The 144,179-nt window shown below is 41.7% G+C and overlaps 6 protein-coding genes and 1 long non-coding RNA gene across 18 annotated transcripts in view; 3 read left to right on the top strand and 4 right to left on the bottom strand.

The window, feature by feature from the left end:
- The window catches only part of LOC133658535 (calpain-5-like), a 33,475-nt gene extending 3,219 nt beyond the window's left edge, over positions 1-30,256 (bottom strand). The window contains exons 1-11 of the mRNA XM_062060684.1: positions 29,668-30,256; positions 28,090-28,253; positions 23,143-23,274; positions 14,650-14,858; positions 14,354-14,546; positions 8,799-8,995; positions 8,610-8,687; positions 8,334-8,529; positions 8,022-8,144; positions 2,520-2,716; positions 2,326-2,441 (exon numbers count right to left, since the gene is read on the bottom strand). Coding sequence (XP_061916668.1) covers positions 2,326-2,441; positions 2,520-2,716; positions 8,022-8,144; positions 8,334-8,529; positions 8,610-8,687; positions 8,799-8,995; positions 14,354-14,546; positions 14,650-14,858; positions 23,143-23,274; positions 28,090-28,245 — 1,597 coding nt within the window. The 5' untranslated portion in view covers positions 28,246-28,253; positions 29,668-30,256. The remainder of the gene's footprint in view (positions 1-2,325; positions 2,442-2,519; positions 2,717-8,021; positions 8,145-8,333; positions 8,530-8,609; positions 8,688-8,798; positions 8,996-14,353; positions 14,547-14,649; positions 14,859-23,142; positions 23,275-28,089; positions 28,254-29,667) is intronic.
- On the top strand, positions 19,932-20,813 carry ompa (olfactory marker protein a). 3 transcript variants are annotated; one of them, XM_062060695.1, is made up of 2 exons: positions 19,932-20,076; positions 20,265-20,813. In XM_062060695.1, the coding sequence occupies exons 1-2, from the start codon at positions 20,008-20,010 to the stop codon at positions 20,700-20,702; spliced, it is 507 nt and encodes a 168-aa protein (XP_061916679.1). In that variant the 5' UTR covers positions 19,932-20,007; the 3' UTR covers positions 20,703-20,813. The 3 variants fall into 3 exon arrangements, with proteins under 3 accessions (XP_061916679.1, XP_061916680.1, XP_061916681.1); XM_062060696.1 differs by having other exon boundaries at positions 19,947-20,076; positions 20,268-20,813; XM_062060697.1 differs by having other exon boundaries at positions 19,950-20,076; positions 20,217-20,813.
- Positions 30,257-37,778: 7,522 nt separating the features above from the next.
- On the top strand, positions 37,779-41,230 carry LOC133659145 (cilia- and flagella-associated protein 251-like). Its single transcript, XM_062061880.1, has 3 exons — positions 37,779-37,941; positions 39,221-39,590; positions 39,694-41,230. Exons 1-3 carry the CDS (start codon positions 37,779-37,781, stop codon positions 41,228-41,230), a joined length of 2,070 nt encoding a protein of 689 aa, XP_061917864.1.
- Positions 41,231-41,645: 415 nt separating this feature from the next.
- On the top strand, positions 41,646-70,050 carry myo7aa (myosin VIIAa). 9 transcript variants are annotated; one of them, XM_062060677.1, is made up of 52 exons: positions 41,646-41,818; positions 45,179-45,244; positions 48,431-48,544; positions 48,678-48,830; positions 48,987-49,004; positions 49,508-49,692; positions 49,764-49,885; positions 50,295-50,437; positions 50,547-50,660; positions 52,268-52,336; positions 52,403-52,487; positions 52,576-52,652; positions 53,351-53,470; positions 53,554-53,696; positions 54,640-54,850; positions 54,964-55,099; positions 55,172-55,278; positions 55,479-55,532; positions 55,708-55,845; positions 56,005-56,163; positions 56,361-56,453; positions 58,327-58,421; positions 58,507-58,591; positions 58,665-58,883; positions 59,030-59,137; positions 59,244-59,453; positions 59,667-59,873; positions 59,939-60,115; positions 60,238-60,327; positions 60,398-60,525; positions 60,644-60,770; positions 60,853-60,972; positions 61,041-61,214; positions 61,319-61,546; positions 61,636-61,803; positions 61,926-62,043; positions 62,150-62,276; positions 62,492-62,661; positions 62,737-62,927; positions 63,015-63,139; positions 63,665-63,822; positions 63,916-64,069; positions 64,190-64,345; positions 65,341-65,446; positions 65,509-65,622; positions 65,758-65,845; positions 65,916-66,022; positions 66,092-66,277; positions 66,354-66,470; positions 66,682-66,765; positions 66,841-66,960; positions 67,930-70,050. In XM_062060677.1, the coding sequence occupies exons 2-52, from the start codon at positions 45,227-45,229 to the stop codon at positions 68,020-68,022; spliced, it is 6,609 nt and encodes a 2,202-aa protein (XP_061916661.1). In that variant the 5' UTR covers positions 41,646-41,818; positions 45,179-45,226; the 3' UTR covers positions 68,023-70,050. The 9 variants fall into 9 exon arrangements, with proteins under 9 accessions (XP_061916661.1, XP_061916662.1, XP_061916663.1 ...); XM_062060678.1 differs by lacking the exon at positions 48,987-49,004; XM_062060679.1 differs by lacking the exon at positions 55,479-55,532.
- LOC133658533 (uncharacterized) lies at positions 42,298-45,268 on the bottom strand. The gene is made up of 3 exons (XR_009827485.1): positions 42,981-45,268; positions 42,817-42,905; positions 42,298-42,685 (listed from the first exon to the last, which is right to left on the bottom strand). It is a non-coding gene; the product is annotated as an uncharacterized LOC133658533 (long non-coding RNA).
- A 374-nt stretch (positions 70,051-70,424) lies between the features above and the next one.
- On the bottom strand, positions 70,425-127,800 carry gdpd4a (glycerophosphodiester phosphodiesterase domain containing 4a). Its single transcript, XM_062061879.1, has 19 exons — positions 127,770-127,800; positions 127,546-127,722; positions 127,360-127,491; positions 82,149-82,212; positions 81,966-82,071; positions 81,721-81,824; positions 81,469-81,562; positions 81,312-81,371; positions 81,110-81,208; positions 80,919-81,012; positions 76,316-76,461; positions 76,152-76,234; positions 75,552-75,702; positions 75,207-75,425; positions 73,823-73,980; positions 73,427-73,574; positions 73,097-73,179; positions 72,788-72,867; positions 70,425-72,368 (listed from the first exon to the last, which is right to left on the bottom strand). The coding sequence occupies exons 1-19, from the start codon at positions 127,798-127,800 to the stop codon at positions 72,262-72,264; spliced, it is 2,136 nt and encodes a 711-aa protein (XP_061917863.1). The 3' UTR covers positions 70,425-72,261.
- Positions 127,801-136,551: 8,751 nt separating this feature from the next.
- Positions 136,552-144,179, bottom strand: part of pak1 (p21 protein (Cdc42/Rac)-activated kinase 1) — a 78,205-nt gene continuing 70,577 nt past the window's right edge. For both annotated transcript variants that reach the window (XM_062060670.1, XM_062060671.1), the window contains exon 15: positions 136,552-137,376. In XM_062060670.1, coding sequence (XP_061916654.1) covers positions 137,290-137,376 — 87 coding nt within the window. In that variant the 3' untranslated portion in view covers positions 136,552-137,289. The remainder of the gene's footprint in view (positions 137,377-144,179) is intronic.

The raw sequence follows: 144,179 nt of genomic DNA, 5'->3' as shown, positions 1-144,179 counted from the left end.
TTAAAAATGCACTGTTTTTAAAAGTTGCAAGTGATAAACTCTTATTTAGTGAAACAAAAAGAAATGTAAAACTGCATTAGATATATTTAAATTAAAGATGCATCAATAATCGATTTGTAATTAAATCGTAGGTCCTGAATTGTAATTGTAATCAAATTGTGAGATGGCCAAAGATTCCCACCTCTAGCCATAATACAAATAGTTTTCAAAAAAGAACACAGCAAATATACTGAAAAGGTGTTATTATTTGTGCTATGGCGCCATCTTTTGGACGAGTTTGCTCACTGCAGGCGTTGCAGTGCCCTTCCATTTAGTGATGTCAACCGGAAGTAAAAGTGCCGTTTCGTCTTCTAGCCGTCCATAGTGTTTCTACTCGTATGGTATCTTCATTTAACACTTCAAGTAATGTCTGGAAGTTTTACAATATGACTTAACAATTCTTCCTTACTAAACCATCTTATGTGTGATGTCTGTACGAGTGTTTTCATGCTTACTTCTACGTGCCATCGTAATCTAATCAAGTGAGCGTCGTTAGCATTTGCTAATATGCTAACACGTTTACAAGTGTCTGTGTTAATATTATTAAACTACAATTGCATTTTTTGGTATTGTTTCGGTTTCACAAATTCACCAAAACATCACCGTGGAGTTATTGAGTCTGTTTAGCTGATTGGAAAGTTAGCTTCCGCAGCTAGTGGATCCATAAAGATGACTTCTGTTTTGTTTGATCAGCCGTTTTACTGCCATTTTACAGGCACCATTTGGACACAATTAAGGTACGTAAATAAACATTTAGGGAATCTTTCTGCGTAAATAACTCATTTCGCAACCTATATATTTGCGGCGTATCGTGTGGCTAATAAATGGTGGAAAAATGTTTCCCCTAAAATTTAGTGGGTGCGGCTTATATACTGGTTCGCTCTATAGTCCGGAAGATACGGTATTTATTACCACAGTTCTTATCTATTATCTTTTATCATCATTAACTAACACAGAGAGGCCACAATAATTCATTAAGTTAAGCTCATGACGCAGTAAATAGAATCATGCAGAAACGATTGTTCCTAGATACTTTCTAATTCACTTCTGCCTTGGACACTTTGTATGTGTAAATAATGTGCTATTATAATTGCTTGATACTTCTTCATATTGAAAAATTTGGTATTTCTAGCCTGCAATATTGTTATCAATTAAAGATACGTATGTCTAGCTTGTGTGCTTAGCTTTTGTAATAAGTAGCTGCTCGCTCCTTGCCAACCATGTTTCCTTTTTGTAAATGACTTGACTGAAATACAAGATAAGACGAAACTTGTGTGTTTATTATAGGACATCTGGCTGTATAGCTTGGCACAAGTAAACACCCTGCAGGACTGCTTTTATCAGAAATTTTAATGCAAGCTTATATAATCCCCAAACTTGTTCTTTTTACTGATATCGGACCTCATATTCCATGCATGACTGTTTTACATATTTCATAGAAAAAATATTACCATGACCTTCACATATACATTATATCTTAGATACAGCAAATGTTTTGCATCAACACTTGAAAATAATTAATTCATCATTTATAAAAGACAATCTCATCTGATGTACTCTATGGAAACATCTAATATTCCAGAATTCTTTATTTCATCCAAATATTAAAAATGGAGTTTGAATTTTAGGGTTTGTGAAATTATTTACAAACATTACTTAGCTATAAGGAATGTCTCTGAATTGCAGTGAATTTTAATTCCACATCTTGTAGTTCCACTTTAGGGCTGCAACTAACAACTAATTTGATAATTGATTAATCTGTCGATTATTACTTCGATTAATCGATTAATAATCGGATAAAAGAGATAAACTACATTTCTATCCTTTCCAGTTATTAAAAAAAAAAACGCATACTGGCACCATACTTATTTTGATTATTGTTTCTCAGCTGTTTGTAAATGTTGCAGTTTATAAATAAAGGTTTAAAAAAAAGAAAAAAGAAAAAGAAAAAAGAAAAAAAAGAAATTGCCTCTGCGCATGCGCATAGCATAGATCCAACGAATCGATGACTAAATTAATCGCCAACTATTTTTATAATCGATTTTAATCGATTTAAACGATTAGTTGTTGCCCTATTCCACTTCAACATACTGGGGAGGTGGAGCAAAGTAATTTGAGATCAATCACAGGTATTGAATTGAAATTATAGAAAGCATGAATCTGCATCTATTATTATCTTTGTGTGTGTGTGTCTATGTACAGTATGTAAGCCCCATAAGTCTTCACTGAACAAGCTCCTGTTCTTGCCAAGTGAAGGCAGGTCGAATAAGTGTAGTGTACCCTCACCACAATCTTGTCGAGCCAGATCATTACCCTGCTGGATATGCAGCTGAGTGACCACCTGGGGATACCCCGACAGACACATACAGGAAGGTCGGGGCGGCTGGTCCAGAGTCAGCTCCCTGCAGAAGATACGAAAACACATCAGCTTATTTTTGGTCACATTTCAGTCGCAGAAGTCTCGGAACGCTCTCTCCTACTTGAACCGTGACACCTCGTCGGTGAAGACACGAAGCATGAAGCCGGCCTCCTTTTTGGCTTCAAAAGTCGTGGGTATGATGATGTAGCGTCCCTGCTTGAGGTCGATGCGCAGGAAAACAGACCTGGAGTTGATGTAGACGCTGCTCCCCACCTTCTGCAAGAGGCTGTGCATACGGTACGTCCTATTCATCTCCACCTGTCATGTAAGACATTACTAATCAATCATTAATTTGAACTTCACAGTGCTCATATGCTCTTTATCATGTCACTCAGAGTGTGTATATGTTGTATGAACAGTGGAACCTGGGTCTTCCTTAGTAATCTGGTCCAAAAGGTTCAACAAAAGTATGAAAACCAAAGCAAGTTTTCCCATAATAAATAATGTAAAACATTTTTAATTTGCTCATGCATTTGTTCACAAAGTGGTGACCCTCGCCCCATCTTTGTGAATGACTGAGCATTTCATGGAAACTGCTTTTATACCCAATCATGGCACCCACCTGTTCCCAATTAGCCTGTTCACCTGTGAGATGTTCCAAATAAGTGTTTTGATGAGCATTCCTCAACTTTCTCAGTCTTTTTGCCACTTGTGCCAGCTTTTTTGAAACATGTTTCATTGTGCAAATGTGAAAATCATTGTATTTAGTTTTTGTTTACGATTTACACAACGTACCAACTTCACTGGTTTTGGGGTTTGTACATGTATATGACAAAAACATTTAATACATGAAAATTTAACATCAATTCTACCTTTATTGAAGACTGAGATGAGCACAGAAAGAGAGGTACCTTTGTACTTTGCTAAAGGTTTTTCAATGGTGTTTCTCACCTTCTTTATCAAAGAGCACTCGCAACTTTCTTTGGCAGATGGATAGATGGATAGATAGATATATACTTTAATAATCCCCTCGGGGACATTCAGGTATCTGTTGTAGCTCATACAATTGGTAAAAATACATACACATTACATATTAAAATAATGAGAATACAAGCAATAAAAACCAAGCTGAAATAAAGATTAAAAAAACAAGATAAAAAGACACTGGCTACAACTAAAAACGAAATGTGTTCAGACTACAGAGTCTCAGTGATGATAAGGAGCTTTTTAATTTTCTGTTACAAATGACATTTTACAGTCAGACTGTGTATATTTGACAGTAAAAACTGGCAACTCAGTTACCAGAATTTTACTGTGACATATGTAGTGTTTTGACAACATATTACGGTAAATAGAAAAACAGTGCAACTGTCTTTGTATTGAAAACAATTGGGAGCTTAGTTACAGTTTTTTTTATAATTCTGGTAACTGAACTGTCATTTTTTTACTGCAAAAAATATGGTATTTCCAGTAATATACCGTTAAACAACCTCAAATTTTACAGTAAAAAAAAACAAAAAAACTGGCAGCTCAGTCGATAGAATTTTACTGAAAAAACATTGAATATTTTCAATTTACAGTAATATGCTGTAAAAATCACCTTAAATTTGACTGTAAAACCTATTGTCAGTTTTACTGTGTACAATTCGATGAATAAATTGCTTTTAAATCATAAGTCAAGCAGGTTTTTTTTTTTCTATTTTTATTTCTATTTTAACAAAAACAATTGTTGGGAAAGTATGGTAAAATAATATTTGTTGCAATACTGCATTCTCTTAAAGTTTAAAAAGTACACAACGTAATGTAGTACATATATATTTTTGCGTCAAAACGGAAAAAATAACAATACATTTAGTAAGAAAAGATAAGGTTCTTTGTTGACGGATATTATTTCCAGGAGTTTGCGGGTCATATAAAATGATGTGGTGGACCGGATCTGGCCCCCAGGCCTTGAGTTTGACACCTGGGGTCTAAACGCTTCACTCATGGTGCTGTTGTACGTTTAAAGCACTGTTTGGCTCACGGCCCTTTGGCACATTATTCTCTTGGCCTTTAAAGACAAAAAGTTTGGGCAAACCTGATCTGGACAGTACATGAAAACTGGGGAAAAATTCTTGCAAACATTCATGTCAAAAACAGAATCAAATCTTTTTAGAAGTTGAATAAAAAGAATGAAATCATCTTTGGTGAGTAAGACTATGATAGAAAACCACCAGAAGGACTGACAGTGAATGATTTTAGCCTCATCTGTGGCTATAAAAAGTATTGATTACAGTGTGCAGTGGATCCTTCGGATACTTTGGAATTCTGATACCGGTAATTTCGGTGAAAATAGAAGTAGTTAGTAATATCGTAGTAAACACAATGTAATTTCCAGTCTATGGGCAGCTTCTTTTCCCCACACTTTCAACCCTGCGCTAATTTATGGTTTTCCTGGTTTCGAAGCAATTCTGGACCACCAGCCGCTGCCTCAGGAAAGGGGAAGCAGTGCACTGTCAACATCGTGTATGGTGAGGATGGTGTGCTGCTGACCTCGACAGCGGATGTTGTGGATCGGTGGAGGGAATACTTCGAAGACCTCCTCAATCCCAACAAAACATCTTCCTCTGAGGAAGCAGTGCCTGGGGAATCTGTGGTGGGCTCTCCTATTTCTGGGGCTGAGGTTGCCGAGGTAGTTAAAAAGCTCCTCGGTGGCAAGGCCCCGGGGGTGCATGAGGTCCAGCCGTAGTTCCTTGAGGCTCTAGGATGCTGTGGGGCTGTTTTGGTTGACAAGACTCTGCAACATTGCGTGGACATCGAGGGCGGTACCTCTGGATTGGCAGACCGGGGTGGTGGTTCCTCTCTTCAAGAAGGGGAACCGGAGGGTGTGTTCCAACTATCGTGGGATCACACTCCTCAGCCTTCCCCGTAAGGTCTATTCAGGTGTACTGGAGAGGAGGCTACGCCGGATCGTCGAACCTCAGATTCAGGAGGAACAGTTTTCGTCCTGGTCTTGAAACTGTGGACCAGCTCTATACTCTTGACAGGGTCCTTGAAGGTGCATTGGAGTTTGCCCAACCAGTCTACATGTGCTTTGTGGACACGGAGAAGGTATTCAAGCATGTCCCTCGGGAAGTCCTGTGGGGAGTGCCTGTCTGATTGTAGCGGTCCGCTCCCTGTATGATCAATGTCAGAGCTTGGTCCGCATTGTCGGCAGTGAGTCGGACCTGTATCCAGTGAGTGTTGGACTCCGCCAAGGATGCCCTTTGTCACCGATTCTGTTCATAACTTTTATGGACAATTTCTATGCGCCGTCAGGGCGTTGAGGGGATCCGGTTTGGTGGCTGCAGGATTAGGTCTCTACTTTTTGCAGATGATGTGGTCCTGATGGCTTCATCTGGCCAGGATCTTCAGCTCTCACTGGATCGGTTCGCAGCAGAGTGTGAAGCCACTGGGATGAGAATCAGCACCTCCAAGTCAGAGTCCATGGTTCTTGCCCGGAAAAGGGTGGAGTGCTATCTCCGGGTTGGGGAAGAGATCTTGGTCCAAGTGGAGGAGTTCAAGTACCTCAGAGTCTTGTTCACGAGTGAGGGAAGAGTGGATCGTGAGATCGACAGGCGGATCGGTGCAGCGTCTTCTGTAATGCAGACGCTGTATCGATCCGTTGTGGTGAAGAAGGAGCTGAGCCAGAAGGCAAAGCTCTTAATTTACTGGTCGATCTACTTCCCTATCCTCACCTATGGTCATGAGCTTTGGGTTATGACCGAAAGAACAAGATCACGGGTACAAGCAGCCGAAATATGTTTCCTCCGCCGGGTGGCGAGGCTCTCCCTTAGAGATAGGGTGAGAAGCCCTGTCATCTGGGATGAGCTCAAAGTAGAGCCTGGTCAGGATGCCACCCGAACACCTGCCGGCCACGGGGAAGATCCAGTACACGTTGGGAAGACTATGTCTCCCGGCTGGCCGGAAACGCCTCAGGATCCCCCGGGAGGAGCTGGACAAAGTGGCTGTGGAGAGGGAAGTCTGGGCTTCCCTGCTTAGGCTACTGCCCCCCGCGACCCGACCTCGGATAAGCGGAAGAAAATGGGTAGATGGATAGACATCAGACCTAGGTAATTAGCAAGTGAGTCACGGTGGATCAATGAAATTGTTTACATTGAATCAAATGTTCACACAATCATTCAGCCAGCCGTTTAGTGCGCCGGGCCCTCACCGCTGCACTGAAGAACGGAAGGCACAAGCCCAGAGGTGGCGCACCGCGAGACAAAGGTAAAAGGCAAAACGCCGGACAAAACAACTGAGTCCCCTCAATTCTGACACCGAAGAGGATGATCCCAGGGGCCCCAACGCGTGTGACGGTTAGGAGGACGAGGACAGAGTTGTCCGTGTTACAAACTGTCTTGTTATATTTGTGAATGAACACAAGCGCCTGTGTAATTATTTCATGTTTCAACGTGTACACCTGCAGCTAATAGACGTGTGCGGCCACATATATGTACAAAAATAAAATTTGACCAAAAATTAGGTGGGTGCGGTTTATAATTAGGTGCGTTTGATAGCCCGGAAAATACAGTAACTAGTAGGGGTGTCAACATTTTTCCGAATTAATCGGCCTTCTTATTTGTAACGATTCCTAATTGATAAAAAAAAAAATCTAATATCGATTTAACACATACATACACACACATACACTACCGTTCAAAAGTTTGGGGTCACCCAAACAATTTTGTGGAATAGCCTTCATTTCTAAATACAAGAATAGACTGTCGCGTTTCAGATGAAAGTTCTCTTTTTCTGGCCATTTTGAGCGTTTAATTGACCCCACAAATGTGATGCTCCAGAAACTCAGCTCAAAGGAAGGTTAGTTTTGTAGCTTCTGTAACGAGCTAAACTGCTTTCAGATGTGTGAACATGATTGCACAAGGGTTTTCTAATCATCAATTAGCCTTCTGAGCCAATGAGCAAACACATTGTACCATTAGAACACTGGAGTGATAGTTGCTGGAAATGGGCCTCTATACACCTATGTAGATATTGCACCAAAAACCAGACATTTGCAGCTAGAATAGTCATTTACCACATTAGCAATGTATAGAGTGTATTTCTTTAAAGTTAAGACTAGTTTAAAGTTATCTTCATTGAAAAATAAGGACATTTTAATGTGACCCCAAACTTTTGAACGGTAGTGTATATATATATATATATATATATATATATATATATATATATATATATATATATATATATATATATATATATATATATATATATATATATATATATTTAATTATTATATTTTCTGTTCTATCCAGTCACTCAGGCAAATCATATTGTTTAGAAACAAAAATGTTGGATACTTCTCTTGTTGCCTTATTTGTATTTGACTTTATTAAATATTTGGGTACAATTTTATTAAACAAAACCAGTTTTCTTTTAAGTAATGTAGAACTTTCTCACAGCTATTTGTCTATTTTATGGAGGAATGTAGTTAATCATAGAACTGGCACCCAATGTTGAATCGAGGAACCTTTTGAATCGAGAATTTATTCTGAATCAAATCACTACCCCCCAGGAATCGAATCCAATCATATGGTGCCCAAAGATTCACAGCCCTAGTAACTAGCTCCACTACACCCTTACTGACCTTGTATATGTCAAAGCCGATGGCAAAGTACGCTTCTATGCCTCTTCTCAGTGAGGCTTTGCGGTCTTTCTGCTGCAGACAGATGAGAGCTTCGTCTTCCTCCTTCTTTATGTTGAACATGTACTACAGCAAGAAAAAACACACCAGCGAACATTTGAAACTAGGAACCTCACGAAAGGGGTGATCCACCTCTTTACATGCATATATGTCCTCCAAGTTTGGAGGTAATTGGATAAAAACAGGTGACAAATCCTGTGAATGACTCTGAATATGTTGCAGACTAACAAACGCCAAGTTGGTAGTGGTGAGCACCTGAGGGTTCTGGAAGAAAGAGCCCTTGTTATTGGTGCAGCCCCCCGCTCGGTTCTTCATCGGCTCATCGTGGTGCTGCCAGGAGCCGCGCACCACCTCCTCCTCCCAGGTCTTGTGAATGCTCATATAGGAGGTGTTGATGAGGCGACACAAGATGACGTCTGTGAAGTTGTCGGTGAAGTCATCAAAGGTCATCCTGGAGGAAGACAAGAGGAGGGGGCGTAAACATGTCCGCCAACAAGGGGCGAAAACAGGAAACGGCAAACAGCGACTCACCAGAACTCACCGTCGTCCTGCACAGTGACACCCATTTTGTCCCACTCACTCTTGCTGACTTGTTTCCACTCAGGAGAACTGCAAACACAGTGAGACACTCGGACCTTGAGCGAGCATGGCAGTCGATTTGAGCAAAATGTGTCCGTTGGAGGCGCAGTAAAGGTGTTCTGTTCCAGATTTTAAGCTCACCCGTCACTCCAAGGTCCGTTCCACTCGCCCTTCCCCCAGGGGTTCCTCACGCGGATCAATGTGATTTTTGCCCCCTTGGAGGAGGAGGACATCATGCCACGACCAAGGCTCACCTCTCGCACATCCGTCACAGCGTAGGCGTGGCCCTTGACCAGGCCGCTGGGTAATTTGAACTCCATTTCGGTGACACTGTTCACCTATGACAACAACAACAGAGTTGGCTCCGCCCACTCTCACTCAATATGATGGTCAACAATTGCAAGTGACCAATGTATATATGATGTAGGGTTGTCTAAATACGAATATTTTGGTACCGGTACCAAAATGTATTTCGATATGTTGCAAAATAAAGGGGACCACAAAACATTGTCATTATTGGCTTTATTTTAACAAAATCTTATGATACATTAAAAATATGTTTTCTATTGCAATCAAATAAGACTTTTGGTATTAAATAAAATAGCGAACCCAACTAGACAACTTCTCTCTAAGTAGTAAGTAAGCAAACAAAGGCTTCTAATTTGCTGCTGACATAGAGAGTAACATATTGTGTCATTTCCCATTCTACTATTTTGTCAAAATGATGATGGATTAATCTACTTGTTCATTTACTGTTAGTATCTGCTTATTTTCTGTTTTAACATGTTCCATCTACACTTCTGTTCAAATGTAATAATCATTTATTCTCCTGTTGTTGGATAGTTCACATGTTTTGGGTGATACTAGAGTTTGGTATCAATCCAATACCAAGTAGTTACAGGGTCATACATTGATCATAATTAAAGTTCGCCTGTGTCCTGGGACATATTTCTTTACTTTATACAATAAAAAAGGCAAAAGATTTTGTGATAATAAAAATATTGTGTCAAGAGTGCTATGTACTATCGTTGCAGTCCGTGTTTGTGTAGACCCACCCACTGCATTTGTTTACGTTCAGGTGCGCTAACTTGCTGTTAGCAATTAGCTATTGTATCGGTCCTACGGTGTGTAGTGAAGCATGTTTAGCTATACCTCGTCCTGCAGGGATGATACTTGTAAGAAACTTACATTATTTGTTGCCATGGCAGCGAGGATTAGGGATTTAGAAGTAGCTAAAACACTACCGACTGCGCACTGATGTTAGGCGCTAGCTGGCTAACGGCTAAAAAGAGCAAGAGCGAAGAACATCTTGCAGAGCGACGCTTCAGTGTTAAAAGCTTCAACTTTGTTAGTTTTATGCGTCCATTCTCCCTTTTCTATCTCCACACTGTTTCTGCTTGTTAGTACTCTTTGTGTACTAACAAACATGCGCCCCTGCTCGATTTACCAGCATTGTCACGACATGACGACGGTGTGCAGTCATGTTAAAAAAAATACAGGTATTTTTCAAAAGCAGTACTTAAACGCACCCGCATTCTCCGGGTGTCGCTGCCACTACACTAATTAAGGAGTCACGGGTACGACCTGATATTCAGCTGGGAATGAGTTAAGCAAATAAACACAAGATATACAGTGGGGCAAAAAAGTATTTAGTCAGCCACCCATTGACAATCAATGGGTGGCTGACTAAATACTTTTTTGCCCCACTGTATATGACCATTACCCACGACCTGATCAGGCTTATTTCTAATATCCCCCAAATGAATCCCACATAAACATCTCCCCCCTCCTATCCATATAAACCGCCAATACAATACAATACAAACACCTGCACAACACACTCAATCCCACAGCCCGAAGTGCAGTTCACCACACAACGTTTATTCAGCACATATATTTCCCAAAGTCCCCAGAGTTACAAACGCGACATGCAGGTACGGGCAGCCTACTCACGGTACCGCGTATCCAACTCAAGTCCTCCTGGTAAGTGTCTCTGTTCGTCCCAGTTCTCCACAGGCCAATGGTAAATCCACAAAAAGGTTAAAAATTAGTATTCGTTCCAAGTAGTGGCTCCGTAGCAAAACAATTTGTCTGACAGGTGACCCAGGTGGTGTCTGACGTCAGTTTCCGCTTCCGCCCCGTCCGATAGCACCCGATGCCTTTTATATCCCCACATTCTATTAATTTACATTACCATTATTATTGAATATGCCTGCTGTAATAGTTCATAACTCTTCATAAATGCACGACATAAGTATATATACTTTTTTCCCAGCTGAGCACATGCAGGTCTCCACTTTAGGCAGAGGGCACGATAATCATATGCGAAATCTCGCAAGCACTGATTAGGGTTTTGAAGGTTGGAGTGCAGCTGCATCTCAATCTCTGATTGATAGTCAGTTGGCAAAAAGGGTTCAAGGAAAGACTGCTTAAAAGTAGACCAGCTGGTTATCTTACTGCGGGCTGCCAACCACCAACTCCTAGCAGGACCTTTTAAAGGCCTACTGAAACCCACTACTACCTACCACGCAGTCTGATAGTTTATATATCAATGATGAAATCTTAACATTATAACACATGCCAATACGGCCGGGTTAACTTATAAAGTGACATTTTAAATTTGCCGCTAAACTTCCGGTTCGAAACGCCTCTGAGGATGACGTATGCGCGTGACGGAGACCGTGGAACACGGGTATGCCTTCCACATTGAAGCCAATACGAAAAAGCTCTGTTTTCATTTCATAATTCCACAGTATTCTGGACATCTGTGTTCGTGAATCTGTTTCAATCATGTTCATTGCATTATGGAGAAGGAAGCTGGGCAAGCAAAGAAGAAAGTTGTCGGTGCGAAATGGACGTATTTTTCGAACGTAGTCAGCCACAACAGTACACAGCCGGCGCTTCTTTGTTTACATTCCCGAAAGATGCAGTCAAGATGGAAGAACTCGGATAACAGAGACTCTAACCAGGAGGACTTTTGACTTCGATACACAGACGCCTGTAGAGAACTGGGACAACACAGACTCTTACCAGGATTACTTTGATTTGGATGACAAAGACGCAGACGTGCTACTGTGAGTATGCAGCTTTGGCTTCTAAACATTTGATCGCTTGACCGTATGTGCGCAACTTTTTTTTGCGTATGTACGTAACTTTTTTAAAATATATAAGCTTTATGAACCTTGGGTTAGGTGAACGGTCTTTTGGGCTGAGTGATTGTGTGTGTTGATCAGGTGTTTGAATTGTATTGGCGTGTTCTATGGAGCTAGGAGCTAGCATAGGAGCTAGGAGCTAGCATAACACGTACCGTACCGTACGTGCGCGTCACGTAAGTAACTTTTTAAAAATATATAAGCTTTATGAACCTTGGGTTAGGTGAACGGTCTTTTGGGCTGAGTGATTGTGTGTGTTGATCAGGTGTTTGAATTGTATTGGCGTGTTCTATGGAGCTAGGAGCTAGCATAGGAGCTAGGAGCTAGCATAACACGTACCGTACCGTACGTGCGCGTCACGTACGTAACTTTTTAAAAATATATAAGCTTTATGAACCTTGGGTTAGGTGAACGGTCTTTTGGGCTGAGTGATTGTGTGTGTTGATCAGGTGTTTGAATTGTATTGGCGTGTTCTATGGAGCTAGGAGCTAGCAGAGGAGCTAGGAGCTAGCATAACAAACATGCAGGTGTTATTATGCAGGATTAATTTGTGGCATATTAAATATAAGCCTGGTTGTGTTGTGGCTAATAGAGTATATATATGTCTTGTGTTTATTTACTGTTGTAGTCATTCCCAGCTGAATATCAGGTACCGTGAGTATGCAGCCCTGGCTGCTAAACATTTGATAACTTGACCGTATGTGCGCGTCACGTACGTAACTTTTTAAAAATATATAAGCTTTATGAACCTTGGGTTAGGTGAACGGTCTTTTGGGCTGAGTGATTGTGTGTGTTGATCAGGTGTTTGAATTGTATTGGCGTGTTCTATGGAGCTAGGAGCTAGCAGAGGAGCTAGGAGCTAGCATAACAAACACGCAGGTGTTTTTATGCAGGATTAATTTGTGGCATGTTAAATATAAGCCTGGTTGTGTTGTGGCTAATAGAGTATATATATGTCTTGTGTTTATTTACTGTTGTAGTCATTCCCAGCTGAATATCAGGTCACCCCCGGCTCTCACAGCATCTTCCCTATCTGAATAGCTTCAACTCCCCACTAGTCCTTCACTTGCACTTTACTCATCCACAAATCTTTCATCCTCGCTCAAATTAATGGGGAAATTGTCGCTTTCTCGGTCCGAATCTCTCTCACTTCATGCGGCCATCATTGTAAACAATAGGGAACTTTGCGTATATGTTCAACTGACTACGTCACGCTACTTCCGGTAGGGGCAAGCCTTTTTTTTATCAGATACCAAAAGTCGCAATCTTTATCGTCGTCGTTCTATACTAAATCCTTTCAGCAAAAATATGGCAATATCGCGAAATGATCAAGTATGACACATAGAATAGATCTGCTATCCCCGTTTAAATAAAAAAAATTAATTTCAGTAGGCCTTTAATATCCCACAAATTAATCCCGCATAACAAACACCTCCCCCCTCCCTATCCATATAAGCCGCCAATACAATGCAAACACCTGCACAACACACTCAATCCCACAGCCCGAAGTGCAGTTCACAACACAAAGTTTATTCAGCACATATATTTCCCAAATCCCCAAAGTTACATACGTGACATGCACATAGCAGCATGCACGCACGGGTTGGAAGCCGCAGCCTACTTACGGTACCGCGCATCCAACTCAAGTCCTCCTGGTAAGTGTCTCTGTTCGTCCCAGTTCTCCACAGGCCAATGGTAAATCCACAAAAAGGTAAAAAATTCCAAGTAGTGGCTCCGTAGCAAAACGATTTGGCTGACAGGTGATCCAGGTGGTGTCTGACGTCAGTTTCCGCTTCCGCCACGTCCATAGCACTCGATACCATTTGTATTCCCACATTCTATTCATTTACATTTTTGACATTACCATTAATATTGAATATACCTGTAACAGTTCATAACTCTTCATAAACGCATGACATAATAAGTATATATAGAGTCGGGACCCGGGGTGCACCGCTCGCCTGTGCATCGGTTGGGGACATCTCTGCGCTGCTGACCCGTCTCTGCTCGAGATGGTCTCCTGCTGGCCCCACTATGGACTGGACTCTCACTATTATGTTAGATCTACTATGGACTGGACTTTCACAATATTATGTCAGACCCACTCGACGTCCATTGCATCCGGTCTACACTGGGGGGGGGGGGGGGGGGGGACCACATATGCGGTCCTCTGCAAGGTTTCTCATATTCATTCACATCGACGTCCGTTGTGAGTTTTTCCTTTTCCTTATGTGGGCTCTGTACCGCGGATGTCGTTGTGGCTTGTGCAGCCCTTTGAGACACTTGTGATTTAGGATTATATAAATAAATATTGATTGATTGATACACTTTTTTTCCCCAGCTGAGCACAAGCTAAATGTGAGTGGCAATATTTATATATGGATGGATCCCTGCGGCCATTAAAAGTATCGTACCGTTTTTAATTCATTAGTACCGCGGTACTTTATTAGTACCAGTATACCGTACAACTCTAATATGATGTAATCAATCACATAGCCAATTGCACTATTGCTCAAAACCACACGAGGGAGCTGCTGAGCTCACCTTGACAGCACAGCTGATGAGGCCTCCTCTGCTGTGGACTTTAAGGACTCTCTCAAACAAGTTGCCACGTTTCACCTCGTCTGTCCTCATACCAGTTCCTATCAGATTTATCGGCTCCGACAGGCCGCCAGTGAAGTCCGTCAGGGCGTCGGCCGTGTTGCCCCCATCCAGCGCCTCGTAGCTCCCGGCCAACCTGGAGAACACCATAACCTGCATCCTAGTTCACGCATGACGACTAGATCGACCACATTTGTTAACACTCAACAGATGATTGGTTAGAATGAAGAAGTACTTACTTGGCGTAGGCCTTCTCCGCCAGTGCGCTCCAGAACTCGTTAGTATCGTTTGAGTGACAGTAGAGCAGCTTTCCCTTCACAGTGGGCAGCCGGTCGTCAATAACCACATCCACCCACTCGCCAAACCTCCAGAAGGAGAAGTGGAAGATCCCGGTGTGGGAGTCTGGGGCATTGGTGTCCCAGTCCTGGTCCTTGCAGTCAGGAATCACCTTGGGGGGTGGTCACGGAGATCACCAAACAAGAAAGTTACACTGCTGTAGTCATGTTGAAAAACAACAAAGTGTCATCACGGTATTATCAACCAGATAGTTGTTATTGTTGTGTAAACGAGGGCTGCACTCACACACAAAACTGCATTTATGTATTATTCATGGTTCGAGTTTACGGCTGTGCGATAGCACCGTACTTTCCGGACTATAAGGCGCACTTAAAATCCTTTTTCTTTCTTCTCAAAACTCGACAGTGCGCCTTATAATCCGGTGTGCCTAATGTACGGAATAATTCTGGTTTTGCTTACCGACCTCGAAGCAATTTTATTTGGTACATGGTAAAATGATAAGTGTGACCAGTAGATGGCAGTCATACATAAGAGATACATGTAGACTGCACTATGATGGCAATATGACTCAAGTAAACAGCAACATTGTATATGTTTATATGACATGGCACTCAAAAATCTATCAAAATGTTTTAGTACAACTTTGGTAAGCTATGAAGCCGCACCGCTTAATGGATTGTACTGTACTTCAACATACGAGTATTATTAAGGTGTGTGTATAAGGTAAGACATTATCTGGCGCAATATTATGCAAAAGCAATTTTCTTACCTTCTGGTACCTGCTGATCTGTATTTGGGATCTGCATAAATCCTGAAAAATTGCGCTTGTCCACCTTTGTAGTCTGTGCCGACACTGTAGTCGATAAGCTTCTCCTTTTTCGCTATCTTCTTGTTATGAGACATTTATCCTCCGCTGTTGCCATTTCTAATATAAAGTAGTGTAAAGTTGTTACTTATATCTGTCAGTAAACTCGCCATGAAAGCGCTAAAACATACAGTTTACATTATTCACCCAAGGAACTTTAGTTATTAGAGAGTTCCGGTCGGACGGTTTTTCACGGGACACATTTCCGGTGTGGTTGTTTCCGGATAAGGAGATGCTGCTTTGTTATTGATTTAAGTAAAGTCTGGATATCATTAAAACAGTTAGCTCCATATTTTGACACTTCTTCCACTCCCGTCTTTGCACGCTACACCGCTACAACAAAAACGATGGGGAGAAGACGCTGCCGAAGGTGAGACACGTAAATAAGACCACCCACATCCGGAAACGACTGTTAGAAAGCGACTTGAAGATGGTCTGAAAAACATAATCTAAGCAACATTTTGACCAAAGAACCTCCATTACATGTTATGTAGACCACAAGGAAGTGTTTTAAATTCAGCAAAAAATAATATGACTCCTTTAATGCGCCCTATAATCCGGTGCGGTTTATATACGAAAAAAGATCAAAAATAGACCATTCATCGGCAGTGCGCCTTATAATCCGGTGTGCCCTATGGTCTGGAAAATACAGTACGTCACCCTATGAGCGGCAATAGACAGCGAGTCAACCACAGATATAAAGCTGCGTGCCTAAGCCAGTATAGACAAAGAGCCGGGACATTCCATTGTTGTAGACAGAAGACGGCAAGGAGACAAAGACAAGAATGCAGTTGAAACAAGGACACTGGCAATAACTTTGTATAGGTATGAAATTATATACAGTCATCCCTCATTGTGTTTTGAAGTTATAGATTTTTGAGCATATTCAAAATATTTCTGGTCTAAATTAAACACATTAAATGGCTAAATCAACAAAAAAATATCAATAGTATAGTAGTATTGACCACTACATAAGACCAAATCAGAGCACACTGCTCAGTATCGCGGTCACTGATTGGCTCAGCCTCAGGAAGCAGTACTATATTGGATTAAAGATGTACATGTGACATTGTGGGTGTTAATTCAAGTCTAGAGGGCACACCTTCTACCATCCTAGTCACGTCCGTTGTGTCCTTGGGCAAGACACTTCACCCCTGCTCCTGATGGCTGCTGGTTAGCGCCTTGCATGGCAGCTCCCGCCATCAGTGTGTGAATGTGTGTGTGAATGGGTGAATGTGGAAATAGTGTCAAAGCGCTTTGAGTACCTTGAAGGTAGAAAAGCGTTATACAAGTATAACCCATTTACCATTTACTTATAATGTTGTTAAAATATATATGTATAAGGTCGCAAACAAGTTTGTTACGCTCAATGAAAACATTATAATGAATAATTCCTACTTTGCAGAAAGGAACTTACCATGGTCAGGCCCGGGACCAATTAACAGCGATAAAGAAAAATGACTGTATACATACTTAGAAAAGAAAATGTTAGTAAACCACATAAAAAAAGATTGAGAAATTAACAAGTTATGATTCATTTTCAATATACAATACATTGTATTGCATTGCCTTAAAGGGGCTGTTGGCTAGCTTATGGTAGAGGCACCATTAGGGGTTCCACAGCACACATTTGTTTTACAATTGTCTATATTTTTCACAATTACTAAGTTTATTTAATAAAAATGTTTACCGGCCCTAATAAAATTATTGGTGTTTACGGCAGTCAATCGCCCTGTTGTGTCCGTGCAGGGAGTGCGTGCACGTATACAAAGAGAAAGAGAGATTTGCAGTAGTGTCGTGGTTATGATACAATATACCAGCAGCACCTCCATCATGCAAGAGGACATACAGTAGCATTGGCTGCAAAACAAGCAAGAAGCTGAGAGACTTATTAATGAACTGTACCCCATCCCCACATACACACCCACCCTCGCCCCTGACAGCTGGTTCAACACCTGTCGTGTTGAAAGACTGAACGCAGCAGAAAGAGGAATGTTTCTACCTGATTTTATAACTATTCATTAAGTTTAGGTGAAGTGAATTATATTTATATAGCGCTTTTCTATAGAGACTCAAAGCGCTTTACATAGTAAACCCCATGATCTACATCTTCAAGCTAATGTGGGTGGCGCTGGGTAAAGTGTCTTGCACATGGACACAGCAGTGATGGCAGTGATCGAACCTGGAACCCTCTAGTTGCTCTACCAACCGAGCCACCACACAAGTTCCTTGTTTATATTTTATTCTATGCTTTTTAATTAATGTTTTTGTTTTGCACCTGTGACTGATTGAGAAACAGAATTTCGTTCTCTTGGGTTTGTAAATGCCCATTAAAGGTGACGATAAATCTCTAAGACCTCCTACTGAATTGTGATTGGGCACAGTGTCCAGATCTCAGGCACATGGCTAATTTCAATATGATTTGCGTATTTGTAAGGGGGCACAGATATCTGCGATCAATTCCAGGTTGCTTGGAAAGCAACAAAGAAATGTGCTTGTATTAGTAGGTGTGCATACTTGAATACATACAATTTTTTTTTTGCGTAATCCATTTTCTGGATTTGAACGTGCCAGTGTTAATTTTGGCAGCAGTTTTTAATTAGTCATATTCTTTTGGCAAAATGTATTTTAGTTTTAGTCCTATTTTCCATCCATCCATTTTCTACCGCTTGTCCCTTTTTTGGGGTCACGGGGGGTGCTGGAGCCTATCTTAGCTGCATTCGGGCAAAAGGCGAGGTACACCCTGGACAAATAGCCACCTCATCACAGGGCCAACAACATTCGCACTCACATTCACACACTAGGGTCAATTTAGTAGTCATCTAAATTGATTTAGTTTTAGTCGACTAAATTACCCAATATTTTAGTCGACTAAAATAACAGTAAATTTCGTCGACTAAAATATAAAGTACAAAGGAAAACGCATCTGTAAAGCGTTTTGATACCACTTATATTTGGGTTATTAAAATTACTGTACAATGTAATAAATCAACTCTGCATAATTTAGCATATGCAGATGCATTTCAATAAATCTGAATATGGTGCATCACATTATTTCAGATTCAATTCAGACTATGAGACTAAATAAAGTAAAGCCTCATCATTTTTTTCCAGTTATTTACCGAACACACATTCAAGAGAGTGTCTTATGAAAATTGTCGAGCAGATTTTCTGCCATTTTATTAAGCAAAGAAGGTGGGTAAAAGGGGTACAACGTATTTACTTGCTCTGAGCAGAGTGTACAATTAAATTATCCGCAGTGCGTACACTTGTATTAAAATAATAGTATTTATTTAAACAGGAAATAACGGAAATGGAACATAAACATGTATTTGACGCTCAAACTTTAATATTAAGAATGTATAGAGAACTGCTATAATGCAGTTTTACATTATTTACATACACAAAGGTTGTTGGCAATTTGGAGTGCATAACAGAGAAATTATATTTTTATTATTATGTTTAATTGCATTATAACCATTTTCCGTTCCATCAGTAAAATGTAATGTGTACATTTTATCATGTAGCTCTATTTATTTAGACAATTATGACAACAAAAATGCTCACTGATCTATAGTTTGTGTTCTTGACTTGATGGTTTATTCTGAGTCTTTCTATTTATTTCTGTTCTGTAAATCCTTTTGGGGCCCACCATTACAAGTTTATTCAACAGGGTTTTGCAGCTCTAGTAAGGCTTGTTTGATATCAAGATGTTTTTAAGACTGTGTGACCTTAAATTTCAAACAATGTTCAGTTGAAGCAAGAATTTTGTGGGAAAAAAAACAAACTAAAAGGAGTAACAAAAGAACAAAGCGACAAGCACATGATCACATTTATTCTACGTTCTATCTTTAACTTGCACCACCGCCTTTCTAACATGGAGACGTCATCCGACCATATCCTGCACAGCGCTCCCTCCTGACACAGCAACATGTTCACTGGAGTGCATACACGCACCGATATAAATAGAGAAGTGATCCATTGAGCAGTGGCGCTCCCAGAAGTCCTCAGGAGACTTCCAGAGTTCCCTCCTGTACGTCATCAGTGCCTCATGTTGCCTAGCAAACGCACACATTTCTCCCCTCCATTACACTTCCACAGAAAAAGACTCAGCCGCTACTTCTGTTTGTGATGATGTCATCACTTCAACACCCTCACTGCAGCACACGTTGATGTGCTTTGTCACTGTGAAGGTCAATCAATGTCTCCAAAGCACTGTTGCCTGCAGGCACCGCTGTGTGGGTGCTTGCCATGGGGAGGAACACAACTGATGTACTGTGATGGAAATAGTTGTGGAAAAGGGAAGGGGGCGGAGCCATAGATCGGAGCGGGCAAAAGGGACAAAAAGCAGAAGCTCCAACAACGCTCCATCATAACATCCAGTGAGACCAGGGCGCCCTCTCCTTGACCGGGGACTACAAGCTCCAAGCGGGACATGGATCAGGCGGAAGCTCCATCCAGCACCATGGTGCTGGAGTTTAAGGAGGACACAGCGCTGACTGAGGTGAGCATTCCACTGTCACTCGTGACAACATGTTAGCGTACAAAAGGTGAAGATTACATTTTGGACCTTGGATGCTGTTGATGCACTTTTAAAATGTTGACTGTAATTTACTTGACATGTAATGTCATTTGTGTTATGAGGTCAAAGGGATTGTCCCAGACTGATGACTGTTTGGTGGTCTTCTGCAGAAGATGCGTCTCCGTGTGTCATCTCTGCAGAAGTCCGGTCAGAAGCGTCAGGACGGTGAGCGCCTGCTTCTTCCCCATGAGGCCGTCTACCGGCTGGACTTCCACAACCAGAAGTTGATTTTCTCCCGCTGGAACGTGTCCCTTGGTGGCCACGGCCGAGTCACCATCACGGGCATCTCGCAGCACTGGACCCCCGACCTCACCCACCTCATGACCCGTCAGCTCCTGGAGCCCATTGGAACGTTTTGGCGCAACACCGGCGACCCCGATGAGTCGCGACTGAAGTGTCTGGAAGCCGACATGCAAGAGTTTGGCGAGAGGATCGCGGAGCTGGCTAAAGTCAGGAAGGTCATGTACTTCCTGTTTGCGTTTAAGGACGGTGCAGAGGCAGCAAAGCTGCGCTGCTCGGTGGCGTTTAGGAGTGAAAATGACTGTTAGCATCCTCAGCAGCATCCAGTGAGGAAACTTCTAGTTGCAATTTTTTTTATTTTTAAAGTTGTTTAAATGTGACTTGTGATGACTGAAGAACACAAACTAAACAAAATAAAAGTGATGAATGTTGTGATGACGTGTCTTCTTGCTCACAAGGAAGACCACATTTCCCATGAGGACCAGCGCATAATGTTGGAATCCTCAGAAACTACTGTCACGATAATACCGCAATGATTCAGTATGACTGATGTTTCCAGAGTAGGAACCTACATATTTGATTTTATATTTGCGATTTGTAGTCATCGCATTGTTTTTTCTTTATACAGTACTTTTGGTCGTCTCAGTGTGGAACTGCTAACTATGAAGCTGGTGGCTATTTATTGCTACCACGCAAATTTCCAATAGCTAACATTAGCATTATCATTTTGATTTGAGCATTGAAAGTTATTTACTAGTAAAGCAGGAACAGAACCAAGGCAGCATCAGTCTGAAACCCCTCCTAGTCTTTGAGCTCGAGCCGGGCCAATGTTGATCCTTGACTGTCCTTTTATCCAGGTAGCCTCCCTTTTTATTTTTCTCCTCAGACAAAACTTTTTGTTATTTGTTGTTTTGCAATTTCTGCCATGGCAGCACACGTAGGCGTTCGCATCTACTTCCGTCTTTTTAACAAATGGGGTAAGGAGGAGTGACGTACTGTATGCTGTAAAGCAAGTCAGCACATTTGTAGTTTTTTGTGTGGCAGGGTTCCTGCCATCCTCCTCAAAGTTGCTTAGTCAGAGTGAAAGCGATACCGACCCCTTTTAGGCCATGACAGAGATGTCATTCAACTAGTTGTAAGTCCATGTATCATCCCAAAAGTCATGAAAATATATTTTGAAAGTTGAAAAGTTACTTGGTGCTGCTTTAAGCTTACTTCAGATTCTTGATGTAATTATTCTGCAGAACCAGCACCTATGTTTGGACCACTGACAATGGTTGTCATGATAACAGGATGCGGAGTGACGTTTTTAAAAAAGTCTCAGTTTATTGAAAAGTGAGATGAGAACCCTCAAGAGCACACAGCAACAGACAGTGGAAATAAAGTGTACACATGCGCACACACTGCAATAGTGTTTCTTAATAATCTTCCACTCAGACGGTGCACAGTTACGTTATTAAAAATGAAATGGAACATCGGTTGTACTGATAGTCATAATAATCCAAAGGTTGAGAAGGAATAATATGGATAATAATAATAATTGATTGGATGCTGGTTTCTCGACAACCTGGTCTACCTGCTGGTACACTCACTGCCTTTCCAAATAATTGATTGCTGGAGCAACTGAGTCAAAATGGAGTTCACAACTTGGCTGCAACCAGCAGAGGCACTGTAGGAGCCTTTTATGCTGGATTTGGCTCTAGTTGGTTTTGGATTTATTTTGGTGCTGGCATTTGTTTCTTGGGTGACCTATGTTTCTTTTGACCACTAGTGGCGGTAATGAGCAGCTCTACATAGGCGCTGAGGTGACAAGGCATGGGGTGCTTGGATAGTGGGAGGTCACTCAGTTTTTACCACTCAAGACTTTTACACTCACAAGCTCTTGTATGCTCACAAGCTTCTATCATACCTACACACTCACTAATCCGTACAACTTTTGACACAATTTTTACTCATTCATTTTTGTCCCTAAAATGGGAACACACCCAAAATGTATCCGGACGTCTACTGTAAATATACAACAAACAAGGGCATGAAAAGATTGTGTCTTCATGCTGTTTTTGGTTCCTAATTACCGTAGAATATTTGATGTTGACTATGGTCCACAAAACTGACACTGATGATGTCACACATTGCTAAGGAATACCAAAATAGACAGATGGTGTGTGTGCGTGTGTGTATGTGTTGTAAAGCAGAGCTTGATGAGTGGTCTTTTGCTGCTTGTTGTTGTGTGGCATGTCAATCATCATGCAAGTTAAAGTTAAAGTACCACTGTGTGGAGGGGGTCGTGGCCTGCGGGCCGTGTGCAAGGACCGGCCTCGAAGTCAGCGGCAGGTGAGTACATTGCCCAGCTTGGGCTTGTTATCTAATCACCTGTCGCCCTTATTAGCAGCAGCCGGGACGAGAGACGTTGTTGGAGTGGGAGTAGAAGACACATGCCCGAGAGACAGAGAGCGAGCAGACACGAGCAGACTGAAAAGTCACGAAAGTGAAGACTGCTGGAAAGCAGGCTATCCTTGGGCGTGTGTACGTGCAATAAAAGACTTGTTTAAACCTGACCATTGGGCTCCCATAAGATCTGTCGGCACCAGGAGAACCCACCATAGGGAGACTTTCACACACTGATAGTCACACACACACTAGGTGTGGTGAAATTATCCTCTGCATTTGACCCATCCCCTTGTTCCACCCCCTGGGAGGTTAAAATGCAAACAAACAAACACAAAGGTGGAGCTGGAAGTGTCTAACCTTCTGCCAGAGGCTTTCCTGTGAGGCCAGACAGGAGCAGGCCGCCACAAACCAGCAGTTCCCCAGGAGACCCTGGTTGAGATCATGAGCGCTGATGCCGTTCACAACGAGGCTCGGCTCTCCACACAGTTCCTGCAAGCACAATGCCAATGAGGTCAGCGGGAGCCTTGTTGTGTTAATCTTTCACAGCGATTAGTTGATATTGCATGCGGTTTTCTGTATGCAACCAAGTAACTGAGTAAGTAAGTACAGAGGAACACTAAGGCTGCAGCTAACGATTATTTTTCTATCGATTAATCTATAGATTATTTTTTTCGATTAATCGGTTAATCTATAGATTTTTTCGATTAATCTTTAAATCTTGGTTTAAATTGAGATTTTCACAAAAATGAGTCCATAAAGCCACAATCTAGCGATCCCAATCATCGAAATAGCAAGAAAACATCTTAAATCCCCTTTATTTGAAGGTTTTGTACGAGGTATGTCTTCAGATTAAGATTAAAGATTAAAGTACCAATGATTGTCACACACACACTAGATGTGGTGAAATTTGTCCTCTGCATTTGTCCCATCCCCTTGGGGAGCAGTGGGCAGCAGCGGCCACTGTGTGTGCCAACCTACCTGAGATCGGTAGGTTGGAGTTCAAATCCCAGCCGAGTCATACCAAAGACTATAAAAATGGGACCCATAACCTCCCTGCTTGGCACTCAGCAACAAGGTTGGAGTTGGGGGTTAAATCACCAAAATGATTCCCGGGCGCGGCGCCTCTGCTGCCCACTGCTCCCCAAGGGGATGGGACAAATGCAGAGGACAAATTTAACCACATCTAGTGTGTGTGTGAAGAAATTAGTCCTTTGTGTTAAAATTCCTTGAGAAAATCAAGTGTTTTCAACGCTCACTCGCGGCAATAAGGGGGAATCCCCCTAGCCATATTCGGTATCATTGTGACGCCAACTTTACGTACTTTCTAAAAATGAGCATGGAATTCCCGATGACGCCATTCTGAACCAATACAATTCGAGTTTTTAAACCTGTCCCGACGTAAACAAATCCGTCTTGTTGCTAACCGGTTGCTGTGAGGCGTACCCTCATTGGTTGAATCACCCCGCACGGTGCATTGTGGTATCATGGCAGCGCCCTGATGAAAAACAACACACAGTAATTTGAGCGGAATATTTGGTGAAAAAAGGTGATTTTCGAACATTTAATTATTATTTTTGTGGATAAGTTAGACTGTTTTACATTCCGTAATGGATTTAGAAGGTGGAGAGGGTACACAGGCGGTTGCAAGTGCGCTAAATTCACTGCAGTCGGCGAATCTTCTTAGTGCTGCTGGTCAGGAATATTACGGACAGCTGACAAACTGACCAGTGAACAAAAAAACTGTGACATAACAGTGTTGAAATTTTTGTACATAACCGTTTTCAATAGAGTTGAATATATATTTTTCCTTTAGACATGGGATTTGACTTTAATTGTACCACATTTGGTGTTGCTACAAGGACTTTTAAGGTATGATTGCTATGGAGTTTTGTTTTGGAACATTCTGTTCTGGAACAGTAAACTTTAAGCTGGTTTTTCTCAAAACGGACCCACAAACTTGGTCGACTTCAATCGGATGTAACTCGGTCATTTTCTGTCCGATTCCAACAAACCATATATCATTTTGAAGGTCTTTAGATGGAGAATGTGTAAGTAACAATAACTCTGTTTTTAAAATTTCCTCATTGTGACTCATTTTGCCAGCACAGGTCACATATATTTTTTGTGTTTTATTATGTTTTTTGTTTGAGGACAAACATGACACAAACCTTCCCAATTATTAGAAAGCCCACTGTTTAATATGTTTGTGTGTATGCTTCACTGATGAGTATTTAGTGAACATCGTTTTGTCCTACTTATTCAATCAACCAATGCTTACTTATGTAGCCCTAAATCACGAGTGTCTCAAAGGGCTGCACAAACCACAAGGACATCCTCGGCTCAGATCCCACTGAGCCGATTTCGGCGGTCCTTGAACTCATCATAGTGTGGACTGTGACGAAACAGTTTGTTTACATGTAAAATCTTCCACTCCTTCTTTGTCTCATTTTGTCCACCAAAAGTTTCATGCTGTGCGTGAATGCACAAAGATGCGCTTTGTTGATGTTATTGACTTGTTGGAGCGCTAATCAGGCATATTTGGTCAGTGCATGACTGCAAGCTAATCAATGCTAACATGCTATTTAGGCTAGCTGTATGTACATATTGCATCATTATGCCTCATTTGTAGGTATATTTGTGAGGTGAAGTGAATTATATTTATATAGCGCTTTTCTCTAGTGACTCAAAGCGCTTTTACATAGTGAAAAACCCAATATCTAAGTTACATTTAAACCAGTGTGGGTGGCATTGGGAGCAGGTGGGTAAAGTGTCTTGCCCAAGGACACAACGGCAGTGACTAAGATGGCGGAAGCGGGGATCGAACCTGGAACCCTCAAGTTGCCGGCACGGCCACTCTACCAACTGATCTATACCGCCCCCCCAATTATATTTGAGCTCATTTTATATCCTTTACTTTTATCCTCTTTGTATGTAGTTTTGTATGTCTCATGACACATTATCTGTATGTAATATTGGCTGCATTTCAGATAGTTGTTTGTGTGCCATGTTGTTCCAGACCACAGCAAACATTATCTAACTTGCCAAAGATTGTAATAAATCTATTAAAAGAAGACAGCCTGCCGTTTTCTTTAACTTGGACACACACATTTATACTTTTGGCCATTAAAAGACAGTAATTTCCAGGAGTTATCTCACCTTATGAGTAGCCTCTGATTTACTAATGGTTTCTAATGTTGTAAAAATGTGTAGAATATTACATTTCAACCTTTCTGTCAACGAAGATTTGCTTCAGCCTGTGACAGTCATTTTGATATTAGGCTATTATAGCGAATATAGACACTTATGTCATGTGTTGCCTTCATTATAAGACTTATATACAGCTTTTCATTTTTTGCGGCTCCAGACAGATTTGTTTTTTGTATTTTTGGTCCAATATGGCTCTTTCAACGTTTTGGGTTGCGGACCCCTGCTTTGTCTACCTCAGAGACACGAAGGTTCCCCAGTAATTTAATAAATAGGCCTTAATCTGATTAATTAACATTTTAATGTTGATTTGTATGATTCTGGACCACAACTACACAAGTAAAGTTGATGAGGTTGAATAAATCCTCCTGCAGTATACCTTCAGTCTCTTTCTACTTCACACTGTACTACGTTTTGTTTAGTTTGTCGCCTGTAGAAGGATGTGATGCTCGGAGGCGGCGCACTCAGTCACGTAAACACTTGGGCAACACAGTGCAAGTGTAGCTTGAGCAAACATGAAAATGAAACAAAACACGGAAAGATAAGGAAACAGAGCAAGGAAAGGCAGCAAGGAAACACCCTCTGATTATGTAAAGGGTGGACCACAGGGAGCTCTAAAGCTGGCAGTTAAATGACAGAGATTGTAAAAACCATACAAAAATCTATGACACTTACACATATAGCAGTGGTCCTCATACGTTCCTTACTTCAAGTTTGGAGTACCACAAAGAGAATAGATTTGACCCGACCTGTTCGCTTGGTCAAACAATTCATATGGTGTGCCAGAGAATAAGAAAACGAAGCAAGAGGGATCAGTGTTGTCAACTCAGCAACACTGTTGCTATATTAAGCGAGTAATGAAACCCCTCGGGAAACTTACAAAAATGCGACACATTTAGTGAAGAGACTTTTGGAAACTAATATGAAGGCAATTGTCGCTCTTCTCAACTATCGGCCGTGGGCCCGCTCCAATCTAAAAGCACTTGTAGGTGATTTTGTCATGTTTGGGATTTGAGTAAAACCCAACATAAATAGGCAACAGCACAAAGTTAATTTGTAGAGATGTCCGATAATATCGGACTGACGATATTATCGGCCGATAAATGCTTTAAAATGTAAAATCGTAAATTATCGGTTTGAAAATTGTCGGTATCTGTTTCAAAAAGTAAAATGTATGACTTTTTAAAACGCCGCGGACGTAGGGAGAAGTACAGAGCGCCAATAAACCTTAAAGGCACTTTGCGTGCCGGCTCAGTCACATAATATCTACGGCTTTTCACACACACAAGTGAATGCAACGCATACTTGGTAAACAGCCATACAGGTCACACTGAGGGTGACTGTATAAACAACTTTAACACTGTTACAAATATGGGCCACACTGTGAACCCACACCAAACAAGAATGACAAACACATTTCGGGAGAACATCCGCACCGTAACACAACATAAACACAACAGAACAAATACCCAGAACCCCTTGCAGCACTAACTCTTCCGGGACGCTACAATATACACCCCCCGCTACCCCCCTCCCCCCAACCCCGCACTCCTCATGCTCTCTCAGGGAGAGCATGCCCCAAATTCCAAGCTGCTGTTTTGAGGCATGTTAAAAAATGAATGCACTTTGTGACTTCAATAATAAATATGGCAGTGCCATGTTGGCATTTTTTTTCCATAACTTGAGTTGATTTATTTTGGAAAACCTTGTTCTATTGTTTAATGCATCCAGCAGGGAATCACAACAAAATTAGGCATAATAATGTGTTAATTCCACGACTGTATATATCGGAATCGGTAATTAAGAGTTGGAGAATACCGGAATTATCGGACATCTCTATTAATTTGTACTTGTAAACATAATTCTTTTGCTCTTCATGTTTTTTTGCATCATGACCAATTATGAAAAATTGACGACGACACGCACAACCCATCGCTGCCACAAATGGATTGCAGGCCTGTGAGAAACACTGTACAGGGTGAACAATGAGTACAAATAATTGCATGAACTTTCTGCAGAACATTGAACAAATGCTTCATGTTGTGGTCATGCCTCAATAAAGTGCACTAGAAAAAAATGTGAGGAAAGCGGAGGACACACCTTTGGCCTCTTCCAGATGATGAGGCCGACGCGGTTGCGATGGTAGAAGAGCGACTGGTCAGAAGCGGGGAAGAGAGGGTCCTCAAAGAGACACCCAAGCTGGTGACACTTCTTCTTCAGATCGACGTAGGACTGGCCCTTGTAAGGGATCACCATCCTGCTTCCTGTCAACAACCAGCACACATGGATACCAGTTCATCCATACTGTTAAGATGTCGGTCAATGTTCTTATTGAATGGGTTTGAATCCATCCAAACTGGATAACAAATTTAAGTTCCTGCTCAAAGACTAGATAGAACAGCATAACACATAATTGTACAACTAGAACCAATTCATTTTGAACCTTGATTAATCTGATAAAAAATTCTAATCATTTGACAGCTCTAGTATAATATGATATTGTAGTGTATGGTTTTGAGCTAGTATAGGACAGCTCTCCTCTCACATATTTATGTTAATAGTTAATATAGTTCCTTGAATTCTTGAAGTTTGTTGATTATGAGCAAGAACTGATGATAAAAGCTGCTCAGGTGAGAGGCGAAACTTCTTCAAAGACAAACCGAACAGTCCAGTTGTGATCGATACCGTAACAATGCCCTCAGAATACAGCTCTCGTCCTATAATATAAACCACACATGTATGGTCTGAATAAATCACACCTAAACCTGAACCTAAATATGTGAGACTGGAGCTGTATTTAGTCTTTGACCATAAACTGATGATAAAGAGTGCTCGGTTGAAAGGTGAAACAACCTTGAAGACAACCTGAACAGTACAGCTAATTAATACCGTTAATTAGTGTGTGTGTGTGTGTGTGTGTGTGTGTGTGTGTGTGTGTGTGTGTGTGTGTGTGTGTGTGTGTGTGTGTGTGTGTGTGTGTGTGTGTGTGTGTGTGTGTGTAGAATTAGAGCAGCTTTGACAGTGTGGAGAAAGAAGACTGAGGGGCAGGGCATGGTTTGATGTGGGCACTCAACAGATGTTCAAACATCACATGTTCATCTTGTAATCGTGCTTCTTGAACACGCCAGACTAAAATAGTATCTGCAAGCTTGCTTGGCCCCTGACCACAAAAACGGGAACTTTACTCCCAGTGGTTTTGGAGACAAGTCTATAACTCAAAAAGATAGTGTCCTACACAGACTAAAGTAACTCTCCAGAATAAACTAGAAATTAATATGGGGTACAGTTGAACATTCTAATGAGAACTATAAAAAGATTATACCTTGGAAAAGTCATTTTACTTGACACTGTCAGTAAGGTACAGTATTCATTAATTTACCAAAATGTTTATCATAATGATACAGAGAACTGTTTGCAACAACCTCATATAAGTAACCAGTTCACCACAACAGTCACAATATTGCCTTTTTATTTTTGAAAGGTCTCGGAAGTGGGTTTGTTTACGCTGACATCGATTACATTTTTTTTTAGAATGCCCCACTTTCCATATATATATTTTTAAACGTGTCCTTTTCTTACGACTTGAGTATAATAAAGTTACGTAAACTTTAGATTACTGGGTACAAAAAAGGAAGTTTTAATACGAGCGATACTAGACAGATGTATCGAACTTCTTACCTCAAATGGCTGCCTGTCAGCTGTGCTTCTATTCGTCTTTGCTCAACTTTGTTGTCTTTTCGTCTTCTTATGCGGAGGACAAGTATGATTAAGAGCTCAGAGTGTTGCTCCCATCCAGCAGAGAACTTTAGGAGCATTAAAAAAATAAAAATAAACAAAGCGAGAAACTAACTCGCCTCGTCTTCAAGGGCCCTCGCGCATCTGGAGTCGAATTGGTGGTGCGTTCAATGACACGCTGATAAAGTGGGACCAGCTGCCTTTGAAGAACACACACGTTGTTTCAAATGGCATGATGAGGTTTCTTTCCTTCTTTCCCGGCCGACTGACGTCATAAAAGCACGAATGTCACATTGTCAAAGTACGCCGATATAGTTTGAACTTCCTCGTAAAATTAGATGTATTATTGCCGACGACGACAAACATGACGATGACTTATACTATGGTATTTACGACACACGGCATTGTGTTTGTGTAAAGGAATGGCCATTGTAGCATGACAACAACCTTTATGTAGTGTCCTTTTCCACGTAGCCTGGCTGCCGTGTTGCCATTATGCAATATGTCGTATTATTTTTTTTGGGAGTGTGCATCGGTCTTGCGGTCTTGATAACGGGCTCAATTAAATGCAGCTGACAGTACAGGTGGTGGTGGACCGATCCAACTGCCGATACCAGGGTAGTGCCGTTAAAGGCCTACTGAAATGAATTTTTTTTATTTAAACGGGGATAGCAGATCTATTCTATGTGTCATACTTGATCATTTCGCGATATTGCCATATTTTTGCTGAAAGGATTTAGTATAGAACAACGACGATAAAGATTGCAACTTTTGGTATCTGATAAAAAAAAGGCTTGCACCTACCGGAAGTAGCGTGACGTAGTCAGTTGAACATATACGCAAAGTTCCCTATTGTTTACAATGATGGCCGCATGAAGTGAGAGAGATTCGGACCGAGAAAGCGACAATTTCCCCATTAATTTGAGCGAGGATGAAAGATTTGTGGATGAGTAAAGTGCAAGTGAAGGACTAGTGGGGAGTTGAAGCTATTCAGATAGGGAAGATGCTGTGAGAGCCGGGGGTGACCTGATATTCAGCTGGGAATGACTACAACAGTAAATAAACACAAGACATATATATACTCTATTAGCCACAACACAACCAGGCTTATATTTAATATGCCACAAATTAATCCTGCATAAAAACACCTGCGTGTTTGTTATGCTAGCTCCTAGCTCCTCTGCTAGCTCCTAGCTCCATAGAACACGCCAATACAATTCAAACACCTGATCAACACACACAATCACTCAGCCCAAAAGACCGTTTACCTAACCCAAGGTTCATAAAGCTTATATATTTTTAAAAAGTTACGTACGTGACGCGCACATACGGTCAAGTTATCGAATGTTTAGCAGCCAAGGCTGCATACTCACGGTACCTGATATTCAGCTGGGAATGACTACAACAGTAAATAAACACAAGACATATATATACTCTATTAGCCACAACACAACCAGGCTTATATTTAATATGCCACAAATTAATCCTGCATAATAACACCTGCGTGTTTGTTATGCTAGCTCCTAGCTCCTCTGCTAGCTCCTAGCTCCATAGAACACGCCAATACAATTCAAACACCCGATCAACACACACAATCACTCAGCCCAAAAGACCGTTCACCTAACCCAAGGTTCATAAAGCTTATATATTTTTAAAAAGTTACGTACGTGACGCGCACTTACGGTACGGTACGTGTTATGCTAGCTCCTAGCTCCTCTGCTAGCTCCTAGCTCCATAGAACACGCCAATACAATTCAAACACATGATCAACACACACAATCACTCAGCCCAAAAGACCGTTCACCTAACCCAAGGTTCATAAAGCTTATATATTTTAAAAAAGTTACGTACATACGCAAAAAAAAGCCAAAGCTGCATACTCACAGTAGCACGTCTGCGTCTTTGTCATCCAAATCAAAGTAATCCTGGTAAGAGTCTGTGTTGTCCCAGTTCTCTACAGGCGTCTGTGTATCCAAATCAAAAGTCCTCCTGGTTAGAGTCTCTGTTATCCGAGTTCTTCCATCTTGACTGCATCTTTCGGGAATGTAAACAAAGAAGCGCCGGCTGTGTACTGTTGTGGCTGACTACGTTCGAAAAATACGTCCATTTCGCACCGACAACTTTCTTCTTTGCTTGCTTGGCTTCCTTCTCCATAATGCAATGAACATGATTGAAACAGATTCACGAACACAGATGTCCAGAATACTGTGGAATTATGAAATGAAAACAGAGCGTTTTCGTATCGGCTTCAATGTGGAAGGCATACCCGTGTTCGTCGGGCTACGTCACGCGCATACGTCATCCTCAGAGGCGTTTCGAACCGGAAGTTTAGCGGCAAATTTAAAATGTCACTTTATAAGTTAACCCGGCCGTATTGGCATGTGTTATAATGTTAAGATTTCATCATTGATATATAAACTATCAGACTGCGTGGTCGGTAGTAGTGGGTTTCAGTAGGCCTTTAACGGTCAACACTAATGAGTTTTTTGATTGATTGAGACTTTTATTAGTAGGTTGCACAGTGAAGTACATATTCCGTACAATTGACCACTAAATTGTAACACCCGAATAAGTTTTTCAACTTGTTTAAGTCGGGGTCCACTTAAATTGATTCATGATACAGATATATACTATCATATATACTATCATATATACTATCATCATAATACAGTCATCACACAAAATAATCACATTGAATTATTTACAATCAGGGGTGTGGGGGGGTAGCATATGGACAGCAAGTAGTGGACATAGAGAGAGAGAGAGAGAGAGAGAGAGAGAGAGAGAGAGAGAGAGAGAGAGAGAGAGAGAGAGAGAGAGAGAGAGAGAGAGAGAGAGAGAGAGAGAGAGAGAGATCAGAAGGCATAATAAAAAGTATCTGCATTTGATTGTTTACATTTGATTATTAGCAATCCGGGGAAGGTGTTAGTTTAGGGTTGTAGCTGCCTGGAGGTTAACTTTTATTGCGGTTTTGAAGGAGGATAGAGATGCCCTTTCTTTTATACCTGTAGGGAGTGCATTCAACATTGATGTGGCATAGAAAGAGAATGAGTTAAGACCTTTGTTAGTTCGGAATCTGGGTTTAACGTGGTTAGTGGAGCTCCCCCTGGTGTTGTGGTTATGGCGGTCATTTACGTTAAGGAAGTAGTTTGACATGTACTTCGGTATCAGGGAGGTGTAGCGGATTTTATAGACTAGGCTCAGTGCAAGTTGTTTAACTCTGTTCTCCACCTTGAGCCAGCCCACTTTAGAGAAGTGGGTAGGAGTGAGGTGTGATCTGGGGTGGAGGTCTAGAAGTAACCTGACTAGCTTGTTCTAGGATGTTTGGAGTTTAGATTTGAGGGTTTTGGAGGTGCTGGGGTACCAGGAGGTGCATGCGTAATCGAAAAAGGGTTGAACGAGAGTTCCCGCCAGAATCCTCAAGGTGCTTTTGTTGACCAGAGAGGAGATTCTGTAGAGAAATCTCGTTCGTTGGTTAACCTTTTTGATTACCTTGGTTGCCATTTTATCACAGGAAAGGTTAGCCTCTAGAATGGGACCTAGGTAGGTGACCTCATCTTTCCTGGTGATAACAATGTCACCCACTTTTATGGTGAAGTCATTGACTTTCTTAAGGTTGATGTGGGACCCAAACAGGATGGATTCTGTTTTACCCAAGTGTATGGATAGCTTGTTGTCAGCGAGCCAGGTGCAAGTTCTACAGAGCTCAGCACAGAGGATTTTCTGAGATCGATACTTTACAGTTCCACTGTTGTTTATTTTGACAAATGTGTGTTTGGCTTTTATATATGGCGGCTGCAACTCCGAGATTACGTTTTGATACCGAAACGTTTAGGGGGATAAAACACCAAAGGTTTTAAATGACAAAATTAGGTTATATGTTTACTGTTTTAGAGTGTCCGCCCTGAGATCGGTAGGTTGTGAGTTCAAACCCCGGCCGAGTCATACCAAAGACTATTAAAATGGGACCCATTACCTCCCTGCTTGGCATTCAGCATCAAGGGTTGGAATTGGGGGTTGAATCACCAAAATGATTCCCGGGCGCGGCACCACTGCTGCCCACTGCTCCCCTCACCTCCCAGGGGGTGATCAAGGGTGATGGGTCAAATGCAGAGGACAAATTTCACCACACCAGTGTGTGTGTGACAATCATTGGTACTTTAACTTTACTTACTGATTTTTTTGCAAGATTTACTTTATTTTTCTCAAACAATATATTGTAACAAGAGGCTAATCATATAATTCTGTTGATATCTTGACATCTTATATTGTTGTTGGCAGTTTAATGTACAAACGATGCAAATATATTTCCAGCAGGCACAAGACATTGATACAATGTTGATTATACATAAATGTCTTTTCAAACTTTCAAACCGGAAAAGGGTGGAGTGCCATCTCCGGGTTGCGGAGGAGACCCTGCCCCAAGTGGAGGAGTTCAAGTACCTCGGAGTCTTGTTCACGAGTGAGGGAAGAGTGGATCGTGAGATCGACAGGCGGATCGGTGCGGCGTCTTCAGTAATGCGGACGCTGTATCGATCCGTTGTGGTGAAGAAGGAGCTGAGCCGGAAGACAAAGCTCTCAATTTACCGGTCGATCTACGTTCCCATCCTCACCTATGGTCATGAGCTTTTGGTTATGACCGAAAGGACAAGATCACGGGTACAAGCGGCCGAAATGAGTTTCGTCCGCCGGGTGGCGGGTTCTCTCCCTTAGAGATAGGGTGAGAAGCTCAAAGTAAAGCCGCTGCTTCTCCACATCGAGAGGAGCCAGTTGAGGGGGTTCGGGCATCTGGTCAGGATGCCACCCGAACGCCTCCCTAGGGGGGTTTTAGGGCACGTCCGACCGGTAGGAGGCCACGGGGAAGACCCAGGACACGTTGGGAAGACTATGTCTCCCGGCTGGCCTGGGAACGCCTCGGGATCCCCCGGGAAGAGCTGGACGAAGTGGCTGGGGAGAGGGAAGTCTGGGTTTCCCTGCTTAGGCTGCTGCCCCCGCGACCCGACCTCGGATAAGCGGAAGAAGATGGATGGATGGATGCGTCTTTTCAAACTTTGAAACAACGTAGCAAAATAGTTGTATTTGTAAATTGAGACAATGTTGATGTATAACGTTGGATCCACGCTGCTGGTTGGGAAATGACCAAATTTCAATGTGACATTGAATAGATGCAGTCAAAAAGCATGCTGATTCAAGACAAAATCATTCAATTATCGTTAAAATTGTCAAGTGGAAAAGTATTGGTAGCTGTATTGGTGACAAAAAAAAGTTGACAGGGTTAACCACTGGAGGGCAGCAAATAACTATTTTGGCTGATGAGACGCAAAGTAGAGAGAGTCAAATAGGACAAAATTAAATAAATACATCTTAAAATATTACTTAAATGTGTCATTGATTAAAATTGGATTTAAAGACAGAAATGTGTAATTGAATGTGTCATTAGTTTATGTAATGTAAAAGTACATGTATTCAATTCATTAGGCAAAACCAACTGCGGAGAAAGTTATAAAGTTAAAGTTAAAGTACCCATGATTGTCACACACACACTAGGTGTGGCGAAAGTATTCTCTGCATTTGACCCATCACCCTTGATCACCCCCTGGGAGGTGAGGGGAGCAGTGAGCAGCAGCGGTCGCTGCGCCCGGGAATCATTTTGGTGATTTAACCCCCAATTCCAACCCTTGATGCTGAGTGTCAAGCAGGGAGGTAAAGGAACTATCTTGTCTTCCTTCATACTCCCACTAAACGAGCCATTTGGGATTTGCCCCATTTGTGACGTTTTTCCAATGGGTGACATCGGCAGATATCCCCATATATGGTGGAGATTTACCCGAGAAGCTTTGCGCGGGTCCTCCATTGTAGTCCGACCATGTTGTCAATAAGTTCCTTCTAATTCTCTATCCTCTTGTTGTGGCTCGTACATGCACATGCATCCTCTGTTGTTGCCATTTCTAATACAAAGTAGCGTATAGTTCTGAATTACATCTGTCAGTAGACTCCATATGAAGTGCTAAAAACTTTAACATGGAGGACGAAGAGAAGACGCTGTCAAATGGAGGCACGTAAATAAGACCCTCCACAAAACGGCGCATCTTAAAGAGAAGTCAGAAAGCGGCTTTAAATCGGTCTATACAACATTAGGACCAAAGAACGACCATTACATATGATGTAGACCACAAGGAAGTGTTATAATGTGGAAAAAACAATTATATTGACCCTTTTAATTAATTACTGTATTTCACAAGTTAATAATTCATGATTTAATTATTTCATTAACCTGTGTGCCATGAACAGTGTTGGGCCGTCAGGGCCAGCAAGGCCTTCTCTGCTGGCCTAACATAACCAGAAATCATGATCATAATTACATATAAAAGTAATTTTTAATTTACTTTCCCTAAATATCTAAAAGTATTCATATTCTCTTCATGTCATATTATGCTCCTTCCAGTGCTGTTGTTTTTAGGTTAGAGTTTTTATCCAATCAGAATTCAGCTAGTTTATGTTGCCACGTTGTACGAAATCTGCCAAAATCAACAAGGCGGGCGTCCGTGCACTGTAAGTGAACGGGCACATACAGTTGATAGACAATTGCGATAGCCAATCAGATCACGAGTTGTTGTCAGTAAGGCCTTCTAGCTGGCCTCGAACGTGACATTGACGCGTCCTGTGACTGGATACTCACTGGGAGCAGAGCCACACCTGGGATTAATTTGAGAACACATACAGTTGATAGACAGTTGCGATTGCCAATCAGATTACAAGTTGTTGACAGTAGGCTAACTATGTTAACGAGATTGGGATTGGACACTCACTTGGAAGTCCCAAGTGAGTAGTATCCAATCACAAGTTGCGAAAACAGGAAGTGGCACCGGAGCCATACGAGCCATAGAAAGCCACAGAAAACTCACCGGTACAATAACCACTGAAGGCCTAGGTGAGAAACACACAGCCCGCCACTGGCCATGAATGTATTTTACCTGTAAAACTCACCCACCAAAGTAAGTGGACGGGGCTAAAAACAATCTAATCCAATCAATACTTTTCTCTGAAACCTGGAACTTTGGAAGTCTTTAAAAGCATGGCGGCTAAAGAGCATATACTGTTATACCCTTTTCAGACTCTGTGGAGTATAACGAGACCTGCTGACCCAGAGCATGTAGCAGTTAAAGTAGAGGAATTTATTCAAGTTATCGAGAGTTAGTCCCGCACTTTTAGACCAATATATCGACCAGTACTCCTCTGCTTGTCTGGACCAAGTTCCACAGACAAGTGTTAGGACTAAGTCTGACGGCGGAGTATGACATATCAAATAAATTAATGTGTGCTGCCACACGGGTTCATGAAATTAATTCCTAACTAATTCAATCATGAAATAATGAAATCAATAATCACATAGTGAAATTATTAAATTATTATATAATTTAATTTACCATTACATTAATTAATTACATTTAATAACAAATGTATGTATTTATTTGTAATTATAATTAATTACACATTTAAGTAATTATTTGAAGTTATTTATTTAATTTAGTCCCATTTGACCCTCAATAGTAAAAGCGATGGAGTCGTTTTGAGTGGTTTCCTGTGCAGACATTAATCTTTAACATCATCAGCAGACAGAAGTTTGTCATGTGAGAAAGTGCACTTTACACTGGGACAGTCAGGTGCACTCTCTGATGACCAGGACAGCTGCCACAGGTAAAAACAAATGATGTGATTATACACATCTTTTTTGTTTTATTTCACTTTCTCTGCCATGTGGTGTGCCATGCAAGTGTATGCTGGCATCACAAGTTTGTACGGTAGTTACACATGTCTAAGATCACTGTTTTTCACAGGGTTTCTGTTACTGCTGCGAATGCACACTAGATTTTATCAATCCAAAATATAAATAACCTTTTTCTTAATGCACAACTTTAAGTATTAATAACTAATTACGTAATGTTAAGAGGTTTTGGCTATTTCTTCACAACCAGCAGCATTGTTGCATTTTGCTCTCATTTAGCCAAGCAAGCTGCTGTCAGCTGACTTTTTATGTCTGCCTCAGGTTTGAAATGTTAACCCGCTGGTTAACTTTCATCGCTCTACTGGCTGCCTCAGTATACGCTGGTGTAGCAGCTGTTGGCCATGATGCCCTGACGGTGGTGCCCACCAGCAGGGTCGAAGGACAACCAGAGGTGCAAGTGACTGTCAAGTGTGGAGATGGAAAGAAGGCGGGTTAGTGACAAGTCAAATGTCCACTCACCCGAGCTGAAGAGGAACATGACATACTTGTTGTTGGTCACATCAGCCAGCTGATTAAGGGGTCACCTGTCAATCACACACACCTTGTAAATACATCCATTAATTCAATTTATGTTTCGCAAACATATATTTCACTGATGACTGTATAGCTACTTCTCTCTGGCTCTCAACAATGGCGGACGCTTTCCTTCCCTCTTCTTATCACTCCTGCTTTTGCTTCTTTGTCTCGCCTTGTCCTGTCCTAACTTTCTTGGAGCCTCTTTTTGCCCTGCTCTCCAATGCGCTGTCCCGAATTTGCATGTCGCAATACTGTATGTGTATATGTTGCTTGAGTTTTTTTTTTCTGGTCTCAAACTGGGCCCCTAGCCCCAGTAGGAGCTAAGTTTGGGAGTTGCGTTTTTCTCCTTCCTCCTCCACCATGTTTACCTTTCCTTCCTAACCTTTGGTGGCGACCCATTAGTCTTCCTGTTCTGTCTCCACCTGTATACTGTATGTCTGTTCTTGGACAGGTTGTACTAAAACACATTTCGTTGTACGTTTTCAGTGCAATGACAATAAGGTTCCAACTCATGTATAGATTATTGTGAACAAGTGTACTAGGAAGGGTTTTAGGAACTTGCCTGTCAGAGTTCCGGCTTCGCTACGCCGATAAAAGGCAGAGCGTGGTGACTCAACCTAACTCTGGCAACTTCCGGTTTAAACCACGGCTTGAGTGGAGCGCTTGGGATGCCAAAACCTCTGAGCTTTGACACACTTTCAGCTATCTTTGACGCAAATTCAAGGAAGGTTTGGTGGACATGCATGGGGAGATGTCGAACAATTGACACTGGCCAAGGAGTGTTTTACTGTGCACCACTTTAACCTGTCACTGTTTTTTATCTCACTATTTTAACTGTTATACGGTATTTATTATACATCAAATGTTTTACAAACCCTTTTTAACTTTTAATTCAATTACTGGGTTTGTGCAGAATCCGGTACTGTTATTTTAAGGATTGGTTTTATTCATTGTGTGATTTTTAGTGTGGGAACATTTGTGTTTTTATTCTATTTAAGTCCTTTATAATAGTTCTGGTTTGAATTCAGAGCTACGGTTAAATGATTGCCTTTGAGTTTTCTGTGTGAGATAAATGTACCAAACAAAAGTTCAGCGTCCTCTAGTTTATTCTGGCATGCTGTTTTAGCTGTATTATAGTTTTAGCTGCCACTTAGAACTACCACACATGTGTGTGTGCTCCTCTTTCACCAGCAGGTGTGGTGGCCTACTGGCACACCCCCTTTGGACACCTCCAAACGCCTGGCTTCCACGCCAGACTGGACCCGGTTTACATGCACCATGATGGCAGCCTTGTGGTCACCAAGCTGAGCAGCCTCCACGAGGGCTTGTATTACTGCCTCTTGCGGCACGATGGGGGATCCACACTGTTCCCCTATCAGCTTTGCAAACGGCCAGAAGACGTTGGACAAGAACATTTCAGGTTCAGGAGGGAGCTTGGTTCTGTTGCAGAGGAGCAGGAAAATGTTTCTGACCGGCTCTTGGCAGGAGCTGTGGCAGCCTCAGTGCTACTCACGTTTGTGTTTGGCTTCAGTGCAGGAGCTCTGAGCAGGAGAAATGTTCTCAGGTAAATAAATCTTCGGAGACAGCAGAAAGTTTTAAAATAAACAGATTAAAAAATCCCAGAAAAATCTTTTAAAAAAATGAAATTTGTAACTTTGTTCCTGCAGGTGTTGGACGGGGCTCACTAAGATCTTACCTGCCTCATCTCCACGGCAACAGCGTGACCTGTCAGATGCTGACATCACCATGGCGACGCTCTCATCCATGCACAACAAGATGGAGCAGGTGACGGACGACGAGACCACAAGCAGCTTGGGTTCGAACCCGCCTGCCAAACCTCAGAGAAGCTTCCGGGAAAGACGAGAGGCGCAGGCCTACTGGGAAGCATGTGACCGCGTGGAGGGCAGGAGCATAGAAGAGGCGAGAGGAAGGCTGGAGGAATGTGATGGAAAGGTCAGAGAAGTCAGACCATCAGGACAAGACAAGGATGAGGAGGGGATGAGTAGGAAAGAAGAGGAAGACGGAGAGGTGGGAGGTTTTGATGGGAGGATAGAGGACGACCACACAGGAGAAAAGAATGATGACGGTGAAAATGAGAGGAAAGAGGATGATGAAAAAGACAATGACGAAGATGAAAAAGAGAATGAAGTAGATGAAAAAGAGAATGAAGTAAATGAAAAAGACAATGAAGTAAATGAGAAAAATAAAAAAGAGAAAGTCAAAAAAGAGAATGAGGTAGATGAAAAAGAGAATGAGGCAGATGAAAAAGAGAATGAAGTAGATGAAAAAGACAACGAGGAAGATGAGAAAGAGAAGAATGAGGTAGATGAGAAAGAGAAAAATGAGGTAGATGAGAAAGAGAAGAATAAGGTAGATGAGAAAGAGAAGAATAAGGTAGATGAGAAATTGAAGATTGAGGTAGATGAGAAAGAGAAGAATGAGTTAGATGAGAAAGAGAAAAATGAGGTAGATGAGAAAGAGAAGAATAAGGTAGATGAGAAAGAGAAGAATAAGGTAGATGAGAAATTGAAGATTGAGGTAGATGAGAAAGAGAAGAATGAGGTAGATGAGAAAGAGAAGAATAAGGTAGATGAGAAAGAGAAGAATGAGGTAGATGAGAAAGAGAAAAATGAGGTAGATGAGAAAGAGAAGAATAAGGTAGATGAGAAAGAGAAGAATAAGGTAGATGAGAAAGAGAAGATTGAGGTAGATGAGAAAGAGAAGATTGAGGTAGATGAGAAAGAGAAAAATGAGGTAGATGAGAAAAAGAATAAGGTAGATGAGAAAGAGAAGATTGACGTAGATGTAAAAAAGAATAAGGAAGATGAGAAAGGAGAGAAGAGTAATGATGAAGATGGAGGGGCAGACGTGAGCAGTGAAAGTTTGTCTTCACAAACAGACGGTGATGATGATGGAGGCGAAGATAAAAAAGAGGAACTTTCTTCCTCTCAAGTCTCGCCGTCTCGTTCGAGTCGCGTCATCCGTCTCTATCAGTACGACGAAGATGGCCGCCGATACGGCCACCTCCCCGACCCGGGCCCAGAGGAGCCGGGCCCCGCCCCCAAACTCAAGCAGCGCTCCGCGTCTTTGACACGCCTCAACGCCATCATGGCCGCCGCCTCAGCTGGACCACTAGACACGCCCCCGAGGGGGCAGGAGGGGTCAGCGAGGACGGAGACGACACACTTTGGAATGGACATTTAAACTGCCCAAGCATCTCGTCATCATCAGGTTCACTTATTTGCAGATGAGTGGTAAACAAACTAAAAGTTTATTTTTAAGCTTTTGTGCATGAAAACACTTGGTGAAAGACCCTTATAATAATTGTAATTTTACATAAATAAAGGCAAGGCACTATTTCTATCATATGTATTAACCTGTGTGTGTGTGTGTGTGTCTGATTACACCCCCTGGTACATGGACGAGTGGCAGTGAAAGAGCATGTGTTAATGTCAACAGGGCGGGTGGGGGCGGTTGAGGAAGAAGGAGTGAAACGCTATTTTAACGCACACACCCCCTACACACACACACCTTCACATGAGCAGAAAGTGGACCTCCTCTGAGGATAATTGGATGCCAGCTGTGGAGGCAGCGGCAGGAAGACAAGGGCTATGTATGGAGATCACACACAGGCCCAAATGAAGAGGTGGAGGACATGAAGGACAGAAGACAACAACTTGACAGGCTGGAAATGAAGGTCTCACCTGTTTCCTTCAACTTGCCTACTAAAGTTGGATTAAAAGGTTCTTCTTCCAGCATCATCATCTTCATCCACTGAGCCGCACATCTGTGGTGAGACTCAAGCTGGGTTAAAAAGTAATGTATCATACTGGGAGCTGTTTCTAATATATGGTGGTCTAACATTAGAAATATCAAAATTAGGGCTGTCAAAATTAACACATTAATGAAGATTAAGTTGTCATCTTTATAAATTGAATTTTAAAAAAAACATCTGTAGCGCAGAATGGCTAATGTCCCCAGTGTGTCAAAGTTGTTAGTGTCTCGCATGTGCAAATATAAAGTATTATGTACACTCTGCATGAAGGAGTTCTCTTTTCACCGTAACATTTCTATCTAAAGAAAGGATGAAAAGTTCCACATGCATTAATGTTTAAAAAAACAGTTATTTTCTTTTAATGATGTTAATGTGAGGCTCCAGCCACCCCCGAGACCCAGAGAGGGACAAATGGTATGAAATGGATGGGTGGAAGGATGTTAATGTGTTTAATAGTGCACATATATTCACTAATTTCTTGACTGTGCTCATGCAAAATTAAACTTTAAAAAAATTTAAAACAGATATTTAAACGTGTTATTCGGAATTAATCCATAGCAACTCTGTGATTACTCTGATTAAGTGTTAAATGTTACTCAGCTCTAACTAAAACATCATATTTTGATCTTTATTGCATCTCATTAGATAGTGTACCTAATGAAGTGGTCATGTCTTGGAGTTGTTGCTGTGACGTTGACAAAGGCCGTGTGTGAAAAGTCCTTGACCTTGCATTTGTGCCACCCCAAAAAGTCTCCCACAATCCATTGCAGTTGGCCTGCATGCGCCATTAGGAGGTCAGACTGAGCTTCTCAGTGGGGGGTGATGGAGACCCCCTCCGGCTGACCGGATCAGGTTTAGTGCAGTCAGTCCAACATCCGCTGGTTCTGGTGAGGCGACAAGACAATGTTCATGACTACGTTGTCATGGTGATGAGCCTTCGTGCATGCTAGCTGATGCTAACAGCAACAAGCTAATGATGTCACTGAATGTATTTGTCTTTATGTTGGGCCCCCACCTTCCTGTTGAGTGTGATGGAATTTCAGACGGCGTCCAATCAGACGCTCAGCTGAACACGAACAAAGACAAGGACAACAAAGACCCAACCTGGTCCAAGTATTAGAAACAGCTCTTAGAATGATGCAGAACAAGCACCATAATACAATATGGTTAAACAAATACCTTTCTGTCAATCCGAAGGCAAGGTGGTCATTTTTGTTGATTACTGGAACAGTGAATTATGTACCTGATAAAGTGTCCAGTGTGTGTATTTTGTGTGTGCGCACACCTGTGTTTCAGCCTGCAAAGAGAGGCTCAAACAAAAAGTTATAATTGGGTTGCCACAAAGTCGAAAGGATTAAAATGAAGGCTCATAATAGATGCATCAATTATTCACACGCACGCACGCGCACACAAACACCCGGACACGCACTCACCTGTGTCCCAGCTGAATAATTGATGAAGAATAGACACCACAATACAAAGAACAAACAGACAGTAATAAGGCTCATTAAGGCTGAGCTCGTGTGACATCCATACAAGATGAAAAAAAACATTCTTAAGTGCCATACGAGTGTAAAAAGAAGAGAAGATTTGAAGAGAACTTTGCGAACAAGCAAGGCTTTTTAAATGTGAGCCTGAAAGAAGCCAAGTTAATCCTTAGATCTGGGATGTCCAAACTTTTTGACTTAGGGGCTGCATTGGGCTAAAACATTTGGCTGGGGGCCATACGTGTGCACATATAATATTAATATAATGGATATATCATCAAAAATTAATGTGAAAGTTTGACTCCTACCTTGTTTACTTCCGTGATGACCTGCTCGAAGTTTTGTAATCAATCAATAATATCAAGTAGCTAAAATGGGCCAAACATGGATAAGTGTTGAGAGAGTGTTTTTTTCCCCATCATGCATTGTAATGGATTTAAATGGGTGTAATTTTGAAAAAAAAATTCAGGCGCTTTAATGTTTTTTTTAGTATTCACAAAGTTCAGTGAGCAGGTTGTGTTGACTTGTGTTGGTTGCCTTTTTTTTTGTGCCACAACTAGCGAAGGTTGTTTAGATTGGGTCATACAAGTGAATGCTGTGCTGTATTAGCTTCAAAGTATAATTCATGGTCAATGACCTGATTTACCCACGTCATCCACAAAATGGTAGCAAATTTTTCAACAATCGCAGTGTCAGATATTCAAAATCAATTTAAAAACACCCCACAGATTACATTTCTTATTCAACTCATGCCATCTCGTGGGCCAAACTGAGGACGCTGGCAGGCCGCACTTGGCACGCGGGTCGTAGTTTTGACACCCCTGCCTTAGATGCTTGCTGAACTGAGCTCTCCTGACAAGCACGTAGGTCTTGTCAATGACGTAGGTTTGAGTGTTAGAAGCCTATTTTTCCCCAAAATGTTCTGTCAAATTTAGAATTTTTGATCACTGTGGGTATGAATACTTACCACAACACAATTCATCCTCTGATCATATTACAGAAAAGAGCAGTGTGGATCATTCACAACGTTGGTTATTTAGAACATACTCATAATCTGTTTATGCAATCAAAGTTGCTCAAATTTGATGACCTTGTTAAATATAATACATTAATAATCTTATATAAAGCATTTAACAAATTATTGCCGCCTAATCTACAATGTTTTTTTATAAGACGAGTGCAGGCTCATAACTTGAGAGGCTTTGGATATTTCTTATTGCCGAGAGCTCAAACCACTCGTAAACGTTTTTGTGTGTCTGTATGCGGAGTAAAACTATGGAACAAACTGGACTTACAACACAAGCAATGCCAAACTATTAATCGATTTAAACTATTATACAAAAATGGGGTCTGGTTCAAATATAGAGATGAGGCTCTTTAATTTGACCTGCTGTTGTACTCTGTCTCAAAGTGTTAACATGTGCTCAATGTTTCCTTACCATTATTGCTATGTTGTCTATTACCATTATTGCTATGTTGTCTATTACCATTGTTGGTATATTCATTATTCCTACATCGTTGATACAAATTATTGTTACAGTGTGATAATTATTGTTACCTGTGGTAATGCCACTATGATACGACATCTGGATTATAATCCTTGAACAAAGTAAAAGTGAAACTCATGTGAATAATCACTGAATGGAGAACTGGGGGTGGGATTAAATAAATTATCTTCTTCCCACTCCCTTTCAGGCAAAACTGGACAATTATGCATTACATACTATACATGACCTTTTGCACTATATTAATTTATATTATTATGTGTTGTCAACTTTGTACTTTTTTTATGTCATTGCCTGAAATAAATAAATAAACGAAAAATGAATGAAATGTTGTTTTTCATGAAACTATAAGAACGCCCTCACATGTTCTCCGTCTCTCTTCCAGGACCAAAGGCACACTGCTGATGTCCTCACTGGGAGAACAACCACAACCATGGTCATTCTACAGCAGGTTAACACACACACACACACACACACACACACACACACACACACACACTTTTAATTGCTATGCTGTATCTGCAGTTAACTAGTCGGCCATTTTTGTTTACCAAATTTACAAATACACAATTTATTTAAGGGTTGTGCTTGTATCAAATATCAATTTACGTGGGCTTAAAAATATTTAATGGAGAGCTTAACATTTAAATGTTCCATAGTGTGGGTTGATTGTGTGTGTTTTGTTGCACTAATTAGTGAGCAGACACTCATTAAGGTGCACTGAAACATCTTTGTGCTTCCACTGTGTGTGTACGTGTGTGTGTACGTGTGTGTGTGTGTGTGTGTCTGTGTGTGTGCGTGTGCATGTCGGCCTTTTTAAGACTCAGTGAATGCGTTGTTGACCTCGTCAGTCTTTCTGACACGCTAATTTGCTCAGACAGCAGCCGCCTTTGATGGGGTCGGAATAAGGGGGGCATAGAGTGAGCCAATAAAATGAGGCAGCACTGACACACACACACACACACACACACACACACACACACACACACACACACACACACACACACACACACACACACACACACACACACACACACACACACACACACACACACACACACACACACACACACACAGACAGATGATCATCCATCGTGGAGTGTTTGACTTCTATGCAGACGCTGTAGGTGTGATCACACTGAATAGGACAGTGTTGATGACAGAGTATGTCAGACGTAAGGTTGGACGGTCATATGCTAGTCCACTCCCACACAATGTCTGGCGCATTTTAACTTGCCGGTCACCATGGCAACCAAATTTAAGAGGAGGGAATCGGACTGGCCGCTGGAGGGTTGGGACCCTAACGTCCGCCGTCTGAGTTACAAGTACAACGCCCTCATCAAGGTAAACTCTGCTTGACTTTATGGAGCATGCACGTAGCGACATTAGCGCTGCTGTATGTCATGCTTTGACCTTTGACTCGGCTGACACGTCTATCTAAATGCAAATGAGCCTCTAGCGGTCACATGACCTCTCTCAATTAGAGACTGATGCTGTTTGACTTCAACTACTTCTGCGGGGATGATGTTGTAGCGGTCACCACCAGGGGGCACAAACAAGCATTGTGTGTATGGGGACAACATTACTTACTGTAATAAAGTAGTAGTATAATAGTAGTAAAGCAGTATTACAATCAAACCTTTAGCCTCTTTACCCAACACTACCCTTTACAACAACCAACAGTTACTTGCATAACTAGTTCATACATTTTTTTACCTTTTTATTTTATTATTTCACGTTTTTACCATGAATTGATTAACGTGGACCCCGACTTAAACAAGTTGAAAAACGTATTCGGGTGTTACCATTTAGTGGTCAATTGTACGGAATATGTACTGTACTGTGCAATCTACTAATGAAAGTTTCAATCAATCAATCAATGTCTTCACAAGATGATTTTGAGACTTAAGTGCTTATGTTGACTTGCGATAGAGACGAGAAGACACTAAATTTTAGTACATTTTTAGTTTGTCAGCATTCAACACAGCAGACACTTATTGGAAAGCCAACACCTGCCTGAATTATTTAGCGGAAGGAAGAGTCGCACGTTACATTACTGCTGGTGTCATAGGAACCGTGCTGGGATCAGTCTTGTGCACAACTTGCACCTTCCCAAAGTTTGTTATGTAGGAATGATAGACTAGCAGCTACTTGCTTTAAGATAAAGGACAATAATCAGAGTATGAAACAGATGATTATTGAACGTTTGCTAACAAGTTTGCAGTGGGAGTGTTTGTGCTAACATGTCACACCATGCAACCGAGAGGCTGACCGAGGTAAATTTATTGAATAATGAATGGAGAGCAACTGATAGCTCCACAAATACATTAATGTTGTTCTTCAGTCAGTCATGTTTATACCGATTAATTGCTCTAAAAAAGTAACTATAGCAGCAAGCTTGTTTGTGCAATTCAGACTTGATAAATACCACCTTACCTCTTTGACCGCTGGCTCCATAATCTTTGGACTGTGTGTTATTTGATGTCACACAAGCTGGACTTATGCTTTGGAAATATGGCTGAGATGGTTCAAAGAGGAAAGGATGGTCAGCAGATTACAGTAATTATACAATATTATACTTGAATAATTAAATAAAAAAAACATTGTTACTCTTGTTCTCGTCACAATACACCTGTTTGGTCTTTTATTCCACTATATAAATCTACCGTAATCCATTATCATTATTATTATTATTATTTTATGTGTAACTGTAATTTTAAAAGATCAGATGCCATGATTGACAGCTACTTTGGGCCATAGGATGTAGATATGTTTTACGTTTGTCTTTCAAGTAATTAAAGCTTCAATCAGAAATAACTCCTTGATGTTTGGGCCTATTTTTTTCAATATATTCAGTCTATGTTGTAAACATGCGTTATATTTAAAGCCAGCGACGTCTCAACAAGCTTTTTGCTTTACTTACAACCCATGATGTGACATTTTATTTGATTATAGATGGATATCATTACTGTGGACTATTTATTTGTTGCAATCCTACTGTAGATTACATCAGCATCATTGGTGTGTACAACAAGTGTAGTAATGTTAGGACACTTACAAACGTCCCGGCAGGAAAAGCTTAAAGTGTCTATCCAGAAATCCAACACCCGTTGGACACACCTAAGGAGGAAGCGGCACCTTGTTGCCATGGACAACGGAGGGGAGGTTGTTGGAGTCTAAGGGGACGCAAGGTAAAAGCAGGAATGGTCAAGAAAATGTTACTGAGAGATGAGCACGAGGATGGACTTAGCTTCACTTTATTCAGACGTAAGATGAGCTCAAACAGTGGGCTGACCCTTCTCTGACTTTTGACTATTTAATGGGAATAAGTGGACTGTGGATCGGATTATTTTTGGCGCGTGTGAGGACATCACTTTGAGAACATTATCACGAGTGTTTGACCATGTACAAGCGTCGTGACTATGTGGACGCCTACGAGAAGGATCAGGCCAAGTGGGCTCTGCTCCGAAACGTCAACACTGTCATGAAACAAAGCACGCTGCTCCCGGTATACTGTGTGTGTATGTGTGCCTTCACTGTGTTGTGTTTTGGAAGAATGCTTCCAATGAAAATGTAGATGGTTAGTATGTGTGTGTTTGTGGCATGGACTGACATAAAGTGCTACTTATGTTTCCAGGGCGACTACGTGTGGCTGGATTTGAAGAGTGGTCGGGAGTTTGAGGTTCCGATTGGTGCCGTGGTCAAACTCTGTGACTCGGGACAGATCCAGGTGTTGGACGATGAAGGAAATGTAAGTTTGTCTGGAATTTTATGCATTTGATCGCTGACACACCAGTCCATCCTGGAATGAGCTGATGTTCAGGATAGAAGTGTCCGTTTAGGATTTAGACCTTGATCAGTCTCAACTTTCCCTCCTTGTCCAGGAGCACTGGATCTCCCCCCAGAATGCTACCAACATCAAGCCCATGCACCCCACCTCCATCCATGGCGTGGAGGACATGATTCGCCTGGGAGATCTCAATGAGGCTGGGATCCTCCGCAACCTGCTCATCAGATACAGAGAAAAGCTCATCTATGTGAGTCGACTGCTTGGTTGTGTTTCTGGACTCATACTTCCTTCCTGGACTTCTCCTTCTACCTCATAGGTGTTTCTGCTTCTCTCTTCCTTACTTTCTGCTTATTTTCTCTCTTTTGCCTTCCTTGTCTCTTCCCTCTTACTGTTTGCTCTGAAGACAAACTGTGGTGGCAGGGTAAGTGTGCAGATGGCTCTAGACTTCATTGGCGAAACATGCATTTGTGTGCGAACACTACATTTTCTTGCATGTTTTAAATCGATACGTACACTTTGGTAGGTTTTAAGTACCACTTTAGCCGAGCTTGATAGATCTACTGCAGCATACTTGTGGTGTGTGCTGACAAGCGAGCTGTGCATGTGTGCTTGTTCCCAACATGGCCGCCTCTTCTCTGGTTGCTAACGCTGATCTGTTCGTCCACCTGAGATGCCAGACGCATGTTACCTCATCTTCCCTTCAACAGCCTCCACTCACCCATTTTATAAGTCAAGCATTCACGATAGAATAAACTTCCAAAATAGCACTTTTTGTTTGTCTTGACAAAAATTTTGTAATATTTCGGCAATGTTCTTGTATTGTTAGGGCATCTTTGGTCAGAGTTAGTTGAAAATCACCCTGCTAGTTTAGTCAGTCAGTCAAGGAGTGTTGACCCACCGGTGACATTAGCATTCTCCTTCCAGACGTACACAGGCTCCATACTGGTGGCAATCAACCCGTATCAGCTGCTTCCTATCTACACGGCAGACCAGATCCGCCTCTACACCAACAAGAAGATCGGTGAGATGCCGCCTCACATCTTCGCCATTGCTGACAACTGTTACTTCAACATGCAGAGGAACAACCGCGACCAGTGTTGCATCATCAGGTAGGCCTGTTTAAGGCCTGAGTCTTACTTACTCAGGAAGTCAAACACGTCTTTTCTTGTGTGTTCCACAGCGGGGAGTCCGGAGCCGGAAAGACGGAAAGCACCAAGCTTATCCTGCAGTTCTTGGCAGCCATCAGTGGTCAACACTCATGGATTGAGCAGCAAGTCCTGGAGGCCAACCCCATTCTGGAGGGTAGCAACACACATTATAAATGATAAATAAATGGGTTATACTTGTATAGCGCTTTTCTACCTTCAAGGTACTCAAAGCGCTTTGACAGTATTTCCACATTCACACACACATTCACACACTGATGGCGGGAGCTGCCATGCAAGGTGCTAACCAGCAGCCATCAGGAGCAAGGGGGAAGTGTCTTGCCCAAGGACACAACGGACGTGACTAGGATGGTGGAAGGTGGGGATTGAACCCCAGTAACCAGCAACCCTCCGATTGCTGGCACGGCCACTCTACCAACTTCGCCACGCCGTCCCCATTATCAAGAAAAAGTTTTTAGTCTAAATATTGAATCCTTAGCACATTCAAAAGGTAATCAATAATTGTTTATAATTTCAGCCCTTTCAGCCATCTGTTTGTCTTGCAGCCTTTGGCAACGCAAAAACCATCCGCAACGACAACTCCTCTCGCTTTGGGAAATACATTGACATCCATTTCAACAAGAGAGGAGCCATCGAGGGAGCCAAGATAGAACAATACCTGCTGGAGAAGTCGAGAGTTTGTCGCCAGGTACCGCGCTTGCGTGTGGGACAAAATAGTGGCAAAATATGGACACATTCTATATTTCAATTAAATATATCACACCACTTTGACCTAAATGCTTTCTGTCTCCATGTAGGCCCACGATGAACGGAACTACCACATCTTCTACTGCATGCTGAAAGGCATGACGGCTGATGAGAAGAAGAAACTGGGCCTGACCAAAGCCACAGACTACACCTACCTGACCATGGTCTGTGGCCCCCCCTCATTGTAATGCTGTAGTGTCTATAATCTTTCTGGAACATTTCTACAAAAGGAAACACATGCAGTTATACTGTACAAAAATATAAACGCAACATTTGTATTTTTGCTCCCATTTTCTCACGAGTTGAACTCGAAAATCTAAAACTTTTACTATATACTCAAAAGACCTATTCCCCTCAAATATTGTTCACAAATCTGTCTAAATCTGTGTTAGTGAGCACTTCTTCTTTGCCAAGATACTCCATCCCACATCACAGGTGTGGTATATCAAGATGCTGATTAAACAGAATGATTATTGCACATGTGTGCCCTAGGCTGCACACAATAAAAGGCCACTGTGAAATGTGCAGTTTTACTTTATTGGATGACTGTTGGGAATGTTTGTTTACTCCTCTTCAATGACTGTGCAAAGTTGCTGAATATTGGCAGGAACTGGAACACCGACTCACAGCATCTCAAACATGCTCAATGGGTGACATGCCCGGTGAGTATGCTGGCAATGCAAGAACTGGGATGTTTTCAGCTTCCAGGAATTGTGTACAGATCCTTGCACATGGGGCCGTTTATTGTCATGCTGCAACATGAGGTGATGGTCTCTGGTAAATGGCACAAAAATGGGCCTCAGGATCTCGTTATTATATCTCTGTGCATTCAAAATCCCATCAATAAAATGCACTTGCATTCGTTGTCCATAACATACGCCTGCCCATACCATAACTTCACCCCCACCATGGGCCACTCGATTCACAACGTTGACATTAGCAAACCACTCTCCCACATGATGCCACACACAATGTCTGCCATATGCCCTGAATAGTGAAAACCGGGATTCATCCATGAAGAGAACACCTCTCCAACGTGCCAGACGCCATTCATTGTGAGCATTTTCCCACTCAAGTTGGTTATGATGACAAACTGCATTCAGGTTGAGAACCCAATGAGGATGACAAGCATGCAAATGAGCTTCCCTGAGTAAGTTTCTCACAGTTTGTGCAGAAATTATTTGGTTATGCAAACCAATTGTTGCAGCAGATGTCCGGGTGGCTGGTCTCAGATGAACATGGAGATGCACCTGCTGGATGTGGAGGTCCTGGGCTGGTGTGGTTTCACGTGGTCTGTGAGGCCGGTTGGGTGTACTGCCAAATTCTCTAAAATGCCTTTGGAGACGGCTTATGGTAGAGAAATGAACATTAAATTCATGGGCAACAGCTCTAGTGGACATTCCTGCAGTCAGCATGCCTACTGCATGCTCCCTCAAAACTTGCGACATCTTTGGCATTGTGCCGTGTGATAAAACCGCACATTTCAAAGTGGACTTTTTTTGTGGGCAGCCTAAGGCATACCTGTGGAATGATCATGCTGTTTAATCAGCATCTTGATATGCCACACCTGTGCGGTGGGATGGATTATCTTGGCAAAGAAGAAGTGCTCACTAACACAGATTTAGACAGATTTGTGAACAATATTTGAGAGGAATAACTCGTTAAAAATGGGAGCAAAAACAAGTGTTGCATTTATATTTTTGTTCAGTGTAGATGCAATGAATAATGTGTTAATGTTATACTGATAAGCAGGGTGTGTGTGCATGTGCAGGGGAAATGCACAGTGTGTGACGGCCGTGACGACATGAAGGAGTACTCCAACATCCGATCCGCCATGAAGGTACGTGCACTCACTTAGTGACAGTGTGCATGTTATTGTGGATGACCGACATCCAACATGCCGCAGGTTCTAATGTTTACTGACAAAGAGAATTGGGAGATCTCAAAACTGCTGGCATCCATTTTGCACATGGGCAACCTGCGCTATGAAGGTGAACATCTTGTTCTTTGATCATCTGAAGTCTGTTTATTCTTTATTGGCGTGTCATTACACATTTTGAATCCTATACTTACCCCCAGCCCGTACCTATGACAACCTGGACGCCTGTGAGGTGGTCCGCAGCCCGCATCTTACGACTGCAGCAACACTATTAGAGGTGATGATGATAATGCAGTAGACATTTGATTTTTGTCTATTTATTTTGTGAGAGTTACTAAATTCGGAAAACAATAGCCCTCTTCATACAACAAGAGCTCCCTTTTTTAAGGAACTACTGAAAAACATCCATTCATCCATCCATTTTCTACCACTTGTCCCTCTCGGGGTTACTGCAAAGCAAAGCTGGTCAAAGATCATCTATATGACAGAGTGCTTGTCTTTTTAGGAATCTATTGTAATCTAATGTTACTCTCTTTGGGTTTTTAGTACCGAATTTGCTAGCTGACTAGCGCTCTTAGGCAGTATTAACCTTAATAGTTGGGCGACAAGTTGACTTATAAGGATTATGTGAATAATAAGAAATGTAAGAGTATTGTGTATGTGTATGGGACGGTGTGGCGAAGTTGGTAGAGTGGCCGTGTCAGCAATCGGAGTGTTGCTGGTTACTGGGGTTCAATCCCCACCTTCTACCATCCTAGTCACGTCCATTGTGTCCTTGGGCAAGACACTTCACCCTTGCTCCTGATGGCTGCTGGTTAGCGCCTTGCATGGCAGCTCCCGCCATCAGTGTGTGAATGTGTGTGTGAATGGGTGAATGTGGAAATACTGTCAAAGCGCTTTGAGTACCTTGAAGGTAGAAAAGCGCTATACAAGTATAACCCATTTATCATTTATCATTTATGTGTGTGAGTCCAGGTGGATGGCAAGGACTTGATGAACTGTGTGACAAGTAGAACTTTGATCACTAGAGGAGAAACAGTTTCCACCCCCCTCAGCATGGAGCAAGCTTTGGATGTGCGCGACGCCTTTGTGAAGGTGAAACACTGTGAAACACTGGACCTGATGTAATTAATTTACTAAGCCAATGCCACAAAGATGTGTGACGTGTGTGTCTGCAGGGTATTTACGGCCGCTTGTTCGTGTGGATCGTGGAAAAGATCAACGCTGCCATCTACAAGCATCCATCCTCACAGGCCAAAGCTATCCGACGCTGCATCGGACTGTTAGACATCTTTGGCTTCGAAAACTTCACAGTCAACAGGTACAACACAGACAGTGCCAAGCTTTTTGTGGCCCTATATCACATATTTTTTGCGGCCCCATTTTGGTCTTCCATAGTTTCAGGGTTTCATTTTCCAAGTTGCTACACAAATTAAACACCCAAGTCTTTAAATGTCAATAGTAATTGAGAATATACAACTGAGTACATTTAAATGGAGTTAAACTGGTCAGAGTCTTTTTAAACATGTCGCCCTGCCCTAGTGGTTGTGGCTCTAAACAACCACATAGAGCATAGATGTCAAACTCAAGGCCACATCATACAACGTGGCCCACAAAATCTTTCAAATATGCATCAAAAAGTACTTCATCTTTTCTTATAACATGTATTTGTTCTTACCATTTTGACAGAAAAAAATACAATATTTATAAGTATCTAACAATGCAACATATATAATACTATCATACATTTCAAACTTTGTTTTGGTTAAAAAATATATATATATCTGCTTGACTTATGATTTTCCATCAAATTGTACATGGTAAAAATTACAATAGATTTTCTGGTAAAAACAAACAGTCAGCTCAGTTATCAGAATTTTACTGTAAAAAAACTATAATACGATTTTCCATTTACAGTAATATGCTGTAAATACCACCATAAATGTTGTGGTAAAATTATGGCGACTAAGCTGCCAGTTTTTTTACAGCAAAATCCAAAGGGTTGTTTTAAAAAAAAAAATTAATCAAATGCATAGGCAATTGTATAATAATAGGAGGTGAATCCTTATACATTTATATTCATAAATGATTCATGGTTACAAGAGACCCTCTAAATGCAGCCATAACTGTGATGTGGCCCTAAGTGAAAACATGTTTGACACCCATGACATAGTGTTTATGCCAGGAGCCGGCCTTGAACACAAACACATGCACAGTTTAAGTCATGTCAGCATTATCTAAAAACTTGTGATGGACCTCACCAGCTTCGAGCAACTTTGCATCAACTTCGCCAACGAGAACCTGCAGCAGTTTTTTGTGCGTCACGTCTTCAAGCTGGAACAAGAAGAGTACAACCTGGAGAACATCAACTGGCAGCACATCGAGTTCACCGACAACCAGGACGCCCTGGACATGATCGCCATCAAGCCCATGAACATCATCTCACTCATCGACGAGGAGAGCAGGTTCCCTAAGGTGGACACATAAAAACCCTAATTAACTATGTTGATGGTGACCCAAATACATGACCGTGTTAAGTTTCATCAAAGCCTCTGAGAAGTGACGTTTTAAAAGATGATTTGTTGCAGGGCACTGACAGCACAATGCTGAACAAACTCAACTTTCAACACAAAGTCAACACCAACTACATCCCACCAAAAAACAACTACGAAACACAATTTGGCATCCAACACTTTGCTGGAGTTGTTTACTACGAAACCAGAGGTCAGAGGTCACCCCAGGCTCGTCACTAAGCCTTCACACTTGTACTTGTGATGTGTCTTGTGTGTCTTACAGGCTTCCTGGAGAAGAACAGGGACACTTTATATGGTGACATCATCCAACTGGTTCACTCTTCCAAGAACAAGTTCATCAAGCAGATCTTCCAAGCAGATGTTGCCATGGTAACACACACAATGTTAATTCAAGCATGATAAAGACCATCAAAAAAATCTAAAATATTATTGTCATCTAGAAACAAATAAAGGAAGTGGAATGTTGTCTGGTGAAACCTTATCCTGTCCCGCATGTTTCTACAAACATATCCAAGTCACTTCTCTTTGCGTGTGTGTGATCTTTGCATGTTCACCCTGCTTCTTTGCAGTTTCTGTGTGGTTTTGCTCCTGCTTCTTGTCTTCCTTCCAGCACTCTCTCTAAGGTAAAATATATATTTAGTATGAGACTTGTAAAATCTCCCGATTTGATGATCACAATTATTCTCAATGCTACTGCCAGTTTAAAATTAAAGAGGAAGAAGGTTGAGCTCAGGAAGGACAAAACAACCAATTTTTTTGCTGTCTGACACATGTGTATGTGTGTGTGTGCACATTTAGGGGGCGGAGACCAGGAAGCGATCTCCCACTCTTAGCAGTCAGTTCAAAAGATCTCTGGAGTTGTTGATGAGAACTCTGAGTGTCTGTCAGCCGTTTTTTGTTCGCTGCATCAAACCCAATGAATACAAGAAGCCCATGGTGAGTGTGTAAAAATGTTTTACTTTTTTGGCATGAATAGTATTTAATAAATAGGCATACATAATATTTTGTTACAATTCCAGATGTCTGCACTAACAATTGCTGAACTTCATTTAAAGATGCTGAGTCTTGAGGAGTAAACGGCTTTTTGTATTGTAGCTGTTTGACCGGGACCTTTGTGTGCGCCAGCTGAGGTACTCGGGAATGATGGAGACTATCCGCATCCGCCGTGCAGGGTATCCCATTCGCTACACCTTTGTGGAATTTGTGGACCGCTACCGTGTGCTTATGCCAGGAGTCAAGCCAGCGTACAAACAGGTGTGGTTCCAAAATATTAGACCACAAGAAGGTAAAAAATAACAAAAGCAACTGCAAAAAGCATAGCACTAATAAGGTGTCCGAATAACATCCCTATTCCGCTCACAGCCACGAGGAAGAAAATAGTTAGGGCATACACTGGAGATTTCTGGCACAGAGACTAACAGTCGATCACTGTTTGGGTGTATGTCCTCTAGGAGGATCTGAGAGGAACCTGTCAGAGGATTGCTGAGGCTGTGCTTGGCCGAGATGACGACTGGCAGATGGGAAAGACCAAAATCTTCCTCAAGGTAACTGTTTAATACATTTAGTAGTGAAGTGAATTATATTTATATTGCGCTTTTCTCTATTGACTCAAAGCACTTTACATAGTGAAAAACATTATCTAAGTTACATTTAAACCAGTGTGGGTGGCACTGGGAGCAGTTGGGTGAAGTGTATTTCCCAAGGACACAACAGCTGTGACTAGGATGACAGAAGCGGAGATCGAACCTGGAACCCTCAAGTTGGTGACACGGCCGCTCTACCAACCGAGCCCAATTTAGGTTTTTGTGTACTACTTAAACTACTAGGTGTGTCTATTTGTGAAACCAGACGTCATTGATGTTGGACCATAACGGAGATGCACAAATGTTAAAATTATTTAAATATTTACACAAGTTTATCATTGATTAAGAGCTGTTACATCCGTATAGTGCATGTATGTATGCACACTACCGTAAATGCATGTTATGACTGAATGTCGTTGGTGATATTGTGCAAACAAATCTGATAAAACCAGTTGATGCCGGTGTGAGTGAAGCTCTGCTGTGATTGTTTCAAGGGCACATGATCACTGACAGGAAAGAGTATGTTTTTGTTTCCCTCTGTGTGTGTATGTCGTAGGTTTATATTCCTAGACTAATACGTTCCTTATAAATGTTTAGATGTGTGCTTTGCTTTACTGGAATTGTCAGCGTCATACAGACATGATCTGTAAAGGCAACTTTGTGTTTTGAGGTGGATCTCGTTTGACTCGTGTGTGTATTAGTTGCTGACTGAAGAGTGCCTTCGCTGGTCAGGAAGCTTAACAGGAAGGATAAAGTGTAGGGGGCAAAGGAAAGAGCATCAACCACTCTTTCCTGACAGGAAGCTGATGAACCATCCAGAGGACAGAAAGATTTACAAGAGAAGACAGACTCAAAATGGAATGCTGATTGAATTTCTAAATGGACAAATTGTGTGCTTCCAACTTTGTGGGAGAAAGTTTGGAAAAACCCTTTTCTGTATCTAAAATACAAAGCAAGGTCCATAAAGACTCATGTCATTTGTGGTTAGGATGTTCAAGCCAAATACAAACAACCGCCAGAGGTCAGTAGAATCAGTGGCAGTATTTTATTAGCAGTCACATATTTTCAGCTGAAGCGCTGAAATAGAGACTGGCAGGAGGGAGCAGTGGTACATAGTGGTCAAAGGATGAGGTAGAGAAGTACTCGCATGTTGGAAAGGCTGAACTAGTAAAGGGGTACAGAGTAACACATTGAGTAGCAGGGGAGAGGAATTAGGGGGCAGGAATCTCCTCTGCGAAGACATATCGGTAGGTTAGTCAGAGAGAAGTCAAGAGCAAGCAGGGCTTACTGGTGATGGCCAGGAAGATACTATTGATGTGGGCTCTGTACAGAGGATGTCGTTGTGGCTTGTGCAGCCCTTTGAGACACTTGTGATTTAGGGCTATATAAATAAACATTGATTGATTGATTAAATGATGAAAGATCAGTCAGGAAAGCAACAGAAACAGGTTCAGGCTAACAGGCAGAAAGATGATGGGTCAAGTGGGCCAGAGTTCACAAACAGATAATCCAAGAAATGTTCACAGCTCTAACTGTCCATGTTGAGAAGAGATCTGGTAAAAGTGGTGTGAGTTTAACCTGGATCCACAATTAGCTATACATAGAAACAGTTAGTGAGGAGGCCTGATTGCTACATTCATAGTAGCAGTGTGAGCATGTATGGGAGGGCCAAAGAGCAAAAAGTGGAAGCACTGCTCCTGACACTTGGGATGACTTTTACCCAACATTATTTATGTTGGACCTCACAAACTTTCAGAAATGACCACAGACACTTGTGGAGTATTGCAATTTAGTAGAGAGACAGCAGATGGAGATAAACATCCTGGTTCTGTAGGATCATCATGACATGTTGCTGGAGATTGAGAGAGACAAGGCCATCACTGATAAGGTCATCCTCATCCAGAAGGTTGTTCGAGGTTTTAAGGACAGGTATATCAACATTAGTTTGGACAAGTTTCCACATGCTTTAGGAAAGCTAAAACTTAAAGACATTTGTATAATTTCTGGCCATCAGATCCAACTTCCTGAGGATGAGGAAGTCGACTGTGTTGATCCAGAAAACTTGGCGAGGATATCTCTGCAGAAAGAATTATGGAGCTGTGAGGATCATCATCAATAATCGATCATAATCAATAATAATGTGTGAACTCATAATATTTTATTTCTCCTCAGATGCGGGCAGGTTTCTCTCGCCTCCAGGCTCTGGTCCGCTCCAGGAAGTTGTGTGCGTCGTATCACGTGGCCCGACAGCGCATAACAGGCTTTCAGGGTCATTGCCGAGGCTTCTTAGTGCGCCGTGCTTTTAGACACCGTCTGTGGGCCGTCATCACTATCCAAGCTTACACCAGAGGAATGATTGCACGGAGGTTGTATCGCAGACTGAGGGGCGAGGTAGACACCTGGGCACACCTGTAGCATATTGATACAGATACCACCGTCAACATGTTAAGCTAGGATCAATTGATTCGAAATTGACTTTATTTTTGGTAAAACACCAAAAACCACCTTGTCTTTTTTTTCTTGCTTGCTTCTGTCAGTATCGAAGGAGGCTGGAGGCTGAGAAGATGCGCCTGGCTGAAGAGACCAAACTGAGGAACCAGATGTCTGCAAAGAAAGCCAAGGCTGAAGCTGAACGCAAACACCAGGTAGGCTAATTGTCACTGAGACATATTGTTAATGGACTTAACGGGAGAAAGTCATTGGTCTTCCTGCGATGCCTTTCACTGCACTCTAATTCATTGTCCACTTCAGGAGCGTCTGACCCAGTTGGCCAAAGAGGACGCAGAGCGGGAGAAGAAGGATAAGGAGGAGGCGAGGAGAAAGAAAGAGCTGGTGGAACAGATGGAACGTGCCCGTACGGAGCCTGTCAATGACTCAGACATGGTGGACAAAATGTTCGGCTTCCTGGGGACTACGAGTTCTTTTCCTGGTCAGGAAGGACAAGCTCCTGCTGGCTTTGAGGTCAGATGATAGATGTTTGCTTTGATAACTATAGTCAGAAGGTCCATCCATCCATCCATTTTCTACCGCTTATTCCCTTCGGGGTCACGGGGGGCGCTGGAGCCTATCTCAGCTACAATCGGGCGGAAGGCGGGGTACACCCTGGACAAGTCGCCACCTCATCGCAGGGCCTAGTCAGAAAGTATGGACCTGTTAATTCTTCCTCCTGTGCAGGACCTGGAGCGAACCCACCGGGAGCTGGAGGAGGAGGACTTGGACGAGGCTCTTCCTTTGCCAGAAGATGACGATGAAGAGGATCTGTCTGAGTACAAGTTTGCCAAGTTTGCTGCCACCTACTTTCAGGGAACCACCACACACACATACGTCCGGCGACCCCTGAAACAGCCACTGCTCTTTCATGATGATGAAGGAGACCAACTGGTATGTCAAGAACATCACATTTATTCTTACTAAAGCAGTAACGTGTATTCCTTGATACAATCTAGGCGGCTCTAGCCGTGTGGATCACAGTCCTGAGGTTCATGGGAGATTTGCCAGAGCCAAAATACCACACAGCCATCAGTGACGGCAGCGAAAAGATTCCTGTCATGACCAAAATCTATGAGACCCTGGGAAAGAAGACGTACAAGAGAGAACTGCAGGCACTCCAGGGGGAAGGAGAGGTGAGTTGGAGAAGGTTAAGGGAAGCTGTGAGGAGCTTCTATCACAACTACAAAGCAAAACTACATTATTAAAAATTTTGACAATTCAGAGCCATTTTTGGGCTGTCTTTTCCCATATTCAGATGCCTCAATCAGACAGCCCTCGCAAGAATAGTATCCGACATAAACTGGTCTCTCTTACACTAAAGAAAAAATCTAAGATCACTGAGGAGGTAAGAGAAGATGTTTCTGATGTGTTATCATGCGACTCGCTTTATTTACAAATTAAAGGACAATTTTCAGGTCACAAAGCGCCTCAACGATGGCGAGTATGGTGTCCATGGTAACAGCATGCTGGAGGACCGGCCAACATCCAACCTGGAGAAACTCCACTTCATCATCGGTAATGGCATTCTGAGGCCAGCGCTGAGGTAAAAACATTTACCAAATTGTCTAGTGGTGGTTTTCACCCAGGTTGTCTTGGCTCAAGTCCTGGTATGAGAATGTTGCGAGGGTGGCAATGGTTTATTTGTGTCATCTCTGTGTTAGGGATGAGATCTATTGTCAGATCTGCAAACAGCTGAGTCAGAACCCATCTAAAAGCTCTCATGCTCGAGGTTGGATCCTCATCAGTTTGTGTGTCGGCTGCTTTTCCCCGTCAGACAAGTTCCTCAAGGTTAGGACACTTTTTCCAAAGTTTAGTCCTGATATATAATGGTATAGTGAGTATACTTATGAGTATAGGTGTTAACATGTAGTACTTGAGGAACTTCATCAGTAGCGGGCCACCGGGTTATGCTCCATATTGTGAAGAAAGATTGAGAAGAACATTTGTGAACGGGACGAGAACACAACCTCCATCCTGGCTGGAGCTGCAGGTGCATAATCAGGTAAAGCTCAATTCATCTGGATGTCATTACTTAATTGTTGTGAAATCCATATGCAGGCAACCAAGTCTAAGAAACCCATTATGCTGCCGGTGACGTTCATGGACGGAACCACTAAAACGTTGCTGACGGACTCAGCCACAACGGCCAAGGAGCTCTGCAACACTTTGGCTGACAAGATCAGCCTGCAGGATAGATTCGGCTTCTCTCTCTACATTGCTCTTTTTGACAAGGTTGTCTGAGATCAAATAAACACTGTCATAAGAAAGACTATTTTCTCTCAGCCAAACAGCTAAAAAAAATTGGTAATGGTCTGACTGTCCTCACCTGCATTTAGGTCTCATCTTTGGGCAGCGGGAACGATCACGTCATGGACGCTGTGTCTCAGTGTGAACAGTATGCTAAGGAGCAGGGAGCCCAGGAAAGGAATGCCCCATGGAGGCTGTTCTTCAGAAAAGAGATCTTCACACCGTGGCACTGTGCTGCTGACGATACAGTCGCCACCAACCTCATCTACCAGCAAACTGTTAGAGGCGTCAAGTTTGGAGAGTACCGTTGTGACAGGGTGACCGCTTCTTTTCTTCTGTACTGCAGACATTCTCTTGTTCTATGTTTGGATCCAAAACTCAAGACTTCCTTTTCTTTTTGACCCAGGAGGACCTGGCAGAACTGGCATCTCAGCAGTACTATGTTGACTACGGCTCAGAGGTCCTACTGGAGCGGCTTCTGAGCCTCATCCCGTCCTACATCCCGGATAGAGAGATTAGCAGTTCCAAGACAGTGGAGAAGTGGGCTCACTTCATCATGGCGGCCCACAAAAAGGTTGTTTGCTGCCATTAGTGGATCTGGTCATTACTAGCTAAAGATGAATAACGTCTTTCGGGAGTAGTTGTTTAATTCAAATACGTAAATGATGATCATTTGTCCATGTTGCTGTTGTTCAGGGCATTTACACACAGAAGAGGTTTGACCCCCAAAAAGTCAAAGAAGAAGTGGTGGATTTTGCTCGCCACAAGTGGCCTCTGCTCTTCTCTCGTTTCTATGAAGCCTTCAAATTCTCCGGTAAGACGTCTGACTGTAGTAAACGGCACAATTTTAGTTCTGAGCTTGCTCTCTAAATCCACAAAGTGAAAGTGAAATCATTACATGAGGATGTTCTTTACTTTAGGTCCAAGTCTGCCTAAAAACGACCTCATTGTTGCCGTCAACTGGACTGGTGTTTATTTTGTCGACGAGCAAGAACAGGTCCTTTTGGAACTTGCCTTCCCGGAGATCACTGCGGTGTCCAGCAGCAAGTAAAGAATGTAGTCACTCTTGTAGTCACAATAATGTTGATTTGTTTTAACGTTCATTGATGTGGCAGTTGCCCATGAGTAGGACGCTGGCTTTGGGACACCAAGGTTCAACAGCTCTGAGAAACTATCTTCATTAGTGCATGTCCAATATTGTATATAACAGTGCATATATTTTAATTTCTCCTTGAACATAATTGTCCTTATTCCACTTTCAGGGGAGGAAAGTTGCAGAGTCAGAGCTTCACGCTGGCGACCATCAAAGGAGAAGAGTATACCTTCACCTCCAACAACGCTGAGGACATCCGTGACCTGGTGGTGACCTTCCTGGAAGGCCTGAGGAATAGGTCAAAGTTTGTGGTAGCACTACAGGACAGTCCCAATGAGAGTATGTCCTCGTTGAACTTTGGAATATGTGACAAAGAAGTCACAACTGTCAATCATGTCCTCAAACCTTTTCCAGATGGTGAGCCGTCTACGTTCCTGAGCTTCCAGAAGGGAGACCTAATCCTGCTAGACCAGGACACCGGCGAGCAAGTTCTCAACTCAGGTTGGGCACACGGCGTAAACGAGAGAACCAATCAGAGAGGAGACTTTCCAGCTGACTCTGTCTACGTACTGCCCACTATGACACGACCTCAGCAGGAGATTGTGGTATGACAAAGCTGCTTTGATTAAGTTAAATTAGGAATAAGTACCACATATTTTGTTTGTTACTGATGATGCAATCCAACCACCCAGGCTCTCGTAACCATGACACCTGACCAGCGGCAGCACTCAGTGCGAGTGTCGCAGCTCATGCTTCCTGAGGGTGAAGACTCAGTCAAACCATACACACTGGAGGAGTTCTCCTATGACCACTTCAGGTACACACTTCCACAGCAAACCTCTAAGCACACCTTTCAGGACCTTGCTTTTAAACTTGTGGTGCAGAAAAGGGGCTTTCCACAAAGTTTACGAAACATTGCTTTTCAAACTGTTTTCACCAAGTACCACCTCAGAAAATACTTGATTCTCCAAGTACCACCATAATGATCTACATTAAAATACAGTAGCTTATATTCATTAGATACAAGGCAGAGGATTTATTTAACAAGTATATTCATTATTTTTGGCCACTGTATAATTATACACAGTTTAAACAGTAACACTGTGTTACTTTAAATATTTATTAAGTGATTCTTTGGCGTACCACTTGATGGAGCCCACGTACCATAAGAGTTTGAGAATCTTTGTTATAAAATATAATTGTCCAGAAGATTGTGCTAAGATAAGTATTAAGATTCAAGGACAACTGGGCCAATCTCTGATTGAACCATACATTCATAGTTTTGTCCATACAATGAATATAACACAATAAAATAGTTAAGTACACCATGTGCTTCCTGCAGGCCTCCCCCCAAACACACACTAAGCAGAGTAATGGTAACCAAGAATCGGGGTAAGGACAAGTTGTGGAGTTGCACCCGAGAGCCTCTCAAACAACCACTACTGAAGAAGGTGGTCCAACACGAGGACCTCGCTCAAGAGGCCTGCATGGCATTCATCGATATCCTTTACCACGTTTATATTGTTGTAGGTGTTGGGCCACCTGACAACTGTACCAATCAAAACCGACATGTTACCTTAACGTGTGTCCTACCTGTGATGAAGTACATGGGTGACTACCCTTCCAAACGCACTCGATCGGTCAATGAGTTGACCGACCAGATCTTTGAGGGATCGTTGAAGACAGAACTTCTGAAGGACGAGATCTTCTGTCAGATCATCAAACAGCTCACCGACAGCCATGTCAAGTGTGTACAAGCACACAAAAGACCTATGAATAGATAGTGATTATATTGTGACATAAATCTAACTGAACATTTCAAGTGAAGATGATATAAAGCTTAGCATGTTTGTGTGTGTTCTAACAGGTACAGTGAGGAAAAGGGCTGGGAGCTGTTATGGTTGTGTACTGGTCTCTTCCCACCCAGTAACGTGCTGCTTCCGCACATACAGCGCTTCCTACAGTCTAAGAGACAACACCCGCTCTCTGCTGACTGCATGCACAGGCTACACAAAGCTTTACGGTAGTTACAAACTTTAAGTATACGTTGTATAAGTAGACATGTAGGCTAGAAGCCAAATATAATCGTTTCTGTCTAAGTTTATTTGAACAGGGACAACGCACATTGATCAACATTGGTGTAACTGCGTAAGTTTTAGCTACAAAGCTAGTTTCCAACCATAGTCGCTGGGCAAGATGCATAGATTGCTAGCAGCAAACAATATCCAATAAAACAACAATCATTAATAGCCTGCTTAAAATAGTAAAACAATCAATTAATATCTCACACACATCATTGGCAACATTTAGCAAAAGCACTACACATTTTGCTTCAACAGCACCATGAACAATTACACACAGGCATGGTTACACTGGCAGCAGGCAGGTAGCACAAATCAGCAATAAATACAATACATTAATATGTGCACAAGTTTGATTCTCAAGTAGTCATGATTTTAGCATATTTTTGAATTGCCTTAATGTATCAACATAGCGTACTTGAAAAGGGATATTGTTCCAAAATTGGACTGGCTGAAGACCCTTTTCCTGAGGGGAACTATTAGTTTGTTTGAAGAGGCAGATCTAGTTTGCCTCCTGCTCAGATCTGAAAGTAGTGGTGGGGCCATGACCACGTAAGATTTTAAAAAACAGATCAGCATTGAGAAATATTACTGCATTTTCCCAATTAAGTGGTTTATATTTTATATTACAGTGATGACAAAAAGGTTTCATGTCCAGGACTTTCAGAGCCTGCTTATAGACAGAATAGATCAGTGTTGTCTTACAGCCATCTAAATGTCTTCATTGTGAACTAACAGAAAGAAAAAGCAAGGCCAGCAACACTTGTGTCCTTCTTATAGTTTTAATATAAACTGCACAGGCGCTACCAAACAGATTGGTTTCGACAAGGTCTTCGTCAGTGTGTTTTTTATGTGTTTTATTACGGGTTTTTTTGGAGTGTGTTTTTCCTGTATTTTGTTCATTGTGAACTAAACCTATTGGTTGCCATGGTAACAGAAACGGTTCCAGGAAGTATCCTCCACATCTGGTGGAAGTGGAGGCCATCCAGCATAAGACCACGCAGATCTTTCACAAAGTTTACTTCCCTGATGACACAGATGAGGTAACACACACTACTTAATGTTGATTCTAGAACAAGTGTACTGTCATGTAATAATTGTGCAGGCATTTGAAGTGGAGTCCAGTACCAAAGCCAAGGATTTCTGTCAGAACATCTCCACCAGACTGCTGCTCAAATCTCCTGAGGGATTCAGCCTCTTTGTCAAGATCTCTGATAAGGTCAGAGGTCTAGCATGTTTTACATTACTTTCCTTGAACAATAACACTTGCTTATCAGTCATTTCTAAAATGATTATTTACCTGTGTATTGGTTGAAAGACAAATCTAATCTATTATGCGTAAATGTGTGTGTAGGTTATCAGTGTTCCAGAAGGAGATTTCTTCTTTGATTTTGTGCGACATTTGACTGACTGGATCAAGAAATCGCGTCCAGCAAAAGATGGTATTAAACACAACTTTATATCTTTTAATAAATCAAACTTGCTTCCTTAAAAGTGACCTTTACCTTACAGGAATGGTTCCCTCTCTGACCTACCAGGTGTTCTTCATGAAGAAGTTGTGGACTAGCACAGTTCCAGGAAAGGACTCCTTCGCCGACTCGATCTTCCACTACTACCAGGTAAATCTTGTTGGGAAGATACCATAAAAATGGGACAAGAGTCATGACAAATGTTTTCTCATCATTCAGGAGCTGCCCAAATACCTGCGTGGCTACCACAAGTGTTCGCGAGACGAAGTTTTCCAACTAGCCGCTCTTATCTACAGAGTCAAGTTCGAGGATGACAAATCCCACTTTCCAACCATTCCCAAGATGCTGCGAGAACTGGTCCCCCAGGATCTCATTCGTCAGATGTCACCAGATGACTGGAAAAGGGTACAACCTGAAAACTAATGACAAATGTTTTTAACTGGAGGTAGATGTGAAGACTGACTATTTTGTGTGTGATCAGTCTGTGGTGGCCTTCTTCAACAAGCAGGCTGGTAAATCACAAGAAGAAGCCAAGCTGATGTTTTTAAAGATCATCTACAAATGGCCAACCTTTGGCTCTGCCTTCTTTGAAGTCAAGGTAATAAACCAGTCGGTATCTCTCACTTCATCTTTGAAATTTGGTGACTTTTAAAACCCACTGCTGCTTCATGCCCAGGAGAAGGGGCTGCACTGCACAATATAGTTTCCATTCCCAATCTTGAATATTCTTGATCAAAAAGTCATTTATCAGTAGACTCCATTTTAGATAAACCATTCGATAATGTTAAATTGTGTTCTTAACTATTTAGCAAACCACAGAACCCAACTATCCAGAGATCTTGCTGATTGCCATCAACAAACATGGACTCAGTCTCATTGACCCAAAAACCAAGGTTTGTTTAAAGCTGCTGTGCCTCAATACAAGGCCTGGATGTAATCGGTTCTCCCTTTTTTTTGTCACTGCACAGGATATTCTGATCACACATCCCTTCACTAAAATCTCTAACTGGAGCAGTGGGAACACCTACTTCCACATCACCATCGGCAACCTCGTCCGAGGAAGTAAACTCCTCTGTGAAACCTCGCTGGTGGGTGGAGGCAGCATGCACATTTTTGCATCTCTATTCTAAAATTAGGATCTTAATCCGCGAGGTCAGAATAAAGTCATGAGTTGTCCTTGCAGCTTAAATGTTCATCTTTGCCAGACATTTTGGACATCCATCCATTTTCTACCGCTTGTCCCTTTTGGGGTAGCGGGGGGTGCTGGAGCCTATCTCAGCTGAATTCGGGCGGAAGTTGGGGTACACCCTGGACAAGTCGCCACCTCATCACAGGGCCAACACAGACAACATTCACACTCACATTCACACACTAGGGCCAATTTAGTGTTGCCAATTAACCAGGTGCATGTTTTTGGAGGTGGGAGGAAGCCGGAGTACCTGGGGGGAACCCACGCAGTCACGGGGAGAACATGCAAACTCCACACAGTAAGATCCCGAGCCCGGGGTTGAACTCAGGACCTTCGTATTGTGAGGCACATGCACTAACCCCTGTTCCACCGTGCTGCAGTTGCTTCCAATTTTATGGGAACATTTCGAGGAAGGCCTTTTCCTGTTCCCAGTTCTCAAAGCAAGGTCTTTGAAAGCATGCTGAGAAACATTTTCTATGGAAAAACAACAACAAATGGGCTTTGACTTGAAAAGAGCTTTACTTCAAGGTATTCAAAGCATTTTGACACTGTAACCCTATTCACCTTCTAATGATGGAGCATCAGAAGCAACTGAGAATTCAGTAACTTGCCCAATGATACTTCAGACTGACAGACTGGAGGATCAAACTCACAACCATTAGGTTCGGTGGAGACCACTCTACCACATTAGTCACAGTGGCAAAAACTTAGCTGCACTTCAAAATCTTGTAAAAAGTATTTTATAAAAAGTGGAAAGAGAAAACTAAACTATTTTAATATTTCTGTATGAATGTTACTTTACTCTCACCTCGTGTAGTACTAAATAAGTCAATTATATAATAATTCCTAGTTTGTCACACCCCTTTAGGGTTACAAGATGGACGACCTGTTGACCTCCTACATCAGTCAGATGCTCACCACCATGAACAAGCAGCGATCAGGGCGAGGTCTCAACAAGTGAACTTCTTACTGGCAGGAGGCCGCAGAACTCATCCGCCTCTTACGCCCTATTGGCCACTACTGCAGCTGGGGGAGGACCTTCAGCGACCAGTTGTGGTGGATGAGTCGTGGCGCATCTGCCAGTTCGGAAGTGTCCACTCTCCCCGGGGGGAATTCGGTCAGAAGCAGTAGTTATGACAGCGACGACCCCGGCGAAGGTCCCAGCAACTACTACAACCTTTACCAGGACGAGCTGTCTAGTGAGGATGACTACCTCTAAAACTGATGCAACAGGGTTCTCCTAATGACCTTTTGACCCAACTTCTCATATTCAATAAACAGCCAAAAGTGTTTTTCGGAAGTTAGACAATTTTAGTTAAAAAAAACAAAAACACCTGAGCTAGTTCTGCTTCTTTTTATAAGAAAAGTATCACAACACTTCTGCTGTAGGTCACTACAAAATGTGTTGTGCTGCTGCAATTGCAACTTAATTTCTTAGCATCCTTTGTAATTTTCGTATGTGTATGTATATTCCCTCTCGGTAAGTACAAATGCATAAGATGCAGTTGAAAATTATGGTTTTGTTGATTACTGTTGGTACATTTTTTTTGTTTTAAAATGCTGAAGTTGTAACTCATGTTCAGATGTGTTTTCTAGGATGTTTGGACCCAGACAGATATTTGTTGCATTTCAGTGTAGATGTTAAGTTAACTGTAGGTATCACGTTATTGAGGATGTCAAGTTGTTTAGTTTGCTTGGCTTTGTTTTGATCCGATTTAACAAGAGAGTAAGAGGTTGCATAGTGCCAAACTTTCCATGTGAGGCCTTTGTATTGTCTTCTCCGTGTGCATTGTTAGGTGCTTGTTCCTGCATAACTAGTTGAATTTACATTATTTGTACAATATTAAACTTAATTTAACTGATGAATGATTTATTCGTGTAACGTAGTAAATGAGACATGTTGTCATTTAAATTCTATGTTAGCTTAGTGTATTTTATATTGTATACAGTAAAGTAAAATATGTCCTAAAATACAGTATTTTCCTCAGATTAAAGTTGTTCAGAAATGCAGTGTGTTATCTTTGAATCAATTATAAATTGTTTAACAATTTTTGACTATGATACCTAGCCTTTGCTAACCGACACATTAACTTGTTACTCAAATTTAACTTTGCAGCAAGTTTGTATGTGGGTCACTGACATATGACATGCATATTTTTGTGTGTAACTGCATTATTTCAGTTAAATAACACAAGCCATGCCATGGTTAACTTTACTCTTTAAAATTGATTTAGTTTGAATAAGGTTTCACTACATTCAAATATATTGGTGTATGTTTTGGCAGCTCAAATCCTTAAAATTATTATTACTGGTACTTAAAAAAGGACAGTATTTTAATCTAATGATATACGTTCATCCATCCATCCATTTTCTACCTTTTGTCCCTCACATTCTGATCAAAAATGAACAGCAAAAACTTTCTGATCCTTTAAATGGTCTCTTGTTCTTAATTTACCTGCTGAAATCATTGAGCTTTATGGCTGAGTTTGTAAAAGAGCTTTATCATTGTATGAATAAAGAGCCTCTAAAGTTTGTACACTTTCATGTAGGAATGCACAGTCAATTTTTTGTCAAGACCAATACCATATCTACCTTTTTTTAAATGTACATTTAACTCCATGTAGTTTGTCTACACCTTTCTTTTGGGGCAACGTATTTAACAGTGCATGCGTCTTCATAGGCTTTCAAATCACCATCATAGCATTTCAGGTGGCTGATACAGTTTGATGTGTTGAGGTCTGTTTTTTCCCCTCCACGCAGAATGTTTGCGGACCATTTGGTGCAAATAGCAGGCAAAATGTGTTTTTCTGAAACAGTGAAGTCGTCCACCACCATATTTTGCAGTGAGCTCAGGGGACGTTTACGACAGCCTGTTTACAACACAAGTAGGAAAAAAAATAGCACTTAATTTTCTCACCCTAGTCAGCCTAACCCACCTAGACCACAATACCTGTACATGTGATCTCACCTCATTGGACCATTTTTAATAAATCAGTTGTTTTTTTTATCGGAATGATGTCATAATTCTTCATATTGGTCTATTAATTATTAAACTATTATTGTGTAACAAAATTCATAAGTGACAGGTATAAACTTATTAACAAAAACTAATACAAGTGTGCAAATGGAAGCCTATCTAATTTGTTGTAAGTCAGGTAGCACAACTGGAAGGAATGATAGTTTAATGTCTAAATCTTGTAAATGTTTATAAGTTTTAGTAATATTTTTCTAAATACATTTTAAATGCCACAGTCAAGTAAAGAAAAATCAGCACGACTGTGAGCAACTAAGCGCTTTATAGGACCTTTTTGTTATTGACATGTCTGTCACAAATACAGCAACTGAAAATGCCACAAAACATTGTCCCAGCAACCACATTTTGTTTTAATAACAGTTGACAATGGCAGAACAGTTCAGTACAACTGCAATCAGAATTTAGAATCCAGACTTTTCCACGATGTACCAATATTGTCATTCAGCATTTGAACAAAACAGCAAAAATGGGCCGATTTTTCCATTTTTGCTCAATACAGTCAAATAATTTTGGGTTTGTAATCATTTAAAACATGCAGAGCCGCATGCGCTGTAAAATAAAGAAATGGATTAGATTTATATAGCGCTTTTTTCTAGTGACTCAAAAGCGTGTTGCACTGAGAACCCATCATTCATTCTGTTCACATTCACACAGTGATGGTGGTAATCTGCTTTCTTAGCCACAGATGCCCAGGGGTAGACTGACCACCACCAAACATTCATACACCAGTGTGGGGGACACTGGGAGCAAGGTGGGTGAAGTGTCTTGCCCCAGGACACGCCACTGACTAGGATGGCGAAAGCTGGATTCGTACCAGAAACCCTTAAGTTTCTGGACCGCTGTTCTAGCAACTGAGCCACACAGTTAAATATAACACATTTAAGAGAGCTGTTCACTTTAAGCAGTATATGGCAAAACATCTCTGAATGTAAAGCTTTTATGCATCTTCTCTACGCTGTATTTAGCTCTTCCTTAACGGGAAGAAAAAACATTCCGGCTATAAAGATAACTGAGAAATGCATTCCTAACGAAAACTATTATACTGAAATTAAACTCTTGGGTCTACTTGCTGTTTCTTGTGGCTAAAATTAAGACATGTATTCCTAACAGAAACTATTATACTGAAATAAAATTCCTGGTCTACTTGCGGTTCTTTGTGGCTAATTTCAATACTGAAATAAAATTCCTGGTCTACTTGCAGTTCCCTGTGGCTAATTTCAATAAACTAACTTCCATTTTTGCACACATTACCCATTCACAACTGGTTGTGAATCTATAATTAATTGCACTTACTTTTTCACTTCCTTCTTCATGTCCAGCACTGCAGACACATCCCCAAACATCTCACAGAATTCACTCCAAATAAAAGGTTGAGACACGTTTAACGGTTGACTTCAGTTGGGACAACACAAAAGAAACGTCACCGAAGATGCTGTGTTCACTGCCAACAGAAAAAGCTTGTTGGACTTCATTCCCAAACATTTGGCACTCACCTAGCAGCAAACTGAAATCAGAATACGTTTTTACAAATATGGCCTCCACAAATTCAGTTGAATACAAAGTCCACAACCACAGATACCTTTTGGAGATTCTCGTGGTACATTCATTCCGTCAGTCAATCCATCTGCCATCAACAAATCACACAATAATTAAAATTCTCAGAGCACCTGTACATCTGAAAAAGAAAAGTAGAGGTCCAACTGGGAAGGTCTTGTCTGTTTTAACTTCTTCTGGAGCACAGTTCCACTTTATATCATCAGCTTTGACTCTCTCTGAGTCTCACTTTCATTGTCCATGTGACGCAGCTGGTGAATGTTTGGTTTCGTCCACTGTGAGATATCATTGTCTTGTGGCTGAGCTCACCATTAAAAAAGTTCAAGCATGTCAGAGCAGCTAATGTGGACAAGGTAGTGGGATTAATGAGCTCGGAAGTCTTTGGACCGTCCCACTTGGTATTTAAGTGCATGACGTTGGGCTCAGCAGCTGGAGGCAGTCATCTGAAAGGTGAAAGGTGTTTAAAAAAAAAAAAAAAAAGCCCACACTGCTGCATTTCTCCACTGCTTTAGTGGCAAAATATCAGAAACATCTCTGGACAAGTTAGACTGTGCTTAGGATTTCAGTTAAAATAAAAATATAACATAATGATAACTATTATGTGCATTTCTGTCACTCCTCTGTGATGGTGGGCAGGTGGGGGTTAGTGTGTAAAGTGGGCGTGCTGTGCTGTTCGGGCTGAACGTTGACACCAGAGATGGACCAGACATCGCTGAGCTCTGCAAATGTCAAACAGGTGACAGTGTAATAGGCAAACGTTATGATCTGTAGCTGCACATATTAAATACACATGAATTGATTGCGCACTATATGAAAATTATCTATTGTTTATGAATGTTTTCTAAAGGAGACACTGAAGCTTGTAGCAGTTTTAAAGAGCTCGTACAGGGTGCCTGAGGGTTCTTGACATGCAAGAGGGGTCATGCAGGGTGTGATGGGTTGAAAACCAAGGGTACGGTGATGAGGGCAGCAGCAGGCGTGCCTGAGTGGAAGGGGCTCCAGTGAACACAGATGACCTCCGAGGAGCCTAACACACACACACACACACAACACATCGAAAATGCAACCACATAAACACAACAACACATGATCACTGCATGGAACTGACAACATGAAGAGAGGGAGCATGTTCTCATACCAGTCCTAAACTTGCTGTATGGTCCATTCTCATGAGTCTGACGGCTGCCTGACAGGAAGGGCAGGCCTCTCTCTCTCCACCTGTGTCACACACACACCCACACACACACACACACACACACACACACACACACACACACACACACACACACACACACACACACACACACACACACACACACACACACACACACACACACACACGCAATATAATGAAATTCCATCTTCAGCAGCCTCAATAACTGAACCTCACACAGTCACAACATTCGAATTAGAATGAGCAAAGATGTTTGTGTGTGTGTATACGCACCAATGGAAAATAAAAATGGAGATGATGAGTATTGCAGAAACAGCATCAGTTAGGATCCACATCAGAGTATATTCCTCAGGGGTCTAGTGAGAAAGTGAGAAAGAAAGATTAAATCTGTGAAGTGTGAATATGAATATTGTTTTTTCATTCAGGCACTGTGACACCACACACTAACTATAATAACTCATTTGAATTGACACAGTGATGTCACATTTATGCAACCCAAAGTTCCGTTTTTTTCCCCACACACTGTAAATCACAATGGATACAAGTAAATTGCTGAACATTTTTTGTAGCATAGTATACATACAATGAAAGTAAAGTGTTCACCATGAGGAAGAGAGGCTTGTCAATGTTGGACAGGATGTGGATGGAGTTGGTGGTAAGAGACTGAGCTCCAGCACACCAGGCCAGAGTGTAGAGCCATGGCTGGCTGATCACATACAGGTTAGTGCTGATATTCACAGAGCGGTATTTGCTATGGAGAGAAAATTAGAGGGACAAGGTGAGCGGCAAGCAGGGGTGATCTTCAAAGACTTGTCTTTCTTGAAAAGAGAGGAAGTATGAAGGCTTTCTTCTCCGGGCATATTTACATAACATGGTACACTTGCACAATCAAATAATATGGAATACAAGAACTGTATTCAATGTGATGTCAATCAATCAAAACTGAATGTTATCTCTGTAAAGTGTAGGTATTCCTGCATCTGTGCCTACTGTGTGTACCTGATCTGCTCCTGTGACATGCTGCTGTAGTGCAGATTTAGAGTAGTAATGTGACCATCTAACAGCTCCTGAATGGACAATCTTTGTCCAGAAGTCTGCTGCAGCTCCGGGTCCACAGCCTGGACAAGCTCCCTGTCCTGAGATGGAAGCCACAGCACCTACACACCCATATGCATGAATGATACATCATGTCCAAAACACACAACCAAGATGTCACAACCTTTAAAAAGTGTTACTTGCTATAGCAATTCAACATAAACAGAATACAAACCATGCAAGTAATTTACTGCATGCACTCATTGTTTGAAAACAAACATTCAGTAAACTAACTGCAGGGTTTCCCGTAGATTGCAAGATGCCTGTGGTGTGTGGTCACAATGACATCATATAATTTGCTAAAATATTATTTTCTTTAAAAAGGCTAAAATATGTATACATTTAAAACAAGTCTGTGTTATTACTAATTAGTAATAACATATATTTCTATATTATATCGTTTTGCCATATTTTCAATTGTTGTTGCTTATTGCATGTACTTTGTTGAGAATTTTTGAAGTGTCGAGAAACTTTTAGTGACTTTTTCTTTATTAAAAATGACGAGCAACAAATCTAGCATCTTTTTCTGGCATTAATATAGAAAGTACTCGTGTTTTGCTTCTGTCTCTCGATGTCCACAACGAAATAGGCGAGCTGCAGCGAGCATGACAATACACTTGTTTTACGCTGCTGCTCCAGTTGGACTTTCTCTCCTAACTGTCCTCTTAATATTTGCACATTTTGTAGATGGTTGTCCACGGGTACATCTGGGATACTTTAAAGTTGCATTCACTTCGCAGACACGATGACTACGTTTCAGACAATTGCGTGTGTCTTGTTCACATCACATCCGGTTTTGGCAGCGCTGTTTTCGGTGATCAAAGTCTTTATTCAGCAGCCAAATTTTCGGTGCATCACTTGTCAATAGTGCGCAAACAATAGGTTATATATATCCATTCATACTGTAACGACCTGCTTTTATGCTTGTGTGGTTTTGATTTGATGTTCATATTTCCCATGATTGCAAACACATCGTCCAGGCCTGAAAGCGGAGTGGCAGAGAATGAGGAAGTGTTGCTGTGTGTCCGGGGAAGCACGGCGACATAAGTGTTTGCAAGGAAGGTAAAACCTCTTGGAATTGGACCGGTTGTTATCATATAATTGGCAATAAAAGTTTAAAAAAGTGTCGGACTGTGTGTGACTTTTTCTGGAGGCTAAAATACAGTATATTGTTTTAATTTGTTTTCACGTAAAAACCCTTATTTTCAAGGTGTGGCGGCTATGATTTTTCCGTGGCAGGCCGCCACCATCAAATACTTTAAGGGGAAGCCCTGAACTGTACAATCACCTGAGATGAGTTGATGTGGTCCAGTACCACCTGCAGTGTGGTGTTGATGTATGAGTGACAGTATGGATGACCAAAAGGTGGTCTGCGAAGGTCAAACAGCACTTGTCTGCCACTTCGAGCTGCTACCTCCAGAAACTGTGCCAGGGAGGGAATGGACTGGTTCTTGGCTTGGTTGCGATCCACCTTGGTTAAAGAAGACACTGTTCCAAATGGGTCCCTCTATGTAAGAGAAAGAAAAAGAGAGTGTGTGTGTATGAAAGTAGATTATTTTGCTTGTATGAAAGATTCTTTGGAAGTTGACACTTAATAAAAAAAGAGTTGTTAAGGTGTGTGAGTTGCTCTTACAGATAAGAACCAGTCTCCAGCATTCAGCTGCTGAAGCTCTGCCCAGGTGAACATGGAGGCATTAAAGTATGTTCGGTTTGGGAAAACCTCTGCGATGTTCGTGGTTCTCCTCAAAGTAGAGTCATGCATCAGGAAGGGAACACCGTCATAACTAGAGAGGAAAGAAGATTTGCCCTTTGACTAAAAGAGGAGACTGTAGGCTATGATAATTAAGGGAGTGCATAAATGACGTCTTCAAATGAGCACTCTACAAACACGTCATTCCTACTCAGCCAGCCTCAGCAATAGCATGGAACCAAAGGTAACACAGGATCCTGCTGTGTTGCTAATCCTTCTGTTTTCAGGCAGTAAAATGGTCTGTTAGCCCATCAGGAGTCTGCTCATGGGAGGACTGAGGGTTAACTGGATTAACAGGGCAGTAATCACTTTAGCACTGTGGATAGCACGCTAACATTAAGGCTCAATGCATCCGTTCAGTCAACACTGACTGCTTTGCTGTTAATTTTAGCTGCTTAACGATATGTGCTGCTGATCCAAATTGTACCCAATAATAAACATTGCACCATGATGGAAGAGAAACACACACACATTGAGGACTACCTAATGGTAACATCAGTCTCTAGTCCGTCTCCTCCAGCTTCCACCGCCTTCTCAAAGGACATCAGCGTGTTCTCTGGGGCCAGCTGCACATGATGTACCAATGGAAGCATATTGAACATTGATACATGGACGTGCATCTTTGCCTCACTCTTGTCAGGTCTTACCATCGGTGCTCCTCGGTGACCAATGAGCATTGGGGCGGCTCCCAGCGTTCCTGAGTCTTTAATGCAGGGAGAGTACATTCCTAGAGGGACCAGGTAGAGGGAGAAAAGCCCGGACAGGTAGGCACCCAAAACTGCCACCTGACGCGCTGTTGTAACAAAAACATACAAAGTTGCTTGCATATATGACGTATATCAACTGATTGAGATGTAACAGTATTGTAAATATTGCAATATTTTGGTTTAAAAATGCTAGCATTATTCTTCTTCTCTGTTTAGAGGAATAAGTTTTTCTCAGGAGGGTGTACAACCACTACATAACTGAGTATGTGTTTATCAGCCAACTGACCAATTTCTCGTCCACAGTTGTTAGACCACGAGTCCCATTATGGTGGCGATATATGGGGCAGGGTGTTATAATAATAATAATAATGATGGATTAGATTTATATAGCGCTTTTCTAGACACTCAAAGCGCTTCACAGAGAAGTGAGAACCCATCATTCATTTTTACAACTCATTCATTCATCATTCATTCTCCGGTGTGAGCGGCACCGGGGGCAAGGGTGAAGTGTCCTGCCCAAGGACACAACGGCAGCGATTTTTGGATGGTAAGAGGCGGGGAGCGAACCTGCAACCCTCAGGTTTCTGGCAAGGCCGCTCTACCCATTACGCCATGCCGCCCCATATCATGTGGTCTGCAGTCTGCTCCTCTACACAACACTCACAGGCCGCAATGGAAGTCTTGTTCCAATTGTGCAATTTTGGGCGGAGGAGGCTAACAACAGTTCGAGGGCTGTTAAGCCAGCCCAAAGCGGGCCTGGGAAAACATATACCCTGTGGTGATATGCTGACCTCTGGGATGAAAGCATGGCGTCTGGAAGAGTTTTCTTGCCACTCCACATTCCATTTGTAATCTGCCCAGTTTGCTACATAGGACCTTTACTGGTTAAGGTTGTTTAGCATTTCAAGTGCAGCAGAGTCTTCATTTAAGTTGCCTATGTCCTCTTAAAATGAGGAGACAGGAGTCGGTCATGCAGAAGATGCACAGGCTCCAGAGCTCGGTCAGCTAGAGACAGTGTGGCTCTCTTACGATGAAGCTCAGATGGTTGGATACCTGCTAATACAAATTGTCCATTGGTGTGGGACACAGGCACTCAGTGCAAAAGGTTAATTGGCTTATCTACGAGACGAGTGTAAGCACTACCACACCAAGCAGGTGCGCAGTACTCTGCGGCAGAGTGGACCAAAGCAAGGGTGACTGTGCGAAGTGTCATACCGCCAGCGCCCCAGCTTGGCCCAGCCAGTCGCCACAGAAGCCCAACGCATGTTAGCGTTTTGCGCAGTGACTCCAGGTGTCGGCGAAATGTGAGTGCCCTGTCCAACTTAATGCTGAGGTATGTTGGTTCGGCAGAAAAAGTTGTGACAGTGATATTAAGCTTATGTGGTGCCTCCCTGTTGTACAGGTGGAAGGCTGCCGTCACAGTTTTGGTTATACTGATTTTCAACTTCAATTTCTGGTAACAAGTAGATAGAGCAGCCGTGTCCTGGTTAAGAGAACCCTCTAATGCCTGCCAGTTTCTTGCAGAATTAATATTTGCCAAGTCATCTGGATATGCAAATTTTTCAGCCATTGTTGCTAGCAGATTGTGTAAATAGATGTTGAATAAGAGGGGGGCCAGGACTGATCCCTGTGGGACGCCATTTCTCAGGCGTCGCAACCTGCTTTTTGGGCCATCACCGGTGGTGAGGGTAAAACTGCGGTTTCGAACGAGCTCTTTGACCAAACAAACCATGTGCCTGTCTGGGAGTAGGCGCGAAAGCTTGCCGGTAAGGCCATGGAGCCATACGGTATCATAGGCTGCTGTGAGATCAATAAACACAGCACCTGCCTTTTTCTTGGCTGAGAAGCTGTCCTCATTTTCTTGAGTCAGGAGAGTAACTTGGTCAATGGTTGGTCTTCCACATCGAAATCTAGTTTGTTCCCGAGGAAGCAGGGTATCAATAATACATTTGGCACATGCGTAGATTAGCCTCTCAAAGATCTTGAAGGGGATACACAAAATTGGATATGGGTCTACAACTCTTTGGATCCTGTGGTGGCTTAATCGGTTTTGGGATGGCGACCAGTAATGGTCTTGTCCAGATTTTTGGAAGCTTCAGTGTGCGCATGCAGGAAGATAGAAACTTGTTTAGCCGGGACTTTAGGGTAGCTGTGGCATGGATTAACAGCTCTGGGCAAATTTAGTCAGGGCCCGGACCTTTTCCAGACTTCAGCAGATGGAAGGGCACTGGCGAACTCCTCTGGAGTAAAGTCTACGGAGATTGTCTGGCCAGGGGGTCTAGGAATCCTCCAGAGATCAGTCACCTCCTTGTACACAAGTCTGGCTGATTCTGGCATAGACGATGCGATTGTCTGGACCTGCCTGTCAGGTTATTAACAGTGTTCAATGCCAGCCGGCTTGAGTACGTAAAGTCAATAGTATTGACAGCCTCTAACCAATGCGCTTTTTGCTTTTCATCAAACCGATCATGCCGTGGTTGATACTTTGCCCTGCGGTGCCTGGACAAAAGCCTGGTAGAGGTACTCGCAGTCCGCATCCCAGTATGGTCTGTAGTTTTTTCTACAACAGCGTTGGATTTTTCTACAACAGCGTTGGATTGATTAATTTGCTGCTGTTAACAAGGTGGAACAAAAGTCCTGGTATGCCTCGTCAACACAGCTAGTTTCAAGAGATGGGAGGTCCTACGCAAGCTTGTTTGTGATGAGGTCATACAGTTCTTAGTTGGCCTTGTGAAAGTTCCAATGCTTATACGGCTTGCTTGGTACTGGGACCAACGTTCTTGAGGCCGTAATGAGTGACAATTGATGTTAGGATTTTGGAAACTTTTTCTAAAACACGTCTGCCCAAGTGCCAGTAGTTTTGACCAGTGCTCGCAAGAGCCAAGTCTGGATTGGTTACGGGGTTTCAACGACCAGAGAAGAGGGTAGGTGCATCCTTGGGGTTGTGTAATAAAAGAAGGGTGCTCTTGGTTGCTCAGTCAACCAAGCATTCTCCATCTGGACTGGTGGAATTGTAACCCCAATCTCTATGATGGCAGTTGAAGTTACCTGCATAAAGATTGATTGATGTTACTCGCGTAGCCGGTGGCTTGTATACATTAATATTTTTTACACTATCAATGTCCACACAAAACCACTTAATTGCTGATTCACTGGGAGATGATCTGCAAGGGTCCAATTTAGCTTTTTGTGGACAAACGCAGCAATGTTATGCGTCCTGCTCAGGACCGATAAAGGCTAGAGTGAAATTTGGTATCACGAGCCGGTCTGCATTTGTGCAAAAAGTTTCCTGAAGGAGAATAACGAGAGCCTTGTGTCTGGTGGCCAATTGGCTGATAACTTAGATCTTGCTTGACCCTCAATGTTAAGCTGCAATATGTTGGCCAATGCTAGCCTGCAGACAACAACTTTAGGTTTATCACCTCTCTGCTTCCGGGGCCGAGGGTCTATTCTATTACCAACCAGAAAGCACCTACAATGTTTCATCTTTAGCCTGGAGTTCTGTGTAGAATATCCAGTTACCAGAGCTCGCCAACGCGGAGGCAGATGAAGTGAGCTCCAATAATGGCGTTGTATTTGACGATATCAAACGAGAAATTGGAGTACTCCCGTCAATGTAGTTTATTTAAAGCACTATTAAAATGGGCTGGTCTGAAAAGTAAAATACATTTCCCATGATCCCTTGCGCTGCACGGCAAGCAGAGCAATGAACCTCCTGCAAAGTTTAGGATGGCACGTTTTGGTTTTACAATGAACACAAAAACGATAGAGGAGAAAACATGATGTTGGAGTCTCTCGTTGGTCTGTTGAATGAGCAGACAAGCAGTTATTTCCTTTTAACATAAATACTCATCTTAGAGCGCGGACATGCGAAACAACGAGAATACGAGTGATATGAGAAGCCACTTGAAGAACAATAACCCAAAAAAATGTCTTAATGTGAAACCAAGAAGCCAGTGAGGTCACACATTAACTTGTGAGGTATTTACATAATTAGTTAATTATATTAATTAAAATATTTATTAGTTAATTACGTTAAATTGTCAGTTAACCTTCTGAGAATCAGCATTCTCCTAACAAATACATAAATGGCCACTGCAGAAGACGATGCTACTCAGAAAGTTACATTTTGAAAGACACTTAACTGAACATTATTGTTTTGCACTTGCAAATACATTCAACTAAAGTTAATTGAAACACTTTATGTTCTTGCATTATTCTTTGCACTTAAAATACTTGTTTGTCGTAATAAATATGATTAGAACATATGACCATTATGTTTGTGTTTATTTACAGTAAACATTCCTGACACTTCATTTTACACACTATAATATTTTTACCAAGCTTTTATTTTTTTCTCACAATACCACAATAATATTGTACCTTGGCCTTAATACCGTGACGATATCATACCATGAGATTGATATCGTTACATCCCTTCTGAATGACAAATCTTTTTTCCCCACATTTCTGAAGAACTACTGTTGACATATGAAAGCCTTGCATGGCTACAGTGTTACAAAGTTTACCGTAGATTAGTTACCTCTGTTGTTCATGCGGAAGAAGTGCAAAGCTATCGGCCAGGAGATGATGGCCATCAGTGAAACTGCAGCTACATGTAGGACAGGTGCTGTCACCTTCAAAAGAAGCAGGGAGCACAACCAGACACATGAGAGGAAGGTGAGGGATGGCCTGTCATGTCAGTTTATTATCAATATGTTTATTTTAGCAAACCTGCAGGGAAAGAAGGAGAGTTTTCCATTCTTTGCTCCAAAGGTCAGACAAGATGGCCGTGGCAATTGCAGAGAACACCAACGTCACTAGGATGCCGGTCTGACACAAAATAGGGCGACAAAGCAAGCGTTAATTAGACTTTCAACAAGTAAACATGTACAGGTAATGTATGACTACTGACTTCTTCATTAAGGGTTTGTACCTTGTGGCTCCAGTGAAGGTATAACCTTTGACCCTCAGACAACAGACACACAGCCAACACCTGTGACAGTGTCAATGGTTATTTTACAATCTTTGAAAAGGCAGAATGCGCAGAAGAGTAAGTTAATGTTTATGTGCAGTAAATGTACAGTGCATACCAGTAATAGTGCAATGTATGTGAAGAGTGCAGCAGCCACAACCAGCAAGACTAAAGACCAGGGGAACCAGAAGCCCAAAGTGCCAAAGTTGAACCTAAGGAAGCACAAGGTCTAACAATTAAAACCTTTAGCGTTCCTAATTAGTGAATCTATTACATTAAACGGCATGCATTATATGGTAAAAAGTAGGGATTCTACATAAATATTTAAATAATTCCACATGCTGTGAGTGTTGTGAATATGATGACCCACCAGTCAAAGTCATTGTAGTCATTTTGAGCTTCAATCCAGAAATAAAGAAACACTAAAGACAAAAAAAAGGTGAGGATCAGGAGGCCAAAGCTCCCACACTCCACCTGTAACATATGCACACACAATGTATCACTTATTGCATATTGGTGATGTTTTTCCTCATGTAGAATTAATCAATACTTGAACATTGAAACTTGCAAAGTGACATAACAGACCCTACAGCTTGCAGATAATTGTGTGTGTACCTTGCTGCAGCAGCACTCTCCCGGCTGGGCCCGAGCTCTCTGATATCGTCTCCATTGGCAACCATAAAGGCCAGCCAGACAGGAAACGAAGGGCTGGTGTTCATACCTGCAAACAGTCAGTAAAAATATCAAGTTAGTCACAGCACAACCACAATGTATTCAACCAAGTTTGGCATCATTTACCTTTGCAGCAGCTGCCGCCGCACCACCTTTAATTTCCCCAGCTTCAGTCTGGTCCCAGACAGTCCTCAATCGCAGCCCAGCATCATAGAGACACAGCAAAGGAAAAAGAGGGCACACAAAGGATAGGATAAAGGCAGAGGACACTTCACTTGCGCCACACGATTTCCAACTGTAAAGCAAGTAAAAAAAAGAAAGAAAAAAAAAGATTAATACTGAATGTTTTGCTCATTGATTAAGTGATTGGTTAATTTAAGCAGCATCGTGTGGATGTAATCATGTGTGGATGATATCAATAACTCAATACAAAAACAACAATGTCCTAATAGACAAACAACGCTATAAACATGTCAACATCACAACAGCTTTGAAGCATTTGATGTATTTGGCTGAGGACAATCCTACAGTCTGTGACCTAAAAAAACACTAAGCTTCTTTATGTACTTCCTTCAATGTCAATTCTGCAGCAGGTGCAATGAATATATTCAGGTCCAAAAGCTGTGTAACTTAAATTAACTCCCTTTGCCACAATATAAATATGCTAATTAAAAATGCAACATGCATACATGTACACATGTAATTTCAGGAGGCTTTGAGTTGATGACTGAATTAAAAAATGCAGTTAAATGTAATGTTTCATTGTGTAACACAATTCATTTTGCTACCATACATTATTATACAGTATATTACTATGTTAACGTGTCATCAGCAGAGGGGGAAGAAGGCTGGAAGTCATTTTGAGAGTACATTTGAAAGAGAAACAGGTTGAGTCCAGTCATCTCACGCTGCCATGGCAACTGTGACATCACATATGTTAATATAACCGCTAGCAGGAGAGTAAGGGGGGCAAAGGAAAAAAGCAGTTGATGGAAGGATAAAATGGGAGCGGAAGAGTCATAAAAACTGCTATGAACATGAGATAAAACTCAATTAGTTCTGCAGAGAACGTCCTCTCTCTCCCTCTCATAAACACACTCACACACTTGAAAGTGAGGCATAAACATGGAAGCAAGGGGCGCAGGAAAGGTAGAAAGAACTAACTAACTCAAAGTCAAAAAGAGGGAGAGGACAAAAAGAAAGACACCACAGACATGGCTGACTTGATGTAAATGTCCCCAACTTTGGATGAACAATTATCACACTAATAAACAGCGACAATACACAACATCAGTTCAGTTCAGTTCAGTTTATTTCGAACATGCATACGATACAATGTAATGCATCACACAATTCCTGTTGTTTCATTACAGCACGTCCGAAAATGAGTAGGAAGAAGCAGAGCTAGGCATGTTAGCATCAACACTCCACATGTCAAGCTGTGATGGACCTAGACCTGGACCAATATTCGATTAGTCAATTAGCCTAATTATAAATGAAAATTAACTCGATAAGTTTGCCAGCCTCTATAAATCGTTGTGAGCATGTGTTGTTATGGGCTGCAAGAGACTTAGACTTAGACTTAGACAAACTTTAATGATCCACAAGGGAAATTGTTCAACACAGTAGCTCAGTTACAATGATGGAAAGGACAATGCAGGTATAAATAGACTAATATAGCTATAAAAAAATTAAACATATATACGAATATATACATAATATGTGTACAGAGTAATTTATATACAGATATATTATATTATGTATATAACATATATACAATATAAACCAATGACCATGTACAATATTACAGTATATACAGTCTATATGACAGCAGCAGCATAACATGGAGAGTAGGTCCAGCAGGAAATAAAAAATAGACATTATAAACAAAGAGAAGTAGCTAACATGTCAGGTGTCAGGTAATAGGCAGATGTCATCTATTGCTGTATGGCGAGTGATTATACAGCTGGATGGAGTGTGGAATGAAGGAGTTCTTGAGGCAGAGCGGTCACTCTTTGCAGCAGTTGCGGGCGTTTGTACTACATGCACATAAACGGTAGTAATGATAACCGCTGTAAAACTTCAGACGGTCAGTAATACAGTTAGGGCTGGGCGAAATATCGAATATACTCGATATATCGCGGGTTTGTCTCTGTGCGATATAGAAAATGACTATATTGTGATATTTAAGTATGCGATCTCACGCAGTTGCTTTTACCTGCGGGCATTACACTACAGGCGTTTCTCACTCTTTCTTGTCTCTCCTTCTCACAGAGACATAAAACAAGCGCACCTTCTAACATACGTTTCATACTGTCGCGCGTGCAACGTCATACGCCCTCGCCCAGCAGACAGGTAGCGGCATGGGTAACGTTAGCTGTGATGCTAGCGGTGCGAGTGGTAATACAAGAGAAAGAAGGTGCGAATCTGGTAACAAATGAAGGAAGAATGAATTCCCAAGAAAAACAGCACGGGGTCCATCGTCTGGCGGTGGTTTGGCTTCAAGCGGCAAGATGTTGAACAGACAACCGTAATATGTCAAGTATGCGGCAAAAGCGTTGCTACAAAAAGTAGCAGCACTGCTAATGTGTAGCATCATTTGAAAAGTCACCCGCTAGAGAATGAAGAGTGCTTGAAACTCCACATGTCAACATCTCCGGCCGGTGCCATACCAACAAATTGCCCAAGCCACTATTTCCAGATCAACACCGTATGAAACAAATAGTCAACAACAGAAGGAGATAACGTCCGCAGGAACCTACCACGTAGCGAAAAACATACACTATTTGATTTGCTATTATGCAGCTCATTTTTATTTGACAGTTATTGAAATATATTGTGTGACATCATGCACAAAAGTGCACTTTATTTGTTTTAAACTACTGTAGTGGCGTTCTGTACAAAAAGTGCACTTTAATTTAATGTTGTTTTGATATGTCATCTTAGTGACATCATGCACAAAAGTGCACTAATAGCTTGTATTAAAATGTCGTACAACCTTGCACTTTGTTTTGAAATTACATGAATGTTTGTGCCACAGCTTATTAACTGTTTAATAAATACAGTTTTGGTCAATTGACTTAGTTGTGATTTCCCTCTCTGCATGAAAGTTTAAAATTAGCATATATTAATGCAGTATGAACAAGAATGTTTTAATGTAGACACATACAATCATCATACTGCTGTGATTATATGCATCAAGTGTTAATTGAAGGCTAAGGCAAAATATAAAGATATATATCGTGTCATGGCCTAAAAATATCGAGATATTAATAAGAGGCCATATCGCCCAGCCCTACTTACAATCCATCCATCCATCCATTTACTACCGCTTGTCCCTTTCGGGGTCGCGGGGGGTTGCTGGAGACTATCTCAGCTGCATTCGGGCTGACGGCGGCGTACACTTTGGACAAGTCGCCACCTATTACAATATTAAATTAAAATGATCAAAAAACTGTAATTAATAACTGCACTTTGATAAAACTATGGACAGACTAGCGTTAGCTTGCTAGCTAGCTTAATCGCTAACATAAAAACAAGACACAATAACGTCTTTGTCCATTAAAAAACATATTTCCACAATCTAAACATGTATAAACACATTACTGTCTGAACAACTAAGATATAGTATTCACATTGAACATAAAAGCTGTGCTGCCTTAACACAAAATGTTCGTTATACAGTATTGCTTGTAATCCGACATGTGACTTCTTCCCGTAAGTGAAAAACAGTGGTGGTCAACCAAGCAAAGATAGCCGTTGTGCAGCAAGCAGCGTGCAAACTATCTGAGTACGCAAGAGGCTTAAATATTCCTGCTAAAAGCAGATCTGAGCAAAAAATCTAACTATACAATGGAATAGATCACTATACTTTATCAAAAATCAGACTTAAAAAGGAAACACTAAACATTAAAAGTATATCAAACAAACCTTTAACAAAGTGATCACTGCAAACTCACGCATTCTTCGACTCTGCTCCCTTAGACTGGAGTGCATGCTACTTTTCTCTTATTCATTTTGCAAAATCTTTCAGTCTCCCACCCTTTTTGATTAGCTCTCAAAGAACTCTGAGGAAAGGTTAATCTTTTTCATGATTTGAACAGTTTGTACAGCCGAAAACAACGCAATCATAGGGCATTTTTCTTTGAGAAAGGCTAAATGGCGCCTAGTACCCATTGAGAACTGACGCTGGCTTGAACATCACACGTATTCAATGAGCTGGATATGTAACGTCATATGCAAACCAGCAATACTCGAGAGTTTCGTAGACGGTGATGTTTTTAACAGAAAGTGAACTAGCTTCCGTAAGTAAGGCTGAAACGACGCGTCGACATAGTCGACGTCATCGGTTATGTAAATACGTCGACGCCGTTTTTGTGCGTCGACGCGTCGCTAATTTACGTCACACTACCGTCATGGCGGAGCGCAAAGCAGACTGTGCGAGCGAGGGGAAAAACGCACACCAAAAGTCGTCAAAAGTGTGGGAGTATTTCAATACACAGCCTAATAATGTTGTTGTATGCACACTGTGTCGAGCGGAAATGGCCTATCATAGCAGCACAACGGCTATGAACGAACATTTGAAAAGAAAACCATCAACCATCAACTAGTCAATCGTCCGCGTTAGCATACGTTGTCATCATTACACAAAAACATGAATGTGTCATTTGTATCTACTAGGGGTGTAACGGTATGTGTTTTGTATTGAACTGTTTCGGTACGGGGCTTTCGGTTCGGTACGGGGGTGTACCGAACGAGTTTCTAAGCTAAAGCTAACTTTAGCTGCTAAAGTCTTAACAAGTTGCTTTGCTTCTCTGCCTCTGTCTCAGCACGCAGCATTGTCCCACCCATACAACCATCTGATTGGTACACACGCAGCATTGTCCCACCCACACAACCATCTGATTGGTACACACGAAGCATTATCAGCCAATCAGCAGTGCGTATTCATAGCGCATGTAGTCAGCGCTTCAGCGTCGAGCAGATAGGTGTTTAGCAAGTGAGCATCAGGCAGCGGACTCTCCCCAAATGATAATAAACACCTCCCAGTCAACTACTAGTAACATCACTATGAGCCCGTTGACCTACTAGAAACTTAAACTGCAGCTCAGCTCGCTCGCAGTCCTGGTTTGAGGTGAAGGCTAATTACCTCTCAGTTCCAGCCACATCGACCCCTTCTGAGCGCCTATTTTCAGCTGCTGGGAATATTGTAAACAAGAAAAGAAGCAAAGCAAGTAGACATGCTAACCTTTCTTCATTACAACTGTTAGTCACTCACTGGAATGAGTAGAATTGGTTATTGTGTACTGTGTTGGACTGGATGTTTATTTTGCACATTTTAAAAGCAATACTTAATGTTTACAGTGCTCCAGAATATTTAGATTGGCACTTTTTTGTATTGGATGTTTATCTTTATTTTTGCACATTTTAGCAAATAAGCAATACTTTCACTTTTGTTGAAATGTTTACACTGTTGTTACAGAATATTTCATTTTGCACTTTTTTGTATTAATGGATTAGATTTATATAGCGCTTTTCTAGACACTCAAAGCGCTTCACAGAGAAGTGAGAACCCATCATTCATTTTTACAACTCATTCATTCATCATTCATTCTCCGGTGTGAGCGGCACCGGGGGCAAGGGTGAAGTGTCCTGCCCAAGGACACAACGGCAGCGATTTTTGGATGGTAAGAGGCGGGGAGCCTCTTAACATCACCTCACTTGGATGTTTATCTTTATTTTTGCACATTTTAAAGCAAAATAAGCAATACTTTTACTTTTGAAATGCTTATACTATTGCAGAATATTAAGATTTGCACTTGATGTTGACTTTTATATTTGCACATTAAAAAGCAAATAAGCTACTTTTAATTTTGTTAAATGTTAAAAGTTTTAAATGTTTACATTGTTACAGAATATTTTGTCATGTTGTTGTCAATGTTGACTGAGTGGCCATACTTTTTTTTTGTAAATAAACGCCATGCCTTTTGAAAAAACTGGCCTACTTTAATTTTTTCATCTTCATTTTAAATAAAATAAAATAGAAAATAATCGGTAAAAGGAAAAATAATCTATAGATGAATCGAAAAAATAATCTATAGATTAACCGATTAATCGAAAAAATAATCTATAGATCAATCGATAGAAAAATAATCGTTAGCTGCAGCCTTATCCGTAAGTGAAACAAATGATAACCTATTTTGTATTTCTTTTTAAAAAATTAATAAAATGTTTACAATTGAAAATGGAAGCTAAACACGTATAAACACACAAATACCAAAAAAAAATTTTTATGAAAAAAGACTCATATTTAATGTTTTCTCTGCTATGCTCCAAAGACATACACCTGGGGATAGGTTGATTGGCAACACTAAATTGGCCCTAGTGTGTGAATGTGAGTGTGAATGTCTATCTATGTTGGCCCTGCGATGAGGTGGCGACTTGTCCAGGGTGTACGCCACCTTCCGCCCAATTGCAGCTGAGATAGGCTCCAGCACCCCCCGCAACCCCGAAAGGGACAAGCGGTAGAAAATGGATGGATGGATGGATTTTCTCTGCTAAGAAAATATATTGTGTTTGTATTTATTTTAGCTATTAAAAAAAGAAAGTACAACTTACTAAAAGATTTTAGTGTGGGTATAAGTACTTTTTGAGCACATTCCACAATACCGTATTATAAACTGTGATAATTCTTGTCACAATAACTTTATTTAGCCATATTATTTATTGTTTTGGTTGTGTATATTTGAGGGCCCAACAGCCCCTTCTTAAAGGCCTACTGAAACCCACTACTACCGACCACGCAGTCTGATAGTTTATATATCAATGATGAAATCTTAACATTGCAACACATGCCAATACGGCCGGGTTAACTTATAAAGTGCAATTTTAAATTTCCCGCGAAACTTCCGGCTGAAAACGTCTATGTATGATGACGTATGTGCGTGACGTAAATGGTTGAAACGGAAGTATTCGGACCCATTGTATCCAATACAAAAAGCTCTGTTTTCATCGCAAAATTCCACAGTATTCTGGACATTTGTGTTGGTGAATCTTTTGCAATTTGTTTAATGAACAATGAAGACTGCAAAGAAGAAAGCTGTAGGTGGGATCGGTGTATTAGCGGCGGACTACAGCAACACAACCAGGAGGACTTTGAGATGGATAGCAGATGCGCTATCCGATGCTAGCCGCCGACCGCATCTATGATCGGGTGAAGTCATTCGTCGCTCCGTGGATCGCTGGAACGCAGGTGAACACGGGTGTTGATGAGCAGATGAGGGCTGGCTGGCGTAGGTGGAGCGCTAATGTTTTTATCATAGCTCTGACGAGGTCCCGTAGCTAAGTTAGCTTCAATGGCGTCGTTAGCAACAGCATTGTTAAGCTTCGCCAGGCTGGAAAGCATTAACCGTGTAGTTACATGTCCATGGTTTAATAGTATTGTTGATTTTCTGTCTATCCTTCCAGTCAGGGGTTTATTTATTTTGTTTCTATCTGCATTTAAGCCCGATGCTATCACGTTAGCTCCGTAGCTAAAGAGCTTCGCCGATGTATTGTCGTGGAGATAAAAGTCACTGTGAATGTCCATTTCGCGTTCTCGACTCTCATTTTCAAGAGGATATAGCAGGGGTGGGCAATTAATTTTTACCGGGGGCCGCATGAGCAACCTGAGCACTGCTGGAGGGCCACACGACAATATTTCAATTAAATTTTGCTCAAATTATTTTTGGTATATACCGTAAGATAAATAATAATAATAATAATATTTTCATTTAACCTAACTTATCTTATACAAAAGCAGATGGCTTTTGATGGTTTTATTTTTAACACTTTCTTACACAACACTTCCTGATGTATAATTTCAATTTCTGTCACTTTATCCTGCATCCTCTTTGTTGTGAACGTAACACGCCTGTACGGTGATTGGCGAAGAAGGAGGAAGCGTTGCTGTTGCGGAAATGAGGAGTGAGGATAGACTTGCGTGTGGAAAGAACGAGATGAGTTGAGCTGTGTTAGTATAGGTTGCTCAATAAAAGTTTAAAAAGAGCATCAGACTTGGTGTGCACTTCTTCTGGACGCTACAATTGGTGTCAGAAGTGGGATGAAATGCCTCCCAGTTCGTCTTTCCATCAAACCTGGGAGTATTCATTGAGGGCGGAATTCCCCCATGCCAAGCAGCGTGCGCTGCACCTGTAGAAGCTGCCTCTCTCCTTCCTCCCTCTCTCTCTCTCCTGTGACGCTGCCTCTCTCCTTCCACCCTCTCTCTCTCTTTGCGGCGAGCTCCTCACGTCCAGGATTCACACAGACATCTGCAGTGCTGCCGCGGCACCTTAAGTCCCCACTCAATGTTCCATCTTGACAAAGTCGCCAGGAAACATCGTGGCACGTACCTCCCGATGACGTAGCAGGCTGAGCACACAAGCAGCGCAGTATGCACAAAGTTTTACTTCTGACACCAATTGTAGCGTCCAGAAGAAGTGCACACCAAGTCTGACGCTCTTTTTAAACTTTTATTGAGCAACCTATACTAACACAGCTCAACTTATCTCGTTCCTTCCACACGCACGTCTATCCTCACTCCTCATTTCCGCAACTCAACAACACAACATCAACTTCAGCAGGTCATTACACTATATTCTTTAAACACAGCAACATGTGCTGTCCATGTCTTGTTGGAAACACGCCATTCGTCATCAACTTTTCTTTTTTTAGCGTCTCGGGGATAACCGGGCATCACTTGTTGCTGTGCGCCTTCATTTACAGGTTGTACACGGACATACGCCCATAAATAACACTTTTCAAAATAAAAGCAGCACAGTTGTATTGCACGCACGACATCGATGTTTTTTTAAATTTATTTTGTAATTTGTGATTGCCGCTGCGCGCACGAGCATACGTCCACACGGAAGTAATACAAATAACGCTTTTCAAAACAAAAGCAGCACCGTTGTATTGCACACTCGAAATAGATACTTTTTAAAATGTATTTTGTAATTTATGATTGGCCTCACGCGGGCCGGACAGGGACGTACAAAGGGCCGGATGCGGCCCGCGGGCCGCAGAATGCCCAGGTCTGAGATATAGTACCCGGGGTGGTTTAAAATACAAATCCGTGATCCACAATAGAAAAAGGAGAAAGTGTGGAATCCAATGAACCCTTGTACCTAAGTTACGGTCAGAGCGAAAAAAGATACGTCCTGCACTGCACTCTAGTCCTTCACTCTTACGTTCCTCATCCACGAATCTTTCATCCTCGCTCAAATTAATGGGGTAATCGTCGCTTTTTCGGTCCGAATCGCTCTCGCTGCTGGTGTAAACAATGGGGAAATGTGAGGAGCCCTTCAACCTGTGACGTCACGCTACTTCCGGTACAGGCAAGGCTTTTTTTATCAGTGACCAAAACTTTATCGTCGATGTTCTCTACTAAATCCTTTCAGCAAAAATATGGCAATATCGTGAAATGATCAAGTATGACACATAGAATGGATCTGCTATCCCCGTTTAAATTAAAAAAAAATAATTTCAGTAGGCCTTTAACAGATAGAGAACCTATTTTTTATTTTTGGTTGGTATTTTTATTCAAGTGCAAAATGTTGCTATTTATTATTTATTTTTGTTTTATTTAACTGAATATTTAAAAGTTTACATTCCAATTACAATGTTAAAATATACAAAAAATACAAGTGCATTGCATTCGAAAGGGTATACTTGCACTACTATTATTTATTTAGTGGTTAATTTGGTCTCAAAATAATGTTGAAGATAATATCATTACAATTTGTTGGGTCAATATATCGTCAAGCAAAATTTGTCATCGGCCAGGGCCTAAATGGACCATCTGACCGTGGAGAGCGCTTTGCGGTTCCATTTCTCCTGTCAGGAGTCCAGACCTTATCAAACAAGTCTGGCTTAAAGTAGGTCAGCGGCCAGTGTGACAGGAAGTGACACATTTTTCAGGACACGGAGCTCCTGAGGTGCGATTACTGAAGTAGATATTTGAAAGGGTACAGAAACAGAGGACAGCAACACAAGTGAAGAGGTGGACAAGATACTGGATTAAACAATATACCGTACAAAAGTGTCAAATATGACCTTTTACCCTTAATACTGTCCATCTGTTTAATTTCTCCACATCGCTCCATCACTCTCTCAGCTAATTGTATTAGGGCATGTCTTTGTCTACCTGTCAATCCCACCATGTCACTTCAGCAGCTTGACATGAGACTACAATAAAACTCAAATAGGTTGTTGGACCAGTCATTAATTTGTTTTTAATCGACCACGATTAGCAACCATAACATTGACACAATTTGGAAGAAGAGTCCACTGCTCTGAGATGAATAACACATTTGTAGTTAAGTACATGGTCTACAATATTCAGAGACGTTGTATAGATGTTGACAGGCATCTATATGCTTCTGTATTTATTGGATTGTTATTACTAATTCATAAAAAACAAAGTATACAGCATAACACAAGGGCATAATACAAGTACATTCATTTGATTCAAATGCTGTTGTGGTCACACAAGCAGGAGACAGGACACATTACACAATGCTCCTCTTTGTGCGGACCAATCAGCTGTCAGCGTGGACGCTCGTCACACTACAACAAGTGTCCAGCCATCGATTAGCTACACATCATTTCATCACACGGCTCACACCCGTGACACAAGTATAACACACACAATGTCACTCTAAAATTGCAATTCAATAGGTACAATATCTAATTAATGAGCTGCAGCCAAAAGTCTGTCTTTAAAATAATGCTCTGATTGACACTGTTTATGCTTTTGATTACTCTCATTATGCAACAGCTTAACAAAAGTCAACGGGGAAGAAAAAAAAAAAATCACACATTAAAGTCATTTGACATATTTAAGAATATTTTACTAACTAACATGTTTGGTCAGCATATAATACAAACAGAGACACAGACATAATAATGCACGTCTGGGATGTCCAAAGTGCAGCCCGGAGGACCATTTTTATCCCACATCTTGTTTTTTATTAGCCCTGTGATTGCTAGCGGGGAGGAGGCGACAGTGAGGGTGTGCACGAGCGCGGCTGTCATGGAACGGGTTGACAGGAAGTGACGTAAGCTTCGCGCACTGCGTTGACTTCTGTCAACTTGTTTTTGCGGCGAATGGCTACTACAAACCCCGTTTCCATATGAGTTGGGAAATTGTGTTAGATGTAAATATAAACGGAATACAATGATTTGCAAATCATTTTCAACCCATATTCAGTTGAATATGCTACATAGACAACATATTTGATGTTCAAACTGATAAACATTTTATTTTTTGCAAATAATCATTAACTTTAGAATTTGATGCCAGCAACACGTGACAAAGAAGTTGGGAAAGGTGGCAATAAATACTGATAAAGTTGAGGAATGCTCATCAAACACTTATTTGGAACATCCCACAGGTGAACAGGCAAATTGGGAACAGGTGGGTGCCATGATTGGGTATACAAGTAGATTCCATGAAATGCTCAGTCATTCACAAACAAGGATGGGGCGAGGGTCACCACTTTGTCAACAAATGCATGAGCAAATTGTTGAACAGTTTAAGAAAAACCTTTCTCAACCAGCTATTGCAAGGAATTTAGGGATTTCACCATCTACGGTCCGTAATATCATCAAAGGGTTCAGAGAATCTGGAGAAATCACTGCACGTAAGCAGCTAAGCCTGTGACTTTCGATCGCTCAGGCTGTACTGCATCAACAAGCGACATCAGTGTGTAAAGGATATCACCACCTGGGCTCAGGAACACTTCAGAAACCCACTGTCAGTAACTACAGTTGGTCACTACATCTGTAAGTGCAAGTTAAAACTCTCCTATGCAAGGCGAAAACCATTTATCAACAACACCCAGAAACGCCGTCGGCTTCGATGGGCCTGAGCTCATCTAAGATGGACTGATACAAAGTGGAAAAGTGTTCTGTGGTCTGACGAGTCCACATTTCAAATTGCTTTTGGAAACTGTGGACGTCGTGTCCTCCGGACCAAAGAGGAAAAGAACCATCCGGATTGTTATAGTCGCAAAGTTGAAAAGCCAGCATCTGTGATGGTATGGGGGTGTATTAGTGCCCAAGACATGGGTAACTTACACATCTGTGAAGGCACCATTAATGCTGAAAGGTACATACAGGTTTTGGAGCAACATATGTTGCCATCCAAGCAACGTTACCATGGACCCCCCTGCTTTTTCAGCAAGACAATGCCAAGCCACGTGTTACATCAACGTGGCTTCATAGTTAAAGAGTGCGGGTACTAGACTGGCCTGCCTGTAGTCCAGACCTGTCTCCCATTGAAAATGTGTGGCGCATTATGAAGCCTAAAATACCACAACGGAGGCCCCCGGACTGTTGAACAACTTAAGCTGTACATCAAGCAAGAATGGGAAATAATTCCATCCGAGAAGCTTAAAAAATGTGTCTCCTCAGTTCCCAAACGTTTACTGAGTGTTGTTAAAAGGAAAGGCCATGTAACACAGTGGTGAACATGCCCTTTCCCAACTACTTTGGCACGTGTTGCAGCCATGAAATTATAAGTTAATTATTATTTGCAAAAAAAATATAAAGTTTATGAGTTTGAACATCAAAAAACTTGTCTTTGTAGTGCATTCAATTGAATATGGGTTGAAAAGGATTTGCAAATCATTGTATTCCGTTTATATTTACATCTAACACAATTTCCCAACTCATATGAAAACGGGGTTTGTACTTGAGCCAAAAAAATGATCGGAATAAGAATAACAATCAAAGCCGTGCTGCGGATTATCATGTGTGTTAATGTTTTTCAGAATTCACCAATATAAACATTATTCAAAGCTTAGCTAAAACATATTAGTATTCACAGTATTTACATCTGAACTTACCTTAGAACCAAATGTAGATGTTACAGACCAGTTTGTCTCCACTTGGTCTCTTCTGTCATCTATTGAATGCACCTAAAAACACACAGTGAATTTGGATGACTCCTTCTTGTTTTATAGTGGGGCACTCAACGTTTAAGTTGCATTACCGCCACCTACTGTAATGGACTGTGAAACAAAGTTTCCTCCCTTGTCCTTCCCTCACATACTTACAAAAACCTGAAACCCCACTTAAGAACTTTCAGTTTTGGTTGATTTTGGCGACTCCAATAGACCAAAGCCCTAGTGTTTTGCCAGAAGACCACATTTCCCATGATGACTAGCGCATATAGCCTCATACTGACATGATGTCCGCCGTAATATTGGCACAAATATTACGCCGCTAATGGCTATGCTGATGTTAAATAGCAGGCACTATCAAGAAATTATCTTGGATTGCGCTACAAACATGACGCTACTACCAAGAATGTATCGGGGCGGATGCAGGTCCAAACCAAGAAAGACCAGCCAGAGATTTTTTTCCAAAGGAAGTAGTAGTGAAACTATAACGCTGGAGGCTATTTATTGCTACCACGCAAATTTCCGATAGCTAACATTAGCGAAAGCTGAACCAACGTTGATCCTGACTGTCCTTTTATCCGGGTAGGCTCCATTTTTCTTTTTTGTCTCCTCAGACAAAACTTTTCGTTTCTTTGGTTGTTTTGGAGCTTCGGCTATGATAGCAATAATTGCGTGTAGGCGTTTTTCTTCTTCTTCTTCTTCTTCTTTTTGTTTTCTGGTCGCATCGACTTTCGTCTTTTTAAACGAAAAAACCTCAAGCTAAAATGAGCATGGACTCGCTGATGTCACACATCACTAGGTAACAGGCAAACACACACACTGCTCTCATATGAAACTTCTCAACTACATTGTGCAAGATATTTTGAAGTACCGTTTTTTTCATAGTTTGGGCGGGCTCCAGTGCGACTTATGTTTTTTTCCTTCTTTATTATGCATTTTCGGCAGGTGCGACTTATACTCTGGTGCGACTTATACTCCAAAAAATGCGGTAGTTTTTTTTTAGTAACGCATTAATTACTTTTCCTAGTAATTATATACATCTATTAAAGAGATATTCCATTAGAAATTCAATTTTTTGGGGGGGGGGGGAAAGTAACGAGTAATTAGAAAGAATTATTCATTAGTATTTTTCAAAACACTAGCCTAAAACTGCCCTCGACAGTGCTAGCACAGTTTAGGGATGTTCTCTGTGTTTAAGTGAGCGTTACAGTAGACCTTATAATGGCATTGTGTTTATATGTATTAGTGCACATCTGTACGTTGTTTAAGAATGAATAGTGAAATTTTGATATTTAAGACATTTCATATTGTTAAGTTAAGTTAAAGTTAAAGTACCAATGATTGTCACACACACACTAGGTGTGGTGAAATTTGTCCTCTGCATTTGACCCTTACTAATAGTTACTAATTATTTTCTGTGCTACTAATTTGTTTCATTTAGTAGCACAGGTGCTACTCGTTAAAAAGCTCAGTGGGCAGCCCTGTACTGTGTTCTGTATTGCATATAGGTGTCTTCCTGTTGTATGACCAGTAGCTTGACACTCTTCTAAAAGATTTCCTTTAATTAATGATTTTTCCTCCACATTACTGAGAGGTACCTCTCTGTGCAGCTCTAGCATTAGTATCTGCTTTGCCAGCTGATCTGCCAATTCATTGCCCTTTATGCCTCTGTGAAATGGAACTCATAGGAACCTTACGTTGGTATTCATCCTCTCAAGCCTGAACAATAATTCATATATTTCAATTAACTATATCTTGAATAGTGCTCAATATCAGCAAGAGTACTCATGTTACCAACGAGAATCTGTATGCTGGAATACACAGGGTGAGCAACAAAATAGCAGCCAGGAGAATGAGACGAGAAGGACACTGCCAAACACACCAGGAGCTGCCAGCCAGCAAACTGGTACTGTGGGAGCCAACACATGGGCACCGGTCACGAGGACGTCCCACTGTAACATATGTGGACGTACTCAAGAATGATGCGGGAGCACAAAGCACCAACGAGCTGGCCAGATGTATGGAGAACTGGGATGACTGGAGACAACGATGGAAGGCTCGTCTGAGGACAACCGAGAGAGAATAGAGATTAATGCTGACCTTGAGTGAGAGCAGACCACCACCTTTTTCAGCTGTGACTCTTCTGCCCACTGTAATGCTGCTGTGATTAAAAATAGCTCGACTGTAAACACTGCCAAATAGTTTGTTGTTCTTTCTTTAACTGCAATCTGGAGCCTTGGTACTCCTTCTTCTTCTTTTATAACACAGCACTAAACGTTAAAGGGGCCATAACTGCCACCTACTGTATTGGAGTGTGAACCAGAGTTCCCTCCCTTTGTAGCAACCACTTCTTATGTAAGGTCGCATCATAATACCATAGCATCATAAAAGCATCACGGCTTTGAAAGAGGTGTATTAAATAAATCATTATTGTGAAATAATCCCTCTAAAACAGTGTTTTTCAACCACTGTGCCGCGGCACAACCGTGAGATATTGTCTGCTGTGCCGTGGGAAATTATGCAACTTCACCTAATTTATCCCAAAAATATTTTTGGCAAATCAATAATTAGAATCTGCCAATAATGTGCCGTTGCTTAGTGTCTGTGCTGCGTAAAACTCGGCAGGGTAACCACGTAATACTCAATTTCAGTAGGTGGCAGCATTGCTTTGTAAAAGTCGGAATGTGTCGGGTGAGACGAGGATGGTTTGTTGTGATCCCGATATGCAGACCACAGTGGGAGGCAGAGTGCAGGTGAAAAGAGTATGTAATGCATAAACCCAAAATGAACGAAAGAAAAAGGCTATGCAAAACAAAAGTCAAACTGAACTGGCTACAAAGTAAACAGAGACAGAATGCTGGACGACAGCAAAAACTTACGGCATCCACAAAGTACATCCGTACGTGACATGACAATCAACAATGTCCACACAAAGAAGGATAGCAACAACGTAAATAGCCTTGCTTGCTAACACAAAGCAGGTGCGCGGAATAGCGCTCAAAGGAAGACATGAAGCCACTACAGGAAAACACCGGCAATACAGGAAGGGCCACCAAAATAAGCAAGACAAGAACTAAAGCACTACACACAGGATTCAATCAATGTCAATCAATCAATGTTTATTTATATAGCCCTAAATCACAAGTGTCTCAAAGGGCTGTACAAGCCACAACGACATCCTCGGTACAGAGCCCACATACGGGCAAGGAAAAACTCACCCCAGTGGGACGTCGGTGAATGACTATGAGAAACCTTGGAGAGGACCGCATATGTGGGTAACCCCCCCCCCCCTCTAGGGGAGACCGAAAGCAACGGATGTCGAGTGGGTCTGACATAACATTGTGAAAGTCCAGTCCACAGTGGATCCAACACATCAGCGGGAGTCCAGTCCACAGCGGGGCCAACAGGAAACCATCCCGAGCGGAGACGGGTCAGCAGCGCAGAGATGTCCCCAACCGATGCACAGGCTAGTGGTCCACCCGGGGTCCCGGCTCTGGACAGCCAGCACTTCATCCATGGCCACCGGACCTATGCAACTCCCCCTCGCAAGGGACAGGGGAGAAGAGGAGAGAAGAAAAGAAACGGCAGATCAACTGGTCTAAAAAAGGGGGGGTCTATTTAAAGGCTAGATTATACAAATGAGTTTTAAGATGGGACTTAAATGCTTCTACTGAGGTAGCATCTCTAACTGTTACCGGGAGGGCATTCCAGAGTACTGGAGCCCGAATAGAAAACGCTCTATAGCCCGCAGACTTTTTTTTTTGGCTCTGGGAATCACTAATAAGCCGGAGTTCTTTGAACGCAGATTTCTTGTCGGGACATATGGTACAATACAATCGGCGAGATAGGCTGGAGCTAAACCGTGTAATATTTTATACGTAAGTAGTAAAACCTTAAAGTCGCATCTTAAGTGCACAGGAAGCCAGTGCAAGTGAGCCAGTATAGGCGTAATATGATCAAACTTTCTTGTTTTTGTCAAAAGCCTTGCAGCCGCATTTTGTACCAACTGTAATCTTTTTATGCTAGACATAGGGAGGCCCGAAAATAATACGTTACAGTAATCGAGACGAGACGTAACGAACGCATGAATAATGATCTCAGCGTCGCTAGTGGACAAGATGGAACGAATTTTAGCGATATTACGGAGATGAAAGAAGGCCGTTTTAGTAACACTCTTAATGTGTGACTCAAACGAGAGAGTTGGGTCGAAGATAATACCCAGATTCTTTACCGAGTCTCCTTGTTTAATTGTTTGGTTGTCAAATGTTAAGGTGGTATTATTAAATAGATGTTGGTGTCTAGCAGGACCGATAATCAGCATTTCCGTTTTCTTAGCGTTGAGTTGCAAAAAGTTAGCGGACATCCATTGTTTAATTTCATTAAGACACGCCTCCAGCTGACTACAGTCCGGCGTGTTGGTCAGCTTTAGGGGCATGTAGAGTTGAGTGTCATCAGCATAACAGTGAAAGCTAACACCGTACTTGCGTATGATGTCACCCAGCGGCAGCATGTAAATACTAAAGAGTGCAGGGCCAAGAACCGAACCCTGGGGAACTCCGCACGTTACCTTGACATAGTCCGAGGTCACATTGTTATGGGAGACGCACTGCATCCTGTCAGTAAGATAAGAGTTAAACCAAGACAAGGCTAAGTCTGACATACCAATACGTGTTTTGATACGCTCTAATAAAATATTATGATCGACGGTGTCGAAAGCGGCGCTAAGATCAAGAAGCAGCAACATAGATGACGCATCAGAATCCATCGTTAGCAATAGATCATTAGTCATTTTTGCGAGGGCTGTCTCCGTAGAGTGATTTGCCCTGAAACCGGATTGAAAAGGTTCACAGAGATTGTTAGTCACTAAGTGTTCATTTAGCTGCTGTGCAACAGTTTTTTCGAGAATTTTGGAAATAAACGGAAGGTGGGAGACCGGTCGGTAGTTTACCATGAGGTCAGGATCGAGTTTAGGTCTTTTGAGCAGAGGATGAATAACCGCTTTTTTAAATGCTAGGGGAACAGTGCCGGAGGAAAGTGATAAGTTTATAATATTTAACACTGATGGACCTAATAATACAAACAGTTCCTTGATAAGTTTCCCAGGAAGTGGGTCAAGTAAACATGTTGTTTGTTTTATCCCACTTACACGCTGTAATAATTCCTCTAATGTTATTTCATCAAAAATAGAGAGACTATTTTGGAGGGCAGTGTCCGTCGTATATACAGTCGTATTTGTGTTAATAGAGCCCAGTTGTAGCTGGGATGCGTTGTCTTTAATCTCCTTTCTAATGAGTTCAATTTTCTTATTAAAGAAATTCATAAAATCATCTGCCGAGTGGGTGGAGCTACTGGGAGGAGTCCCTTGTTGGGTTAGCGATGCTACTGTACTAAACAGAAATTTAGGATCGTTTTTGTTGAGGCGGATGAGATTTGAGTAGTATTTAGCTTTAGCTAAGGTAAGCATGCGTTTATAAGTTATTAAACTATCACTCCATGCTTGATGGAAAACCTCAAGTTTAGTCGCGCGCCATTTGCGTTCCAGTTTTCTACATGATAATTTATGAGCTCTAATTTCTTCTGTAAACCATGGGGTGCGCCTTTTAGGGGCCCTTTTTTGCTTTAGCGGTGCTATACTATCAATAATTTCGCGCAAGGCATCGTCAAAGTTGTTAGTGAGTTTATCAATAGAGCCGACATAATTTGGGAATGGTGCTATTACCGAAGGCAGTAGGTCAGCAAGAGTCATCGTTGTGGCAGCATTAATGTTGCGGCCGCTATAGCAGTTATTATTATTATTAGCTTGTTGACAAAGAGTCAAAACTTCAAATTTTATAAGGTAATGATCGGACATTACTTTAGTATATGGAAGTATCATAACTTTGGAGGTGGTGACACCCCTGACAAGCACTAGATCTATTGTATTACCGTTGCGATGCGTGGGTTCATGTATTATTTGTGTAAGACCACAGCTATCAATTATGGTTTGGAGCGCCACGCACTGAGGGTCCGATGGGGTATTCATATGGATATTAAAGTCCCCCATTATGATTATATTGTCGGCGTGCGTCACTAGATCAGCAACGAACTCTGAGAATTCACTGATAAAGTCCGAATAGGGCCCAGGGGGGCGGTAGATAACAGCCAGGTCGAGAGGTAGCGGTGTGACAGACCTCATAGTAAGCACCTCAAACGATTTATATTTATTATTTAGGTTAGGGGTAAGGTTGAAATTTTCATTGTATATTAGTGCGACACCCCCTCCCCTTTTAAGAGGGCGGGCAACATGCGCATTCGTATAGTTAGGAGGAGATGCCTCATTGAGCGCAAAAAATTCGTCCGGTTTGAGCCAGGTTTCGCTAAGACCAATGACGTTAAGATTGTTGTCTCTAATGACCTCATTAACCAATAACGCCTTGGGAGACAATGATCTTATGTTTAAAAAGCCCATATTATAGGTATTGGGCTGTTTTGACGAGTTTTTGTTAAGATTATCCGTAGTGGCAATATTAACAATGTTGCGTTTATTATGCGTAGTGCACTTTAAATAGTTTCGACCATATCTAGGAATTGATATGACGGGAATTTTCCGATTGTTTGCTTGGTGCTGCAATAGACTGGACATATCATAATTTGCCACCTCAGTAGAATGCATGTCCACCTCTGACACAGACACAACAGAAAAAACATTATGTGAATTGTGTATTATTCTAAGAGAATTGCTATGCGTACATGGATTATCCAGCCTGGCGCTGGCTAGTTCTAGCTTAACTGACTCCTCACCCGGACTAACAGACATTGTAATTGCCTGTGACCGGGCTTGCTCTAGTGTAGTCAGTCAAGTGAGACACCAACAGACTCAAAAGAAGACACGACGACTTGGTGGAGTTACATTTTTTAAAGTTTTCTGCTGGTGGTGTGCCTCCGGATTTTTTTTATGACAAAAATGTGCCTTGCCTCAAAAAAGGTAGAAAAACACTGCTCTAAAGGACACTATTATGCATATTTATTTTTTCTTACCTATTCAGGGCTGTACGCTTTGCTTTTTCACTAGTACAGGGGTCGGCAACCTTTACCACTCAAAGAGCCATTTTGGTAAGTTTCACAAATTAAAGAAAATAATGGGAGCCACAAAAAAAAAATTTAAATTTAAAATGAAAAACACCGCATACAAAGCTTAAATTGCTTTGTGCTATGTTAACCAGGGGTCTCAGACACACGCACCGGCACGCACTTTAATATGGAAATTTGATGTTAGTGCGGCCCGCGAGTTTTGAATGAATGGCGCTTGATAGCGTCATACATGCCAACCCTCTCATTATTTCCGGGAGACTCCCGAATATCAGGGCGTGATGGCATTGCTTTTGGCGCCCTCTACAGCCTGCCCAAACAGTGTACCTGCTCAACCACATGTAGAATGCAGCTTCAGCTTGCTCACGTAAGTGACAGCAAGGCGTACTAGGTCAGCAGCCACACAGCTTACACTGACGGTAGCCGTATAAAACTACTTTAACTCTGTTACGTTACAAATAAGCGCCACACTTTGAACCCACACCAAAAAAGAATGACAAACACATTTCTGGAGAACATCTGCACTGTAACACAACATAAACACAACACAACAAATACCCAGAATCCCATGCAGCACTAACTCTTCCGCTCAACCGACGCATGGAGGGGGGGTTTGATGTGTGTGGGGGGGGGGGGGTTTGGTGGTAGCGGGGGTGTATAATCTAGACCGGAAGAGTTAGGGCTGCATGGGATTCTGGGTATTAGTTGTGTTGTGTTTATGTTGTGTTACGGTGGGATGTTCTCCAGAAATGTGTTTTTCATTCTTTTTTGGTGTGGGTTCACAGTGTGGCGCATATTTGCAACGTAACAGTGTTTAAGTTGTTTTATACGGCTACCGTCAGTGTAAGCTGTGTGGCTGATGACTAAGTATGCTTTGCTGTCTCCTATGTGTGCAAGTAAAAGCTACATATAACATGTGGCCGGGCTGGCACGCTGTTTGTAAATGCTATAGAGAACAATTACTGCAGTGCAATTAGGGCATGCCCTTAATTTAGTAATTAGAGTGAAAATAGGATTATATTTACCCTGGGAGTTATGTAGGAGAGGCACTGAGATCCATAAGTCTCCTGGGAAAATCGGGGGGTCGGCAAGTATGCAGCTGAGCCGCATCAGAGTGGTCAAAGAGCCGCATGCGGCTCCGGAGCCGCGGGTTGCCGACCCCTGCACTAGTAGCACCAGTGCTACTAAATTTAAAAAAAATAGCACAAAAAAATTTGTAGCAATATGAAATGTCTTAAATATCCCAATTTCATTATTAACACTGATGGGTATGTGGGCTTGTATTAAGCCTCAGGGAGTTGAACGCCCCTGCCTTACATAGTTCCGGGTCACCCTTGGGCAAGGTGTAGCACCCGAATGCCCCCCCCATCAGGGTTACGATACCCCCCATGAACTACCCTAAAAGAGGATGCGTTACCCGGCCCGGAGGAAGCCCGGGGCCCTCCTCCGGAGCTAGGCCCGGAGGTAGGGCTCGTCAGCGAGCGCCTGGTGGCCGGGCTTGCCACGGAGCCCGGCCGGGCACAGCCCGAAGAAGCTACGTGGACACACCATCTTCTCTGCCACGTGGGCCCACCACCCGCGGTCGGAACCAGTGGGGTCGGGTGCGCTGCCAAGTGGATGGCGGTGAAAGTGGAGGCTCCGGACGGACCAATTCGGGGCAGCAGAGGCTGACTTTCGGGACGTGGAACGTCTCTACGCTGGTGGGGAAGGAGCCTGAGCTGGTGCGAGAGGTGGAGCGCTACCGGTTGGATCTGGTGGGGCTTACCTCTACGCATAGCAAGGGCTCTGAAACCACACTCCTGGACAAGGGATGGACCTTGTTCACTTCTGGAGTTGCTCAGGGTGTGAGGGCACAGGCGGGTGTGGGGATACTCACGAGTCCCCGGCTGAGTGCCTGTACGTTGGAGTTCACCCCAGTGGACAAGAGGGTCGCCTCCCTTCGCCTTAGGGTTGGAGGGGGGAAAACTCTGACTGTTGTTTGTGCATACGCACCAAACAGGAGTTCAGAGTATTCAGCCTTCTTGGATACCTTGCATGGGGTCCTGTATGGGGCGCCGGCAGGGGATTCCATAGTCTTGCTGGGGGACTTCAACGCGCACGTGGGCAATGACAGTGATACTTGGACTGGCGTGATTGGGAGGAACGGTCTCCCTGATCTGAACCTGAGTGGTGGATTGTTATTGGACTTCTGTGCTAGTCACGGACTTGCGATAACAAACACCATGTTCAAGCATAAGGATGCTCATAGGTGTACCTGGTACCAGAGCACCCTAGGCCAAAGATCAATGATCGATTTTGTAATCGTATCAGCTGATCTGAGGCCGTATGTTTTGGACACTCGGGTGAAGAGAGGGGCTGAACTGTCAAATGATCACCATCTGGTGGTGAGTTGGGTTAGATGGCGGGGGAACCTCTGGACAGACCTGGCAAACCCAAGCGTGTAGTGCGGGTGAACTGGGAACGTTTGGAGGAGTCCTCTGTCCGGAAGGACTTCAACTCCCACCTCCGGCGGGACTTCTCTGCCATCCCTGTGGAGGTTGGGGACATTGAACAGGAATGGGCAATGTTCAAAGCCTCTATTGCTAAAGCTGCAGATGCGAGCTGTGGCCAGAAGGTCTTAGGTGCCTCAAGGGGCGGTAACCCTCGAACACCCTGGTGGACAGTGGTGGTCAGGGAAGCCGTCCGACTGAAGAAGGAGTCCTACCGGGGTATGTTATCCCAGGGGACTCCGGAGGCAGTTGCAAGGTACCGACGGGCCCGAAGGGCAGCGGCCGTGGCTGTGGACGAGGCTAAGCAGAGGGTGTGGGAGCAGTTCGGGGAATCCATGGAGAAGGACTATCGGGCGGCACCAAAGCTGTTCTGGAAGACCATACGGCACCTCAGGAGGGGGAAGCAGGGAACCATCCAAGCTGTGTACGGCAAGGATGGGACTTTGCTGACTTCAAGTGAGGAAGTCGTGGGGCGTTGGAAAGAGCACTTTGAGGAACTCCTGAACCCAAATACATCAGACACACCCTCCCTGATAGGAGCAGGGCCTGAGGATGATGGGGGATCGACGTCGATCTCTCGGAGTGAAGTCACTGAGGTAGTTAGACAACTCCACAGTGGCAAAGCTCCGGGGGTTGACGAGATCCGTCCAGAAATGCTGAAGGCTCTGGGTGTTGATGGGCTGTCTTGGTTGATACGCCTTTTCAACATTGCGTGGAAGTCTGGGACAGTGCCGAGGGAGTGGCAGACTGGGGTGGTGGTTCCCCTTTTCAAAAAGGGGGACCAGAGGGTGTGTGCTAATTACAGGGGTATCACACTACTCAGCCTCCCTGGGAAAGTTTACGCCAAGGTACTGGAAAGGAGGGTCCGGCCGATAGTCGAACCTCAGATTCAAGAGGAGCAATGTGGATTCCGTCCTGGTCGTGGAACAACTGACCAACTCTTTACGCTTGCGGGAATCCTGGAGAGGGCCTGGGAGTATGCCTATCCAGTCTACATGTGTTTTGTGGATTTGGAGAAGGCGTATGACCGCGTCCCTCGGGAGATCTTGTGGGAGGTGCTGAGGGAATACGGAGTGAGGGGAACCCTGCTGAGGGCCATCCAATCTCTGTACAACCAAAGCGAGAGTTGTGTCCGGGTGCTTGGATGTAAGTCGGATCCGTTTCCAGTGGGGGTTGGTCTCCGCCAGGGCTGCGCTCTGTCACCTATCCTGTTTGTGATTTTCATGGACAGGATTTCTAGGCGGAGTCGTGGCCATGGCGGAGAGGGTATACGTCTCGGGGGGCTAAAGGTTGCGTCACTGCTGTTTGCAGATGATGTGGTCCTGATGGCACCTTCGGTTCGTGACCTTCAGCTCTCACTGGATCGGTTCGCAGCCGAGTGTTCAGCGGCTGGAATGAGGATCAGCATCTCCAAATCTGAGGCCATGGTTCTCAGCAGGAAACCGATGGTTTGTACAGTCCGGGTAGGGGACAGGACTCTGTCCCAGGTGGAGGAGTTTAAGTATCTCGGGGTCTTGTTCACGAGTGAGGGAAAGATGGAGAAGGAAATCAGCCGGAGAATCGGAGCAGCTGGGGCAGTATTGCAGTCTCTCTGCCGCACTGTTGTGACGAAACGGGAGCTGAGCCAGAAGGCAAAGCTCTCGGTCTACCGAGCTATCTACATTCCTACTCTCACCTATGGTCATGAAGTGTGGGTAATGACCGAAAGAATAAGATCGCGGATACAAGCGGCCGAAATGAGTTTCCTCAGAAGGGTGGCTGGCATCTCCCTTAGAGATAGGGTGAGAAGTGCAGTCACCCGAGAGAGACTCGGAGTAGAGCCGCTGCTCCTTCGCTTGGAAAGGAGCCAGCTTAGGTGGTTCGGGCATCTCGTGCGGATGCCTCACGAGCGTCTCCCTAGGGAGGTCCTCGTTGCACGTCCCACTGGGAGGAGGCCCCGCGGCAGGCCAAGGACCAGATGGGGGGATTACATCTCCTCTCTGGCCTGGGAACGCTTCGGGATTCCCCAGGAGGAAGTCGCTAATGTTGCTCTGGAGAGGGAAGTCTGGGGGTCTCTGCTGGAGCTGCTGTCCCCGCGACCCGATTCCGGATAAGCGGTTGAAGATGGATGGATGGATGTGTGTGTGTGTGTGTGTATATATATATATATATATATATATATATATATATATATATATATATATATATATATATATATATATATATATATATATATATATATATATATATATATATATATATATATATATATATATATATATATATGTCTTAATTAGATTATCCAAAAAAAATAGTGCTCGATACCGTGGTAGAGCGTAATATGTATGTGTGGGAAAAAAATCACAAGACTATTTCATCTCTACAGGCCTATTTCATGAGGGGTTTCCTCAATCCTCAGGAGATTTTTTGTTGGTACCTGTTTTTGTGTATTTGAGATCCACATCAGTCCCGAAAATGTTAAATGGAGGCATAGTGGAGATAACAACAATCTCCTGAGGATTGAGGAAACCCCTCATGAAACAAGCCTGTAGAGATGAAATAGTCTTGTGATTTTTTCCCCACATATATATGTATGTATATATATATATATATATATATATATATATATATATATATATATATATATATATATATATATATATATATATATATATACACATATATATATACATATATATATATATACATATATATATATATATATATATATATATATATATATATATATATATATATATATATATATATATATATATATATATATATATATATTAGGGCTGCAATAAATAATCGATTAAAATCGATTATAAAAATAGTTGGCGATTAATTTAGTCATCGATTCATTGGATCTATGCTATGCGCATGCGCAGAAGCCTTTTTTTTTTTGTAAATAATTTTTTATCTTTTTTAATAAACCTTTATTTATAAACTGCAACATGTACAAACAGCTGAGAAACAATAATCAAAATAAGTATGGTGCCAGTATGCTGTTTTTTTCCAATAAAATACTGAAAAGGATAGAAATTTAGTTTGTCTCTTTTATCCGATTAATTGAAGTAATAATCGACAGATTAATCGATTATCAAATTAATCGTTAGTTGCAGCCCTAATATATATATATATATATATATATATATATATATATATATATATATATATATATATATATATATATATATATATATATATATATATATAAACACAATGAATGCCATCATCGCTCAATTAAACACAGAAAACATCCCTAAACTGTGCTAGCAATGTCGCTAACATGATTGTGGGGCTGGGCGATAGGGATCAAAACTCATATCCCGCTATAGTTTGGTTGATAAACTAACCCATAAATGGAAATAGCCGTTGACTTAATTATCTCCACTATGCCTCCATTTAACATTTTCGGGACTGATGTGCATCTCAAACACACAAAAACAGGTACCAACAAGTAAGACAAGTAGGTTTTGCATAATAGGATTCCAACTTAAGAGGTGTTTGGAGATAAGAAAAATGAAAAAGCCTTGAAAATAATATAAGAAGCGTCAAAAATGATCTCCAATCTTCTTTGAAAAAACATTTAGCTATGCTCAATTCTTCAGCTAACAAAAACACAAAAGAGCAAAATGTGAAATAAAGTGCCTTGGTCTAAGAAGACATGTTTAAAGGTCAGCAGCAACATGAACATAAATGACCTTTAACAAAGGTGTTTTTATAGGTAAACATTATTATAGAACATACACACTTATATTTTAGCCAGGAACACCAACCTGCCAGCTGCTTCATGAGGCTGTGTTCTGAAAATTGCTTCCACGAAGGCATTTTAGCTTTACCGTTTTGTTAGCTTAGCAGGCTAGCAGCAGCAGTTTGTCAGCTCTGATGGCAGCTCTTTTGAATTTTTCACTGGTTTGTGCTACCTCTCTGTTACCTGAGGAGACTGTCGGGAAGCAGCTTGAAAACGGTCTGTAAAATATAATCCATGCAACATTTTGACCCAAGAACCAACATGGTATGCAGACCACAAGGAAGTGTTTTGAGTACAGACAAATTATCATTTGACCCCTTTAAAGTTTTGGTAAATGATGGTAACTTCTAGGCATGTTTCAAGTTTCAACAGTTTAATTGGTTCAATGATGATAATTCTATAACAATACTTTGAAAATGAAAATGTTTTAAAGCAAGTAACTAAGTAAACACATTTATATTAAGCTTATCTAAAAATTTAGAATGTGCTATCAGATGATGTATTGGCATTGAACGCTATCCATCCATTTTCTATCGCTTATTCCCTTCGGTGTCGCGGGGGGCGCTGGAGCCTATCTCAGCTACAATCGGGCGGAAGGCGGGGTACACCCTGGACAAGTTGCCACCTCATCGCAGGGCTTTTTTTTTTTTTTAACATAATAAAGTGTCCAGTGCGCAAAATGTAAACAAAACAACTATTGGCTTCCATTTAAATCATTTGGGTTTTGCATTTATTCAGCACTGAAATGTGGACCAATACTACTTTTGGTATTCTTATATAGTCACATTTCCATAAATGTTCTTCTAAAAGGATTTTTCAATTCCAAACAAAAATCGAATGGCTGCGACGTACACGGACTGGATTGCACATGCGCAGTGCCTCTTTTCAGGATCCTCGTCTGAGTTTTTGGCCAAAGTAATACAAAGAAAACAATTAGAAGTTGTCTTTATTTTTAAGTTATTATGCCATGATTTTTACACTTTGACATCTCTGTATAATTAAAATGAATTCCAAAATATAACAAATGTGTTACTTTAAAATAATAATAAATATGTCCAATATTTTTAAAATAATAATTACTGCATAACATACATTCCTATAACAAACCAAATTAAATGTTAAACAGCCTGGCACTAAACCTGCAAAAATGTGTTATTCTCAGGTTTCTCTTCTCTATGTTTTCATTTTCACACTTTGCACTATTTTGTTAAATTTTATTTAGCATTTCTTACATTTTCTATATCTTTGCACCTTCATTTTAGGAGGTTATTATTAAGTGTTCAGTGTGATTTTAGAATTGTGTTTACATTGATTGTTTAAGTGTTTTCCATGGTTGTGTAAACATTTCCTTCTTGCCTTGATACCTGAGGGGATTATAATCAGAAAAAAAGGTACATTTAAAAAAATATTTTTTTACATTTAATATATTTTTCTCCTGGTATTTATTTTTGATAGGTCATAAAAAAATATCAATATTTATTGATATTGACCGATATAAATCCAATATATATAAAAACCGATATCATGATACATGTCACGGCCCGGGCGCACCCCAGTGCGCATTCATCTGTGCGCCAAGCTGGGCGCACCTCCAAGAGCGCTCCGGTGCGTGCCACTCCGGCTGCAGCAGGCGGCTGCATTCAATTGGCTCAATCAGCAATCTACACACCTGTCGCTGATGAGCTTCCTGGCCTTCTTAAGCCAGTGCAAACCTACGTTCCGGGCCAGAAAGTAGTTTCCTGTTTCGTACAGTAAGCCAACTTGTATCAAGCTCTATGCTCTCTGTCTTTCTGTGTTTCTCCCCCTCCGTGTTCATTTTGCCTCGTGTCCCTTGTCGTTCCAGCAGCATTTCCTCCGTTCCCGCGTTACGAGCCGTGTGTCTCGTCTCCCCGTATTCCCTCTGGTTCTCTGGCTGCCTCTTGGATCTCGACCTCCCGCCTGGACACGGACTTTGACGCCTCTCTCCTGCACTTGACCTCACGCCTGCTCACGGACCTCCGAGCTTTTCTTGCCCCCTTGGACTTCCGCACCTCGCTCAACACTCCCGGTAACACACTACAGCTAATCTCTACACATAATCCTTCACCACGCACATTTGTATTAATTTCCCACTCCATTCTATTGTGTGTCTATATATACTAAATATAGAGCTAAACGACGTCCCTGCTGCCTATGCCGTCTTCTTCCCCTGTACATGTAACAATACAGTTTTCAGCCATATCACCCAGCCCATAATTTTTTTTATGTCAGCATTTAAATAGAATATAATTTAGTGAAATGTTTAATTGATCTAAAGCTACAATGTGTAAGGATGATGAAATCCTTGCAAAAAGTGTACACAGTTGTGATTAGAGTTGTGTTGTCTTTGTCATGTTCTGTGGTCTGGATCATGTTTTTTTCTGTTTGTTTAAGACTACACATTAGTTCCTGTTTTTGTGCACCCTTGTTTGTTTTAGTTTCAATGATGACTCATTAGTTTCACCTGCCTTATGTGTTCGGATCACGCACCTGCTCTAATCAGAGACTATCATTTAAGCCTATTTTTCCAGTTAGTCGTCCTGGCAACATTGCTCTGTACATGTTCTTTTCATGCTCTGCTCATGCTGGTATTATAATAATAATAATAATGGATTAGATTTTATACAGCGCTTTTCTATTCTTGCGATTGCTCTTTTCATGCTTCATGCCATGCAACTTTTGTTTATTCAAGCCACAGTTTAGTGAGTTTTTTAGTTTCATGTCCTAAGTTTTTTGCCTTAGCTTTCGTGTGTGTTAGGCACGCTCGCCTTCGGGTTGTTTTCTGTTTTTGTAGTACTTTGAGTTCAAGATTAAATCATGTTTTTACCTGCACGCCTTGTCCAGAGTAGTCCGTTTGCATCCCGGGAGAACAATCCTCGCAGTAAGCTGCGAAAAACTTTGTTGGAAACACATCTGCTAGCATTAGCTGTAGCGAGCTAACTAGCCCAGTTTTATAGCAGCCCTAAGCGGCCTATAAGCTACGGTGTACCGGTTGAGACGCATAATAGATTTAGCCCTTTAGCTAGTCCTACACCCCAGTCTACCGGGCACCACACCTTAGTCATAGGGGACTCCATCACCCGAAACATAAAGCTTAGCAAACCAGCCACAATTAAGTGTATTCCCGGGGCCAGAGCACCTGATATTGAAGCTAATCTTAGGGAGCTAACTCACAACAGGCCTAGTAAACACGTACGACAGGCTAATCGCACCACTAGTTATGCAAATATAGTTTTACACGTTGGCTCCAATGACACTAGGATGAGACAGTCAGAGATTACAAAGAGAAACATAGCCAGGACTTGTGATCTCGCTAGAAAGATGTCCAGGCATCGAGTAATTGTCTCTGGCCCCCTGCCTGCGAGAGGCAATGATGAGAGTTATAGCAGATTAGTCTCGCTTAACAAGTGGCTGTCTAGCCTCTGTAGACAACAGGGACTAACGTTTATTGATAATTGGCCCTCTTTCTGGGGCAAACCAGGCTTACTGATGAGAGACGGCCTTCACCCTAACCAGGAAGGCGCCATCATCCTGCCTAGAAACATAGACTACTGTTTGAGTCACACTTGACTAACTACACTACAGCAAGCCCGGTCACAGGCAATTACAGAGTCTGCTAGTCCGGGTGAGGAGTCAGTTAAGATAGAACTAGCCAGCGCCAGGCTGGATAATCCCTGCACACATCGCAATTCTCTTAGAATAATACACAACTCACATAATGTTTTTTCTGTTGTGACTGTGTCAGAGGTAGACATGCATTCTACTGAGGTGGCAAATTATGATGCGTTCAGTTTATCACAGCACCAAGCAAACAATCTGAAAATTCCCGTCATATCAATTCCTAGATATGGTCGAAACTATTTAAAGTGCACTACGCATAATAAACGCAACATTATTAATATTGCTACCATGGATAATTTCAACAAAAACTCCTCAAAACAGCCCAATACCTATAATATGGGCTTTTTAAACATAAGATCATTGTGTCCCAAAACTTTATTAGTTAATGAGGTCATTAGAGACAACAATCTTAACGTCACTGGTTTTAGCGAAACCTGGCTCAAACCAGACGATTTTTTTGCGCTAAATGAGGCATCTCCTAACTATACGAATGCACATATTGCCCGTCCCCTTAAAAGGCGTGAGGGGGTCGCACTAATATACAGTGAAAACTTGAACCCTCCCCCTAACCTAAATAATAAATATAAATTGTTTGAGGTGCTTACTATGAGGTCTGTCACACCGCTGCCTCTCGACCTGGCTGTTATCTACCGCCCCCCAGGGCCCTATTCGGACTTTATCAGTGAATTCTCAGAGTTCGTTGCTGATCTAGTGACTCACGCCGACAATATAATCATAATGGGGGACTTTAATATCCATATGAATACCCCATCGGACCCTCAGTGCGTGGCTCTCCAGATTATAATTGATAGCTGTGGTCTTACACAAATAATAAATGAACCCACGCATTGCTACGGTAATACGATAGATCTAGTGCTTGTCAGGGGTGTCACCACCTCCAAAGTTATGATACTCCCGTAATCAACATTAATGCTGCCACAACGATGACTCTTGCTGACCTACTGCCTTCGGTAATGGCACCATTCCCAAATTATGCGGGCTCTATTGATAACCTCACTAACAACTTTGACGACGCCCTGCGCGAAACCATCGATTGTACAGCACCGCTAAAGCTAAAAAGGGCCCCTAAAAGGCGCACCCCATGGTTTACAGAAGAAACTAGAGCTAATAAATGATCATGTAGAAAGTTGGAACGCAAATGGCGCGCGACTAAACTTGAGGTTTTCCATCAAGCATAGAGTGATAGTTTAATAACTTATAAACGCATGCTTACCTTAGCTAAAGCTAAATATTACTCAAATCTCATCCGCCTCAACAAAAACGATCCTAAATTTTTGTTTAGTACAGTAGCATCGCTAACCCAACAAGGGACTCCTCCCAGTGGCTCCACCCACTCAGCAGATGACTTTATGAATTTCTTTAATAGGAAAATTGAACTCATTAGAAAGGAGATTAAAGACAACGCATCCCAGCTACAACTGGGTAATATTAACACAGATACGACTGTATATACGACGGATACTGCCCTCCAAAATAGTCTCTCTCTTTTTGATGAAATAACATTAGAGGAATTATTACGGCATGTAAGTGGGATAAAACAAACAACATGTTTACTTGCCCCCCTCTCTCTTGTGGAGGGGGGGGACACAGGTCCGGTGGCCATGGATGAAGTGCTGGCTGTCCACAGTCGGGACCTGGGGTGGACCGCTCGCCTGTGCATCGGTTGGGGACATCTCTGACTGCTGACCCGTCTCCGCTCGGGATGGTCTCCTGCTGGCCCCACTATGGACTGGACTCTCACTTATGGACTGGACTCTCACTAATATGTTAGATCCACTATGGACTGGACTTTCACGATATTATGTCAGACCCACTCGACATCCATTGCTTTCGGTCTCCCCTAGAGCAGTGTTTTTCAACCTTTTTTGAGCCAAGGCACATTTTTTGCATTGAAAAAATCCGGAGACACACCACCAGCAGAAATCGTTAAAAAACGAAACTCAGTTGACAGTAAAAAGTCGTTGTCGAAATTGGCGGATATGAATTCAAACCATAACCATAACCAACCATGCATCACTACAGCACTTGTCTCAAAGTAGGTGTACTGTCACAACCTTTCACATCCCGCCGTGACTTATTGTGAGTTTTTCTGTGTTTTCCTGTGTGTAGTGTTTTACTTCTTGTCTTGCGCTCCTATTTTGGTGTTGATTGTCATGTCATGTACAAATGTACTTTGTGGACGCCGTCTGCTCCACACGCTGTAAGTCATTGCTGTCGTCCAGCATTCTTCTCATTTAGTTTCGTTCTGCATAGCTTTCCCTAAGCTTCAATACCTTTTCTTAGGGGCACTCACCTTTTGTTTTTTTTTGGTTTAAGCATTAGATACCTTTTTACCTGCACGCTGCTTCCCGTTGTTTCCAACATCTACAAAGCAATTAGCTACCGGCTACCACCTACTGATATGGAAGAGTATTACACGGTTATTCCGCCAAGCTCTAGACAGCACAGACACTCAACAACACATCATTTGCAGACTATAATTACTGGTTTGCAAAAAATATTTTTAACCTAAATAGGTGAAATTAGATAATCTCCCACGGCATACCAGACTGTATCTCACGGCACACTGCGGCACAGTGGTTGAAAAACACTGCCCTAGATACGGTCCTCTCCAAGGTTTCTCATAGTCTTTCACATCGACGTCCTACTGGGGTGAGTTTTCCTTGCCCTTATGTGGACTCTGTACCGCGGATGTCGTTGTGGCTTGTGCAGCCCTTTGAGACACTAGGGATGAGGCTCGAAACCGGTTTTCCCGGTTGTTCGATAAGAAAAGAACCGAGTTCTCGGACTTGAATCCCTTTTTGAGAACCGGTACCCGTTATCGAGACCACTATAGTAAAGAAAAAGAGTTGGTTCTTTATTCGAATCCCTGAGAACGACTCCCATCCCGACAAGAAATGCCCCGTGTGACATCACAATAAGGCTGAAACGACGCGTCGACGTAGTCGACGTCATCGGTTACGTAAATACGTAACCGATAATGACGGTAGTGTGACGTCATTATGCGACGCGTCGACGCACAAAAACGGCGTCGACGCGTCGCATAATGACGTCACACTACCGTCATGGCGAAGCGCAAAGCAGACGATCAAAGAAGACGATGCGAGCGGTGCGAGCGGTGCGAGCGAGGGGGGAAAAGCATGCCAAAAGTGTGGGAGTACTTCAATAAACGGCCTAATAATGTTGTTGTATGCACAGTGTGTCGAGCGTAAATGGCCTATCATAGCAGCACAACGGCTATGAACGAACATTTGAAAAGAAAACCATCAACTAGTCAATCGTCCGCGCGAGCATACGTTGTCATCATTACACAAAAACATGAATGTGTCATTTGTATCTGCTAGGGGTGTAACGGTACGTGTTTTGTATTGAACCGTTTCGGTACGGGGCTTTCGGTTCGGTACGGGGGTGTACCGAACGAGTTTCTAAGCTAAAGTCTTAACAAGCTGCTTTGCTCCGTCTGCCTCTGTCTCAGCACGCAGCATTGTCCCACCCACACAACCATCTGATTGGTACACACGCAGCATTGTCCCACCCACACAACCATCTGATTGGTACACACGCAGCATTGTCCCACCCACACAACCATCTGATTGGTACACACGCAGCATTGTCCCACCCACACAACCATCTGATTGGTACACACGAAGCATTATCAGCCAATCAGCAGTGTGTATTCATAGCGCATGTAGTCAGCGCTTCAGCGTGGAGCAGATAGGTGTTTAGCAAGTGAGCATCAGGCAGCGGACTCTCCCCAAATGATAATAAACACCTCCCAGTCAACTACTACTAAAATCACTATGAGCCCGTTGACCTTCTAGAAACTTAAACTGCAGCTCAGCTCGCTCGAAATCCTGGCTTGAGGTGAAGGCTAATTACCTCTCAGTTCCAGCCACATCGACCCCTTCTGAGCGCCTATTTTCAGCTGCTGGGAATATTATAAACAAGAAAAGAACCAAACATGTACACATGCTAACCTTTCTTCATTACAACTGTTAGACACTCACTGGAATGAGTAGAATTGGTTATTGTGTACTGTGTTGGACTGGATGTTTATTTTGCACATTTTAAAAGCAATATTTAATGTTTACAGTACTCCAGAATATTTAGATTGGCACTTTTTTGTATTGGATGTTTATCTTTATTTTTGCACATTTTAGCAAATAAGCAATACTTTCACTTTTGTTGAAATGTTTACACTGTTGTTACAGAATATTTCGTTTTGCACTTTTTTGTATTGGATGTTTATCTTTATTTTTGCACATTTTAAAGCAAAATAAGCAATACTTTTACTTTTGAAATGCTTATACTATTGCAGAATATTAAGATTTGCACTGGATGTTGACTTTTATATTTGCACATTAAAAAGCAAATAAGCTACTTTTAATTTTGTTAAATGTTAAAAGTTTTAAATGTTTACATTGTTACAGAATATTTAGTCATGTTGTTGTCAATGTTGACTGAGTGGCCATACTTCTTTTTTTTTGTAAATAAAAGCCATGCCTTTTGAAAAAACGGGCCTACATTTATTTTTTCATCTTCATTTTGAATAAAAAAATAATCGGCAAAAGGAAAAAATAATCTATAGATTAATCGAAAAAATAATCTATAGATTAACCGATTAATCGAAAAAATAATCTATAGATTAATCGATAGAAAAATAATCGTTAGCTGCAGCCTTACATCACAAGAAATGACGTCACGTAGCTCAGTCATTTCTCACGGTGGAGTGCAGCGTGCTGCGGTTAGTTCCCGGGACGCAAAACTGACGGCTCCGGACGAAAGCGTGCAGGTAGGAGATGATTTATTTCTCATAAATCATACACATTACAACAGACAGGAACGAAACAAAAGGAAAGCGTGCCGTTCGCACGAGAAGCTAAAGCAAAAACTTACTTAGCACAGGAATACTAGAAGCTAAGGTAACTTAGCACAGGAATCATGCGCTCGAAAACCAGAATGCCAACGTAACTGTTGCAAATGCAAACAATGAAGCCACGACGAGTGACCGGAAAAGGCAGGCTTAAATAGAGTCTCTGATGAGCAACAGGTGCGCGTACAAGGCAGGTGAAAATCATAAGTAACCATGGTGACTAAAACAAACCCCCGAAGGGCACAAAACAACTAAGGAAGTCCAAAACTAACAGAACATAACTAAACAAAACATGATCCGACCACATCATAATAGATAGATAGATAGATAATACTTTATTGATTCCTTCAGGAGAGTTCCCTCAGGAAAATACATGACAGTTTCATATCATTTCACTTTACAGGAGTAGGAAGAAGTAAAGCTTATTTAATCCTACCCCTTTCCCACTTCATACAAATATATACATCATGTACTGACCTTTTTATAATAAAATATCTGTGAATTAGTATATACAACAGTTTTGTAATATGTAATTAATTAATTCAGTCATTATTAATATACTGAGATGAAGAATATCTTATTTTCAATAAGGTTGAAAGTATTTCTCATAATTCTTCTTCTTTGTACTTGGTAAGCACTATTCATTTGAACAACCTCTTAAAGTGGATCATATCAGTACAATGTTTAACTTCTTTACTTAATCCATTCCACCATTTAATTCCACATCATTTTAGCTGTTTGCAATTTTACCAAATCATTGAACTTTAATATTTTTGACTCAATAAATAAAGTGTTTGTATGTTCTCTATATCCAACATTATGTATCAGTCTAATTGATCTTTTTTGTAACACGGTTAACGAATGTAGCGCACATTTGTAGTTATTTCCCCACATTTCTGCACAATAACTCAGATATGGTAATACTGTAGTAGCGAACAGTAGAGAATGTGAAGTGATTTGTTAAACCAAATATTGTGTGTTTTTACGTATACAACAACCTATCTGGAATCGATAAGAGAATCGATAAGGAATCGGTTCGATAAGAGGATTCGATAATAGGCTCAAACTCAATAATTTCTTATCAAACATCATCCCTATGAGACACTTGTGATTTAGGGCTATATAAATAAACATTGATTGATTGATTGACTGAAAACCCCCCCAGTCATGACAGTCTTGTAGGCTAATGCACAGAAGACTACTAGCTAACGGTTAATTTAAACTAATGGTTCAAAAATAGCTGACAGTTTAAATGACAAAAAAAAACAGCGTTGTCAAACAATCACATTAGGTTAATTTGTTAGGTAACAGGTACATGAGTGCTTATAAAGACGTCATTAGACGCCAAAAAAACAACATAAAACGAGTATAAAAACATATTCAGATGCTATATTGCTCATATTAGCTAAACAAATATTGAGATATTCGCGCCTAAATGTACTCCTCTGAGTAGTTCCGTGGTCCAAACACTCACTGACATATTGGTGCGCCAGCCTCTCTCCCAGGCGACAAGACACGACCAAAACTCGGCATGTCGTGTGAGAGGAACATTCCCAGACAGTTTTCACTAAGAATGTGGGAGAAACAATGACGGTTTCCTTACCAAAATGTCGCCACTTGCCCGCCTCGTCTCACGCAGTCGCCGCAGTGACTGGTCTCGTGCCTCCGCGCGTACGCGCCTTGCCCGCTACGTGACGTGAGTGCGCAGAGCGTGCACGCCGACTGCAGGCCCAAACACCTGGTAATGACGTCACAGGCACGCAACTCCCACGCATTGATTGATTGATTGAAACTTTTATTAGTAGATTGCACAGTGAAGTACATATTCCGTACAATTGACCACTAAATGGTAACACCCCAATAAGTTTTTCAACTTGTTAAAGTCGGGGTCCACTTAAATTGATTCATGATACAGATATATACTATCAGATATATACTAACATCATAATACAGTCATCACACAAGATAATCCTCAAAGTATATACATTGAATTATTTACATTATTTACAATCCGGGGTGTGGGATATGAGGGGGGGGAGGGGGTAGGTTTGGTTGGTATGAACACTTCAGTCATCAACAATCAGCATCAACAATTGCATCATCAGAGAAATGGTGCACTGTACGCGTGGTGAATATCAGTGATGTTTATGTGTAGTTTGTCGTCCAATCAGCAAGAATAATCATGTTTCTGCCCTATATTTCATCGGGAAATGTGCAAATTCGGCGAGGAAAAACAGTTCAAGATTCAACTTACTTACTTAGGCCCATTGGCGTTGTTAGGCCTATTTTAGGGGGGCCCAAGCCCCCTAAAATGTTCTTAAGCCCCCCTAAATAATTTGGTGTTAAAAAAAAACAAAAACAAAAACTTTTTTTTTTTTTTTTTTTTTTTTTTACAAATACCTGCCGACATATTCATTATAAAGTGGCCCGAATATGAGTTTAAATAAATAATCATATAACCTGTCATTATTCACTCAGTTTCCCCTCACTTCATAGTGTAAGATAGAGAGCCCCTTTAGTATGTCGGTATCCAATCCATTCCACTTGTTCATATAGAAAATGCCCACATCATTCAAAATCCAGTCCACATTTTCTCTGCGACCTTGATTGCGGACCTTGGACTTGTTCATATAGAAAATGCCCACATCACTCAAAATCCAGTCCGCATTTTCTCTGCGACCTTGCTTGCGGTCCTGCAGGTGTATGAAGCACATTAGCACACAGCACTGCAGAACAAGAACCTTGTGTCTGCAATTGTAAATAATTTAGTTTTTAAGTTTTGTGTTTCTTGTAGAATCTATATAAAGTAATATACATCAGCCTATTGTTAAAATAATGAAAACAACATCATTAAATATATTTGTTTTATTGTATTGTTACATTAATAGCTGTTGTATTATTATAGGATGGCTTGTTAAACATTTCATAGGATTTTCAGAGGGGTGGAAAAACCAAGACATTTAATATAAAATGTAAAATGAATAAATACATAAAAAGAAAAAGAAAAAGAAAAAAAATGGTTAAAAGCCATCGTCATTTAATTTCGTCCCATGCATTTTTTTTACCGTCCCCGGGACGACGGGACTACGTTGATCTCAAGCCCTGGAAGTTACATTTTATTGTTTGCATTATTTGTTTCAGCATTGCACTTTGAAGATGGTCCCTCAGCTCTTTGACAGCTTTGGCTCTTTTTCAGATCAGCAGACTAAGTCTTTCTTATTTACAGTATATATTAACGTTTCTCATTTCTATTCAGATTTCCATATACAGTATATTTAATTTCCTTAACGGCTTGCCATAATATATATATATATATATATATATATAAATATATTATATACAAGCCAAAATATCCCGATCCAGATATTACTTTAATTCAAGTAATTAGGTAATATTTCCAGGGCTTGAATTTACAACCATTTTAGTCACATATGTGCCCAAAATGTAATCTGTGCAACTTCAAAATATTTGGGAACAAACACTTATTGTATTGTGATCGAAAGTCGTGGCATTAGCCTCTATGTTGTGAATGAATAACATAGAGGCTAATGCCATGACTTTCATTGTGTTTCAGTGTATCTTGAAGGATCATGCAAGTAATTGTTTCTTGTTGATGCTGTAAACAAAATGTCACTGTGCAAACCCATGTTTGTTGTTGTACTGAACACAGATTGAAAATAAACCGACTGAAATAATAATAACAATGAATAATTTCTAAGTCTTTGTTAGCCGTTTGTGAAGTTTTGTGCTTGTGAGCTACGTTCGCTCGCATCCTGTGCATCTCCTGGGGGCTAAGCCCCCCCTGTCCTTAAAAGCTAGTGACGCCCCTGCTTAGGCCTTCAAAGGCCTACTGAAATGAAATTGTTTTATTTAAACGGGGATAGCAGATCCATTCTATGTGTCATACTTGATAATTTTGCGATATTGCCATATTTTTGCTGAAAGGATTTAGTATAGAACAACGTCGATAAAGTTCGCAACTTTTGGTCGCTGATAAAAAAAAGCCTTGCCCCTACCGGAAGTAGCGTGACGTTGTCAGTTGTTCACTTCCTCATATTTTCCTATTGTTTTCAACGAGCTAGAGCTATTCGGACCGAGAAAGCGACGATTACCCCATTAATTTGAGCGAGGATGAAAGATTCGTGGATGAGGAACGTTAGAGTGACGGACTAGAAGGCAGTGAAATACATATCTTTTTTCGCTCTGACCGTGACTTAGGTACAAGCTGGCTCATTGGATTCCACACTGTCTCCTTTTTCTATTGTGGATCACGGATTTGTATTTTAAACCACCTCGGATACTATATCCTCTTGAAAATGAGAGTCGAGTACGCGAAATGAACATTCACAGTGACTTTTATCTCCACGACAATACATCGACGAAGCTCTTTAGCATGAGCTAACGTGATAGCATCTGTCTCAAATGCAGATAGAAACCAAATAAATAAATCCCTGACTGGAAGGATAGACAGAAGATCAACAATACTATTAAACCATGGACATGTAACTACACGGTTAATAATTCTCAGCCTGGCAAAGCTTAACAATGCTGTTGCTAACGACGCTAAGGCTAACTTAGCAACTTAGCAACCGGACCTCTCAGAACTATGATAAAAACATTAGCGCTCCGCCTACGCCAGCCAGCCCTCACCTGCGTTCCAGCGATTGACGGCGCGACGAAGGACTTCACCCCAACACAAATGTGGTTGGCGGCTAGCATCGGCTGGCGCGTCTGCTATCCAAGTAAGTCCTTCTTGTTGTGTTGCTGTAGTCCGCCGCTAATACACCGATCCCACCTACAGCTTTCTTGTTTGCAGTCTTCATTGTTCATTAAACAAATTGCAAAAGATTCACCAACACAAATGTCCAGAATACTGTGGAATTTTGCGATGAAAACAGAGCTTTTTGTATTGGATACAATGGGTCCGAATACTTCCGTTTCAACCATTTACGTCACGCACATACGTCATCATACATAGACGTTTTCAGCCGGAAGTTTCGCGGGAAATTTAAAATTGCACTTTATAAGTTAACCCGGCCGTATTGGCATGTGTTGCAATGTTAAGATTTCATCATTGATATATAAACTATCAGACTGCGTGGTCGGTAGTAGTGGGTTTCAGTAGGCCTTTAAATTCCCTAAGGAACATAGGCCATTGATGAAACTCCTCCATCCCCTTCGGTCTTGTGCCCTCCGCTCCAGTTGTTGCCATGACAGCCCTTGCGCCTTCATCTCCTGCTCTGTGGTTCTTCTCCAGGTGGCTCTAGGCCTTCCTCTCTTCCTCTTGCCTTGCGGGTTCCATGTTAGAGCATGTTTTGTGATTGATGTATTGTGTCTACGCAGTGTGTGACCGATCCAGTTCCATTTCCTCCTCCTGATTTGTGTTTCTATTGTGTCTTGTCTAGTGAGGTCCCACAGGTTGGCATTGGAGATGGTGTTAGGCCAGTAGATACAGTACCTAGGAGGCAACGGAGGCAGCGGTTGAAGAATGTCTGTATTTTGTTGAGTATGTTGGCGGTGATCTTCCAGGTTTCTGAACTGTAGAGTAAGGTGGATTTAACGTTTGAGTTGAAGATTTGCAGTTTGGTCTTGAGTGATATGTTTTTTGCTTTCCAGATTTTATATAGGATAGTGAATATGGTCCTTGCTTTTCCAATTCTAGCACTGACATCCTCCTCCGTTCCTCCGTCCACAGCAATAATGCTTCCTAGGTATGTAAAGGTGGCAACCTCGTCTAACTGGTTATGATCCATGTTTATTGGGGAGTTGTTCTTGTTGTTGATACGCATTAACTTAGTTTTTGATGAGTTGATTTTGAGTCCAAGCGAAGCAGCTGTTGTTACCAGTTTGGGTTAAAGTTTTCATTGTATATTAGTGCGACCCCCTCACCCCTTTTAAGGGGACGGGCAATATGTGCATTCGTATAGTTAGGAGGAGATGCCTCATTTAGCACAAAAAAATCGTCTGGTTTGAGCCAGGTTTCGCTAAGACCAATGACGTTAAGATTGTTGTCTCTAATGACCTCATTAACTAATAAAGTTTTGGGACACAATGATCTTATGTTTAAAAAGCCCATATTATAGGTATTGGGCTGTTTTGAGGAGTTTTTGTTGAAATTATCCATGGTAGCAATATTAATAATGTTGCGTTTATTATGCGTAGTGCACTTTAAATAGTTTCGACCATATCTAGGAATTGATATGACGGGAATTTTCAGATTGTTTGCTTGGTGCTGTGATAAACTGAATGCATCATATTTTGACACCTCAGTAGAATGCATGTCTACCTTGTGTTGATTTTGAGTCCAAGTGAAGCAGCTGTTGTTACCAGTTTGCATGATTTCTCCTGCATATGTAGGTGTGTGTGTGCTAGGAGTGCTAAATCATCAGCAAAATCCAGGTCTTCCAACTGCTCGGTCAGGCTCCACTGTTTGCCGGTTCGGTTATTGCTTGTTGTTTGTGTCATGGTCCAGTCTATACAGAGGATGAACAGGAAGGGCGAGAGCATGCATCCCTGCCGCACCCCAGTCAGGACCTCGAAGGGCTCTGACAGGCAGCTTTCATGGAGGACACAGTCCCACTAAGAGCAGACATACGTTACAGGGAGACAAGACGGGACCGCCAACAGATCAGCCACTTACGCCGCTCCTTAAAAAATCTGGGAAAAAGGTGATATTGGGAAAGAGGGGAAGAGTAAAAAATATCAGTCTAAGACTGGGCCCTCGGGAAGGGGTCCAGACTGAGTCCAAGGGAAAAAACCTCATTTACGGTATAGCTTGGTTGGTAGAGTGGCCGTGCCAGCAACTTGAGGGTTCCAGGTTCGATCCCCGCTTCCGCCATCCTGGTCACTGCCGTTGTGTCCTTGGGCAAGACACTTTACCCACCTGCTCCCAGTGCCACCCACACTGGTTTAAATGTCACTTAGATATTGGGTTTCACAATGTAAAGCGCTTTGAGTCACTTGAGAAAAAGCGCTATATAAAATGTAATTCACTTCACTTCACTTCACATTTAGCATAGCACACATAAACATGTTACATATAATCACAACAACTCGCAACAGGGGGGGGGGGGGGGGGGGGGATTTGGGGCCATGGAGGCCAGCCTGCTGCCATAAAGCGCTACTAGCCGTCCATAACCCCGAAGAGGAATTAAGCAGTGGTGGTGAGGGGCGTTGGATGGGGATGGGGAGTGTGTTTGTATATATGCCCATTGTTCTTTGGGTGAAGTGTAAATGTTCATAAGCCCAGAGTCGTTCTGCATGCAATGCAAGCAAAGTTCGATTCCCAGGTGTCGTTGAGGAGGGGAGGGGGGAAGGAGGTCCAAAAGCGTCCATCTTTGAAATTCCTCAGGGGATGATTACAGAACGGCCTGTTCTTGTCTCAAGGCCATTCGGGGGAGTCAAATCGTAGATAAGGACTTTTGGTTTTTTTTCGAACAGGCATTAACAATGACTTGTCTGTTCTATTCGTCCATGCTGGCTCTCATATCCAAACCTTCCTTTACAGCAAGCTTTTCCATGATGTGATCCATTTTGCGATTCAGTTCAGAAATCGCCACAGACTGTGTTCCTACAGCCCGGCCCAATCCGTCCATTGCGACGAACAGCCTTTGGGCTCCTTGAGTGGCTGCCATCGTCTTACGAATTTTACGATACACTAGAGCAATGCCCAGCCCAATCAGATTCCAAATAGGTAGATGTCTTCCACGTCCTCGATGGAAAGGACTGAGAGGCACATGATTCTCCATTTGTCCCAGGAATCTCTCACGTACCCCGCAGCAATGGTTCCATCAGGGCAGCCAGGCTCCCCAGAACCTCTTTTCCTCGTCGAAAAGATTGTGTCAATAGAGTCGAGAGTCCAGCTAATCAATTCCATGTCTGATGATTAGATTTGGAGGACAGCGCAAAGAAAGAGGCTTCCAAAATTTTTTTTTAGACAAGACAAGACAAAAAAGAGAGAGCAAGCAGGAAAAGACGGGAGGAGAAAAAAATGCAACCACTCCAGTACAGTTGGAATTGTACAGGAAAATACATTTATAACACAACCAACGTTCCCTCTAAGGTGCGCGCCTGTGCAATTGCGCACTGCTCAAGCGTCCTCTGCGCACGGCAAATCTATGCCACGCACAAAATCAAATAAAAAAATAAGCGCATAACAATTTTCGACACATGGACACGACAGAGAAAACAGTTTTCGTCATCATCGTTCAAATATTGTAACGTCTGTCGAGACGCTTTGAGGACATGAATTCCATCCATCACTTTACTGAGCAAAACTCTTTATTGTCGGCCATAAACACATCACCAAAACAGTAGTAAAAAAATTATATCTAGCAAAAGTGGTCATTTTCTGCAGTACAAACCAGACCAAAAACAACTTTGTTATATCAACAGCAGCCGCTCGCTCTTTCTCACTTGCGCCAACACATGCACATATGGCACTTAGCCAGTGATGCGTTTACAGCCACACAAAACGTCGGACAACTCCAACACCACACATAAAGCTTCATTCCAGGTCGTTACACTATGATTTACTAATCAAATGTGTGCTTATTAGACGGTGAGCTGACATGAGAAAAAGTGCCTAGAAAATGAATTTCGCTCCCACGTCTAAGCACAACTTGTTCAATGCATTTTTGCATAGATAATACCCTTCTGGACTTTGGGTTAAAAGTTCAGAACATGATACCTAGCCAAATTTTGTCACAAGCCAGAAATGTATATAGAGGTAAATCACAAAAAACGAAAATCTTGTGCTGCAGTTTTGGCTTGTAAAATATGTCTTATTCATTTTGGCAACACAAAATCTTTCTCAAATATCATAAATACATATACCTAACATCTGAAACAAATATTGGTGCCTTAGTATACTCATATGTGAATTTAGATCATGAAATGTAGCAAATTTCTTAAAAAACGATTCAACTGAAGTGATTTGCCCCAGCACAATGAAGCACACACTTATTAAATTTAGCTAAAAGCTTATGTATCATACATTAAAAAAATGTCACAACCTTCTATGTAATCAAAGGTACAAAAGAAGTAACACACCGTGGCCAAAAGTGGCTTAAAATCTAGCAAAATATTACCATGCACCCCAAAACTGGAATAAGGCAAAAATGGACAAGATTAAAATAGATGCAGTAAAGGCCCAAATTGGTATAAAATATGATAAATATTTATTAAAGTAGCAAATTGTTTCACAGCATGTGTCATTTATACCCCCCCCCCCCCCACACACACACACACACACACACACACACAAACACACACAAAAGACCAAAACAAATTTGAAAAAAAAGGTAATACAGACATTATTTAAGCTTTACCGTTAAAATGGCAGTGTGGCATCTCGATAATCAAACATCTTGATAAAGAAACAAAAGTGGCAAATTTTACATGGTGACATGGTGCGTAATTACTCATCAATATCACTTTCATCTGTGTCATCATCCCATGCACCTCTTTCTTCTGTTTCCTTTGAAACATTTCCACAGTTCTGGCAGTGACATAAATCAGTACAAGACATTTTTGCAGACATACATGAACATCTTTCTGTTTCACATTTGCTTGTCTTGCAACCACAGTGGATTACCTGCAGCACACTATCTGGGGCAGGATTTCTAGTCATCCATCTTACTGTTAACTCCCCATCCTCAATGTACCATCCATTGCCAATGGGTGAAGGGGCACACATCATACCAGTCAGGGAATGTCGCATTACTGCTGCTTGGTAGTTTGCCCTTTTGCAGTGTTGGTGGAGGGCATCACTTGTTGGGGGAATGGACAGTTCTGGCAAAGCTGACGATGCCATACAGAATGCTTTGTATCTTGCATTGTTCACGTCTTTGGCAGATGCCTGTCCATACAGGTGGCACACATATTTGCTCAGTGTTTTGAACGTAGACTGGTCAAGGTTAAAACTGCTGCCCAGATTTGAGAACGCAGTCAGGTATTCGTCTTTCTGACAAGCAAGAGAAAATGTCTTCCTTTTGCCCTTGCCATGAAAGGCACTGGTCGAGTCACAACCTGTGAAGGTATGGATGCCAATGAGTGCAGAACAAACACTGTTGCCAAGAGCTGCTGCCACCTTAGCCACGTCTATGATCCTCGTTCTGTTGCCTACTCCCGTGAAAAAATACAAGCTACACTGTAAAGCTCTTTGAAGACTTACAGCAATCACTGCCACATCAGTGTCAGGGCTTTTGATGACAACAGTTTGATGTTCTTGTGCAGCATGCTGTGCATGTAAAAACACCCTAGTGTCACATTCCTCATGGTCACATGTCAGTTCGTGAACAGGCCAGTGGTTCTCAAACTTTTAAATTCCAAGGTCTCCCCTTAACTCTGACAGTGTATAAATGGTCCATTTGGTTATTACAAAGTAACAACACATTCTTTCAATCCTACGCTATGTACTGTAACATTATTACTATAGATTCACACACGTGTGTGTGTGTGTGTGTGTGTGTGTGTGTGTGTGTGTGTGTGTGTGTGTGTGTGTGTGTGTGTGTGTGTGTGTGTGTGTGTGTGTGTGTGTGTGTGTGTGTGTGTGTGTGTCACATACCTGCCGACACGGTTTCTGCTTGTGTGAGTTGATCCCTCTGGCGTTTTCCTCCCACACGAGTGTACTTTTCCACTTTTTGACAAATTATACAGATGGCTGGCAGGACGGGGCCGGCAGAAGCAACGGGCAAACCTGAACGAGATCGAAGTTTCTTTCGGGGAGTTTCAGACGTGCCTGCTGACTGACCTGCGGCTGCAGATGGTTCTCCCACCGCCCGTGCGGTCCTTTTCTCGGCATAAAACAATGCAGATTTATCTGTAAAACGTCGGTAGCATGTTGCGTGAAACCCAGCGTCGTCAGGAATAGCGTCCAAATCTACATCCGAGCAATGTTTATAGATTTCTGCCAGATGCTTGTTCTGGTCTTGCAGACAAAGCCACTGTTTTAAATAGTTTCTGTATGTGTCCCACCGTGTCCGAGTGAAGTGCTGGACGTCCTCATTGTTCACAGATGAAAGATGCATATAGCATCTTTTATTTTCCACTTTACGCACTTTTTTTCTAACTTTTGAGGTCTTTCGTTCCTCTTCACTCTCGGATGTTGTCGTCGCCATAGCAGGTATGTTGTTAGAATAAAGCTGCTACCTGATTGGTCCATGTGACCAAAACCGCGCCACTCCCCACTAGATATCACTGCGTCTCACTGAAAAATAGTACCGGCTTTCAACACCGATTACACAAAATGGGCTAGGTGTCAATTTCCGAACTTTTGGTATCTTACTTACTACCAGTAAATCTATTTTATGAAGTAAAAATGATGTTGTGCCGTTGGTGTGGGAGCGCAACTGAACGATATGAGCCTTGACCACAGGCACTATATTCTAGTGTCATTTATTAGGAATCTTAATTGATAAATATTAATCATGAAATGGGGTTAGTATATTAAAGGCCTACTGAAACCCACTACTACCGACCACGCAGTCTGATAGTTTATATATCAATGATGAAATCTTAACATTGCAACACATGCCAATATGGCCGGGTTAACTTATAAAGTGACATTTAAAATTTCCCGGGAAATATCCAGCTGAAACGTCGCGGTATGATGACGTATGCGCGTGACGAAGTCAGTTTAACGGAAGTTATGGTGCCCCGTAGAATCCTATACAAAAAGCTCTGTTTTCATTTCATAATTCCACAGTATTCTGGACATCTTTTGCAATTTGTTTAATGAACAATGAAGGCTGCAAAGAAGACAGTTGTAGGTGGGATCGGTGTATTAGCAGCGGACTACAGCAACACAACCAGGAGGACTTTGTTGGAGAGCAGACGCGCTAGCCGGCGACCTCACCTTGACTTCCTACGTCTCCGGGCTGCCAAACGCATCGGGTGAAGTCCTTCGTCCTTTCGCCGATCGCTGGAACGCAGGTGAGCACGGGTGTTGATGAGCAGATGAGGGCTGGCTGGCGTAGGTGGAGAGCTAATGTTTTTAGCATAGCTCTGTGCGGTCCGGTTGCTAAATTGCTAAGTTAGCTTCAATGGCATCGTTAGCACAGCATTGTTAAGCTTCGCCAGCCTGGAAAGGATTAACCGTGTATTTACATGTCCACGGTGTAATAGCATTGTTGATTTTCTATCTATCCTTCCAGTCAGGGCTTTATTTTTTTTGTTTCTATATGCAGTTAAAGCACGATGCTATCACGTTAGCTCGTAGCTAAAGCATTTCGCCGATGTATTGTCGTGGAGATAAAAGGAACTGAATGTCCATTTCGCGTTCTCGACTCTCATTTTCAAGAGGATATAGTATCCAAAGTGGTTTAAAATACAAATCCGTGATCCACAATAGAAAAAGGAGAAAGTGTGGAATCCAATGAGTCAGCTTGTACCTAAGTTACGGTCAGAGCGAAAAAAAAATATGTATTTCACTGCATTCTAGTCCGTCACTCTAACGTTCCTCGTCCACAAATCTTTCATCCTCGCTCAAATTAATGGGGTAATCGTCCGAATCGCTCTAGCTGCGTTGAAAACGATAGGAAAATATGAGGGAGTGAACAACTGACAACGTCACGCTACTTCCGGTAGGGGCAAGGTTTTTTTTTTATCAGAGACCAAAAGTTGCAAACTTTATCAACGTTGTTCTATACTAAATCCTTTCAGCAAAAATATGGCAATATCGCAAAATGATCAAGTATGACACATAGAATGGATCTGCTATTCCCGTTTAAATTAAAAAAAATAATTTCAGTAGGCCTTTAAATCAATACTAATAAAAATATATTTTTTACAAACCGGAAGTTGCAGGAGTGTACACATGATCCCCTGCTTACATCTCATTGTGCAACATGTGAATGTTTTAATGGGAACTAAATGCAATGTCTGAAAGGGGTACAAACTATTTCCAAAGCAGGACCTCCACCCAGACAAACAATACAAGTACACAGTTCATGAAAAACAATATTTGTTGTTATTGTCATTGTAAGTGGGCCTAAACACTTATATTACAAATGGAAATGACTGCTGTCATTTGATTATAATAATAAGAGAATGTTGTCTGTCTATCTGTGTTGGCCCTGCGATGAGGTGGGGACTTGTCCAGGGTGTACCCCGCCTTCCGCCCCAATGCGGCTGAGATAGGCTCCAGCACCCCCCGCGACCCTGAAAGGGACAAGCAGTAGAAAATGGATGGATGGATGGAGATTGATCTTGTAATTTAGTCAGGTTTGGGACAGGTGTGCTGCTGGTGTGGCCACAGTGTGCACGTCTGATGTTGCTCACATGGGTGTTACATACGACAAGGGGAATGAGACGGCACGACAACAGGAGGTCTAGCTCAACGGGTTTTATTTGAGCTTGATGATTACGTAGGGTGTGTATGCTACTATGTGTGTGTATGCAGGGCTATGTGTGGAAGTTAACCAAATATAAGTTACCAGCGGTTGTTGTAAGTGCGTGTTGGTTGTGGCAGCAAACAAGTCCAGAATGGGCGAAGCAAAAGAGGCTTGGGATCCAAGCGAGGGGTCGAAGGTCGAGGAAGGCAGTCAGAGTCCAGGGGGAAGATCGGCAGGTGAGGCCCACAGCTCACTGCGGAGACACGGAGGTACTGTGGGAACAGGAGATGACAAGGACAAATAAGGACTAGGCACGAGGGAGACAAAGTGAGCAAAAGAGAGAGACACAGGTGAGGAGCCAGAGACGTGAAGCTTACTGAATCAGAGCTACGTTCCGGCGTGGAGTAGTCAGCGGAGTGAGCCTTTATGCTGCTGCCTCTCGTCAAGACCAGGTGTGTTGATTGAGGATTGCCTCCAGCTGTGGAGGCGTGTCCTGCGGTGCTTGCAGCAGAGCCTCTAAGTGCTGCTGCTGAGGAGGGAGAAGCAGACTGGGCGTGCGCCGTAACAATGGGCTCCACTGAATGCTCAGGGACTTTTTGCGTTTGCTCACACACATGAACAATTAGAGGGAACATTGAACACAACTATGTTGTCGTCGTCACACGGTCGTTTGAAGCATGGCATTGAGGTTCAAATCTGCAGCCGTTGAACTTCTGGAAAACCCCTGTTGAAAAGCATCCAGAATGGGTGGCCTAAACCTCCTGGAACATTCTAACTGGGTCAGGACCTGTGACTTGAAGTCAGGCAGCAGGATTTACAGATGATGTCATTCAAGAGTGGTTAGGTACTCCTGTCATTTCTACCTGTCAATCATCCATCACTGAACACCTAACTCAGTGTAACTTTACAGCAGTTGGATTCCATGTTTGATTAAAACAAATCTGATTTTAAAATAGTGTGTGTGCGTGCGTGTGTGTGTGTGTGTGTGTGTGTGTGTGTGTGTGTGTGTGTGTGCGCGCAGGTGTGTGCGTGTTCTTGTATTTCTACCCTTCTTGAGACATCAACAAGGAAAAGTACCTTCCATATGAGGTGAACAAGTTAGGACCGAAATCACAATATGAGAATAACGGGAACAGTTTATCATAATCTTTCTGTTTCTATAACGTTTTCTCGTGAAATTATTACTTTTTTATGTTAAATTATTACTTTTTAATGTAAAATGGTGACATTTGTCATTAAGTTCGGACTTTCATCGCAATATTGCCATTTTTTTTTGTTGTTCTTGTAAAATAGTGACATTTTTTGAGTAAAATTCAGATTATTATAATGTTGCCCAAATTTTACAGTTTTCTTATAAAATTGTGACTTTTGTCGAGTAAAATTACGACTCTTTTAATAAAACTGCCAACATTCTAAGTAGAGATGTCCGATAATATCGGCCTGCCGATATTATCGGCCGATAAATGCTTTAGAATGTAATATCGGAAATTATCGGTATCGTTTTTTTTATTATCGGTATCGTTTTGTTTTTTTTAAATTAAATTAACATAAAAAACACAAGATACACTTACAATTAGTGCACCAACCCAAAAAACCTCCCTCCCCATTCACACAAAAGGGTTGTTTCTTTCTGTTATTAATATTCTGGTTCCTACACTATGTATCAATATATATCAATACAGTCTGCAAGGGATACAGTCCGTAAGCACACATGATTGTGCGTGCTGCTGCTCCACTAATAGTACTAACCTTTAACAGTTAATTTTACTCATTTTCATTAATTACTAGTTTCTATGTAAATGTTTTTATATTGTTTTACTTTCTTTTTTATTCAAGAAAATGTTTTTAATTTAGTTATCTTATTTTATTTTATTAATTTAAAAAAAAAGGACCTTATCTTCACCATACCTGGTTGTCCAAATTAGGCATAATAATGTGTTAATTCCACGACTGTATATATCGGTATCGGTTGATATCGGTATCGGTAATTAAGAGTTGGACAATATCGGAATATCGGCAAAAAAGCCATTATCGGACATCCCTAATTCTAAGCTTTTCTTGTAAAATTGCGACTGTTATTGAGTAAAATTCCAACTTTTATCATAATATTACACAAATGTTAATTTTTTTCTTGTAAAATGTTGCCTTGCGTTGAGTAAAATGACGACTTTTATTATATTACTGCCAAAATTCTAAGTTTTTCTTGTGAAATTGTGACCTTTTTCTTGTGAAATTCCAACTCATTTTTCACAAGCTTTTTTATATTTGCATAGTATGTATATATTATTAATGTTGTAAATACAAATCTAATATATTTAGAAAGGGTGGTCCTAAAGAGGTAGGCATTTTTCGACGGTCTCAAGAAGGTAAGAAATACAGGAATATCTGTGTGTGTGTGTGTTCTTGTATTTTTGCCCTTCTTGACACATCAACAAGGAAAAGTAGCTCCCATATGAGGAGGTGTGAACAGGTGATGACATAAATCATGATCCCAATAACATTGCATGTAATAGAGGATGTCTCATTTGCACCCCTGCTGGTGAAATCTATAAAAATGAGGGTGGTCCCAAAAAGGAGGGATTTTTCCAATTGACTGTGTGTCGCTTTTAAAAGTGCTCCCCCTCTGGCCAACATGTGAAATAACAAGTGTGTATAAGAAATTTAAATGCGCTCCTTTTGGCCAAATTTAATAAAAAATAAATAAATAAATATGTATATAAAGACATACTGTAATAACTTGAAGTAAATAATGAAGATTAAAAAACAATTACAAACAAAAAATTAACAAAAATTCTTCTTTTCACAATGTGTCGACTTCTTTCTTATAAAATTAGGAACAATTTCTCATTCTTTCTGTTTCTGTAATATTGCAATATTGTCTCGTAAAATTATTACCTTTTTATGTAAAATTATTACTTTTTAATGCAAAATGGTGACATTATTCATATAAAATTCTGACATCACAATATTGCCCAAAAAATTTCTTGTTCACGTAAAATAGTGACATTTTTTGAGTAAAATGATGACCTCTGTCATAATTTTGACAAGTAAAATTCTGATTATTATTGTAATATTGCCCCAAAAATTTAGTTTTCTTATAAAATTGTGACTTTTGCCAAGTAAAATTACAACTCTTTTCATAAAATTGCCAACATTTTATACTTTTATTGTAAAATCGCGACGGTTATTGAGTAAAATTCTAACTTTGATCACAATATTGCACAAATGTTCAGTTTCTCTTGTAAAATTTTGACTAGCGTTGAGTAAAATTACGACTTTTATAATAATACTGCCAAAATTCCAAGATTTTCTTGTGAAATTGTGACCTTTTTCTTGTGGAATTCCAACTAATTTTTTACAACAAGCTTTTTTTATAATTGCGTAGTATGTATATATTATTAATGTTGTAAATACACATCTTTATACATCTAGAAAGGGTGGTCCTAAAGAGGTAGGCATTTTTCTCAGGTCTCAAAAAGGTAACAAATACAAGAATGTGTGTGTGTGTGTGTGTTGTACATCATCTCTCTGCAGTTTTCTTCCTCTGCAGTGGAGGCTGTTATGTAAAAGGTAATGAAAAGAGGAGGCGGGGGGAAACTCCACCGCAACACAAAAGGGGCCTCAATCAATATGCACACACACACACACACACACACACACACACACACACACACACACACACACACACACACACACACACACACACACACACACACACACACACACACACACACACACACACACACACACACACACACACACACACACACACACACACACACACACAGCACCAAATCCCAGCAGCTCACACACTTTTAGCCATTTGAACGATGTATTGTCTCCTTTGGTCAACGTTGTTATTTCAACCCTAAATGAACACCAAGACAACACTACGGCTATGTTTCCGCTTACATACGACCCACAAAGCGTTTGAGTCTGACCGGCCAAATTGCCAAAAAAATGTGTAACCAGATTAGGCAATTCCTGAAGGAAATGCGTGTGAATGCGCCAATGCTGAAGTTGATCTGAAATCCTGGAAATTTTGTAAAATTGTTGAAGTAGAGCACACAATTCCCAAACAGGCTGAATATTTTGAAGTTGGAACAGTTTGAATCAGATGAAAAATATGGGAGTTGTGGAACTTTGAAGAATGTTCCATTCATTTCAATGGGTATTTCCCAAAAAATTTGGGAATTTCGGGAAAAGAGGGAATTTTTTTGAAAATGGTAAAAAAACTTAAATGGTCTGAATGAGTTGAAATGTTGGTGTTGGAATTTTTCAAATCGGTCGAGAAATGTTGAAGTAGTAACATGATGAATTGAGAAATGGTATTACGGAATTCCTGGACTTTCCGGAAAAACGTTAAATTTTCCACTTCGAAAAACAACTTTGTTTTTTTGTCCTGATTAAGAGGAATGTTTTGACGGTGGAACGGTTGAAAAATGTGGACGGAGTAGTCGCCAGAAAAAAGGCTGGAAATATGGCTATGGAAAACCAGGAATTCTGGAAAATCCTAGAATTTTTGTTGAACTTGGAAAAAGGGTAGTTTGAATTTCCAGGATGGTGGAATGTGTTGAAGGTAGAATGGTTTCAATTGGTTGAAAAATGTGGAAATGGTGGAAGTTTGAAAAATGGCCAATTCATTTTGAATGGGAAACGTCCCGAAAACCTGGAATTCTGGGAAATCTGGGAATTTGTCGAGGGAAAGCCCGTGATTCCCGAACAGGCTGAACAGTTTGAAGTTGGAAGGATTTGAATCGGATGAAAAATGTGGAAGGTAGAGCGCGCCAAAATCTGGAAAATAATAATAATAATAGTAATAAATAGATGCATTTTGGTGTAGAACACCATATGTGTGAATGCTCACACAATTAATTGGTGTAAATCAGGTTGGGGTTTTGTTTACATAGTCAGGTTGACGAACAAGGACACTCCTTTTCTGAAGAAATGTTAGATTTTATCAGGCTTTTTAAATGAGTGAGCCTTTGTTTACTCAGCAGGAGAGGCTGACCCCGCTTCTGCAAAAAAATTGTATTTTATAAGACATTCTGTTGCAAAGCAGAGTGGGGCTTTGTTTACCCAGCAATTCCAGCCAGTGTGACGGAGAGAGACACGGTTTCCACGGGAGATTTAATCAAACATTTTTGATACAAAGCAAGGTGGGGATTTGCATAGCCATCATGAGTTGAAACCAGCGTGATGGAGAGGGCGACTCCGCTTCTGCAAGAAATTGGTATTTTATCCGACATTTTGTTACAAAGCGGAACGGGGCTTTGTGTACCGCGCAGTTCCAGCCTGTCTGACACAGAGGGACACGGTTTCTGCAGAAGATTTACATTTTATTTGGTACAAAATGCGGCTTCTAGATTTTTGACAAGGACAAGAAAGATAGATAGATACAGATAGATCCCAGGCGCAGATCCCTACAGTTTAAAAGATTACAGTTGGTACAAAATGTGGCTGCTAGACTTTTGACAAGAACAAGAAAGTTTGATCATATTATGCCTGCACTGGCTTCCTGTGCACTTAAGATGTGACTTTAAGGTTTTACTACTTACGTATAAAATACTACACGGTCTAGCTCCAGCCTATCTTGCCGATTGTATTGTACCATATGTCCCGGCAAGAAATCTGCGTTCAAAGAACTCCGGCTTATTAGTGATTCCCAGAGCCCCAAAAAAAGTCTGCGGCTATAGAGCAAAAGTTTTCTATTGGGGCTCCAGTACTCTGGAATGCCCTCCCGCTAACAGTTAGAGATGCTACCTCAGTAGAAGCATTTAAGTCCCATCTTAAAACTCATTTGTATACTCTAGCCTTTATATAGACCCCCTTTTTAGACCAGTTGATCTGCCATTTCTTTTCTTTTCTCCTCTGCCCCCCTCTCCCTTGTGGAGGGAGGGGGGGGGGGGGGCACAGGTCCGGTGGCCATGGTTGAGGTGCTGGCTGTCCAGAGTCGGGACCCGGCGTGGACCGTTCGCCTGTGCATCGGTTGGCGACATCTCTGCGCTGCTGACCCGCTCCACTCGAGATGGTCTCCTGCTGGCCCCACAATGGACTGGACTCTCACTATTATGTTAGATCCACTATGGACTGGACTCTCACATCTTATGTCGGACCCACTCGACGTCCATTGCATCCGGTCTCCGCTAGAGGGTGGAGGTCACCCACATACGTGGTCCTCTCCAAGGTTTCTCATAGTCATTCACATCGTCGTCCCATTGGTGTTGTGAGTTTTTCCTTGCCCTGATGTGGGCTCTGTACCGCAGATGTTGTTGTGGCTTGTGCAGCCCTTTGAGACACTTGTGATTTAGGGCTATATAAATAAACATTGATTGATTGATTCTCTATTTTAATCGCGAGGCCCACGCCTTCCAGAACTCTGGTTTCATTCTACCGTGTGATCAAAACAGGAAGCAAACACGGCGTTGACTCACGGCAGCGTTTATTTCCCGCCCTTCATTTGTACACACGGCGTCCGTCGCAGCCTGTTCGGTACCACTTCTCCATTGTGGCGAGAAAGAAAACATGCACATCCTCCGCATGGCGGCGCTGATCCGGCAGCTTCTGAGACGTCACAGAAGCGCTGACGGAGGGAGTCTGCCAGGTTGCATGATGGGTAAATGCGTTAAATTAGGTTTAATGCCGACTTCTTGAGATCTGCTGGCTTCGAGGAGACAAGACGGCGTCCATCAGCGCTTCCGCCAAGCATGGCGTCAGACTTGATTCTTATGAACAGCTCACAGTGCAGACCGGACACGTGTCCATGCTACAGTCACCTGATATCCCAGCATCCCTCTGTGACCACACACTCGCAACGCAACCATTAAAAAAAGACAGCAATAAAACCCACTTTCCATAAAATACATACACACACACACACGCATGCGCACACACACACGCGCGCACACACGCAGAGCGTAGAAAACAAATGACAAAAAGTTCCCATGAGTCTTTGCTGACGCTCTCTGCTGATGACGTCACCGATTGGCCAATGACATCATTGGCCCAGTCCCCGCCCTCCTCCGAGAGTCCAGTGTTTTGTGGGAGGGGCAGCACTGGGGGGTCAAGGGTCACAGGGGAGTTGCGACCCAGATGATAATCTTCAGGAAAGACACATAGAAGAAGAGGAGGAGGAGGAGGAGGAAGAGGAGGGGAGAGGGGCGCTAACGGTTGTTCTTTGCGGCTTCCTTGGCGGCCACGATGAGCGGGGTCAGACTGGAGAGAGGCTTCGCCATCTTCAGGAACTGATGCTGACGAGGAGACATGAGGACCAGGTCAAAATAATGTCACGAGAACACCGTCATGAAATGGGTAATTCAAGCAAGGCCACACATTTTTGACCTTCTAGGGTAAGTCAGTATAATTAATGGAACAAATTCAACAAATGAAGAGTTCAGACGCAAAAAAAACAATCACAAGCCATTCCGCCGATTTTGAGCTGCGAGTACCGTATTTTTCGGACTATAAGTCGCAGTTTTTTTCATAGTTTGGCCGGGGGTGCGACTTATACTCAGGAGCGACTTATGTGTGAAATTATTAATACATTACCGTAAAATATCAAATAATATTATTTAGCTCATTCACGTAAGAGACTAGACGTATAAGATTTCATGGGATTTAGCGATTGGGAGTGACAGATTGTTTGGTAAACGTATAGCATGTTCTATATGTTATAGTTATTTGAATGACTCTTACCATAATATGTTACGTTAACATACCAGGCACCTTCTCAGTTGGTTATTTATGCCTCATATAACGTACACTTATTCAGCCTGTTGTTCACTATTCTTTATTTAATTTAAATTGCCTTTCAAATGTCTATTCTTGGTGTTGGCTTTTATCAAATACATTTCCCCAAAAAATGCGACTCATACTCCAGTGCGACTTATATATGTTTTTTTCCTTCTTTATTATGCATTTTCGGCTGGTGCGACTTATACTCCGAAGCGACTTATAGTCCGAAAAATACGGTACTACTAAATAGTAGAGATGTCCGATAATGTTTTTTTTGCCGATATCCGATATTCCGATATTGTCCAACTCTTAATTACCGATTCCGATATCAACCGATACCGATATATACAGTCGTGGAATTAACACATTATTATGCTTAATTTTGTTGTGATGGCCCGCTGGATGCATTAAACAATGTAACAAGGTTTTCCAAAATAAATCAACTCCAAGTTATGGGAAAAAAGTGCCAACATGGCACTGCCATATTTATTATTGAAGTCATAAAGTGCATTATTTTTTTTAACATGCCTCAAAACAGCAGCTTGGAATTTGGGACATGCTCTCCCTGAGAGCGCATGAGGAGGTTGAGGTGGGCGGGGTTGAGGTGGTGGGGGGTAGCGGGGGGTGTATGTTGTAGCGTCCCGGAAGAGTTAGTGCTGCAAGGGGTTCTGGGTATTTGTTCTGTTGTGTTACGGTGCGGATGTTCTCCCGAAATGTGTTTGTCATTCTTTGGTGTGGGTTCACAGTGTGGCGCATATTTGTAAAAGTGTTGAACTTGTTTATACGGCCACCCTCAGTGTGACATGTATGGCTGTTGACCAAGTATGCATTGCATTCACTTGTGTGTGTGAAAAGCCGTAGATATTATGTGACTGGGCCGGCACGCAAAGGCAGTGCCTTTAAGGTTTATTGGCGCTCTGTACTTCTCCCTACGTCCGTGTACACAGCGGCGTTTTAAAAAGTCATAAATTTTACTGTTTGAAACCGATACCGATCATTTCCGATATTACATTTAAAAGCATTTATCGGCCGATAATATCAGCAGTCCGATATTATCGGACATCTCTAGTAAAATAGTTTACATTATAGGGGAGTCAAAAAAAAACAACAATCGACTTTCGAATGAATCGTGATTCTTATAACCATTTTTAATTAAAAAAAAAAAAAGTATATATATATTTTTTCAATCTGTCCTGTTCAGCCACTCAGACAAATCATATAGTTGACGTAGATGATCATATCTGATGTACAGATTTACTTTACAAAAGTGAAATGTTGGATACTTCTCTTGTTGTCTTAGTTGTATTTGACTTTATTAAATGTTTGGGTAGAATTTTATTAAACAAAACCAGTTTTCTTTCAAGTAACATAGAAATTTATTAGAGGCGGTTATTTATTTAATGGAGTAATGTAGTTAATCATAGAACTGGTACCCAAAGTTATCAAAAAGTATTGATTTTTAATCAATAATCGCGTTGAATCGAGGATGGATTCTGAATCAAATCGTCACCCCCAAGAATCGAATCATGTGATGCTCAAAGATTTACAGCCCTATTACATCAGGTGAGTTAAACTCGTTTTTTATTGAATGCCACATCACAATTATGACTCTCGTAGATAAATGCAAATGTGCAATAGCCTTATTACACAATTTGCATAGGAAACTTTTTTTGATTATTATAATCTTGTAGGGGCCCCAAGCAAGCAATGGACAACAATGTGTGTTTAAAAAAAACAAAACTGTATTGAAGGCGTCGTACGACACTGCTTCCCTACTGCTGCACACCAAGAAGATTGTTTGACAAGGTAAAGTGGATTTTATGTTTAAATTCTAATCATTGAAGCAACCTGGCTGTTCAATTTTTGGATTTTTGTGATTTCAAACTAAGTGATTGGTTGATTTATTTAGAAGTTTATTGACATCTTAAAGAATTGAATCCATGTAATGCTTTAAAAAGCCAAAAGGCTGGTTTCCATTGTGGTCCATTAAAGTGCACCACAGGGCTAGTGACAGTGTGCATGTCTGCAGAGTGGCCGCATACGAGGACTGTCATGAGGGCAGTTCTCCTGCTTTTTTTCCCCTCTTGTTTTCCTACTCCCCTCCCCTCTTGTGTCTGTCCTGTCATTAGTTCCAGGTGTGCTGCCAGTCATTCGAGCCCACCTGTTGCTAATCAACTACCAGATTTAAACCCCGGATCTCCACTCAGCCGGTGCCAGTTCGTCCGTTGCCTGCGGTACAATCTAACCCTGAGCTCACTAACTCTGACCTTTGCCCTGAACCTTTTGTGATTCCTGTTTTTTGTACTTCCTTCAGGTGGAGGACAGACTTTTGACCCGGTTTTCCTGGAGCTGATCTTAGTGATGGGTTGATGAGGCGTCATGACATACTTGCCAACCCTCCCGTTTTTAGCGGGAGAATCCCGGTATTCAGCGCCTCTCCCGACAACCTCCCGGCAGAGATTTTCTCCCGACAAACTCCCGGTATTCAGCCGGAGCTGGAGGCCACGCCCCCTCCAGCTCAATGCGGACCTGAGACTGAGTGGGGACAGCCTGTTCTCACGTCCGCTTTCCCACAATTTTTTTTTGTCAGACTTCTCCATTGAACACGGTGGCCGAAATGATATACTCATCATGAACGGAGAAGTTAAACAGGACAATACTGCCATCTAATGGATAGCCACCGGAACACTGAAATTCAAGTATTTTTTTTTTTTCTATGTAAATAAAATATATATATATATAGGCACAGGCTAGTGGTCCGGGTGGACCACTAGCCTGTGTATCGGTTGGGGACATCTCTGCGCTGCTGACCCGTCTCCGCTCGGGATGGTTTCCTGCTGGCCCCGCTGTGGACTGGACTCTTGTTGATGTGTTGGATCCACTGTGGACTGGACTTTCACAATGTTATGTCAGACCCACTCGACATCCATTGCTTTCGGTCTCCCCATAGAGGGGGGGGGGTTACCCACATATGCGGTCCTCTCCAAGGTTTCTCATAGTCATTCACCGACGTCCCACTGGGGTGAGTTTTTCCTTGCCCGTATGTGGGCTCTGTACCGAGGATGTCGTTGTGGCTTGTGCAGCCCTTTGAGACACTTGTGATTTAGGGCTATATAAATAAACATTGTTTGATTGATTGATTGATATATATATATGTATATATATATAGCTAGAATTCACTGAAAGTCAAGTATTTCATACATACATATATATATATATATATATATATATATATATATATATATATATACATGTATATATATATATATATGTATATATATATATATATATATATATATATATATGTATATATATATATATGTATATATGTATATATATATATATGTATACATGTATATATATATATATATATATACATGTATATATATATATATATATATATATATATATATATATCAGTGGAGGCTCCTCCATAGAGGTGGAGGAGGCCTGGCCTCCCCAATAATTTGAGAGAAGAGAGAGATTTAAAAAAAACAATAAATATATTTATTTTATTTATTTATTTTAACAAAAAACATATTTTTTATTTTTTATATTCATATTATTTTAGTTTTGTTCATAAATCTAAATGTTCCCATGGCTAAAACCCAATATTGCAATTGTAAAGCAACAGGCCAGATTTCCCTATCAGTTTGTATTAAGGGAGGCCAGGCCTCCCCTAGGAAATTAGCTTCTCATAGAAGTCAATGTAATGCATGCTTTTTCATGCCAATATGTGATTGGCCAGATCACTGAAAATGGGTGGGCAACGGAGGCCTGGCCTCACCATGCATTGTGTCCAGGGCTGAAAGATTGACATTTTGTTCGTCCAATCACATGCTACTGGTTCATTTGGAATCAATCCTTTCCTTTCCTAATCAACACAGAAGCCATTTTGAGAATTCGCCAGCCACTTCAGTCAAACAAACACTCGCCATAGTGGCTACGAGTGTCCTATCAACTTGTGCTTTTCAGGAAATTTAGAGAACACCCCTGGCTATCATCCGTGAAGTTTATAGCTCATATAGCCAAATACTTTTGCTTAAAACGACCTCGGAAATCGGCGAGATTCTGGCGCAATTTGAGATCTTGGGCTGGAGATAGATATGCGTTAACCAGTGGAGGCTCCTCCATAGAGGTGGAGTGGAGTCCAGGAGAGAGCATGCCGCCCCTCAGCTAAACCAGATGTGAGTTGAACTAATTAGATGTCTCTACCAGTGTTACACCACTAGTTCTCAGTAGTAATAACACTCCATTTTGTCTGTGTTTCTCAGCAGATAAAGCCAACTGGAACCATATTTTTACATATTTTATATTAAATATATTGAATAAAACTACATATGATAAAGAAAGTGTTATCTTATCTTTTTTATATGCTAAACTTGATTAAATTGGTGATTACATGTTGAAGCTGTAGAAGAATGAAAAATGTAAGCTAAACAAAATTGTTTTTAACTACATAATTAAAATTCCTGCCTTTTACACATGTTCACTTGGCGTTTATATAACATCCAAATGTCATTTCTCAGCTTAATTATCAGGCAGGCTCATAGACTTACAGCAATGTAATTTCTTCAGGAAGGCACAAGGCTAAGCTCTGCACAATGAATTGCATCAGCAAGAACTTTCTGACTGTAGCTTACACTCCAAATAGTATGCCTTTGGCCAGCACAAAGACAGATAAGAGAACAGGGAACATTCCATCGCGAGTGAAGTGAGCAAGCGGAAAAAAATGGCCTCCTCAATTCTGGAAGTCACCAGCCTCCACTGATATATATACATATATATATATGTATATATATATATATATATATATATATATATATATATATATATATATATATATATATATATATATATATATATATATATATATATGAAATACTCGAGTTGGTGAATTCTAGCTGTAAATAACCACGCCCCCCGACCAAGCCCACCCCCGACCAAGCCCCCACCCCCTACCCCCTACCCCCCACCTCCCGATATTGGAGGTCTCAAGGTTGGCAAGTATGCGTCATGAAGCGTTTCGACACATTGCAAAACTGTATTGATACTGTGTCGATACTGTGTCACTAAATACTGACATCTGCTGGACATTAAAAATCCCTACAGGCAACCTATGGACCGACTCAACTGACACTGATTTTATGACCTAGTAAATACAATAATATAAACCAAGTCATTGTATTCCATTTAGGATTATTTCATATCTTCATTTAAATAAAAATATATTTGTATCTTTTTTAGATACAGTCAATAAATAATGTGAACATGTATCGTGACTAGGATGGTAGGTAGAAAGTGGGGATTGAACCCCAGTAACCAGGGCCGGCCCGTGGCATAGGCCGTATAGGCAAATGCTAAGGGCGCCGTCCATCAGGGGGCGCCACGCCAGTGCCACAAATGTTGGAGAAAAAAAAAAAAGAAAAAGTTGGTACTATTATTTCTAAATACAAAAAATAATCCCACGTTAATTAAAATGCAAAGTAAAGCCTATTTAATAGAAATATTATTTGTTACAACATTACCCCCCCCCCCCCCCCCCCCACGGTGCGCCCCCTCCCTTCCCGTATCATGACTCTTACCACATCAAAAAATCAACACAAGATGTCAAAGCAGCCAAAACTGTCAGGTGCCCAGGGAAGAAAAAATAGAAAAGAAGAGGAGGAGAAACGAGAAAAAGACAGAGGTAGCAGGGAGGTAACGTTAGCCTACATGAAATTATTTGTCTGTTACAGAATGTGATAGTAACCTGGCTTTTTAGCATTAAGCTAATGTTACATGATTCGGCAATTGCTAATCAATAAATAGCTAGTTCTGTTTTAACATCGGGTTAATATTGTGGAGGGGGCTAAATTGTTATGGAAAAAAATAATGTAACGTTAGGTAATTACAGTACTCCCACCTTACATTCCTCAGGGACATTTGTATTAGATCTTTTAAGCAGGTGTTTTTTGTTTACATTGTTATTGCCTTCTGGTTAGCTAATGTTTGCCCTGCCGGTAATAGTCACTTTTCCACCTCTTTATATATTAGGTATAGTTGTAAGCCTAGTTGTTAAAGTGCACATCATTAATGTTAATTAAGCAATATCACATGAGAGGGAATGCTGTTTTTTTAATTTGAGCACTGCTGTGATTCGGTTAAAGATAATCATAATATAACATTCTCATATAATATGTTAATTTGATTTCTTTAAGTAAAAAAAAAGGTCAAAGACAAAGCTATTCGGTTTCTTGTGAGTATATACACTTCACTGCCTATGTGGGGGGGCGCCACCTAAAATCTTGCCTAGGGCGCCAGATTGGTTAGGACCAGG

This window comes from Entelurus aequoreus, linkage group LG10 (genome assembly GCF_033978785.1).
Source record: "Entelurus aequoreus isolate RoL-2023_Sb linkage group LG10, RoL_Eaeq_v1.1, whole genome shotgun sequence".
In the NCBI taxonomy this organism is placed as follows: domain Eukaryota; kingdom Metazoa; phylum Chordata; class Actinopteri; order Syngnathiformes; family Syngnathidae; genus Entelurus; species Entelurus aequoreus.
This window is presented reverse-complemented; position numbering and strand designations above follow the sequence as displayed.

Coding starts and splice junctions, on each gene's coding strand:
- ompa (XM_062060695.1), top strand. CDS start 20,008: ATGGATCAGGCGGAAGCTCCATCCAGCACCATGGTGCTGGAGTTTAAG. Junction 20,077..20,264: donor AGGACACAGCGCTGACTGAG/GTGAGCATTCCA, acceptor GGTCTTCTGCAG/AAGATGCGTCTCCGTGTGTC.
- LOC133659145 (XM_062061880.1), top strand. CDS start 37,779: ATGTTAACCCGCTGGTTAACTTTCATCGCTCTACTGGCTGCCTCAGTA. Junction 37,942..39,220: donor TGGAGATGGAAAGAAGGCGG/GTTAGTGACAAG, acceptor TTTCACCAGCAG/GTGTGGTGGCCTACTGGCAC. Junction 39,591..39,693: donor AGCAGGAGAAATGTTCTCAG/GTAAATAAATCT, acceptor TTGTTCCTGCAG/GTGTTGGACGGGGCTCACTA.
- myo7aa (XM_062060672.1), top strand. CDS start 46,039: ATGGCAACCAAATTTAAGAGGAGGGAATCGGACTGGCCGCTGGAGGGT. Junction 59,138..59,243: donor AAGCTGAACGCAAACACCAG/GTAGGCTAATTG, acceptor TGTCCACTTCAG/GAGCGTCTGACCCAGTTGGC. Junction 61,804..61,925: donor TCATGGCGGCCCACAAAAAG/GTTGTTTGCTGC, acceptor GCTGTTGTTCAG/GGCATTTACACACAGAAGAG.
- gdpd4a (XM_062061879.1), bottom strand. CDS start 127,800: ATGAGGACGTCCAGCACTTCACTCGGACACG. Junction 81,825..81,965: donor GAGAGTGCTGCTGCAGCAAG/GTACACACACAA, acceptor CATATGTTACAG/GTGGAGTGTGGGAGCTTTGG. Junction 73,575..73,822: donor ATGTCACAGGAGCAGATCAG/GTACACACAGTA, acceptor TTCTCTCCATAG/CAAATACCGCTCTGTGAATA.